At 38.6% G+C, this 121,896-nt stretch overlaps 2 protein-coding genes across 2 annotated transcripts; one reads left to right on the top strand and one right to left on the bottom strand.

Annotated features, from left to right (window-relative positions):
- Positions 1–43,279: 43,279 nt before the first annotated feature.
- Positions 43,280–102,928, bottom strand: Nhlrc2 (NHL repeat containing 2). Its single transcript, XM_020186452.2, has 11 exons — positions 102,673–102,928; positions 98,506–98,658; positions 82,462–82,917; positions 79,605–79,726; positions 73,319–73,448; positions 60,348–60,447; positions 56,904–57,135; positions 56,233–56,355; positions 55,116–55,325; positions 53,792–54,011; positions 43,280–50,685 (listed from the first exon to the last, which is right to left on the bottom strand). Exons 1-11 carry the CDS (start codon positions 102,851–102,853, stop codon positions 50,429–50,431), a joined length of 2,184 nt encoding a protein of 727 aa, XP_020042041.1. The 5' UTR covers positions 102,854–102,928; the 3' UTR covers positions 43,280–50,428.
- Positions 102,929–103,098: 170 nt separating this feature from the next.
- Positions 103,099–121,273, top strand: Dclre1a (DNA cross-link repair 1A). Its single transcript, XM_074078258.1, has 10 exons — positions 103,099–103,341; positions 103,864–104,914; positions 105,967–107,649; positions 109,127–109,260; positions 110,406–110,524; positions 111,693–111,833; positions 113,351–113,496; positions 114,227–114,381; positions 119,588–119,729; positions 120,703–121,273. Exons 2-10 carry the CDS (start codon positions 104,449–104,451, stop codon positions 120,861–120,863), a joined length of 3,147 nt encoding a protein of 1,048 aa, XP_073934359.1. The 5' UTR covers positions 103,099–103,341; positions 103,864–104,448; the 3' UTR covers positions 120,864–121,273.
- The last annotated feature ends 623 nt before the right edge of the window (positions 121,274–121,896 follow it).

Below are 121,896 nucleotides of genomic sequence, written 5' to 3' on the forward strand. Positions count from 1 at the left end.
TCTCTGCGGTGCCCTTCTGCTATGATGTTCTGCCTCACCACAGGTCCAGAAACACAGAGCCAAGTGACTGTGGACTGAAACCATGAGCCAAAAATAAATCTTTTTTTCCTTAGGTTTTTTTCTCTAAAAAGTCTGACTAATACAGCTACCTAGAACAGGTTGATATGAACTTTAAAAAGCAATCAATGTAATAACCACTTCACAGACATTGGAATTTATTTACAAAAAAAAAGAAAACAAAACAGAAACTAGTGTTAGTAAGAAGGTGGAGAAAGTGAAATCCTTACTGATAGGATTATAAAATTGAAAACAGTATGTTCCTCAAAAAAATTAAAAATAAAAGTACTATGGGGTTTAACAATACCAATTGTGGTTATAGTTAAATGAATTAAAAGCAACATTTCAAAGTTGTATTGCACACTCATGTTCACTGAATTACTATTCACCATAACCAAGCTGTGGATGCAACCCAAATGTTTATTGACAGATGAGTGAATAAAGAAAACTCAGTATAGACACGGGAACATTATTCAACCTTGAAAAAGAAGGAAATCCTGTTACATGCTACAACATGATGAGGACATTGAGGACATTGTGTTATGTGAGGTAAACCAGCAACAAAAAGCCAAATACTGTATGATCCTATTACATAAAGAATCCACAGCAGTCAAACGGTGGTCACCAGGGCCTTGGGGGAGGGTGGGGAGAAAAAGAAGAATTTTTACTTAATGGATATAGAGTTTCAGACTGGCCAGATGTAAAAGTTCTGGAGATCTGCTTCACAACAATGTGAATGGATTGAGCACCACTGAGCTGGTGCTTATAAATGGCTGAGACGGTAAATTTTGTTATGGGTTTTTTTGTTGTTATTGTTTCTGTTGTGTTTGTTTTTCACAGTGCTGGAGTTCATGCTTGCAAAGCAGGTGTCTACCATTTAAGCCACACCTCCAGCTCTTTTTGTTCTGGTTAGTTTGGAAATAGGGTCTCACTTTTTGTCCTCCCTGGACCAGGATTCTTCTCTTATATGTTTCCTGTCATCTCTGGGATTATAGGCACATGACATCAGGCCCAATTTTTTTCTCTTGAGATGGGGTCACTCAAGTTTGTTTTCCCAGACTGGCCTGGAACTATTATCCTCCCATTCTCTCAGCCTCCCACATAGCTTGGGATGACAGATGAATGCCACAGTGCCCAGCTATGGCACTGTGGTTGGGATGGGGTCTTGCAAACAACCTTCCTGGGCTGGTCTTGAACCTCCATCCTTCTAATCACAGCCTCTCAGATAACTAGGATTATAGGAGTGAGCATGCACTCCATATATAATAACTGTACTACATATGTGGCTAGTATTTATAACTGTTTTTTATTTTTTCTTTTGTTTTGTTGAGGTGGGATCTCACTTTGTTGCCCAGGCTGGCCTGGAACTCCTGGGTTCAGGCAGTCCTCCTGCCTCAGCTTCCTAAGTAGCTGGAAAATGTATGACACTGTGTCCAGCTTGTAATTCATTTTTCTTAAAAAAGAATTTAATCTTTCTTAGTAAATAGAATGCTATAAAAATAAAAAGAAAGTCTTCATTGCAACATTTTTTTTCATCAGATGGGAGAAAAACACTTGGGTAGAAGGGCTCTGCATTGAGTGGCAGTAACCTCTGCTTCTCAGTTCCAATCCTGCTCCCCAGAGACAGCTGCATCTCACAACTTCTCTTTGTTTCTCGTGGTTATTCTCCTATCTTAACTAAAATGCTGCTTATCACACTGATCCTCGTTTCATCAACTTTAGACATGGTCTGTTCATTTCCCCTCCCAAGAGGTGTGGATTTGGCTCCTAGACACTATTCCCATCCACCATACACTCTGCCACCATCTTCTCTTCTCTGTCTTCCCCCTGACCTTCCTCCCTGCTTGGTGCACTACCCTGGGCTGTGCAACTTCATATGCATATCTAGACCCTCATTTTTTGTGCCATCAGGTATATCGCTCATCTCTTGATTTCTGTGTTTGTTGGGTAGGGATTTGATATGTTTCTATGTCTCCTCCCACTCCCCTTCCAGCCCTGGGACTGTTCAGCATGCTTTGACTTTTACATGGTTTCAGCCATTTGAATGTGTCAAAACAAAAACAAACCCCCCAGAACTCCATGTTGAAAAACCTCTGTTCCAGCACGGCTAATAAGCACACTAAGAATAGAGTAGGCCCCTTATAAACACCTGGATGACTGGATTATAGTCATTCTTGCCAACACTAAACTTAAAAGCACAGGTGCCTCACTGTGGCCTCCTTATCCCTGAAAGGCAGGTAACCAGTTCCTCACGATCCTAAGCAGGAACTAAGACAAAAGACATTTCACAAACTTTTTTCCATATTATTTTATTAGTACTTTTTAACCACATCTACTCTGTGTCTTTTAGGATCTGAAAGGCCTGTACGACTTCATTAGAGTTTTAAAAGTGAGGTCAGAGAAATTAATGCAAGATAAAACCAAAATGGACTATTGAAGGGAATCAATATATTTATTTAGGGGGTGTCATGGTCTCAGTTTGGCTGAGCTGTCCCCAAATGTTCCTTTGAGTCTTCCTCAGATACATAGCATTGATCTGGGTAGGCCACAGGCATGAGCTCCGTAGCCCGTTCATCTGAGTTACATGTGTATCTGATCACTCCCCTAAATCATACATAACTTGGCCCAGGGACTCAAGGTTGTCAGTTTTCTGTTTTCTCCTTACTCTGCTCTTACTGGCTCTGCACGAAGAAGTATTGGTTAGTTCACTCCACAGCCCTACGCTAAGACATCAAACCCCCAATACTGATTGTTCCTGACATGTTCTGACTGTACCGAGCCCTCTCTGGACCTGCTTCCCCCAGGACACTGCACATAGCCTCATTCAAGGATTTCATGCAATGCTATCGGGGTGTGGCAGCCTCAAATCACCATCTGCCATGGTAAGTTAAGTAGAGAACCTCTCCTACATTTATTTGACCAGATGAGAAAGCACAAGCTCAGAGCATTTCTGTGCCTTACTCCCATCATGCAACTGTTCGCTACTGTTGCTTAACTAAACTAAAATTGATTTCTATAAATTCCAAGAATGGAATCCACACCTTTTTCTGCCTGTGGTGAACAAGAAATGCCTCACTCCCCAAAGACATCCACTTTCTAATCCCCAAAACCTGAGAATATGACACTTTACATGGCAAAAAGGACTTAGCAACTGTGATTCAGTTTAATGACTTAAGATAGGGAAATTATGCTGGTTTGTCTGACCCATGAATCCTTCCAAAAGGAGAGACTTTCCCAGCTGTGAGAGAGGGAGCTGTAACTATGATTGATGCAAGGTGGGAGGGACTTAAATTGCCATTGCTGGCTTTATACATGGAGGCAGAGGCCACTAGCAAAAGAATGAGGGTGACTTCTAGAAACTGGAAAAGACCAAGGAATAATTTTTTTCCCCAAAGCCTGCAGCAAGGAATGCAGTCCTGCCAACACCTTGGGTTTAGCCTAGTCTGGCATAGTTTAGACTTTTGACCTCAGAACTATAAAAACATTGTGTGTTAAGCTATTAAATTGGTTGTGATTTCACAATGAATACAGTAGACAACTAATACAGGATCCTACTTCAGGTTGACATGTCAAAAGACAGAAAAGCAACCAACTCTTCATAATGTCTAGACACTTGAAAATGACTTAGCCGTTATGCACAGGGAACTCTGACACTCTTGTAAAATATGTCTGGTGGTACCTGAGGTTTTGCATATAACTGAGAGTTTACCTGTTTGAGACTGAAAGCATTTTTAAATTTTAGACATATGGTAAGGTGAACATTTTTAACCTTTAGAAAGATTAAATCTGTTCTAAATCATCTAGATCTAAGATAAACATTATACCTTCCTATTGAATATATCTTCACACATGCAATATACATTTCTCTATGTATCTCCACATATGTTCCTTCATTTTATACATATATAATACACATATATGCACATTCCTTTCTACACAAACAGAATACGTTAAACTCTACTTTACATTTTCATGCTATGTAGAGAACTTCTAGCTCTGAGTTTTAATGATTGTCCAATACTACTGCATCGCCCCTGGTGTTGACTGAGTGTCCAAAAACTGCCACATGCCTGCAGATTTTCTGAAAAAAATCCCAATTTTTCTGTTAGTTTATATAGGGGGTTTCTTTGTGACATTTCCATATATGTGAATATTATGCCCCAAATTGGTTCATCCCCTCCATTATTCTCCCTCCTATCCACTTCCCTTCTTGTGGTGACTTCAGCAGGTCTCAGTGTTCCATATTCCTACTTGCATAGAAAGTACATCAACCATATTAACCCTCTTTACTTTCTTCATTTACCCTTCCCTTCCACTAGTGCTCTCCCCTAACATGTCCTGTTTTATGTTCCTGTCCTTCACTGTTTAGGTGTCTGTTGGTTGTTCAGTGGGAATTTTGCTTTGGTATTTCACCAGCAAATTACTGTGCTTAAATCAGTCTAGCCCTGCTGCACTGCTCTTCCTTACCTTCTCCCCGATCCCATGTTGTTCATCAGTTTTCAGCGTGTTTCCTTGTGTCTTGTTCCTGCAGACACAGATATGATGTACTTTGTTATCATTCACTTTTCATCGTTCTTTCCTTTATCACCTCCCTTAGTCTCCTTTAACAACCCCACTTTTGGAAACATGTTCTGTAAAAGATCCCAATTTTCAATATTCTGTCCTTCCTTCCTTATTCTTGTCAGACTACCTTTCCCAATTTTTGGCTCAAGCAGTCCCTAAACTAAATGTCTTACATGAAACCCTAAACTATGGCTTGAAAACACTAAAAAGAAAGAAATGTTTTGCAGCTTCATACTTGTTACTTTTCAACTCTGAAAAACTTTTCTGTACAATTTTCTCTGATTCTTGGGCTACCAGCCAGGTGTGATTAGGCACCTGAAGCCACGAGAATCTGATCTGTAGCAGGGCTGCGTGAAACTCCGAATCGTCAGAGCCTGCTCTTCAACCTGGTAGAACCTCACCCTGCTGTCAAACCTAAGTAGTGAACCCTGCTTCTCTCCCAGTCAACCAGCGTGATAACCATTTGTTTCCTCCAAAGAATGCTTCTTTTCTACGGCCAGTCTCAGAAGATCTAAACCAACAGAGACCTTCAAGCTCCAACCACAACCATCTTCAAAGGGCCTCTGAGAAGCTCCCTTCCTTAGCAGTCTGGCTGTAGCTGCTGAGGTCACCATCTGCTCAAATGACTGAGACTGGAGGCTCCTTTCCAGGGAGTGATGTAGCTGGATCCAGTTTTATATGCCAGGTTATTGACAGTGAGCTTCAGACCTATTTGATCAACTGAGACACCTCTATGGTTGCTAATGGCTCCTAACACAAAAGATGTCAAAAAGACTATGAGTACAGAGCTATCCTCCAAGTTTACTTAGCTTGTGTACAGTAGGAGGGATGAGTATATATGTGGGTGTGGGTGTGTATTTCTGTGTATACACGAGTGTGTGATTCTGCAGGTGAGTGTGCTGGTGACTGTGCACGATTTCAGGTAATCATGAGTATTGTATGTGCATGTTTGCGTGTGGTTCTGTGAGTGTGAACTGGTGTATACATGTGTGTATTATAGGTGTGTGTGTGCATGTGTTCATGCATGCAACTAAAGGAGAAACAGAAAAGAGAGATGGTAGACAGATGGAAGATAGCAAAGGTAGAGAAATAGATGTATGGAGGAAAGACGCAGAGAAAAGAGTGTGTGGAAGAAGCCAGAAGAGAGGAAACAAGTGACAGAGGGCAAAGGCATAGACCAGGGGGCAGAGAAAAGAAGATGGAGCTTGAGATATGAGAAAAAGAGTCAGAGGGGCAAGGCCTTCTCCATTTCCGGTGTTATGGGAGGTAGCAGATGTGGAAGCTTCCAGAAGAACAGTGCCATCCTCTTGTCATTCTCCTGTCTCACCATCATAGTCTGTGATGGCTTGCTGTCACCATGCCCCAGAGCCTCTCAGCCTTAGCCTGGGCTTCAACCCCATGGACCTGGGCGATGGTGCTTTCAGTCATATCAAACCTCCTTGTTAAGCCTGTGGCTATGTTTTTTTCTAACAACTTAGCAACATCAAACAAAGGAAGTCACCCTTGTCCTCTGCCTCTACAAGGTAAACAGGGTCCCAGGTACCTCCCTCCTAGGACACACATGGGTGGGGACAGGGCCTGCAGGGGCCTTGGGTTGTAGAGTTGAAGGGGGCAGGGCCTGAATCTGAGAACAAGTAAAAACCACATCTAGCATAGTGCTAAGCAGTGACCAGGGAGAGGATATAACAGGGAAGGGACATGGCTCAAGCTAGAGGGCCAGGAGCCGTCTGTGTGGGTGATAGGGAGGACTCAGGCCAGCTCCCCAGTAGAGCTGCTGTGCTACTTAGAAATAGGCTTTCCCCATTAGGTATGGGTCTTGGGGGTGTGTAGATCCGTGGTTTCCAGTGTGCTCTGGGAACTTGAAGGGAACCCTAGAGCTTCCTCGGTGCCCGTAGGTGGGTCTGGCTGAGGGAACTCAGAGTCACAGCTTCTCTTGGCACCGACCTGTACTGCCTGGGTTTGAAGACCACCAGCTAAAGCAAATGGAAGCCCCCTGAGCTGGATGACCCCCACACCCCTGCCAGGCCCTACATAGAGTGGGTGATGAAAGTGGTGCCATTGGGACTTTGGGACAGAGCTGACAGTGAACCTCAGCAGAGGAGGAAGCTCCTTTTTTGTGTGTGATTAGTGCACCCAGCACTGAAACTTCACCCACAGAGGCTGACTCCTGGGCACTAAGGCCTACACAGTTGGCATGGAAGGAGGAGGTTAAAGGGTACACCCAACCCTAACGGGCACAGTCTTGTCACCCTGGAATTTCTGGCCTAGGCAAACCATTAGTTGACAGTATTCAGTCATAAAGAAGCAGGGAAACTACTTCCTTGAAATCAGTTTTGCCTTGATGATTATAAATTCTGCAAGAAACCAAAGGGAAACCCAGATGAGACTGTTCACTAGGTTAGAAGGTCAAGCTTCAGTTCTATAAAATGGCAATGGTCGTGCCTTTCTCCCTTCTGGCTCTGTTTTTTGTGTTAAGGCCTCTCACTTGGTCCAGCCCAGTTTTGTCCTCTCATACCTCACTGTGAGCCACCTACTTTGTCAACAAACAGCTGTTGTCCTTCAGCTTCTTAGGCACATGTCATTTCTGGACTTTTGAGCTGCCTCTAATGTCACAGCAGACAGGTTATTGCCAGCATTCTGGAAGGATCAGAAATCAGGCAACAAGCTGGAATGCCAGCCATTCTGACCTGAGTTCTTTTTGAACTTTTTCCTTGGATGTAGGATCTATGGGGTGGGGTGAGGGGCACCTGCTTGGGTGCTAAAGGGGGGTTGTGTGTGAGGGGGAGGCATTTACCACCAGATGAAAAAAGGACCAACTGCTCAAAAGCCAGGTGGATAAATCTGCCAGATCAGTAAAACTGCATCCTGTTCTGTTGGAGGGATGGCAAACACAGATGTACCAAGGGGAACATAATTACCTCCCAGAGGATGCTAAATATTTAAATGCCTGCCTAGTCCGAGGGAATTTTATGGTGCTAGGTTTTACAGGCAGTCAGCTTGTGTACTGAGTCATTTTTTTCTAACTCTTTAAAAGTGCTATGTCCATATTTCACGTAGCTGGTAATATCAAGCTGCCTTTTTGTAAATCACTATTTACCTTAAACCTCAACCTCAGTTCTCACACTGGAAAGTTCTTTGCTGCAGTTGTCTTGAAGCCAGGGAGAACTGTTCCTAATTGGACCATAAGTTTATTTCTGTTTCTAGGAGCAACCACTTCAGATTGCTAGCGTGTGGGTGGTTTGCAGACATGACTCATGCAGATGTTGAATTCCTCCAAAAAAACCCAACCAGATCCTCCTACCAGCCATCTTGATGAGGGCCCTCATTCCAAGATGCTATGACTTAGGAAGTTAGCCCCACCAAGGCAAGCAGTGGCCAACTGATGGCAAGCAGTGGCTCAAAGGCCAGCTCCCTTGCCTCAGAGGATAATATGATTGTCATATGGAAATGCTTCTGTGGCCTCAGGTAACACCTTGCCTTTACTGAAGAAAGCGATCCTAGCTTAGTTCCTCCTTCTTTCGCTTCCATGAAGGCTTGTCCCAAAGGGCACTCTCTCACCTGGAATCCCTGCCTCAACTCTGCTCTGGCACCTGAACTGAGACAGTATATAGATCCTTCTATCAATTGTCCTGAAGAACCAGGTGCCCCAAGGTCTCTGACCTGGTATCATAGACAGCTCCCCTAAGTCAGCCCCATTTTTCCAGTTTCCTGCAGAACTATGCCTGGGAGGTCCCACTCCAGCACAGAATAGCAGGTCACATCCTGCTGTTCCAGTTGGTCTTGGCTTTAGTAGACAAATTCTTTCCTAGAATGCATCCGCAAGGCAACGTGATTCTGATCTGAAGGTCGCAGGCTTAAGGTAGCAGGGAAGAGGAATCCAGTCACTTTGTGCAAGCATAGGAAGTGCTATATAAATGGGCTCTCCCTTCCATAGATGTCATCCTAAACTCACTCTTAGAGATTCAGCCCTTCATGTTGAAACACAATGTGACTTATTGTGCTGTCAGCTGTTAGCAGTTCCATGTGAATTAATTTGTCCTGGAGTCCAATGTGACAATTAGTCCAGGCAGCATTGGGTGAAGGCAGGAAGGAAAGTTAGGACCAGAATAGAAATCTGAGTGGTAACACCTATGCTATTGGCTGGGGTGATCCAGGGGCCTTAGCCAAGCTCTGGTTTCTTCCCAGGTTGACCAATGATGTTGGTTGGGGTGGCAATAATCCATTTTACACTTTTCCTTCCCTAGTTTAGAGTCACGCACAACAGTGGAACATCATAGGGCTTAAACATGCTTATTCTTCAACACAAAGACAAATGTTGTATGATTCAACTAATAGGAGGTACATAGTTAGTAAAACTCACAGAAACAGAAAGTAGAATGGTGGTTGCCAGAGGGCTGGCGAGACGGCAATGGCACATAAAAAAGTTCTGCAGATTTGTTGCTCAACAGTATGAATATACTTAACACTACTAAACTGAACACTGAAAAATGGTTGGTGGTAAATTTTATGCCCTGTGTATTTTTACTACAACTTAAAAACTTTTTTGAATCATGCTCTTCAAAGACAATTTGAACTTTCCAGATAAATCCCCAGGAACTGTTTGCTTGACTTATTTGTAGAGTTCATTCCCTTGGCAATGTCCCAAACCTAAGAGAAAAAAAATATATAAAAGCACACAGCAATGTGTTTCCAAATTCATCCATATTCCAAAAATTTTCCCATATTAGCAGTTTTCCTAATATGGAGTTGATCCCAAACCTGCCTCTTCCCTCACCTCCAAACTGCATCCCATGGTGGCTCGGTTCCAGTCTTTCTTATCACTTCCCTCCTTTAATGTTTTACTTTTTCTTCTGTGATGTTAACTCTTGCTCTTTGCAAAGCACCCCAGCCTTTCATGGCCATTTGTCCATTGCTCTCATTTGTCATGGCTGTCATTCACAACTTGATCAGTACAAGGCCCAGAGGTTGAATTCTTCTTGGTCAAGCTAGGGGCTGGGGTAGGACAAGATAGGGGAGCTGGGGAAGGAACAGTGAAGACACTTTGTAAGGGACAGTGGACACACTTCCCTCCCCCAGAGTCTAACCCAGTGAGGCTTCAGAGGAGCCCTCGGACCTTTAGCAATGTACTGACACATTCCTGGGAGACCTGGAGGTTGGTCTCTGACGCCAAGTGCTAAGTTAGAACTAAGTGAACTGAGTTCTAAGTGCTGCAGGAAAGTCTGAGGGCCAGCAAAGACTGTTTTGGATGTGCTAGAGAGCAAGTGGACTGGGGGCTCCCTGCCCCCATATTTATGGGGCTTCTATGGTTTAAAATTTTGTATATCCTCCAAAATTCATATTGAAACTTTTTCAAACCTTTTTATTGGTATGTAATAGTTGTACAGGGGCTTTTGTTGTGACATTTCCATATATGTGTATAATACCCTGCTCAGGTTCATCTCCTCCATTATTTCCCCTCTTTTCCCTCACCCCCTTCTTAAAGTGACTTCAAGGTTTCAATGTTCCATATTCACACATGTGTAGAAAGTACATTGTCAATATTCACCCTCCTTTACCCTCTCCATTGTTAAGCGTTTGTCCATTGCTCAGTGGGGTTTTGCCTTGGATCTCATCTGTAGATATATTGTACTTTAATTAGTCTAACCCCCTTTATTGCACTTCCTTATGTTGAAACTGAATCCCCAATACAACTGCATTAAGTGTAGGAGCCTTAGAAAGAGGTTAGGCCGTAAGAGTGCCACCTCCATGGATGGGATTAGTGCCTTACAGATGGGGTGGAGGGAAATACCTAACTAGGCTTATTTTTGCTTATGTCACTTGAGGACACAGCAAGTCATCCTCTCTCAAAGACACAGAAACTCTGCCATCTTGGAAGTGAGCAGCCCTTATCAGACACTGAAAATGCTGTTACCTTGATCTTAGATTTCCCAGCCTGCAGAACTGTATGCAATAAATTTTTATTATTTATTAATTACCCAATCTAGAGTATTTTATTATAGCAACAGGAACAGACCAAGATGGGAATCATCTAAAGTCTTGTCCAAATAACAGCCTGGAAGGGCCAGGTGCTCTGGCAGAGGGAACCTGAGGGTATAATCCCTGAAGATGACCCTACATGATAAGGAGGCCATTGGAAATAGAGATACAGGTACCCCATCAAGAGAACTAGGACAGAGGGCTGGCTGGGAATTTCTGAAAGGGCCTCAGTCTTAACCATCTGCCTAGGAATGGGCTCCAATTTAGGATTCCTCCCTTGTCATAGAAACTGTCTTGTGAAGCTCCTCTTACCTCTCCAACTACCTTCAGCCCTGCACCTGGCAGATAATCAAGGAGAGATTAATAATCAGAAGAACCCATCAGGCTTTTCACTCAAAAATCATTCCATGCTGGGCAAAGAGGGAGGACATCCCACTTACCAAATTAAAACTGTATTTGGGCCTTCTTGGAGGCAGAGAGGCCCGAGAGACCAGCTATAGGTGAATATCACCCTCCCCAGATAAGATTTGAAGACGCCAAGAAAGGAAAAGTTAAAGTGATATTTTCATCACAATCCAAATGTCACGCTAGTTTACATAGATTTTCATATAGATGAATTCCAGCGTAATTATCCTAACTTCACCCACAGTGCTGCATGAAGCTTCAGGGAGACGTGATCAGTTTGCCGAGTAGGCAGCGAAGATCTTGGCAATGGCACAGGTTTTAGAACCACCCCCTTCCCCCGAATTCAGGCAGTTAGGCCTCATTGGTCTTCATCTAGATGAACAGGACATGCTTCTGTAATTAACATATTGTCATCAACGTGGAATGTCTGCCCGGTTAAAAAAATGCAATGTGTAATTTATTGTGACTGGTTTTCATTGAATGGAATAGAAAAAAAAGGTAAATTAGCCATACATTTAAAAAGATGGAAACTGCACATTAGCGCTAAGGGAAAGGTCAGCTCCCAGGAGAACGTGGGGAAGGAAATGTACTTCCTGTGAGGACGCTATGACCTTCGGGCACAAGTAACAGGACCATCGCAGGGCTGGCGGACAGGCTCACGTGGTAGAGTGCCTGCCTAACAAGCGCGAGGCCCTGAGTTCAAGCCTTAAGGGGGAGAAAAATGAGTTGGTGGAGGCTCCGGGGTCCCCAGGGTTGAAAGGGCTACCTCAGTTCCAGGGCCCAGCATCCCTCAGGGCTGCCGAGGGCCGTGCACCTGACCTGCCTGCCAGGTGCTCAGAGGGAAGATGGGAAGTCTACTGCTGTGTCTTCAAGTGCGGCCCAGTGACGTCCAAGATGAAGATGCAGGCAGACTCATTTCCTGCTGCAGGCCCTTTTTCTGCTTGGCAGACAGCCAGCTTCTTGCTGTGAGGTCATATGGCAGACATCTGTCCTTCTTACAAGGGCACTAATCCCCTCGTAAGGACCCCAACATCATGACTTTATCTAAACCTAAGCACCTCCCAAGATTCCCCTCTCCTAATACCATTGTTTTGGAGGTGAGTGCTCTAACATTTGAATTTGAACATTCAGTTCTAACACATGGAAACTATGCTGGGCACAGATAACGAGCCCTCTGAATTTCACCTGCCTCAACACTCAGTTAAGAATACAGGTGGTTAAGACTGGCGTGTTTTGTTCCCACACTCCAGACAAAGTAGGGAGAAGGAAACCTTAGCTGTGGCACGAAGCATTATTTGTTGGGATGAGTGTGTCTGGATGTGTGTCTTGATCCAAAAATGGTTTAAGGTGTCTTGCCACGATAAAAACATTAGCAGTCAGTAAGAGAGATGAGGTAACAGGAAAAACAAGGAAAGGGACAAAATATGGGCCAAGCCTTAAAATAGAAGGCAAATTAAATCTATTCTGCGTTAAACAGGGAACAGTGCCATATTTTCTGGGAGGCCAATGGCATGCAGTTCCATCTCTCTCTTAAATTAAGAGTTAAGTAGTGTTCCTCTCAATTTAGGGGCCTGCATTTCGATGAGTTTGTTTTGTTTTGGTTTTTGTTTGGTTCCCTGACCTAAAATCTCCATTTCAATAAGAAGTGGCTTCATCAGTCAGTTGACAGTTTTCTTGTAACTGCCTTCCTCTTGGGTTTTTTCCTGGGGAACTTGGCAACTCACAGGGGTAGCACAGGAAGTCAAAGGTTAAGAAAGAATCAGACAGCCTGGACAATATAGGAACGCCACATTTTAAGAAAGAAAATTATGGACAGAGAGATTCATTTCACCTCTAGCATTTAAATGCTGCAGGATTTAATTATTTTCTAGAAGGAAACATAATAGGTAGGCCTGCTCCACTACAGCTAACAGCTCCATAAACAAAACAAATATCTGGGTAATAGACTTGACTTTTTGCTTTGGCTATATGGGCACAGTGAAACAGAGCCATGTTTATTCAATTCTGTGATATTTTTATTTGGGGAATAAAGGCTATCTTTTCTCTCAACTCCAAGACTTGTTTGCCAAGATTATCTTTATTTAAATGCTCTGTATTAATAAGCAACACCTCTTATTGTCTCATGGACAATAGTCACTTTTAGCCTCCAGAGTTAAAAAACAAAATAACAAAAAACAGGGAAGTTAGAAGGGAAGAACAAAAGTAAGATGTTAAAATTCCCCTTTATCTGCAAGGTCAAGGCCAATTTCTTAAGCAAGGATAAAATGATTTGTTGTATTCTGACTCTTCTAACTTGACAGCACACTTTTCCTCTAAAAACTTCCCTTTCAGAAGTTTGCTGTCCTAGAACTAACCTATCTCCTCAGGCACATACGATGGGACCTTCGTATGAAAGTTCCAGAGAACTAACACCTCTCCAATCATCCCACCCCCAGCAAGCTTCAACCAATGGTTGATGACAGTCAATGAATAAACCCCTGCTCAGCTCCTTTTCTTCCTCCCTCTCTAGTGGAATCACTTGGGATGAGTGCTGTTAAGGGCACCTCAGTTCACCTGATGAAAAGCCCTTGTCCCTAATAACTCAGCATGTGACTGCATTTGAGAGAGGACCTTAAAGAGGCAATTAAGTTAAAATGGGGGTCCTTAGAGCAGTGTCTAATCCTATCTAACTGGTGTCCTTAAAAGAACAATTATAAGGAAGGGGCCAGCTGGTGACTCACGTCTTTCATCCCAGCTACTCAGGAGACAGAGATGAGGAGGATCATTGTTTGAAGCCAGCCTAGGCAAATAGGTTGTGAGACCCTATCTCAAAAAAATCTTCACAAAAAAAGGACTGGTGGAGTGGCTCATGGTGAAGGCCCTGAGTTCAAGCCCCAGTACTGCCAAAAAAAAAACAATTAAAATTCATACAATCACAGAGGGAAGATCTCTGTGTAAATATGCAGCAAGAAGCAGGGCCATCTGCAAACCAAGAAGAGAGATCTCAGGAGAAACCAAGCCTGCCAATACCTTGACTGTGGACTTCTAGCCCCTGGGATTTCTGTTGTTTGTCCATCCCGTCTGTGGTCTTTTGTTAGACAGCCCAAGCTGACCAATACAGGGGTCCGGCCTGGCAATAAATCTACCAGAAAACCTAGCAGAGCCTCCAACACTGTAGGGCTCAGAAAAGCATGAGTTTTCTTTTTTGAAAGTCATTATGTTTCTTTTTTTTGTTTTTTGGTGCTGGGGTTTGAACTCAGAGCTGACACTTTGAGCCACTTCACCAGGCCCCCCCATCCTTTTTCTTTTTTTTTTTGTGAAGGATTTTTTTTTGACTATTTTCCTGGGCTGGTTTTGAACCATGATCTTCCTGATCTCTGCCTCCTGAGTAGCTAGGATTACAGGTATGAGCCACCAGTGCCCGGTTATATTTCTGATTTATTAAAGTAATTGGAATGATTAGAGAATTTGGAAAGTAGGACTACAAAAATAAAAATCCACCCAGAAATATCTCTACCTAATAGACAATCGTATTAAAGTTTTTAAGAATTTTTCTCCAATTTGATGTAAAAACTAGGTATCAGGAGAATTTTCTCATCCTAAGCCCCATTGTCAATGTCGTAGTAACATTCTGTTAGTGAGTTTACTTTATCTATCAATCATCCATCTATCTAGCTAACCATTCACCTGGTATTGGGCATGAGGCTCTTTCCAGTCATTATTATAGTGCTATTTTGCTAATGTTAAATTGCCTGTCTCTATCTTTCCACAGAAATCCTTATTCTGATATTCCAAGAAAGAAACTACAGGATCACGGGATATGATCTTTGCAATTCTTGAGAGAATTTGCTCACTCTGGATATGCTGTAAAATAATCAGGCATATGCTAAGGGACCTTTTACTAGTTCAATTTCATGACCCCAAACTTAGAAGAAGGAAGCATTTCATGAGATAGTTAGGAAATGCCTGCATTGTACTGGAAAGTTTCTACCAGATGCTCAGCTTTTTGTTACTGCATCTTAGTTATGATACAAATCATTCAGCGTGCCCTAATAAAGGCTAAAAATTTGAATATTTTTAAGTCTAGAATTGTAATGTAGTATAAAAGAAGGAATCTTAAAAACCACCTGCCATTTTTATAGATGATAAAATTTTGGCGCAGGCATGTGGGTTCCCCAAGCTCACACAGCTACCAGCAAGTGCTGATAGTCATGTCTCCTGAGTCCTACTTAAAGCAATCTCTCTTCTGAGATTCAAATGAGGATAGTACATAGCAATAATAATATGACATTCCTAAACATTTCACACCAGGGATGCCCTAGCTTGCCTGCTAATAAATGGCTTTCCAAGCACTTTGTATTAACTGGTTAATTAGGAGAAAAATGGTCTACAAAGAGGATATGTGCCTACTACAGAAACTACTGTGGCTTGCCTTCAGAGAAAAAAATGAGAATTTAATTCCTCTTGGAGCTTTTTACTGACTGATAAAAGGTCTGATTTCACCTCCTTTCTGCTTATCTTGCAATCTGAGAAAAATGGGTTGAATAGGCAAGGAAGATAGGGAAGGCAAAATGTTAGTCTTCCTGGTTTGAATTTAAAACTTAGAATTCTAAGAAAACCAAGTTCTATATCAGTGGTATACAGTTGAACACAATGCAAGCTATATTTGTAATTAAATTTTTCTAGTAGTCACATTAAAAAATAAAAAACAATTTTAGTAACATATTTTATTTAACCTAATATATATCAAATAAGATCATTTATATTGGAATCAATATAAAGATAATTACTGAGTGCTTTTACATTTCTTGTCCTATTAAGTCTTGGCATATTTTCCCCATCTCCGTTAGGATTGGCCACGGTTTGGATTGCTCAGTAGAAACAACATGTGGCCTGTGTTGGATGGCAGAACTCTCTGTGACAGAATTCAGTCTCAGGTGAGATCCACGCCTGAGAACTTTGTTACCAAAGTCGAAGAGGTATCTTAGAATAGGAAAGATGATATGGCCATTTTTATCTCTTTTAAATGTCTATCAGGCAATTTATCTAAGTTGTTATTAAGAACTGAGTGTGACAGAGAGAAAGGAAGGGAGAAGAGGGGGAGAGAAAGAGAGAGAGAGAGACATAAATCAGTCACAGCAGGGCAATTTTGCACGCTTGACCAGCAGCTGGAATTCATGTCCTTGTACCAGAAGTTCATCTACTGCTGACCTTGGGGCAACAACCTGAACGCCACCCAGCCTCCAAGGCCATAAATCATGCCCAGCAAAGCCTCGCCAGGCAGAGAGCAGCAGGGCGGTCCCGGAACAGGACACTGCCTTTGGAAGATGGTTTTTCTTATCAGGGACTCACAGAGGGAGAAAGTAGGGCTCCTTGTGTATAGGGGGTGGCTTTTGTTTGCTTCTTCTTTTCTCTTGTAGGTGAAGGGAATTCCTGAGGAAGATAAATACCATTGGAAGTGGAAAGGAAATGCTTGCCAATCAGAAAATTCCTTCCCCCTCCAGATACAGGCCCCACCCAAGAGACTGTCCCAGCTTCAAAGGATTCAGAAACCATCCCAATCCTCCAAGCTCAGAGCTGCCCCAGGGCCAGTACTGTGCCATTGAGAGACAGAGCCTTCCAGAAAGGCCTGCTCTCCATTTCTTCTTCTGTAGCCAGGGCTGTCTTTACAGCAGCCTTAGCCACAGCTGCCCTGTTGGTTTAGATCAGGAGCAACCAGAAAGGCCAAAAATTCTATGCTCTTAGATTCTGCAAGGAGGAGGCCTGGAAGCAGGGACTGAGGAAGCTGGAAGAGGCCTGGTGACCTCCTTGTTCAGGAGGAAGATCCAGAAAGGCACAGGGCCTTGCCTCAAGCCACACAGCTAGATAAAAGAGCAGGTAATTGGATGTGTCTCTGACTGGCAGCCAGCCTCTCTCCCTTCTAACTCATACACTGCCTGTGTGATTTGCTGCCAAAATGTCACTGTGTTTGTGAGTGTTGGGAGTACAGATTGAGGGGGGATGGAGTGGATATGCATTTGGTGGCCAGAGCCACCAAAGCAACACTGGACCCCAGATTTGCCACTTCATCACTCTGTATATTTTCATGTCCCTACTGTGTGCCAGGCACTGCTCCAGGCACTGGGGAACAAGATAGGCTGAAATTCCAGCCCTTGCTATCCCCCCACCATCAGTGGAGGAGAACAAATACTAAATAGATTGTAGGTTAAAAGGTGACAGGCAGGGAAGGGGAAGGCTGCCATTTAAAATAGGGTGGCCTGGAAAGACCTCACTGACAAGGTGACATTTCTCCTGAAATTACTGGTGTTTTTCTCTTGTAAAAACACCAGTAATACCTGGACCCTGGTGGCTCACATCTGTAATCTAGCTATTCAGGAGGCATAAATCAGGAGGATCTTGGTTCAAAGCAGTTGGCCCAGGCAAATAGTTCACGAGATCCTATCTCAAAACAACCCATCACAAAAAAAGAGCTAGTGGAGTGGCTCAAAGTGTAGGCCTTAAGTTCAAACCCCGGTACAGCAAATAAATAAATAAAAACAATAGCAAGAATAACAATAGGCAAGTCTATTTATAGTTTTTCCTTTGTACTCTCCTAAGTTCTGTATATGCAGAACTGTATACTCTTCTCATCCCCCAAACCCTCTGAGAAAGAAACTGTTGTCAACCCATTGGACAGAGTGGACCACAGAGGCAAAGAAGAGGAAGAAGAGTGTGTCTGAGCCCTCAAAGTTAAATCCCAGGCAGGCAAGCTGAGTCCAGAGCCTGCTTTTATGTCTCCCACCTCTCCAAGGATGTTCTTCAATGCAAGGTCTCTGAGGCCCTTCCCAATTTCAGAGAGGAAATGCCTATCAGAAAATTGACAGGACTGGCTTCCCAGCTGGGACTCATGGTTGATGAAGTACTATGGAGACAGTGATGGGTAGCATCATGGCAGGTGTGTCAGAGGACACAGAGAATCTAATCCTGAGAATCACACATCAGGTGTGAATCTAATCCTAAGAACCAGATATTTGCTTTGGATAGAAGCACTTGAAAAAGGCAGGCTAGATAAGATATGACCCGAAGGCTGTATGGCCAATTTCCAAGGAGATCAGAAGGCCTGGGTGGTGAAGCACTTGCCAACATCTGCCTGGAGACTTGGGGGCTGGGGAATGCTGCTTGCTGGGAGGGTGCGACTTGGAAGTGAGAAGAGAGGGCAGTGCACAGTAGGACGGGGTGCACAGGTATGAGGGCAGTGGAAGGTACAGTGCAAGGCACGTGAGAAGCTTGTTTATCAAAACAACCTGTTCCAAGGTCTGTTTCCAGGTGTTAGGATTAATAAGTAATCTCATTAATAACCACTACCAAATCCTTATTTTCTCTTCTGATAGAGGTTAGTTTGTTGCATAATCAAAATCACTAGCAAACCCCAAAATAATTTCCAGTTGGCTTTGGGATGCAGCTCAATTGATTACCCGGTCACATCCCCTGGATGCACTTGGGGCCAGGTAGGAAATCTGGTGAACCAAGGAGAAATGCATGTATGTGGCAGAGAGGGAAGGCCCATCTGGAGGACTGTGCCATAGCCGGCAGATTCCATCAGCCTTTGCGATTCACTGGCGGAGGCCTTAGGCTCACCTTCTCTTTAGCCTTGTTTTCCCACTCTGCAGCTAGAGGACACACCCACCCCCGCAGTTTGGGGATGAAATGACTGCATCTGTGCGGCAGACACCACTGGTATTCTGCGAGGCCTCCTGGGAGCCCTCTTGCTGGTTCTGGGCACCTGTAGCCCGGCTTCAGGTGCTTTGCTTCCAAAGGTTTCTGGCTGAGCCCTTCTCTGAAAGATCATCCTTGGGCTACTGTAGCTGCCTCTCCACAAGCAAAGATCAGAAAATCCTGGGAGTTCATGACCGCCCCCCCCCCATAGTGACTGGCAGCCCCCTTGCCTCCAGGGGGAGACATCCTCAGGTGCCATTTCTGCTCCAGGGTCCCTCTCAGGAGAGCCACACCTCTGCTTTGCTTCTTCCCACCTAGTTCTGCACCCCCTTCTTTGTCATCGTTCTTCATGGGGTGCTTGCACAGTGAATCACTGCATGTGAAGCTTTGAACATGAAGCCCCATCACCGAATCTGCGGGGAACTTTCATCTTCCTGGGTCTCTGGGGGCCGGAGTGACTTGGTCTGTTCAGCCTGCCCTGTTTTCCTCCCAGGGGTCGTTGGCTTATTCCCACTGCACTCCCTGTGTGACCTTTCTCAGGGCTGTAGGAGAGAGCCAAAATCCCAGGCGAAGGACAAGGCCCGGGCTCTGAGTGTTGAATAAGGAAGACACGCGCTTTTGGAAATTGTCAAGGGGACAAATCGTGAACCCACGTTTTTGATCAAAAAACCATAAATAGAAATGGAGGCTGTTCATTATACTGCCGGATTTCGTGCTTTTAATAAGAAACACACACGCTTGAAAAATGGGTCCTAGAAATCCAGTGTTGTTCTGATCTCTACTTGGCTGATGAGTTTCCTCATTTCAGTGACATTCATGTGAGCCTGGGGACAGGATGGTCCCATCAGCATGTTCAGCTCCTCAGTGTTCTTCTTCTTGATTTCAACTCCCTTTCAAAACCAGATTGCTTTACAGATATTAGTATATAATCAAATTTACCTTATGAGACCCAGCAGCCTGGGTTGTCTACTGGTGGTGTTCTTCTCCCTGTCCTGGATGCTAGTCAGGCCAAGAACCTGGCAAATGATGCTAGGATTGTGTGTTTTTATACCCACAGCACTGTTATAAACCAGGTGGCCACGATTCTCTTATAGGCCCCCTTGGTTCCAGTAAGACAAGGGAGCCTTGCTCTGGAACCTGGCTCACACTGCAGGAGGAGTGTGCCTGGGGGGGAAAGACCTAGATGAGACTGCAAGGGAAGACAGAGAGCAGTTCAGTCAAGAGGTCCCCAGTCCTGACAGGACATCAGCTTGAGGATCTGTGTGTATACAGATGTCTAGAATCAGAATCACCAGGCACTTAGCCCTAGCCCAGTCCAGGCAAGCCTTCAACACTGGAGAGGTCTAGGCCAAGATGTCAGAGGTCCCAAGAAAAGGGCAAGGCCAGGGCATCCAAGACAAAGGGCAAGGCCAGGACAAGACTGTGGGAAACAGTGAACAAGTGACTTTGCAGAGGAGAATGGAGCACAGAAGCCAGCAGATGGTGCCGTGGCAGGTTACCATTCTGGCCAGGAACAAAACACAGACACAAACCTAGGAAATGAGTGGTCAGACTGACTTGAAGTGGAGAGCCCAGCACTGGAGCTCCTTAAATTCCTCCTGGTTTCAACATACTAGGCCAGGAATGAGCTTTTCCAAAAGAGCCAGACAGGCACTGAGAAGACTCAAACTCAAACCCAGATTCTCCAACTTTTGGCTCAGTGGCTTCATTAAGTGAAGCCCCCAGGACCAAATGTGAGAAAATCCTAGCCCTGATTCTACTACCCTGGTCAGCCTGACTCAGGGGACCAGAAAGTGTTTGTCATGTGAGTCTTATCCAGGAGTGACAAAAAGGAGAAAAGCCTGGATGTTTATCAAACATTTATGAAACGTGAATCTGGTAAAGCCACACAAAACACTCAACGTGGATGAACTAAGTCAACAGACAGCCTTGATTATATGACAGAAAAGGCAAAAATCATCCTTTTGCAGTTGGACACATCAAATCACATGAGTACAGATTTCAGAAGCTCTAGGTTCTGTTGGAATTTCGTTTTAGCAAATATTGACTGACATTGGTGGGCCTCTGGCAGGGTCTTGACAATGTTTTGGTTATCTGGAAACTCTGACAGGCCTGTAAGTAGAGAGACTATGTCCTGGGATTCAGGAGACACAGCTGGTTCTGGCCCAATCTCTGTTACCAACCAGCACTGCGTCCTTTGCTGACCCTCTTTGACTCGCTGCCTGCCCGGTTCCCACATTTGCAGGATGAGGGCACTGTGTTAGGTCTTTTCCAGCTCTACAAATGGTGATCTTATGACATGGGGTGTGAGGATGTAAGGAGGCAGGCTAAAGTCATCTGATGTTAATTTGGACTTAAAACCATTCTGATCAGGGTTTTCGAGCTCAGAATGTGGTCTAAAGTGCACTGTGAGGTCTAAGTTGGCCTCTTCCAAAGCCAAGTGTACATAAGGCTCATAGTATTGGAGCACTACTGGGAGTCTGAATACTGGGCACATGGTACACAATTGGTGCCATTGACAATAAAGATTGGTCCATATCTGGCTGGATCCTGCAGGAAAAAAAAAATGCATCAAGTGTTTTCTTTCCCTTTTTAGCTGGACGGGGCTTAGTTCAAACAGAGCTGGAAACTCCAAACGAGGACACAAGTATTTTAATTTTTGGTTGCTCAAGAACATTAAAACTCCATTAAGGGATGATCTAGAACTCAAACCATACTGGCAGAGGCCTGAGTCCAAGCTGTCAGAAGAGACTCGAGGCCCTGATTTATAGACTGGGGAGAAGCAGGAAAACTCCTACATAGAAACTCTTGCAGGAAAACTGGTTACCGGCAGCATCTGGCTGCAGCTGAAACATCTGCAGCATTCTTTTGTCAAATAAGAGGTAAAGTGAAGGTTTTCTTGCAGGTAGGAGATATCAAAGCAGTTATGAAAATAGACAACGCATACATGAACTTTACACTGGCTGGCCTGCCGTGGATTGTAGAGGGAACACTGAATTAGGGAAACACTATTTACAAATAGTATTTGTAAGGAATTCTTTGGTCCTCTAAAGGATTCTTAAGGTCGTTTATGTAAGGTGGAGGTTCCCAGTGAGCTGCTGACAGTCAGGGAGGAAGTCCATCTGTGTGGTGGCAGTAAGGGACAGCTATCTGGATTTGCAGCTCACAGAGGATGATCAGGTACCAGTGGGTGCTTGCCAGCCTTAGGCTGTGATAATGTTAGCCAGCTGTCTCCAGCACTCCCTTCATGAGGCTGCCCCTTTGCTGTGTCTACCATATGTGTGCCAATTTATGACATGGGAGATGGCTTTTTCTACCTATAAAATGATATACAGTGCACAGAATGTCCCAGAGATAGAAGTAGGTTTGGAAGACACTTGGATACCAATTAAATGTACCTATTATCAGTGGTGATGGGGTGCAGAGAAACCCAGATATCACAAAACCACAAAAAGAACAATTTGTATCAGCCATATAGATACATAGATATTGTCATGTATTGTTTCTAGAGTCTCGTTACAGAATCATACGTTTTCAGAATGGGAAGATTACTCCGTTCTCTCTTAAAAACTTGCAATGAAAATTATATAATTCTACCCTCACAGCAACTTTAATATTCACTACTGTACCACTATGCACTTTGTGGTGTAACAGAGCTCTAGAATGTTCCCATTTTGAAAATCCAAACCTCTGTACCCATGAAACAACAACTCACCATTTCCCCCTTCTCAGACACTGGCACCCATTCTACTTTTTGTTTCTATGACCACTTGAGACACTGCCACAACTTTCACACTCCTTCCTACTCTAAGTCTCACAACAAGTTCCAGATGCTGTTATTATTAATATAATTCCTATTATACTTTCCATTTTATAACTGAGCAAATGAAGGCAGTAAGAGTTCAAGTTATTTGTGTAACTCCACAACATAACTAGTAAGTAAAAAAGCTAGACCTTGAACCCAGATCTCCTGACTTCCAAACAAGGGACTTGGCCATTTGTTGTATTACACTGGATTGAATAGCACCTTCTCCCCCACACATACATCAAATTCACTCTACCCAGAACCTCAGAATGTGACCTTACTTGGAACTAGGGTGTTTGCAGATGTAATTAGTTAGATAAAGATGAGATCATACTTGATTAGGGTGACCCTAAATCTGAGGACTGGTGTTCTTATAAGAAGGTCATAAGGAGAGAGAGAGAGAGAGAGAGAGAGAGAGAGAGAGAGAGAGAGAGAGAGAGAAATTGGAGTGATACAACAGCCAAGGAATGACAAGTCTTGCTCTCACCCATCACAAACTACCAAGAGTCATGGAAGGATTCTTTCTAAAGGAGTGCTGTCCTATTAACACTTGATTTCAGACTTCAACCTTCTAGAACAGGAGAGAAGAAATCTGTGTTGTTTCAAGCCACCCAGTTTGTGATTGTTATAGCAGCCCTAGGAAACAAATATAGGTATTATGTTTCTGGAAAAGGAATCTAGCCACTAACTTGTCCAATGTCTACAAGTGTCGAAGGGTCTTCTGACAGTGGGTCAGAATGCACAGCTACCCTACCCCAGTTTGGCCCCTTCTGCCATCCCCCACAGGCTTCATCTAGAATTTAGCCTCTGTCTTCCCCTCCTGGCCAGCCCACACCCTTATCTTTTTAATTCCAGTTCAGCAGCCCTAACCCAGGGCTGGGGAGGAAAAGGAACTCAGTGGAATCACATTGCCTATGATCTCAGATGATAAAATTACAGGACACAGGCATGGATATGTGAGATTTTCTTTCTCCTTCAATGTGACAGGCCAAAGATTAAAATCTCTGCCTTTCTCCCACTCATGTACTTGAACCTGAATGCACCTGAGCAGTTTGCTCACAGCTGCACATGTGTGTGCGTGTGTGTGTAGCGTTCTTGTAGTCCCTACTGCTTGTAATTGTGCTGACTTATAATAAGAAGCAGAGGTCAGGGTTCAGCTGGACAAGGGGCAGGATGTCTGCGGGACACATTATTTTGTGCAACCAAGTTGCCAGGTTCACACAGAGGAATCAACAATTTGCACAAAAGAAGAGGGAGGCTAAGAGGATGTTCTTTAGATATGATGCTAGGGCAAGGTGCATATGCTCAAATTTATAGCTTGTGAAATGCAAGAATTTCCTCTTATGGGAAGACAAAGACCTCATCTTGTGAAGAAGGTTTAGGAGGTTTCCTTAAAATAGGGCTCAAAAATATCCACTGCTGTCTGACTGAGCTGGTGAAAGCAGCTGTATTACTTAGATACACCCTCGCCCAGTGGTTAGCAATTCACAATTTGGATCTAATGGGCTCTTGAGCTGGAAGAGATTGGAGAGATGACCCAAACTCACTCCTATGGCAGACAGAGAAGCACAGGCATGGGGGATGGAGGCTCTCTCCAGTCTCTTCCTGTCCTCCCCACCCCATCCAAACTAGGTAGACAAAGGGTTCTGCTGTCTCCCTGTTTCTCTGCTATCTTCTTAAATGTACCTCTGCCTGCACAGTCTCTGACCATTCTCACCTGTAGTTAAAGTTGTGGACTCCAGTGGGGTGTAACTAACCAACCACCCATCCAACCAGCCAGCCCAGACTTACCAAAAAACTGCTATGTCCATTGAGTCCATCACTGTGCTCTCCTGATGGAGATATTATTAACCCGACAGCCTTGCTATCAATGAGATTCTAGTCTAATTAGAGAGAGAACACTTGCACGCAAGGAACTAGCCTCCTTCAGTGGAGTAGCTCCCCATCTAGCAAAGTGTTTGAGGGACTGGAGAAACAATTGGTTCTGGAGGAAATAGTCAGTCTTACAAATAAGGTCCATCGACCTGTGTAATTTGAAAAGTTAGTGAGACATACACTTGGCAACTATCCAGCCTGAGTTTTTCAAAATAGCTCTGACTTAAAATATTCTGTTCTCTTTTTAATCTGTGTGTACTGACTATGGCTTAGAAAAAGCTAGGAGCCATGGTGCTGTCAGGGTTTTCTGAACCCAGACATTCTTCTCTGCCTTAGACAAATTGGTTCTTTGGACTTCAGTCCTAGAGTCTTCTGTTACAATGTGTATTCTTTTGTTTTCCCCCTGTGCTGGGATTTGAACTCAAAGCCTTGTGCTTGGTAGGCTAGTGCTCTACTACTTGAGCCATGTCCCCAGCCCTTTTCTTTAGTTAACTTTTTGATTAGGGTCTTGCATTTATGCCCCTGCCAGCCTGAACTGACTGATCCTTCTAGTTACACTTTCTATATAGCTGGGATTAACACTCAGCTTTTATTGGTTGAGACAGGGTCTTGCTAACTTTTTACCTAGATTAGCTTTGAACCTCAATCTCTGCCTCAAATGGCTAGGATTACAGGTGTGAGCCACCACTCCCAATGTGTCTTTTCTTGACGGGGTAACACTCTGAGCCACACAGTAGCTACATCTTTGTTGATTCCTGCTTTGGATGTGTTTCTGCGCAGGTGACACAAAGATGCAGAGGAGAGTCAAGGAGTGCTGGGCTCTTGAGCTTAATGCAAGGTGAAATGTGATGAGTATCATGGGAGGGCTTGGGGTAGTCCCACCAGGACCTCCAGTGGGTGCTGGGGAGATGGGAAGAAGCCTGAGGAGGGGAAGACAATAGGTGCCATTCTTTCATTCCTTTTATCCTGCAGCCCAGCGCTCAATGGCTGGGGTCTGAAGACTCAAACCACTGTAAGCCAGAAGTCTTTTATTTTATTTTATTTATTTCTTTAATATTTCAAATACTTTTTACATGGGTTTTGATGGGCTGGCCTGGAATATCGGCCATTACTTATAATATTTCTATAGGGAATTTATTTTTATTTATTTATTTTGTCATTTTTACATTTACTTACATGTGTATACATTATTTGAGCCACCTCCTCCCCCACCGCCACCCTCACTCCCACCAGAAGTCTTTAAAGTCTTTGCCTGAAAAGCTTGATGAGAAAAAGAAGTTAACATTTTTTTTTTTTTTTTAGTAAAAACACCTCTTCTCCATGCATGGAAACAAATGGCTCCCTGACAGACAAATGTCCATTTAATCATGAACAAATTCAAGCAGGAATTATGGTGCATAGCAGGGCCTGAAGTCACCCAGGGCTTCACCCAGCTTGTTAACCCTATGCACGCACCTGTGGCTATGTGATAGCCTGTGCTGTCACGGGTTCCCTTATTTCCCCAAAGTCTTTGCCTTTCTGGTTTCTTGTTTGAATTGTCAGGCTAATTTTTAAAATATGTTATATGCATATGACACTAGATTTGCTATAAACAGATATTTTCCTTCAATAAAACTTAGTTTGCTCATCCAAATATATTCTGAGCACCAGCTGTATTCTGAACACTTGAGAGGCTAAAAGCCAAGAGTCCTTGGAATGAGGTGTCCTCATTCTTCTGGGAATGAAGCCGGAAATGGGCCTCCTCCCTGCTAGAGGTGTTTCCTCTTTTGAAACAAGACTTTTGGATCTGAAACCTACTCTACAAGCCAAATCATCAACAAAAGCCTCAAGGTGAGCGCACTTAAATCCCACAAGGAACCCCAAAGGCACTGGCCCCATGTTCTTTTTGACTGATGTTATCTGAAATAAGGTTTAGAAAACCTTCTGTGTTAAAGTGTTTTGGTCTAAGGCATGTGACTCACACTTGCCTTTTGCTGTGGCACTTCATCGCTTGGTAGACTGAGTTCTCCCCTTCTGTCATCTCAACTTGTGGGTTATGGTAAGGGCTTTGAAGCAAGGTACAGAGAGATTCAATGACAATTTCTGGGTCAGAGTTGGGGTGGCAAACATTGCCTCTGGCATTGAAGTGTACCTGGTGAGTATTCATACCATCTCAGGCTGGAAGGGCCTGAGAGAGTGTTTTGTGCCAAGGTCCTTGTTTTTCAATTAAACAGAGACTCCAACTGGGCCGTTGATCCACATACCTGTGGAATCCTGGATTCTTCGAGCTGGAGGGCACTCTGGACTTCCTATTATCTAATTTCACCACCAACACAAAGAGAAACTTTCTACATACTTGTTGCAAGTTGATCCCTGGGCCTGGACTTGCATTCTTTCAGTGATGGAGAAAGCATGGTTTTTTTTCCTGTCCATCCATTTACAGTAAGACATGTCTAATTCTTATCAAGCTCTTCTCTGTAGTCAGAGGAAATCTGCTTTCCCATTGTATCCACTGACAGCTATATTCCAGAGCTTCCAGAACAAAACCTGGTGTCTTTTGGGTCCCAGGAGGCCTGGCCCCCTGCCATGGCATCCCTCTACCCAGCTGGACTGGATCCCAGACACGCTCTTTGCTTCAGTTTCTCTGGGGAGTTAGGTCCTCACTGACCATCAGTAATGTGGCTTAGCTTGTTGTGTTTGTTTATTTTCATTCATTCATTCATTCATTGGACCTCAGGCCTCACACCTCAAGTGTTCTACAACTTGAGTTACACCCCTAGCCCTTTTTTTATTTATTAATGATAACTACCAACTTCAGTAAATGTCACCATTCCCTCCACCTTTCCTGAGGTGCAGAAAGCTCTCATTAGAACATCCGGGAGTTCACAGCCCTCTTTAGAATCAAGGCAATGAAAAAAGCTCGAGTGTGCGTCTCTTGACAAGGCTGCTGAAATATAATCATAGATCTGTCACAAAATATGCAGGCTTATGAAGGGTTGTCAGAGATTTTCCTGAAGTGGGAGATGTTTGGGGAAAAGGTTTTTTTTTTTTAAGTTAACTGAAAAGGCACAAAGAGGAAAAACCAAGGACCCAGTGATTTCATGAAAGTTTTATATAGCTACAATGTTGCAAACTTGGTCTTGACTAGTGAGGATTCCTGAAAAAGAGAAAAATAAAGTTCTGAGCTGTACATGCAATAAGGGGTCCTGATTCTGTGAGCTTTTAATTCTAGCAACCTAATGTGGAAATGAGTGAGGTGAAAATGCTCATTTTCTGTTATCCAGATTCCTGAGCATCCTTCTGATAGGGGACCTCAAAGTGGCTGCTTATAAAACACACAGATGTCTTTAGGTGATGACCTGCTCAAATGATTTGTTAAGTCACATTCCACACTATCCAGGAGTAATGAATTCTTAGACTTTAAAAAAGATTCTTTTAAAAGGCATTTGGATTTATATCCAACATAAAGGGTAAAAAATCCCCACTACCACCACCCAGATCCCTTTGGGTTCTGTAGATGGGGTCACTGGAGGGTGTTCTGGTATTCATTTCTCAGGTTGGCTTCTCGATGCCCCACGAACATCTCCCTGGGGGTGATCCTGAAGGAATTCCTCTCTAGCCTAAGCAGCTGGGTGCTTCCAGGACATAGACGCAGCCCACATTGACCAGTATTTGGAGGTGTGGCTGCAAGAAGGACATGCTCACAGGGATCCGGGTACCTTGGGGTTCTCCTGTGACTGCTGTGGGGCAGTCCTAGAGCCCCTGAGCAATAAGTCCTAGAACTCTAGGGAATGAGTCTGCCCTAGAGAATATGTCCTAGAGTTCTTAGGGAACAAGTCCTTCAGCCTCTTGGGCATTAATGCATCACTCCCTTTGCAAATCTTCAAAGCCCTCCAGTGACTGCAGAACTTCTGCAGCTGCTCTGCATGAGTAAGACTTCAGAACTTTTCCAAGCTTAAGATGTGCTTTCCCTTTTTCTCACCAACCTGCTTCTCCTACCCCTCCTTGCCCCAAACAAGAAATACATCAGCAGACACATTTGCAGGACCCTAACTGCACAAATGGCACATTTCTATCCCCTGGTTCTCCAGTGAGCTACTCCTTTCCCGTTCTCCTTCACACACCCACAGTGAGAGCATTAATTTCAGAGATGGCTAAAATGTGCTGCCTGGACATACAGCCTCCTGCAGACCAGCTCATCTCTTCCAGAGGAGAAAGCAAGCCCATCCTTTCAATTCCCAGTAACTGCAACAGGAATTATGTACAAGCACACAGGTACCAATTTCCAAATGAAATGTGGGAGCCCTTTCAAGTGCTTAATTCTAATTGCAGACTAAGGCGGTGTTACTAGTTTTAAAAACCAGGCTGATAAGGCCTCAAATTAAGTTATGTTGTACCTGCACATCTGAAATAAGGGGACATCAAAGAAAGAATCCATTTGGATAGCAAGCTAAAATAAATGCTAGCCGCAGACATTGAAGACATCTGGCTTCTTTGGAGCCTGATGTTTATTTCTTAGGTGGGGACAATTAGTGACTTTAATGAGAGCTGGATATGGCTTTGTTATGTCCTTCTCTAACTTTATAGTGAGTCTGTTTCTGAAAGCTTCTTGATGTACTGATTGATTCGTTACTCTTTACAACTTTTTTGTATTTTAATAAAAGTAGTCTTTTTAAGTGAGAAGTCAAGGTTGGCTTGGATGAATGCAAAGTCAGAATTAGACTGTTTTAAAGGAAGCACAGTTTCATTACTTTTGACCTCAGGCAATAGAAAATTACTTGGAAGAGGGAGGTCTTTGGTATTTGCTCAAGTGGAAAATAACATTTCTAATTAATATGTCATTTGTCTTTTTATGAACTTTGAAGTGTTTTGAATTATCCTCGTATCTAATTTTAACACTATAATATTTATTGCTATACAAAATGTGTCAGAGTCTGCATTCCACTTGACTAAAGAGTTTGGTTGGTCACAATGAAGCAGTATGGGCAGCTATGGACTTAGTCAGGTCTGGGTTTGAGCTCTGCCCAACAGCACTGGTGGGGTGACTTTGGGTATATCCTTAACTTCTCCTGGACCCTCTTCTTCACTGGTAAATGTGAATGATGGTCCTCACTTCCTGGTGATGTCGTGAAGATGTGACCATAGCCACTCACCCCAGGGCTGAACACAAACTGTGAAGAACACATGCTGCTATCCAGGGGTTTTTGAAAAAAAAAAACGGCACGGAAAGACTGATTCATCATGCCAACGTCTGAATTTGAAAAGGTCTCTGTGCTCTATACCAGCCTTCCTAGGAGGAAACCAGGTGACAGGGACACCTCCTGCCATGCTTAACTTTAAATCCTAAGTAAATAACAGATTTAATCTCATGGAAGCAAGTGCATTTTGTTATGGGTACAGAAATATTTTATCAGTCTTCAGACAAAGTAAACAATAGGTGAAAGGACAACCTCTCCCCCCCCACACAGTAATTATTCTGATGGGTGAGAAAATTGCAGTGTGTTTCTGAGCACCTATAGTATAATAAACAAGACCATGCTGGTGTCCCTTTGAGGGAGGAGCCCTGGACTGGGCTTTCTAGACTCTGGCATTTTAAGCCCACTGTCTCAATCAGTTCAGTCTGCTATATAACACAATACCTCACTAAGTAATATATACACAACAAACATTTATGTATTTATTTTTGGGTGGTACTGGGGTTTGAACTCAGGGCCTCATGCTTGCTAGGCAGGTACTCTACCATTTGAGCCACTCTACCAGCCCTTCTTTGTGTTGGGGTTTTTGGAGATAGGGTTTCACAAATTATTTGCCTGGGGCTAGCTTCAAACCACCATCCTGCTGATCTCTGCCTCCTGAGTAGCTAGGATTACAGATGGGAACCACTGTACCTGGCACTGTAACTTTCCAACTTGAGGATTAATAAAAGCCTTAGAAGACCGGGTTGAGTGCATCTAATAAAATCTTGCAAAGAGGTAAAAGGATGGAGAGGAAAACATATCTTGTCTGTGATAATGACCTCTCCCATTTGTGCTCTGGGATGATGCAAGCTGGCAGGCCACCACTTTCAGGGAACTAACTTGCCATGTACTACTCAGAGCTTCTGCTCAGCCTCAGGCTGATGGGTGCTGTGCTTAAATGGTGTGGGAGGGGAGAAAGAGGGTCCCCTACCTGGGGAGAAACAAGTTTAAGCGAAGCCTCCAGTGATTATCCAGGTGGCCAACAAAACTTACCTAATGCTCAGCCAGAGCGACAGAAGGCCTTTTACAAGGAGCTTTGGAACGTCCCACATTTAGTTTCAAAGACTCGTCCTTGTCTCTATGCTGCAAGCAGGCCAGCTGTCTCTCAGTGGGAGCATGTGCTGCTGTTACTTCCTGACATGAATTTTTGTGACACTGTCACACTTGCTCCACCTGAAAGCCCCAACAAGACGCACTTAAAAATCAAATGTTGATCTTCGTCCCTTTTTAATGAAGGATCTGCCTTTTGCAGCTAGAAAACAGGCCAGCAATTCAGTAGTGAATTTGGTTGAATTGCTTATTTGTTAAGGTATAGATAACATTTTCAAATGTCACATAAATAGAGTAAGAGCTCAGGTAGCAAACCAGAAGTAACGTGAAGAATGCATTGCCCCTCATAATTCACTCTCCACACAAGCTGTCTTCCTTCCATCTGCTCGTCTGTGCCCACATCTGCAGGAAGGAAGCCCCAGAAGCCCCAGGCTTTGTTGCTGGGATGGGCTTGCTGTTCTCTTCATCATTCTTATATTTATCCTCTTCATAAAAGACTCAAGTTTAAAAGAAGGGAGACTTTATTTAATCTATTGTTTATTTTTAAAAGCAAAGGCTGGGATTAAGAGTTAGAGATGAATGTGAGGTTTTAAGTGGCACATTTATCTACTGGCAAAGGGTGAATGAAGATGATGGTGTAAAAGAAACCAGTGGATAGAAAACTAGGACAAACCATCAATGAGTCAATGTATCCCTTCTGCCCAGCCTGGTGCTGGGATATAGGGCACACGCCTGTCCTTGGGACTCTCCTTACCACTCTTCTCCAGGAGTTCAACCCTATTAATTAGGATGATGTATGATACCACACACTTTTGCTGGGTTAAGGCAGGAGAAGCTCTGAGGCCTACCTTTCTCTTCCTTCCTCCCACTCTCCATCCCTTCCTTTTTTGTGTGTTTGTTTTAATTTTTTTTTTGCTCTTGTTTTTGAGGCAGTGTCCTATGTAGCCCAGGTTGGCCTTGAACTTGCTATCCTCCTGCCTCGGTCTCCCAAGTGCTCGTATTACAGGCATGATCGACCATGCCTGGATCTCCCTTCCTTTTTTTTTTAAACCAGAATTTCCTATTTTAGTTTTCTAGTCTACTATGACAAATGACCAAAAAAGTAGTAGTGCCTTAAAACAACACACACACACACACACACACACACACACACACACACACACACACACACACACACATTATCTTAGTTCTGGAAGTCAGAATTCTGAAACATTTCAGTGAACTAACATCAAAGTGTCAGCTATTATGTGCCCGCTGGAGGAACAATCTACTTCCTGGCCTCTTCCAGAATCTAGAGGCCATCCTTGTTCCTTGGCGTGTGGTCCCTTTCTAGCAGCAGTCTCTGCTTCTGTGGTCACTTTTTCTCTCATTCCTTGAAGGACTTTTGATCGCACTAACTCCCATAATGACCCAGGATCATCTCCCCAGCTCAAGGTCTTTAAATTTAATCCCGTCTGCAAAGACTCTTGTCAGATGACATAGTCACAGGTCCCAGCGGGTAGGGCTGTGCACATCCTTGGGGAGCACTGTCATTCTACCCGCCACACTGCTGGGAGAGGGGCAGGGTGGGAGCAGGCCTGTGACTGCTTGGAACTGATGCTCTGGTTTGACTTTAGCTCTCTAAATAAGCTAGGAGTCCAGAGATTTTGAAAGACTTGGACCAAGTCCATCAGTCCAGGTTCTGTCTTGTAGTTCACTGTTTATTTTACCAAAACAAACTTGATATGACAGTGATGAGTATATAAATATATACAAAATTTATCGTATTTTGCAAATCCTAAAATGGCCAGGAAACAAAAGGAAAAGATTTTTCTGTTGAATTTATCCCCCATTCTTCACAGTTTTAGGCAAAATTATGAGTGTAAGACCAGAGTTTAGAGAAAGGCCTGGTGCCTACGTAGAGACAGGGAAAACAATTCTTAATGAGAGGAAAGGGGATTTTCACTAAGCTGGTGAACTTACTTTGGCCTTGCCCATGTTTACCATTGTCTGCACCTATTCCTTGACCCACAGTAAATAAAATCAGGAGTTTCCCGAAGCAGAGGTCATTGTGAGATTTCCCCCCATAAAACAAATGGCAGCCGGGCCACAAAAGGAACAAGAGCTACAGAGATGTCCTTCCGCCTCAGGACAGACAGGTTTGTTAACGGAAGTGTGTTCCTTTGGGGGCCCCTAGGGCTGTCTTTAAAAGATTTCTTCCTCCACCCCCTCAGATTCACAATTTTAAAAGGAATATTTAAAAAATTTCCTCTAGGCCTTTCTTCCTTTGTGGGGGTAGGATGGCCAGGGGCAGCAGGCTGTGTGGATGAGATTACATTCATTGGTGATAAAGTCTGAGATTCAGAAAAGACGAAGCTAACAGTCCTTTGACAAAGATCAATTTTATGTCATTGTTTTAATCTTTAATCTGGTTACCATATGTTGTTTCTGAAGGATTAGTTAATTAAAAGACCTTATTTGCAGAACAAGCTTGATTAGCTTTGGCAGTATGACAGAAAATGAGAAAAATTTATCTACATCTGAAAACAATGCTTATGGGCTTTTGTCTAATAAATTTTGCTTTATTTTGAATTTAAATATCTTTATTATCATATGTTCTTAAGGCATGCAAATAGACTTGCTAGATTTGATTTGACAACACTTGGAACTTACTCTCTTAGCAAATTTTACCGTGCTACTCATTAGACCTCCAGAATTTACTCATCTGGCATAAGTGAAATTTTATACCTTTGTCCTTTATCTCGCTTGTCCCCCTCACCTCCATCCCCTAGGTAAACAGCATTGTATCCTTTGCTTCTGAGTTTGACTATTTTAGATTCTACATGGAGCGGGGTCATACAGTATTTGGTTTTCTGTGTCTGGCTTGTTTCACTTACCACAGTGACCTACAGGTCCACCCATGTCATTGCAAATGCCAGGGTTTCCGCTCCCCGCTCCCCCCCCCCTTTTTTTTTTTTGTGAAACTGATATTTGAACTCAGGGCTTCATGCTTGTTAGGCAGGTGCTGTACCACTTGAGCCATTCCACCAGCCCTGTTTTGTGTTTTTAATGTATTTATTTGTCAGTGGACACTTAGGTTATTTCTATATCTTGGATACTAAAAAAATCAATATTCTTTAATGATAAAAGTTCAACAAATTAGATACAGAAAGAATGCATTGAAACATGATGAAGGGTTTGTAGCACAAGCTTATAGCAAACTTATTCTCAATGATGAAAAGATAATGTTTTTTTCACTAAGAGCAGGAAAAGACAAAAATGCCACTGTTTACCACCTGCATCCAACACAGTACGGGAAGTTCTAACCAGAGTAATTAGGCAAGAAAAAGAAATAAAAGGCATCCAAGTTGGAAAGGAAGAAATAAAATAATCTCTGCAGATGGCATGATATTATATATAGAAAACTCTAAAGCCTCTACCAAAAAATTGTTAGAACTAATAAGCAAATTTGGCATCTTAATAAAATTTCAAAAATATTTCTATGTTGGAAATAGAAATCAGATTTCATTCCAAATTCATGAGCATTTAGCACACAAGAAATGAAGACTCACAATTATTTTAAGGAATATGATATAAAACCCATTGGTGATAATCATGATGGTGGTTGTGGATTGGGACATCTCTGACAGTATTTTTTTTGTTGTTTACTAATTTGTGTTTTTGAGATAGGGTCTTTCTGTGTAGCCAAGGCTGGTCATGACCTCATGACCTTCCTGCCCTAGCTTCCTGTGTGAAGATTACAGGAGTGTGCCACCATAAATTAGTAGCAGTTTTGAGTAAAATTTAAACTAGTACAAATAAACAACTATTGAGGTAGAATTCAACATTGCTTTGTGTTTTTTAAACAATAGTAAATATTTGCTTAGAGGCAATATAGTCATTGTATTAACTTCTTAGAGCTTGCTGTAACAAAGTACCACAAACATGGTGGCTTAGCATATATATATATATATATATATATATATATATATATATATATATATATATATAAATTTTAGTTTTTTAATTTTTTGCAGCACTGGAGATTGAACCCAGAGCCTCACGCATGCCAAGCAAGCCCTCTACCACATTGCTATATCCCTTGCCCCAAGTTTGCTTTTTCTCTCACTGTTATGGAGACTATAAGTCCAAACTCAAGGTATGTATAGGGCCGGGCATCGTTCCATTTCTCTCTTCCTAGCTTCTGGTAATCTGAGGCATTCTTTGGTTTCTGCTGTCATCCCAGTCTCTGCATCTATCTTTACACAACTTTCTCCCTGTGTGCCACTGTAGCTCTATGCTACACATGGCCTCCTCTTCTATGTCTGTCCAAATTTCACTCTTTTTATAAGGACACCAGTCATTGATTAAGATCCACCCTGATTCATCATAAATTCATCATACTAATTACACCCTCAAAACCCCTAAAACAAAGTCATATTCTGGGATTCTGGGTGGACATGAATTTTGGAGGGATACTCTTCAACTCAGCAGAGTTACATTTCACTGGCTCAGCTTCTCTGTCTATAAAATTGGTATTATATTGGTTGTCTGTGTTTGGTCTTTTTTGTGTGTGTATGTGTGGTACTGGGGTTTGAACTCAGGGCCTTGTGCTTGCTGGGCAGGTGCTCTACCATCTGAGCCACACTTCAGCCCTCATGTTTGGTCTTGATGTGATGGATATGTTATTAATCATTTTCCAATAAGATTCATCTTTTGATCTTACTCCTAAAATCTAGTAAAATTAGAAACCAAACTTCTCTGGGATTACTTTTATGGTAACCTGAAAATTATCAAACAAGGGATCTTTTGTTGTATATAATCTCTCCAGACTGGCATTTCCTGGAACATATCTTAGGAAACACCAATTTAATAATTTGTTCAAGTAAAAATAATAAAACAAGAAATCTAAGTAATAGTCTGGTGTTCAAGTCCCAGTCCTACAAACAAATAAACACACTACACACCACACACACACACACACACATACACATGATCCACTGAATGTCAGATAAAATTTTGACTTGGAATTTCTGTCGGTCCTGTTTAACATTTTTGTTATTGAATAAAATCTTTCCTTCCTTAACAACATTGAAAGGTTCATGATAACCTTGGAAATAGCTAAAATTGACATTGAGAAAGGAAAAACCAGTCTCATGAAGGCCTTCTGTAGAGTGCAACACAAGAGGACTGGGGTGGGGAGGAGGCTGATTTCCAGCACAACAGTGTGAGTGGCTATGCCGTCCCACTCCCCAGTGGAACTGGTGAAAATGACAAGAAAGCAACTGCTACAGATGGAATGTCTGTGCACTCCAAACTCCATAAGTTAAAATCCTGACCTGCAATCTGATGGTGTTTAGAAGCAGGGCCTCTGGGAGGCAGTTATGCCGTGAGGGTTCCATTCTCATGAGTGGAATTGGTGCTCTCAAAAAACAGACAACCCAGAACACTCTCTTCCCTTTTCATTATGTGAGGACAAAGGAGGCTAGCCATCTATGAACCAGGAGGTGGGCCTTTACCAGACAACCAAATCTGCTAGTGTCTTCATGGCCTTGAACTCTCTAGCTTCCAGAACTGTGAAAAATAAATTTCTTACAGTTTTTAAAAAATGATTGTCTACGGTACTCCACTCTAGCAACTCAAATGGACCAAGACAACATCTATTTTAAGCCTCCAGAAATGTTCTCAAGGGTAAAAAACAAGTGCAGAAATATGCTGTCTTTGTGTGGTTTCTGTTGCTATGACAAAATGCCAGAGACAAGTTAATTTATTAAGAATAGAAGTTTATTTGCTCATGGTTCTGGTGGTTGGGAAGTCCAAGAGCATGGGTGGTGCTGGCATCTGCTTGGCAGGGAGTCTTCTTTCTGCCTCATAATGAGGAGACCCAGAAAGCATGCTACCTCAGGTTTCTCTTTCTCTTCATATAAGCCATCATGGGGGACCCAGTCTGGTGCCCTCATTTAATCATAATTATCTCCCAAAGATTTCACCTCTAAATGCCATTGACATATGACTTTGGGGATTAAGTTTCTAGCACATGAACTTTAGAGAAAAATATTTAAACCATAGCACATGTGTTCAAGAATATCTTAAAACAGAAACAGTGGTCTGTGGTATTTGATCTAGGACTGCTCCATTCTTCATCCCCCCAACTCAGCATGGCAGATTTTCCACCAACCCATTGCTGACAAGAACACAAGGCTCTCTTGCCCAACTCCCAGTTGAAAGGCTTTCTTCCTAGGAGGAGCAAGACTTCAGCATTTCTCATCCAGCCCCTAGCTACCTGTTGCTGGGGGTTAAGTCCTTGGCAAATGTGGTCAAGAGATGAGAGTTCCTTTCTTCTGTCAACCCTCACTCGTGGAATGGAGGTCTATCTTGGGTCTTGGGAATGGAGGTCTATCTTGGGAAAAGCACAATGAGAATATGGTCATCTTTGCCCAAGCTCATGAGGAAGCAAGTAGTTTCACATCAAGAGAGGTGAGTGGATAAATAAACTATGGTTCTTCCAGATAATGAAACAGTATTCAGAGTGAAAAAGAAATGAGCGATTAAGCCATGAAAAGAACTGGGGAAACCTTAACTGCATATTACTAAATGAAAGAAATCAATCTGAAAAGTTGATCTCCTATGTGATTCCCACTACCCAGCATTCTCAAAGAGGTAAAACCATAGAGACAGTGAAAACACCAGCAGTTATCAGGAATTAGTTGGGAGAGAAGGATGAATAGGTGAAGCACAGAGGACTGGAAGGGCAGTGGACTATTCAATATGAAATTACAATGCCAGAGACATGCCATTATACTCATGTTAAAACCTATGGAATGTGTGACAGTAAGAGTGAACCGTAATGTAAACTGGGGACTTTGAGTGATACTGGTATGACAGGGTAGGTTCCTTGAGTGTAACAAATGCACAGCTCTGTTATACAATGTTGGGAGTTGGGGAGGCTGTGTGTTTATGGGGTTAGGAAATACATGGAAACTCTGTACTTTCTGCTCAATTTTCCTGTGAGTCTAAAAAAAGTTAAATCTACTTTAAAAATTCAATTGAGGGGCTCAACAATAGATGTTCTGTACATTCTCTGGCTATAATGGGATACAATTAGAAACAAATAGCAGGAAAAATGTAGAAAGCTTACAATATATGGAAATCAAAGAACACAGTCCTGCATAACAAGTTGGTCAAAGAAGAAATTAAAGGAAAGTCAGAAAATAGTTTGAACTTAATGAAAATGAAGACATAATATACCAAAACTTGGGGGATAGAGTTAAACCAGTTCTTAGAAGGACATTCAGAGGGGTAAATATCTGTATTTTTAAAAAGAAGTATCTCAATAGCCTTTACTTCCATCTTAGGACACTGGAAAAAATTAACTAGTCCTTAAATAAGAACAAGGAAGGAAATAGTAAAGATTAAAGAAAAATAATGAAACAGAGAATGGAAGAGAAAATCAACAAAATCAAAAATTGGTTCTTGGAAAAGATGAGCAAAATTGACAAATTTTTAGCTAGGAGAGAGAGGAAGAGAAAAGGAGAGTCTATTACTAGAAAAGGAGATTAAAGCAGCTTTTGACTTATAAAAATAAAAAAAACTATTAAGGAATATTATGAACAACTGCATATAGGTTAGTAGATAAGCTAACTTAGATTAAATGGACAAATTTCTAGGAGGAAAAACTGGATTAGTTTATTAGGGTTGCCACATAAGTGCCACAACTGGGCACTTCATTCTTTAGAGTTTTGGAGGCAAGTAAACTGAAGAGTCACACATTCTCTGAATGCTCTAGTGGAGGACCCTTCCTTGCTTTTTCCTAGCTTTTAGTGTTTGCCAGAAATTCTTGGTGTTTCAGAGTATAGTGCAAAACATACCCTAAAAACTATAAAACATCATTAAAAGAAATTAAAGAAGATCTAAATTAGAGACATGCCATGTTCACAAATTGGAAGACTTAATACTACTAGAGAAATATTTCTCAAACTGATGTACAGATTCAATGCAGTCCTTATCAAGATCCCAGTGGCTTTGAAATTGATCATAAATGCGATGATTATTTTAGGACTCTTGGTTGCAGTCCATTGGTCTACACGTCTTGCTTTATACCAGTACCGTCCTTTCTTAACTATCCAAGCTTTGTCTTTATAACTTCAGATGGCCCCCAAAAGATCAGGGAGGGTTGACAAAACAGAAGACTGGAAAAGAGGGCACAGCAGGCACGTATGTGAGAATTAATATCAAAGAAAGTGTTAAGATATTAAATAATGAACAGTGAAAACAAGGCCACAGTTGCAAAGAACTGGTATATTTCTGCACGAACAACAAACCAGTGGCATGTATATGATGCTTCCGATGCAGAGCAAGGCACACAAATCAGACCCAGGAGTAATCTCCTAATAGCACTGTTAAATAATTGAATGTTCTCATAATTTGCAGAATGGCATTTTAAAACAGACTCGGTCCTTATCTTTCCATTGTTAATATCATGCAGCTTCTCTATCATCTCATTCATTGTGGTGGAATTTGACAGAGGCACTTTATTTACACAAGTAATTGACTTCAATATTGTACCTTTCACCTACAACCCTAACCCATGGCAAAAACATCCAAGAGTATATTAAAGCCTGCAGTACCAAGGAAGAAAACCAAATAAGGTTCTTGACTATGGGGATGGCCATTTCTCTTCTTCCTTCGGAAAGCTAAACAAATAAAAGCAGTTGTTTTTTCCTTCTTGCCTTTCTGCAAGGCTGGCATGGGTGTATTCCCTCCTAGGACAGGGGGACAGGGTAAACAGCCTCACCAGCCCTTCACAACGCTTGGATTCTGAGGTCACATCAGCTTCCTGAACACGGGTGAGCTATTGTTTCTCCTTTTCCAGGATGGGGAGATAAACTCTACTTCAAATATTTATCCTCCTTATCTTGTCTACTCTAATAAGGGACTGGGTTGTGGTGACATTTCAATGAAAAACTAAATACAGAGCAACCTCTATATAGAGAGATATTATTCAATGGTATGATTCTTTGCAAACTAAAGCCCTAAACATATTAAGGGAAATGAATGCTTCTCACGTGTTGGCAGGATTACAAGAACTTAGCCTTACTTATGGGTCTTCCCATTCTGGCAATGGCAGTTTAGTGATTCCTTCAGTAAGGGGAAGTCACAGCAGACACATCATATAGTGATACTATCTTTTAGCTTCTGTTTAGCAACAAAAATCAAAGTGTGTTCAGAATATTCTTAAATCATCATTTGTGAAGCCTGATTAGTGACTACTTATTAAAACTGTACCCTAAGATTAACTAGAATTTGACTTTGGGGTCACAACGGGGAGACTAGAAATGGCAACTGCTCAAACACACACATAGGAACTATAAAAAATCTCAGTATACATACAGAATTTGTGTGTGGATCTCATAATGGATACAAGCATGGTTTAAATGTTATGGAAATATCTTTAAACTAAAAAGCTAAACTATCAGAACTAAAATATAACATAAAGTGCTTTGATGAACAGCACAATGAAATAAAAAACACCCTAATGTGTATTTTTTTCCCTCATTTTAGTTTTACTAAATGCTGGTTTTAAAACTGACTTGAGGCAATCCTGGTATTTTGAGGGACTATCCCCTCTTGGAAAATAATCAGCTGACACCTGTGTCTCAGTGGTTGCTGAGAGTTGCTTCAACGAGAATGCCGGGTTTTGGAGAAATTTGAAAATAGCTTCCTGAGTCTGTTATTCTGATTGTGTCTGACACTGATTGCTGACCAGGTAAGAAACGAGCACAAAGTACTATAAAGGTCTAGGTGAATTTCTTGTGCCATGAAAAATTATCTCATAATAAAGAGCTTTATATTACTTGCAAAATTGTTCAGATTTGAGGTCATAAATCTGTAAAATAATGTTTATTATATGTTGGATAGCCTATATTTTTAAATAAACCTTCATTTAGTGGAGTTTTAAAATATCCTAGATAAGGTTTAATATATATAAAGGATATTTTAAGTATTTTTCATGGGCTATTCACAAAGAAAAAAACAGGGAGCGAGTATCTCATTTTTTGCTTAAGATCTTTCTAACTCTGAAGTTTCTTACCTAGTTGAGTCCAAAATAAAAGCTGAATTCACTTATTTTCACCAACAAGGCTGTATGTGATTAACTAAAAGCATGTGAAATAATCCTGAGTCCTGTTAGAATTCTGTGCCTTTGTTAAGTGTAGTACTTGAATTGGCTTGTAGTGTGTTTCATTCTAAACAATAGTAAAAAGTTCTAAGGCATAAATAACAAATTATTATTTTGGAGTAAAACTAAACAGATTTGTCCTTACATATTACAAAATAAACTCCTAGAGTGGCCCAGAATTTGAGGTCATCTCAATTTAACAGCTGAAGTGATGAGTCCTTGCATGGACTACCTCACTCAGTGACTGTCAGGTGAGCTGTGGGACAAATTTACTCTCATTGTGCATTTTTCTGTACATATCCATCATGACCATCCAGGCTGGTTTCCCCCAAATATCATTTATTCAACATTGTTTCTCATGTCCTTATCTTTCTGGTTACCTTTTCCAGGATGCACCCAAGGCAAGCCTTATCAGTGCATGAAACAGAAGTTTGGACTCAGGGCTTCACATTTGCTAGGCAGGTGCTCTACCAGTTAAGCCATACCCCAGCCACTTTGCTCTGGTTATTTTGGAGATAGGGTCTTGCTTTTTGTCCAGACTGGCCTGGACTGTGATCCTCCTGTTTATTCTTCCTGCCATAACTAGGATGACAGGTGCACACCATTACACTCAGCTTTTTTCTGTTGAGATGGGGGGGGGGTGTCTCACAAACTTTTTTGCCCAAGCTGACCTAGAACCATGATCCTCCCGATCTCAGCCTCCTGTGTAGCTTGGGATGACTGAGCCACTACTGCCTGGCTCAGAAGTAATGTATTTCCCACTTAATTCTCTAAAAAATTATACTAACTTATAAAAATCAAAGCCATATAAAATATATGGGCCAATAAATACTAGTTTCTCCCTATCTCCTTCACCAAATTCACCTTAACATAGACATTAGGAGATTTTTGGGCCTTATTCTAGTTTTTTCTATTCATATGTACATTTTTCCATATATATGCAGGCACTCCTTGCTTTGAACAATTCTAATATGAACAATTTGTTAGTATGGTTTAAATAACACCAGTACTCCAAAAACAGTTCAAATTTCAGCTACAAACTGCACTGCTGTTTTTCAGTCCACAGTCACTGTAGTAACAGTGACATTGCCATTGAATAGCACTTTCGAAAGTTCATTAGTGGCTGGTTGCCATGCATGCTATTCATTCAGTTCATGCACAGACAGCAAAGTGTGTGTTGGTGTTGCCTTGTTTCCTAGTCATAGAGCAACATGGTATTTACAAAATTGTTGAGTTAGAATTGGCCAACAAAGAGAAATGAGAAGCGGTAACAATGGAAGTGAAGTCTGAGATGCATGTGGAGATGTGGTTATTGTCACTGTGTGACAGATCCTAGATAAGAAGCCAGAGAAACTTAGTGAAGATGAACTTACGGACATAAATGTGAAACTGACTACAATGAAAAGATGATGTCCCAGACGAAGTGGTGCTGGCGTCAAACCTCACACTGAACTCTTGCGATGTTCCACATCACTGAAAGCTAACAGAAAGGGGCATAATTTGCCAAGGAGGATACTTGATCTGTATCGTAAGTTGTATCAGAAGCAGGCACTGTTTGAAGATCCCTGGTATGTTTTCAACAAAGACCTGAATTTTCAATGTTTGCCACATCTTATTGTGTGCTAACTTTTTTTTTTACTGCTTTTTATTTCTCTATACATTTAACAACTGACACTACAAGAGTTTTTAGTATTTTTTTGACATTTTAAAAGTCATGGAACAATCCTAATTTCCCTTATTATTGACTTTTGAGAGAGGGTCTCACTATGTAGTCCAAACTGGCCTTGAACTCAGCATCTTGCTGCCTCAGAGTCCTGAGACCTGGGCTTATGGGTGGGTACCACCACCCAGCTTTCTCTGGGAATTACATGCTCCTGCTTTTGCTCATTTTCCAACTGGGGTATCTTTCTCTTATTAGTTTATAGGAGGTCTTCACATACTAATTGATTCTGTTTGGAAAATATTTTGAGTCTGTCATTTCCTTTTGAGTTTCCATTCTGGAAAATCAAATAGATCTTAAAAAATTTTTTATATAGATAACTTAAAATTTTTTATATAGATACTTAAAACTTTTATGTGACCATACATGTCAATCTTTCCTATCAGTTCCAATCACTAAAACCCTAAAGCTTTAGGTCATTTTTGGGAATGCCATCCTCAATCCCAACACTATGTTCTTCTGGAATTTCTGTAACTTTACTTTTGTGTTGTTAATTCCTTCCAAATTCTGAATGCATAATAGTATCAGGAAGAGATCTGCATTTTCCCCCCAAATTTCCCAACACCATTTATTCACTAGATCATCCTTTCCTAATGTATTTTTTTTAAATCCCTATGACTATATGATTTGATTTTGAAGTATTTGCTTGCAGTTTTTTTTTAAACTAAGCATTACTATCCTTATTTCCCTAAAAGTTCAAATAAATCATGATTTACAGGTTTGTAAGTAGTAAAGTTATGTCATGAAATACTTAAAAAGTATATTAAAGACAGAAACATGGCTTTAGAGAGAAAATATTTAATCTACTTCATGAAAAAAGTACAAAGCTTTAGAAAAGAGGCATTAGGTTTCCATGTAGAGCAAAAACACATTCTTGCTTCCTGTGTTCATAGGGATTACACCTTTGAGTTGGTAAAGGCCACCATGTACATTCCAACAGTTAAAACATGCACTTGAAAAAAACCTCTGAAGAACAGTCTTGAAATACATGTAGAAATACACTGTTGTATAAAAATATATTAATCTACATTAAACACTTTAAAAATGCAAAAGTAAACTCTTTTAGAACTATACCATGTTTAGAAATATCAATATCTGAACCTGTAAATTGGATTTCATTACATTTTAATCACTAAAGAAAAAATAAATATAATCAAACCTTTGGAATGAGAATTATGAAGTCAGCAGAGCAGGCTGACTTCAGAAGCAGAAATCAGAGCAGCAGAAATCAAAGCACAAACTTTATCCACACAAAAGATGGGAAGCAATCTGTGTCTCTACAATTTAATGTACCTGTGAAATGTTAACACATGTAAATCTCAATCACACAGCAAACTTTGAATTGCCCACAAGCTACACGTAAAGTAATGACAGCAATTACAAGATTCTAAACTGCCTCTCAACGTATCCTATGCGGGTTTTATTATTTTTGTTCGAACTGACCTATGTAAAATATAATTAGAAAGGTTTGCCTCTAAGTAGTAAGTAGTGAATTTGAAGTCACATAGGGTACTGTTCCTCTTCTTGAAAACTGAGGAATAATTAGGAATGCTAGAGAAATAACTCACACATACAAAATCATTTTTCCATGTCTTTGGTTATTTGTGTAACCACAGATCCTCACTGAAACTTCAACAGAAACTACTACTGCTTCTCAAGAGAAGGAAGCTAGGGGTGGAAGGGAAGCACTGGCTTATTTTCTGCAGGTAATATCAATGATGGTTATCAAAGGCATGCATGAACAATAACTTCAACTCTATATAAATAAAAACTGGCTAGTGTTTCTGGCAAGACTAAGAATAATGATTATAAATTTTAAAAATAGAAGACAATTACACGGCAGTTAGGAACTTGTCTATTTTTAACCTTCATTAAGCATGATTTGTTGACTGTTTTGTCCTATTTATCTCAATTTTCTCATGAGCATAGCACAAACTAGGTAAAGAAAGAATAATAAAAATTCTGCTTAAACTGGGCACATATAAATCTAAGGGCTTATTTACGGAATAAATTATGTTTTTCAAACTACTCATAGTGTCAAGTTTTGAACATTAAAAAATATCTGACTATTCTGCTTAACTCTGTATTTCTTAACAATCCTGTAAGTTGCTGCTTAAAGAGGAAGGAATCCATCACATGCTCTAACAGGTTACAAGAATGTGTTTTGGTATAGGGCTTTTTAGTGCTTATTTGTGTTTATTTAGTGCTTTTGAATATAAGATTGATGGTATAGGTGGAAGGACATTTGGAAATACTTGCAATACTTCCTTTTTGGCCAAGGCTTTCAACAGAACACAATGTCCTTAGGTACACTTGAGCGCGACATGCCGGGGAAGAAGAGGACACACCAAACAGTGAGTAACTATGACTATGCAAACACTCCAAAGTAAATGTCTAGAGTTTTAGCTTTTCAACTCTTAACCTTTGAAAATGATTAAAGGCAACAAGCGCACTAAAAAATGGAAGGGTTGCACTGAATAGACAAGCAGGGCTGCCTCCAGTGCCATAGACCAGGCTCTCTGGGTCAGACCAGTAGCCTGAAAGCCAGAAGTACCAGTCCCAACCGCAGGTCTGTGTGTGAAGGAGCCAAGGTCTCTTGGCCATGGGTACATACAGGCAGAGTATTCAAGCCCCCAACTTTATATACTGTTTTTTACCTTACTCTTTTGCAAAGAAATGGGAGAAAAGCAAATTTTTAACTATTCATGACAAAACAAGTGATTTGTTGTAAGTGCTAATTCATCTCAATAAACTATGTGCCACAGATGGAAAACACAATCTTGGTGATTAACAGTGAGCTCTACTTTTAAAGTATGTCACCACTATCACTATCCTAAGTTACTATATATTTCCTTATGGATTTCAGAACAAAATTAACAAATTCCTTACTGCATCATAGTACTGCTTACTTAGCAAACTATTAAAAATGACAAGATATTAGCAACTTGGCTTGGGGGAATGGCTCAAGTAGTGCCTGTCCAGCAAATGCGAGGCCCTGAGTTCAAACCCTAGTTCTGCCAAAACAAAAAAAAGCAAAAAACAAAACAGAATTCTCAAGCTATTAACAACTATGTAAGATGACTAAGAATTGTAATCATTGGTATACTGCACCCTGCTTCCTTTTAGAGTATTAATGCTGGAATAGCAGCTTGACCCTCACAAAACTTTAGTGCAACAGAACTACCTATATTTGAGTTTTTGTGGGATAGTTGACATACCAGTATTATTTACGAAGAAAGAAAGCAGAAGACTTTATTTTTCTAGAGCTCACTTTGGCTAGTAAAACAAAATTTCTAAAATACAAATAAGCTTCTCAGGGTCTGAGATAGTACTGGGCTAAGGATTCAGTTATTCTTTTTAATAAGGTCTTAACTACTATTTGAAGACCAACCAAGACAGCCATGTGGTAATTACGCTATTTTTCTAATAGATCCATCTGCCCAGAAAAACTGTGGATGATGTCTGAAATTAAGGGAGAGGGGGACAGGTACATAAAATCTTTATGTACAGAACATTCCAAGGCTTGAATAAATGGATTTAAAATTTAAAAGTCCTTCCCTCATAAGGTTGTTGTGATGATTAAATGAGTTAATACTTACAAAGCACTTGTTGGCAAGTCATGAGTTAGGAGCCCTGTGCCTGAATAAAAGGTTTGCCATTCACTTTTTACCCTTGAGTCACCTGCCAACACTGGACCTGCCCTAGACATCAGACATTATCCCGGGTGCATTCTGATCTTCCACACACCCATAACATCCCAAACCTGACTCCTTACCTGCACAACATACACTTGTACTTGTGTAAGGCTGTAAGGTTATTTTGAAGCCCAACAGGAGCAATACATGTGAAAGCATGCTGAAGACCAAGTAAAGCACTATCATCGTGAAACTTTCTGGTTAAGATACAAGCTTTCTGATACGAGTTGTTGGGCACATGTAGGAGCGTGGTTTAGCTCCTACATGTCTTTCAAGCAAGTTTATTGCTCATACTTCAAGAAGTCTTTTATAAAAATTTTAAGAGATCTGTACATCATCTTTCTAAAGTAATACTGTTTATAAATGTTTCACTATAAAACTGTCTTTTCTTCTTGAACCCCAATTCTATGGAGAATACTAACATATCAATCAAATATTTTCCTTTAGAAACTGCAGTTGTAAGGAAAATATCAGGCCATGTGTGTCTGTGGTCAAAAATTGCTACCCATATTATTAGCTAAGCACTTAGTATGAACTACTAAGTGCTATATGAACAGTATTTCATGGAATACATTCAGCAGCCCCATGAGGGAGTATACCAACCCCATTTCATAGGATTAGAACTCATATTCAGTCCATGCTCTTTACCACTGTCCCATGTTGCATGATTAAAAACTTAGGGGGGAAAAAGCTGTAATTATATCTGTCTCACCAAATCACATATTTGAATAGAGGGCACTGGTAGATTAAGGGATTCCAAAATATGTCCAAATCTTTGGTAATTAAAGTGACTTTAGAAAAACTAGTGATTAGTGATGATTCAGTTAATTTTATATCTTAAAAAAACTGTAGTGATTTTTTTTTTGGTTTTTAGAAATAGAACACTGATCACTGAAAAAAAATACAGAAAAGGAGAATTAAAATAAAACATTTGTAATTTCACTATTCAGGATCTGTAAATATCTCATGTAATCGTGGACTATGGAACCTAGCTTTGGATGACGTTTTCTTAGGGGTGCAGGGCAGGTGCTGGGGACCAAACCCAAGATCGGCACATCCCAAGGATGCACTAACAGAGCTACACCCCAGCCCGACGACTGTTTTTAAATATGATGCCAAAGATAATGGCTACACTGAAGTTGTTTTAATTGATATAAACTCACCATAAATTTTGTGAAGACGGAAAAGAAAATTATTACATTATATGTCTCTGTGTGTGTGTGTGTGTGTGTGTGTATTTTAATTAGCTTCCCAAATTTTCCAACTTTGGGAAAACAAGCAAAAAGTAAAAACTCAAGTGATATTAGCTGAAAAGTAGATTAGCAATAAAAGAAACACGTGTGAGTGCTTTTTGAATTGTATAGGTACACGGACTCAATTATATAAATTAAACTGTTTTGGGCTGCATTAAGATTTATAGCTTTCAGAAGCCTTGATCATACTGTAACTAAATATATTAAATATATTATTAGAACGGATAAAGAAAAATTTATTTTCAGTCATTGAACTTTGCAAAAGTTATACTTATGGGTAAATATACTGCAAAGTTTTCTCCTGTGAGTAGGTTAAATATTTGCTGAAGATAGAGTATGCAAGTAAGCAAAACTCTACAGGGATCATATCAATCCTGAGTATAAATTTTTTTTTATAACCCTGCTTGTGAAATGATATCACAAAGAGGAAAAATATTGTACAAAAATAGCAGAAAAGCTTAGGGCAAAGATTTCAGGTATTATGTTAAAGGTGTGCTATCTTACTGGCATTCTAATTAAGATGACTTACACTGAACTCTTTCTCTTTTAAAACTATCAGTGGATGTAATTTATGCAAAAATATAAGCAAAAGTTAAAAAAAAGTCCTTGTAGAAAGCAGAAGGCAGGCATGGATCAGAAGTTTCAAACTAAACTAGAAGTACTTGCTCTCACGTAAGAGGTTTGTGTCAGTAGTAAGCTGTAGGAAACTATCCATCACACTTAATATTTTTAATGTAAAAAATAATACAAACTGGCAGTGGTTAAGAATAAGAATCTTCAATTAAATTGTGCTTTGAAAAATCAAGAAAAGTATTAGTTTAAGATTAGCCTAAAACTACCTAAACAAAGGGAAAATTAATGGATTCTAAGAGGCATTTTTAGATTTTTAGTGTATATGCAAATATATAATACACACTGCGTTTTTGAATTACACTGAAAAACTTATTTCTATATTCATAATTTAAAATTACTTATGCTTATTTTAGAGAGTGAAATTGTTGATGTCCTTAAAAAGAAAAAGATTGAGGCAAAACAGTCTCATCGTGTCCAACTGGAAATGAGAAGTAAAATAAATCAAATGAGATTAAAAGTAGCTAAGGCTTACCCTCCATGAAAGAGAATATCAATGTTATATATCCTTTTATTATGGAACATTCTTTTTTTGGTTGTTTGTGGAGGGAAAGGGTTTATGAGGTAATTATATATAATTTTAAACAGGATTCCTTTTCATTTTACATTTATACTCCTCTTTAAAAATAGCTTTAGCAGGCTACTAGTGAAATCAAAGTCCTGATCTATACATCCTTTTCAGAGATTTAGCTAACCTTATGACTGAAAGAAGAAAATACTATGTTTCAAAACTGTATTTCAAAAAATATAAGGAAATAGGCAGACTATGCTGCTTAACTTCAAATTTAGTACTGTTCTGGAAGGAGGGGAAGCACATTATACAACATTGTCTATAAATAGATATTGAATAAACAAACATAATTCACCGATTTTTGAAATCCTGTAAGCTGATAAAATCATAACATGTTGAATCAGTTTTAAGAAACAAAACAGACTTTTAAATAATTATAAAGATAAATTATCATGACGATGGTAGTAACAACAATACCCCTCCAATATGTTCAGTGGCAGTTTCTTTAGGGGTTAAAAGAAAAAAAAAACCAACAAAACCCAAACAAAAAAAACACTGCTGGCAAATCACTGTATGTTTCAGCCTTAATATTTTAAAGGTATATTAGGATATACTATACATGTTAATTGTATTAAAACACTTCACATTGAAGACTGCAATTTGAGGATTAAATGTGATTTTCTTTCCTTTTTTTTTTTTTCCCCATACTGGGGTTTGAACTCAGGGCCTACACGTTGAGGCATTCCACCTGCCCTTTTTTTGTGAGACAGGGTCTCATGAACTATTTGCCTGGGCTGACTTCAAACCATGATCCTCCTGATCTCTGCCTCCTGGTAAGTGAGGATCACAGGCATGAGTCACCAAAAGCATCACAATAAATGACCATAATTTAAATTCTGAATATAAAAAACAAACCAAAACCCAACAAATCTGCATTTAATCTTTACAAGTGAAATGTAAATTTCTAAGGCAACATATATTCCTATTTATAACAGATTCAGCCATCCCAAAAAATTGTTTATTGCAGACAGTAACCCGTCTTAAGTCCCTTCTTCTTGAAAGTCATAGTATTTCTGGGGATGCAATCATTATCTGGTAAAAAAACAAAACAAGACAAAAATCCCAGGTAAGTTGAAGGAGTGGGTCAGTATGCCCTTAGAGTCAGTCCGTGTTCAACTTTTTCTGTATAAAGTATAAGGCATTTATAATTGTTAACATGTAACAACTATTGTTAAAACAAATAATTTATAATAAAAATAGATCACAACTCTTAAAAAAATACCTCACATGAGAAAAATCACAAATAAAAATCATATCTAACTGCCCATGCACTCTTTAAGCTTCTTACTGTAAATACTTTTTCTTTCCTTTTTGTCTTAAAACAAGATCTTTATGCATTGAATGGCAGGTGTCCTTACACAGACATGTGGACAGAGCTTAGTTCTGCCTAAAGTTATTGGGAAATTTGCATATGCAAGTAGGCTGATTGCTACTAATAAAGGTAGAGAAAGTTGAAATACCTGGTATTATTATTATCAGTATTCACTGCAAATTATCTTCCATGATAATATTGTTTACTATAGTGTGGACTTCAGTCTTGTATCAAATAGCAGCAAAGACTATACTATCGTGGTTTAAGTAATGGCCAGTGACTTAGCTAGTACACAGCTAGAATGAAGGAATCTTATAATAAATAAGGAAGTGAGGAACATAGCCTTACTTTAGTATCGGTTGCTAAAACTGAGCCAATGGGTGTTTTGGAATCCAGAGACAGAAATAAAGCTATTTTTCTAAGTTACAGTGATGGTAAGGGTTGAGGATTGGAGCTTGCTAGCTGGCTTGCTAAAATGCACACCTGAGCTCTACTGGAGCTATGCAACCTGGCTGTGTATCAGTTATTTGTAAAGGCTGACTGAACAAAATTCCCTTCATCATGCATGCACTGCTGTTTGCGCTACAGTAATAGAGAAAAACGCTGATGGAGAGCATGGCTTCATGTGACAAGCAGTCCTCAGGAATTTGCAGTGAAATTGTTGGTTGGTTGGAGATGGTCTCTATGTCTCCAGATGGTATCTGTCCTCGAAGAAGCCACTCATTGCCTAGAAAATAAAAAGTAAATTACTAAAAATGTGTAAGACGACAATTAGGGGCGGCCAACAGTGGCACACGTGTGCAATCCTAGCTACTTGGGAGGCTGAGATTATGAAGATAGTGGTTTGAGGCCAGTAGCTAGCCTATGCAAGTAGTTTGAGTGATACCATCTCAAAAATACAAGAGCAAAATGGACTGGAGGTGTGGATCAAGGGGTAGAGTGCTGCTTTGCAGACACAAAGCCCTGAGTTCAAATCTCAGTCCCACTGAAAAAGATAATTAGGAAACTGGGGTACATCTTAGAAAGGAGGACCCATTCAGTCACTAAATCTTTTATCAAAAGCCTCTAAGTGCCAGGCACTCTGCTCTGGAAGGACATAAATAGACACAAGGTAATGACCAACAGAAGTTCCAGGCGGATGATCTCTGTATCTAATTGTTACAAAAACTTGTTTGAATACTATAAAATAAGTCAAACTTATTTTTACTAAAATAAAGCTGAATATTTCAAGTAAGGCTCTAAGTCCTTGATTCTCAAAGTTAAAATCCATTAAGCTATATAAAATAAACATAGGATATGTGAGATACAATTTTTACCAGATAAAAATCTTCAGGGATATAATATGCAAACTATAAAATGAACTTGAATACAAGTGTATCTACAACTCTGTAGTGTTGCAGATTCTCTCCCTTTCTTGACACAGTCTTTCTTACCAGGTAGCCCAGGCTGACCTCAAACTCATGATCTCCTGCCTCTGTGTCTCTGGAGTGTTGGGATTACAGAAGCATAACCAGCTGTAGTAACTTTTTAATTAAGATAAAAGTGAATTCTAGAACATCCAGGAGTAAGAACTAAAAACACCCATATCTTTAGAACAGGTTAACACTGTATATGTAATTTTTGAGTTTAAACAATGTAAAAACTAAGAGTTTGTCTACTTCATTTTAATATATAAAATTCTTCATAGATAAATATAAAAGTTATCTATATAATAAGTGCCCAGTAAACCACTAAAAAGTTTTAAGCCTTCTAGTATTAAAATTTTCTTTAAATGTCTTCCTCTTGAGCCTTCTCTCTGAGAAACATTCGTGCGCTACTGAGGAAGCATAGAGCTACACAGACATTCAGTATGTCTGGGCCAGATTTGGGAAAGATGAAAATGCATTCCCACCTTCTCAAAGAGAGTACACTGAACATACTCTAATGATTTATTAATGACTCAGAGCATCTGTACAAAAACATGCTCATCCACTGAGTAGTGATGAGATGCTATGTCCACTTCTTAGCTTTCTGGGCTCTTTCCTTTGCCCTCATGCTGAGGTCCCAGACTAGAGTGCCGGCCTCTATTCGCCCTCTCCACACCTCTAATATTCTCCACATCTTTATAGAACATTCTGTTGACCAGAAAAAAAAAAAATCACAGTTGAGAAAAATAAATAAGCATAAGCAAAGTGAAAGGTAAAGAATCTAAGAGGGTAAGAGCAGAATTTTCATGCAGGAGCTTTTAAATAATTCTTCTAAAATTCTGTTCAAAAGTCTTTGGATTTCCCTGCTTATTTTTTGGACTGGAGAGTATGCTTTACTTAACCTTTGATTTTTACTAGAGATTAGTAGTGAACATCTTAAATTTTACGTTCAGTCAGGAAAATAACAAGTGATGTTATTTTAAATATTTAAAGGCAGAAATCAAACAGAAAATATTTTTCTAGGTATTTCTGTATACCTCACACATCACATTTAGGATTTTTGAAGTCATAATGTTTTATTTATTTATTATTGGTGGGACTGGGGTTTGAACTCAGGGCTTCACACTTGCAAAGTAGGTGCTTTACCCCTTGAGTCACGCCACTAAGACCATTTTGCTCTGATTATTTTGGAGATGGGGTCTTTCAAACTATGTGCCTAGGCTGGCCTCAAACCTCAATCTCCCTGATCTCAGCTTCCCAAGTAGATGGGATTGCAGGCGTGAGCCACCAGTGTCCAGCACCAGTGGTTCTTCTATACCACCTTTTTCCTCTCCCTCTTTCTTCCTTCCCTTATTTTTTGGCTTAAAATTTTCACATACCCTAACCACTTCAGTATCTATCTCAAACAGAAAATATCTTGTAATCGTAAGTATACTCTACAAAATAGTTCCTAGAACTCTTAATTATTAAGATTCTTGCCTGAAAGGTTATTTAATACTATACAATTTATAATTACAAAGATAAGTTACATTAGTGATCTCCAACTGACACACTGCTTTCAGACCTACGGACACAGACACAACAGCTAAATTGGCTAAAACTACCAAGATCTTTGTCCTCTTGTTTTGGACAGCGAGTTGATAGCTGCAGGCCAGTATCTTCTGCCTGGAGAATGTATGAAGGAAAGAAGGGATGAGGTCAAGATTTGGGTACTGAACCAAAATAAATAAATAAACAAATAAGTAAATAAGTATGTGAGAGGGTGCAAGAGAGAGGAAGTGGGGGAGGAAATAAAAGACTGAGTGAGAACATGTGAAAGAGCGTGGGAGACTAGGACAGAGGAAGATCATTGAGACAAGAAGTCATGTGTATGGGTTCCTGGACTACTACTATGTCACTTTAGAACTTCTGCCCACTATGATTCAGGGCTTTGAGAGTACTAGAAAAAGACAAGCATTTCACTGTCTTCTTATCACCAATCAGTGACATAAGGAGCTGGTTCAACTGTGTTTCACACATCTAACAGTAAGGGAGGACTGAATAAAGATATATAGAAGGAGGAGTTACAGAAAAGATATTAAATAAGGAGGCTCCACTTCATTCCTCTATTTCAGACTTCTCAACTGGCTCTTTTTGGGAACAAAAAACAAGGATGACTATGGGAAGAGATACAGGCAAGTCCTTATTTCAAGAAACCATGGTGCTAACAACTGAAACGTAACTTTCAGTGAGTTACACTATTCCTTAATAAAAGGGAAGAAAGACTCCTGAAGACTAAAGAAAACTGCCAAAGTGGGATCAGACCTGGATTCACTTTCCCTCATAATTTCTCTCAAATCTTGCCCAATTAAGAGTTAAAATCACATGACGAACAAGAAGCAATATTAAACATCAAGAATTTACTAAGTATTTGCATAGGTGACATACCTTCAGCTGTTAGAAACCAACAACTGGGTACTTCTTCAGTCAGCTTTGTTCCTGATGGGAGGTCTAATCTGAGCTTCAACTGAAGAATCTGGCCAGGACATGCAGCCACCGGGGAAAGACCAATGCGCAGGGCTGACTTTGGTAGTTTTGGTACTGTCTTCTTTTTTTCTATTAGGAATGGGCCATCAACTATAGCACTGTCAGATCTGAACACAGGGAGCTAGGAAATCAGAAAATGTGTTATTAAAGCACAAATACTTACAGTAACCAGAAGTGAGAGAGCCTTTTAGATTTCAGTAGAAAAATTAAGTTCTATATCAATGACACTGATTATCATTCTAGTCTCAATTAGAATGTTTCTACCTAAATACACTCTAGATTATTTAGGGGGAATAAAAAAATAGTTCACCTTAGTGAAAAGATCAAAGGATTACAAACGCTTATAAAGGAGGCAGAATTAAATTAATTGTCGAATGTTTATAGGTACCAGGAAATTAAAGTAACATTTTATGAATTTAAATAATATACTCTTTTACAATTTTCACTGCCAAGTAAAGACGTTGTTCATGTCATACTAGGGATCTATGTGAAGAGATGACACTTTTGATGAAGAGATGACACTTTTGATAGCAATATGAGCTTTTTATTTTAAAGTATATTCTTTGCAAGTAACTAGAATTTTAGAGAAAAAGTTCTTGCACTTTTTCAGATAAATATGATATGTCAAGAAGGAGCTTGTAAAAGACATTTCTCTTTGAAAATTCAACTGGATACCACGTCCACATCTTTAAAAAGTGGTCACAATTTGTCTCTCCAATCTTATCTTCATGGTTTTATGAGATGTGGCTTCTAGAGGCTCTTCTGAAGGTTATCTGGCAATGGATCCGCCACAGGAAACAAAGATTACACAATAACCTAAGAATCACTGAATGAAACAACCCAACCCACACAGTACACATATGTAGTGTGTGAATGAAACAACCCAACCCACACAGTACACATATGTAGTGTGTATCAGTGTATCTATAAATTCAAAACCAGATTTGAATCCTTTTATTCTTAAAGGATCATTGAATTCTCTCCAGCTTTCAGTGTCTTTCTCAGTACAGATGGAACTTTATTTTAAGAGTAACAGGAGATCCTTGAAGCAAGCCTCCTAATCTAATCATCAAAGAACACAATGGCGGCATCACTTTACTACTCTATCTACATTTATCAATTTCACCAAGGAGATGGCCTAACCAAAAACGCCTCTGTCAGTACTGAGGACCTCAGTATCATTCTTACAACCACATCCTTTAACTTACGTTCTCAGATAACTTACCACAGAAATTGTTTTTGATTCTAAATCCATCACTTTAATTTGATGATTATTGGTGTCTGCTACATATAACAGCCTGCCATTCTCTCCAACACACAAGCCTCCTGGTTCATTAAAAGTTGACTCAGTAAAACTAGCATTGATGACATTGTTTGTGTCTCCAGTCCCAGCTAATGTTGTACAAGTTTTTGTTTTTGGATCCACAACTTTAATCTGAAGAACAAAAATTTATACCTGAAGATGATCTCATGTTTATAGTAGGGAAGGGTGTAGTATCAAGAGAACTAGAGGATTCCTAATTGCCATTAGCATTCTCAATAAATCTCAAAAAAGGTAGATATTTCCATATATTTTTTAAAAAGCCAAATATTCAAACAGCACAATTTAAGGGCAGATATTCCATCAGAAGAGCAAAAACTATATAAAATCCCTTGTTATAGGATGTTTTCTCAGAACAATCTTGGATCTTCAAAATAATAATTATTTTATTGTTTTTCTTCACAATGGAACATACTTTCACAATTGAACTGACTATCTTCACATGCATTTCTGGCATTGCCTGAAGATTTATACTGCTGTTAAACTTAACGAGTGTCAGTTATATCTCAATCATATTAAATAGCTAATCACACAGTATTAACTTTTATTTATTTATTAACTTTTGTTTATTTAAAAAAATTAGCAGCTACTGATTTTTAAAAAAACAAACATAGTAACTGAAACAAATGAGTAGGCAAAAGTGGAAATGCTGCTCAGGATGGAACTATGTAACAGTTCAAAAAACTTCTGTTAGGGGATATACTGCTTTCCTCACTACCTGCTTTCTTCTTATGTCCTGAAAATGTTATTAAGCAGCTTGGAAGGGTCACAATTCACAAGTTTTGGTCACAGCCACTAGAACTGGTTTAGTGCTTTCCCAGGTTGAGAAACTATCATAACCTCCTGACAAGCCAAGCCAAACAACACCCAGAGAAGCAAAGGACAAGCTGGCACATAGTTGCCAGGGCTGCTGTTCCTCTATATTTTTTGGAGTGGCACTTGTAGGAGGTGCACAGATATTTCAGCATTTTAAATATCATGGACAAAAAACAAGGTATTATATAATTCTGTCAAGACTCACCTTGTGATTATATGAGTCTGCCACATAAAGCAAATTCCTCTTCTTGTCCCATGCTACTCCAAGTGGGTGTTGAAGCTTTGCACTGATGCCTACTCCATCAACATCACCAAAAGCAAATAAATTCTTTTTTTACATTTTTTTAAAGAGAAAGAAACAGCAATTATTAAATTTTCCTTCAGTGTTTTATTAGGCTATACAGTGAAAATTAAGATAGCTCTAACTGTTATTAAAGTCAAAGGGGAAAAAGTTTTGACTTTCATATAAATAGGCCTGGTATTTGATGTAGACCAGAAATGATAGAATTTTAAGCCTGTGCTAATTTTGGGTGCTTTGTTGTTTTACTCATAATAGTCCTACATCTGGTTAGAAACAGGTCAAATCTGCTAGTCTGGTACTCTTTCCAATCCACTGCTAAATATATAATGTACATTTTTCTCTTCTCTCCAGTAATAAACATTTTATCCTTTCTATCTCCCTGTAGCCTTAACATAGGTAGAGTCAATTTGCTTTTTCAGTGGCTTTTTGTTTCTTTGTATTCAGACTTCCTTTGGTTTGATTTCATTTTACTCAAGGATAGGCTAAGAATGATCTCTTAAATTTCATTTACTCTCCACAATTCAGAGAACTCCAGTATGGTCAGTGGGTATACAGCACAAAGACTCTTTCATTACCAGGGGATCTCTTTCTCCTCCTATGAGGTGCTTTACTGCTCCATCTTTCATGGAAACGGTTCTCACTGTACTGCTCTCACTATCTGCTACAAAGAGACAGCTCCAGGGGTCTTCAGAAGCCAGTGAAATCCCCGAAGGCTGAGCGAAACCCGCCTTGTGAGGATACGCATTGTTTCGATTCTCTTCACTTCCACTTCCAGCAAACCGAAGGCAGGTTCCTTTTTTTAGCTCACTGGAAGACAAATTCATAGGTGGAATCCACAAGTGGTATATCATGTCCAATTCAGGTATTAAACAAGTGAATGTAAATGATCAAATGGATGTGATAATGTTGTTTATAAAACCAAACCCAAGACTAGTGATTGTGGCCTAGTTAAACTGTGCCAGTCAGCTCTCACCATTTTTTTCTAGTCATTATCTCATTTCCACTGTGAAAGGGATGTCCTACTACTCTTCATTATATATACAATTGAAAACACTCTCAAAGACCAAACAGGAAATGCATGACAGGACTGGAATTCTAGCAAAACAAAAATCATCAGATCACTGATAAGAAACTTCTTAGCTTTATGCTTACTCGGTTCTAAAAGGTAGCTAAAAAGATTACCAAGTTCCTGACAGTTTAAGGCTTTAAGGTTTCATTAAAAATGTTTTGTGTTCTTGTATCAAAGTTAGAGACTAGCAAATGGAATTAAAGAATCATTTTTGTAAGATATCCAAGTTGGGCATTAGCATTTCAAGAAAATGACAAAGGGTAACTATGCTGTGCTAACTAATCAATTGTACAAAATAAGTTTTTTATATATACTAGGGTACTGTCTATTTAAAGGAGTACTGCAGAGCTAGGTATGCCAACACATGCCATAATCCTAGCATTTGAGAATCTGAAGCAGGAGAATCTCCAGTTTGCAGCCAGCCTATGTAGGCTACACAGTAAGACTCTGTCTCATGAAACAAAAATCAAACAATAACAAAAAGACTACTGCTACGGCAATGATTCCTTTTGTAAGAAAAAGTTTTACCCCTGGTTTCTAAATTTATGCCAGGATTATAAAGAAGACATGGTAGTGTGTTGTGACGAGGGAAAGGAAGAAGCTGACTTCGAATGCAAAATGAGAGACTATATGTATTCCATTTCCAAATACAGTACAAATCTACAATGACCATCACTATTTACTGGTACATTCCCAATGCTAAGTTAGGCAGGAAGTAGAAGAAAGAATACAAATGTATAAAACATAACCTTTGTTCAAAGAACTTATAAACATGAGGTAGCTAGAGAAAAACATAATAACTAATACGTAAAAGGAACAAATTGGAAAGGTAATTACTGTGGAGTCTTAAAACTTTAAAAAAAGAAGTTCCTTTAATTAAATAAAAGACAGTGGGGAGAAACGGTAATGTTTAAAACACTAGAGGCCATTACCACCTGAAGATCAGTAAAAAATAAAGACAATGCATCCTTAAAATTAAGATGCAAGTCAATGTGATTGGAGTGACCATTTTCCTATTGTGACCAAGTATGAAAACTCTACTTATTAGGACATTTAGGCAGCCCTTGACCATCTATGTCTAAAACAGCCAGCAACCAGAACAGCATATTCTGGCAAGCTCTGTTACTTCTGTTTACTGTTTACGCTGTTTGCCTCACTTACACCAGTACTGGTAACCTCACTGCTGGGCTATTATTGTCTCTTGCCTGAGTAACATCTATAGCCTCCTTAATAGTATCTCTGTCTTCAGTCTTGTTCCACTCTGAATGCTGCCAGGGTTCTTTCAAAAACACAGATCTAATCATGTCACTTCCCAGCTTAAAACTTTTTATAAAGGCTTGCAGAACATCCAAATCTCTTAAAAGGACTCTCAAGGCACTGCATGAGCTGGCCACCACTGACATCACTGGTGTTAGGGCTCCCTGTCTAACACGTCTTTCATCAGCTCTCAGTTTAGTATGCCACTTCCAGAAAGTCCTCTTTGGATCTCAAATCTTAATGATAAAAATTCACTTAAAGGACTACTGCAGTGATTCTTTTTATATATACTATTTTTGTGTGTGTGTTATGGGTTTTTGAACTCAGCCTCAAGCTTGCTAGGCATGTGATCTACTGCTTGAGCCACTCCACCAGCCCTTATATATATTATTTTTAATTGTATGCTGATCTGACTCTTCCCCTGTAAACCCATGGAGAACAACCAAATGTTTTCATTTTATCTTAGCATAATAAGCATAATAAGTATATTTTAGGTGCATTATTAAATGTAAAACATTGCACAAATATGTTCCAAAGCAACACACATGCATGCACACACTATTTGGAATACCCGATATTTTGGATTTTCTATACAACTGGTGAGATAACAAAGATGCCCAGTACTCACTTTCTATGGTGATTTGCAATATTTATGATCTATATGACTTTCATTCATTTACTCAATCTGTAAGCCTTTACTGAGCTCTGATATCTTATTACCAGACACTGTACTACATACAGGAGCCACAAAAGTTAACGGGTCAGGGTTCCTTTAAGAGGAAACAGTTAAAAATAAGTTTGACCTAAAAGACAGTGGGAGAGAAAAAGGGAGCAGGGAGAGATGGGAAAGAGGCAGGGAAACTTCAGTGCAGTGACACGAGTCCATATGGAGTATGGCGAAGCAACAGAGAAGAGCATGGTCAGCTCAGGTGTAATGAGAAGAGGGGAAGCTCTAGGAGAGGACAGAAAACACTGTGTAGAGCCACTACCTTGTCATCTTAGATGTCCAATATGCACTATAGTTACTGTGTGTGCCAGGAAAGACGCTGAGACCTTCACACAGACTATTAATTCTCTCTCATAAAAGCAGATGAGTTACCATAAATAGAGCTTAAGAAGCTAAAGGGGCTCTCCTAAGCTCACAGAGATAGTAAGTGGCAGAGCTAGGATTCCACCTCAGGCTCGACCACAAAATCCTGAGTAGTAACCACTCTGTCATGTGGTACTCAACCATGTGAAGGAATGATTGTAGATACTTGAACCATGTTTTGAAGATGAGGGTCCACCAAACATTTCAGTTCACTTTCTGGGCACTCAAGAGAACAGCTTTTCCCTCACCTCTAGAAGTTACATGTGGCCACAGCCTCACTATAGCTTATGAAATATGACATGTTGTCACTTTTGAGCAGAAGCTTCAGGATCTAGCGAGTGAATCACCACTGCTTCCTCTCTTGCTCAGTCAGGATGGTGGCTGCTTCCTCAGCCTGGGTGTAGAGCACTGTCCCCCAGCAAAGCTATGTAGGTGAGCAATGAAAGGCTTTGTTCAAAGGCACTGAGTGCATCCAGGTTGTTTGTTATAGTAGACAACCTAGCCCACCCCGACAAGTAGCATGGGTGCTGAGGAGGCAGCTTTGGGAAAGGAGATCCTGTGAACTCCACAAAGGGCTGTCCATGCAGAAATGCAGTCACTTACTTTTTCTTTGGCAGTTTGCCAGAGTCCAGTAGGAGTGCCCATATCTGATGGGTCCCTGCCATGGCTATCCACAGTATGTCATCTCTCTGGACTTCTGAACCTTTATAAAAATAAATGGTAATTATTTAATTAAATTCACAAATGATAGCAATATGCTTATAAATCATCTAACAGAAAAAAATTAAAATAAAAACTTGTTTTCTTAGTGAGAGGTTAATTTCTTCAGACTTGTAATTTTACCTGCAACAATATGAGAATCCAGTCTTTTGTCTTTTTTTTTTTTTTTTAAGATGGATGTACATGGTGATTCAATACATGGATACAATGTGTAATGATCAAATCAAGGCAATTAGCATTTCCATCTCCTTAAACAAAATCCTAAGTGGGGACAAACCCAGGGCCTTGTGTATATACACGTGGCTCTACCACTAAGCTACATCCCTAGCCCTAAAGTATTCTTAACAGCAATCTGATACTCTGCATCTCTGGACACAATGTTTTTAACCATTTGACTTCTTGTTTTACGTGACAGAAGAAATGGGCTGACATGCTCTAAAGAAACTCATTGCTAATTTCCATGAAAGAATGGAACTTTTTTGGGGGGAGAGGGAAGCACTGGGGTTTGAACTCAGGACCTCATGCTTGCTAGGCAGGCATGCTCTTACTGCTTGAAAAACTCCACCAGCCCTTTTCTGTGATGGGTTTTTTCAAGATACTTGAGAACTATTTGTCTGGGGCTGGCTTTGAACCTCGATCCTCCTGATCTCTGCCTCTTGAGTAGCTAGGATTATAGGTATGAGCCACCAGCTCCTGGCTAAGAATGGAACTTTTTAAAAGTTTAAGGAATGTGCACTTCCATCTCAGTATTAGATATGTAACTCAGACACAAATCAGAATAGCTATTTAAAACTCCATTCGCTAACTGGTTGTGAAACTTAAAAAATATAGCTGACATACAAAAACACCAAGAGTTCAATATAATATAGCTGTCCGCTAAAACTAATAATTAATTTTTAATTTTTTTAGAGACTGTTACAATTTATCACAATGGGACAAATCTACATTTCTCAAATTAATTCTATCATTAAAATATTTATTTTTACTTAAAGACATTTTTAGGTTAATTGAGATATTTTAACAAAAATAATTTGGTCAGATATTATCTTATACTAAAAGAAATATCTAAGAGCGGCTATTTTATCTGCATTTCCTTTAACTTTATGTAGTTTGTGTCAGAAAGGAATTTTTCTTCCTTAACTAGTATTAATTTCAAGCGTCTTTCACTTTTTTCAACCACCACCACCTACGATGATGATAATGGTTCTCAAGCGATTGTGGCTGCGATGTGCCAAGCACTTTACAGACATCGATTCATGCCAATTTTCTCAAAAGCCCATGAGCCAGGAACTCTTAGAGGCCCAATATCCAGATAAATAAACAGAGGCCTGAAGAGGCTAGTAACTTGCCAGGCTAACAGAGCTAGCAAATGAAGGAACTATAATCTGAAGCTAGGCAGGCCAACAGAAAATCTACACCCCTAACCATTTCACATAGTGCCTCTTTCTCTGTGCTCTTAATTGCTATCTAATAAAACCTTAAGAAAAGTAATTTCTTTTAATTTACTTTTTCATATCAGATACGACTGTAAACATAAGCTGTAAGAAAAGTGACACTTGTGACCATATTTCCTGGGGACCCAGTCTCTGCTTAATGACCTTAAAACTAGATCAAAAGCTTTCCACAATTAATTTTTAACATACCATACTGCTCTTCAGTTATTCTAAGGCTACACTCTGAGGCTAGTAGAAATGACTGGGACATCTAAGTTAATAAAACATTCCATTATTGAAGACATAAATGGCATTTAAATGCAAGGTTCAAAGCATGAGAGGCAGAGAGAATAAAGCCTGGAGACGGCAACACTCAAATGTCAGCCGTGATCATTATTTCATGAATCTATATCTCAATTTCATAGCATGTCATATTAGAAGAGTAAAAATATATCTACAAACTGAACAGCCCTCGAATAGATGGCATTGTGGGTTAAAAAGTATGACACATCTTCCACATTATTTTAATTTTATAGTAAGCATTCACAATGAGTGTATTCCCATCAGATGATACCTAACAAAGCACTTAGTTTACAATTGCTTATTTGTGTTAAACCCAGCATAAATTCAAGATTGTAAACTCTTCAGCATTAAACAATGAAAATGAGCTTATGTTCCTGTTAGATAATGGTATTATTAACTAAGGAAGTGCCAACCAAACAAGATAAAACAACACAAAAACTTCAATAAGTCATATAAACAAAAAGCTCAAAACTAGCAATGCTTATTAATTTTAACACAATCTGGATTGTTTTTTAATCATAATATTCCAAAGTACTTATGCAGTAACCTTTTTAGAATACTACATGAAGAACTATAAATGATTATGGTTTCAAGTCTCCTGTGCAGTCTTCCCATTTCTCTCCAAAAAGAACTAAATTATCTTTATGGTCATGTGATAGACTACTAAAAGCAGCAGCCCCCAGGAGCATTCCTTCCTCCAGTTCCTTGGGTGTAGAACCAGGTGGTTCTGGATTTGAATCATGACTTCATTATTTTCTAATTTGTTTGCCTCAATTCCCTGATCTGTCGAATGAGGCTGTCATTCCCCATTGCATAATATTACTGGGAAAATAAGTAAGGAAAGGTATCAGCACATGCTAGGTGCTAACTAACATGTGCTATCTTTCAACTCCTAGACCGAGTGTGCTCCCTCTTTCCTCTTCCTAGGACACTCATCCTCGACTCTAGCCTTCATATCTCTGCTCAGACTTCTTTTCTGCTCTCCTATCTAACACACATACACACACCCCACTACTTTCTAGCTCCTTGCTTTGCCTTATTTTTCTTTATAGTATCTGTCACTCTTACATATCATATTTATTTGCTAACTGATTTTCTCCTCTATTGTATAACATGTAAGAGGGCAGCAACTCTGTTTTATTATCAACAACTAGAATAGTGCATGGCACATAGCAGATGCACAGTAATGTTTGTTAAATATGTTAACTTTCTTCTGGACACCAGAAGAAAACTGTTTTCATTCTGCTCTTAAGCCTAGTTGCCCTAAAGTTATCCTAATGACAGTTGGTATCTTCTGATACTACTAATGATTCATCGCTAAAAGAAGTCTGCTATAAATGTGAACTTGTGCCATTATCCTTTGAAGTAACAATTGTGAGAGGGACTGGAACCTCACAAACCTAAAAACCGCTTTGGATATTTGATGGTTAATATTTTGCATGGTAATACAGCCATGCCAGAACATCTATATAATGAATATATTCTTATTACAAATTATTCTTATTTTGTCTTTATATTTTAAATATATGCAAAATCCTGCTGGTTCCTCATTCAAAGAGATCCAGAATCTGATTGCTTTGTACCACCTCTACCTTGATCTAAGCCACCATTAGGAATTACTGCAAGGATTACCTCCTAACCCTGTTCCCATCTGAAAACAGTCTCTGTCTCTTTCAGATTAATGTCCTCATATAAGAGAACTTAGTCCGGGTGAGCCTGCTGGCATATGCCTGTAATCTCAGCACTCAGGATGCTGAGGCAGGAGGATCTTGAGCTTCAAGGCCAGCTTGGGCTACATAGTGACACTGTGTCTCAAACAAAAATAGAAAATAGAAGAGAGCGGAAGAGAGGACGAGAACGGAAAAGAAAAAAGAAAACTGAGGAAGGGTGAGTTAGGCAAATTTTGCTTAGCCTCAGGAATTTTTAGAGCTTCTGTCTTGGCAAAGGCTTGCCTGGCTTGGCTTTGCTGGTGCCCATCTGACTGAAACAGCAAGTGCTGCTTCCACAGGTCAGTGCAGCTCTGCTGGGATTGACTACGTATGTGAAGGCAAAGACTCTGCAGTGATAAAGTATGTGTACTGGCTTTCCTTTAGAAGCCAAAGCAATGAGAAAAAGTACAGAAACAGAAATTGTATCAAGACAAGGTTCTGGTCTTTGGCTTCTAAATACCAACTGATGATGATGATGATGGTGATATCATGACAACCATCCAGAAAACTTCCTGTATTTAAGGCACTGAGTTAATAAGTGCTGTACATGGTGTAAAGGATTTTACACCTTGAGGAGTCTTATCATCACCTTCATTTTATAAATAAACAAATTCAAAGAGGTTAAATAATTTGCTAAAATTCACAGAGCTGAATCTGAAACTCCATCAATGAATCTGTCTGCAGATTAGTGTTCTGATGAGAATGAAAGCACTACAGAAGCAAGCTTGTGCTCTCTGTTCAGTTCTTTGCTTGGCCTCTTTTTTTCTCCTTCCCTCTGCCTCTGACCCATGCACTTAGCTCTGGCCAACACACCCAAGAAAGTTTCCATGCATGATCAGAAACAGTTATGATCAATGTACTCACAGTTTCCTGATGCAGGATGTGAAGGGGTTACCCCTTCTGTCCTGTCTCTGTGCCCCTCCTAAGTGGTCTATTGTTCGATAATCTATTAAAAGCACATCTTCCACTCCCTGTCTTCCTGGTTTAGGTTTGGTTCAGATTGTTAGCATCCCTGTCACTTTTATGACAAAACTCCATTATATGGCAAACAATGATAATATCAAACACCATACTTTCTATGCCTTAAGCTCTATACACTCTCACAATTCTCATGGTCTTTGAGGTAGGGGTACTATTTGTATCTTCCTTTTGGTGAGGAAACTGAGGCACAAAGACTCAGGAGCTTGTCTGAAGTCAGACAACTATCTCGGTAAGGAACTTAAGACCTAAGGGGTCTGGTTCCAGAGCCTGTGGTCACAGTAACATGTGAACCAACCTTGCAAGTGTGCACCCTTCCTGATGGTTTGTTTCACTGAATGCAGAAGAGGCTGTTTTTGCCAACAAAATACAAGTTTAAAAAGGAAAACAAACATGCGACTTGGCAATTATGACGTCCATGAAACTAACAGCACCACACTAGCAGTTTATGCCGTTCACCTGGAGCTTGGAACCTAACACACATAGTTGCTGTACTGCATACGGGTATCAGTTTTTTCCTTCTAACAAAAATGTATAATCATGAGCATCTCAATTGCAAATTAAGAATGCACTTAGTACTACCAACTTTCAATTGTCATAATTAAAAATAGTTTTCTTAAAAAAGATAAAGCCGAAAGCTGAAAAGGTTGTGAGATTAAGTATTTTTAAAAGTAAACTCTCATAACTATCAACAAATATTAGAGGAATAGTTTCAAACAGGAATAAAGTCAACAAATGTAATACAAAAATCACCTAAATTCAGCTTTTAAAAATTCTGCATTATTTTAAGCAACTAGAACCAGCAACCTCTTGCTGGCCTGTGAATCCTCTGCAGTGTAAACAGATTGGCTTCCACAGCTTCTAAAGCTCCAGCCTCCAGGGAAAAGCAGCAAAGAGTCACCACAGGGCACAGGAAAAGGCCAATTACAGCTGGGACAGAGCAGAGGGGAAAACTCTATGCCCAGGGAAGAGCACAACCCTGCTTCTGCTAAAGACCCCGAGGGCACAAGTAGGGACTTCTGAGGGGGAAGCAGGATATTCCTAGACCAGTCATAGACACAACAACTTAGCCTCCGAGAGGAGGGACGGGGACAATGAAAACAGTTCCCATTCCCTCTTTCTTCAGTGCCTGAGTACTCATGGCCTTCCCAAGACTGAGGCTGGACCAGAACAACAAGAATAGTCCCATCACCAAGGCAAACCTGGTACAAGTAGCAAACAGCAGCAGTGTACTGGGGGAGCTTCAAGAGTGTAGAAAGAGTCACTGTGTGGCTCCATTGTGCTGGGATGACAGAGATAGAGGGCAGAGCACCAACACTTAGAAATCCTTCCAGCAGGTAGGTCATAGAGCAACAGCAGCCCAGCTAGGGGAACTGCAAAGCTACGGTGCACTGACAGTAATCAAAGTGATAGTAAAGCCCAGCCCAGTCCAACTTCTGCGTAAATTGACTTAGCCTCCCATAACAACGCCGTACTTATCTCAGCCTCTGCAGTTCTACACAAGATGACTGGCATATAATAAACACAGAGAAGACAAACATAAAAGAAAAATATACCCATTTACAAGAAACAAAAGGAATCAACAGAACCGGACTCAGAGATGACCTGCCATTTAGAATCATTGAATCCAGACTTTGAAATAACTACATATACTATGTTAAAGACTAGAGAAAAAGGTAGCCGACATACTTAAATACATGGGAAGTTTCAGCAGAGATAACCTGTAAAAAAGAGTGGAATACAAATGCTGTTTTTAAAAAAGGCAAGATATTAGAAATGAAGAATTCCTTTAAGAGGCTCAGCAGCTAAAAGACACAGCTGAGCAATAGTAACCTTGAAGATAAATCAATTAAGAATCATCAAACCAGCACAAAAGAACAAAACAAAACTGAAAGAAAAACAACACAATGTGCAAGTTGTTGGATGTAATATTGAAGAATATGATATATAGTATCCTAAGTCCCAGAAAGAAATGGGGCAGAAAAATATCTGAAGAGATAATGGCTAAGAATTTCTTAAAAATAACTGATATCGAACCACAGATTTAAGTACTCCAGGTAGGATAACTCCTAGACATATCAAACTGCTGAAAACCAAAGGTAAAGCTTGAAGACCACTAGAGGAAAAAAAACACCACACACTTTACATATAAAGGAACAAAAGAAAAAAATTAAACTTTTGTGGAAAACTATTCAAACCACAAGACAGTGCACAGTGACATCTTAAAAGTACTAAAAGAAAAAGTGTCAGTCCAGACTTACATTTTAAAATGCAAGAAAAAAAGCAAGAGAAACCATGCCAACAGACCTGAATTAAAAGAAAGCTCTATAGGCAGAAGCAGTGATTACAGACACACACTTGGGACTCGTAAGAAAGCAGACACTTTGGAAAACATTTGGCAATTAATTTCATTCCTAGGCATTTGCCAAGAGAAGTGAATACAAATGATCGCAACACACACAACTCACACACCTGTACACAAATGTTTATGGAAGCTTTACTGTATTCTTACTTGCCAGAAACCAGTAACACCTCAAATGTCTATTGGCTGTTTTGAATAATAAAAAAAAAAATAGTGGCATAGCTATACAACAAAGCACTCAACAACAAAAAAGAGCAAACTTCTGTATGTGGAACAACAGGGGTGGATCTTGAAAACATTATGTAAAAGAAGCCAGACATAAAGACTGCAGGAGGAACAGCAAGAGACCATTGCTGCAAGTGGCTAGAGTGGTGTGCTGATGGCGGGCAGACTGAGCCAGAGTCATGAGAGGACTTTTTGGGGTAATGGAAATATTCTGCATCTCAACTGTGGTAACAGTTACAGGACTATACAAATCTATCAAAATTCATAGAACTATATATCTAGTAAGGGTAAATTTTATCTTCTATAAATTATATCTCATACACCTAAGAAAAAATCTTATCAACACCAAGTCAATGGGGTAAGATAATACAAGAATCTTCTCTCAAATTTTAGATATAAAGATACAACCGTTTTGGGGTTTTTTCTTGTTTGTTTGTTTGTTTGCTGCGGTACTGGGTTTTGAATACAGGCCTTAAGCTTACCATCTGAGCTGTACCTCCAGCTGTTTATACTCAGTCAGCCTATCTATTTACGCTTCCCTCATGGCTGTGATACACAGACACACCCAGCTTTTTGTTGACTGACACAGGTCTCTTCACTTTTTGCCTGGGCTGACCTCGAAATGCAATCCTTGGATCTGCACCTTCCCAGTAGCTAGTATTACACATGTACAAATGCATAAAGTTCATTGCATAAAACTTATTCCTTCCAACATTTCTGACTGTTTTTAAAGCAAAAACTTTTATGATATTTTATAGCATATTAATGGATATCACAGGGAATATTATCTAAGCACATAAGCACCAACACTTAGATTATCAGATTGGCATACCAAATAGTTGCATTCAACCATTAAAGGTTGGATAAGAAAAGCTAAATTTTTATCTAGGGAAAATGATGATTAAAGGGCCAAAGAGTGTTAATGGGATTCAGACACATTATCGTTTCTATAAAGGATTCTAAATCAGGTAATGTCTAAAGTACCTAGACAGGCAGGGTTTTGACCTTCATGATAAAACATTTTTCAGGTTATTGTCTAGCATCAGTGGAGTCAACAGACTTGATCCACATTTTAGAAACGTGACAAAGTACCTGTTATAAAAACAACTTTTTTGTAGTTAGTAATTATTTTTAGTGCATGATGAAGGAACAAAAATGAAATTTACTTCGTAACAATTACTTTGTTATTTTATGTCTTTAGAATGATAATGGCATAGTGAAGTTAAATACACAATTACTATTTAAAATACATACACACATTTACAAATTACATATATTTAAAACAATCAGAGTCAGGTACTTTTCTTAATCTCTCATTGAAGTATGCTCTTTATTGAGCTGGGACCCTTCATCAAGTATATATTCAATTGCGGATTTGTCCTTGTTACTTTACATTCTCTTTACCCTAATCTATTTTCTTAAACTGTTTAAGTTTTAATTAAGTATGCATATGCAGAAGCACATTATACCTAAAATTTAAGTAACTAAATACCTCTGTGAAAGCTTAAGAATGGCCATTATTTGAAAACTCCATGCCTACCTCTATGATCCTATGTCCTCTTCTTTCCAGAAGGAACTACTAGTTTAAAATTTTGCTTTTTCCTTTCTCGAATATTTCTTAATTTTACCACGTCTGGGTAGATCTCTCAATGCTTATTTTGTCACAACTACTACTGAATTTTCTTTAAAAGAAATCATATTGTAGGTTTCATCTGTAACTTGGTTTTTCACACTTAAAATTCCTTCCAATATTTGTCAATGATGGTGGGTGTAGCTGTGTTGTTTATTTGCACTAGAGAGCATATATTATATACTTACTTAGACTAAATAAATATTTATATTTCAAATATGTATATATTTATATTTCAATATAAATGCTGTATTATATTTATATTACATAAGGATATCACAAAACCTACCCTAGTTTCCATGTTTCCTCCTGATAATTCTGTCCTCTCACATTCATAATTATAGAATTTCAGAAAGTCCTATAACAATTTTAAGTATTAAAGAATGCATGTCACATTATCCAACATACTTTACACATGATAAATTTGTCTCTAACTTTCCTACCAATAAATGTAACACTGGGAACAGTTATGATAGTCAAAATATCCTGAATATACATAAATAAGAACAAACCTGAATATAAATAAATAACTCGGTACTCAGGAAAAAAGTAGTTATCCGTAATACAAAGATCAGAAAATAATTTTTCCAGCAGACAATCAGAGGTTATTTATCTAATAACTAAAAATGTCAGTAAGTTCTTAAAGCAAAAAAAGTAGTAAGTCCCACAGGGCTGGGTTTTGATGAAATATATATGCATACAAGTATATCTACATGTTTATGAGTTGATACAATTTTAAGTGAATGATAGCATGCTAAAATGTAATTTAATAAGCATAATAAATATCCTATGATCCAATTTCTCCATATTCTGATAATTATAGATTAATCCAGAATTGAATTTTAGAATAATTTTTAAATGTCATTCTTAAAATGTTTTTGGGTAACACAGCACTTGGAAAATCTGATGAGAATATAAACAGTTCTCCCACATTGTAACTAGGATTTCTGAGAATACCCAGAAATTTATAGTCATTTTATAAAGCCTACCCACCAATGCCAAACTAAAAACGCTGATAACAGCATAATACTGTCACTGAAAGTCCTTCATACAGTGCTTGAAAACCACTTCTTTTAGCCAGCATTCTGTAAGGTGCTGCACTTAAAAGTGCGTTCAAGACCACTTCTCTTGCCAAGTGCCCAGAGTGAAGATATTTTCAGCTCTCACTTGAATGCAGAGCCATGATCTGCTCACCTTTCTTGAAAACTGAGCTTAATAAAGATGTGAGTCTCATGGCATATCACTCGAGGTGGAACTTGATGGAGTACTTATCAACAAAACTGGGATTTTCCCTGGAGAGCAATTTGGGTGCATTCTCAATGCAACCAGAAATTCCATGATATAAGGTAGGTTGAAAAAAAATTAGCCCAGAAAAATGTTTAAGTATGCCTTGGTCATTGAATAAATCCAACTCATTTACATTTTGTTAAGCAATGTAAATTTTTTTTTTTTTTTTTTTGCGCTACTGGGGCTTGAATTCAGGGGCCTACACCTTGAGCCACTCCACAAACCCTTTTTTTGTGAAGGACTTTTTGAGATAGGGTCTCATGAACTATTTGCCAGGGTTGGCTCTGAACTGAGATCTCCTGATCTCTGCCTCCTGAGTAGCTAGGACTACAAGCAAGAGCCACCAGCACCTGGCTAAGCAATGTAAATTTTGATCTAAGTGGTATGTTGATTTACTGTTCTCAGTTCTTCACTCATCTGTATCCATATCCTCGCCAGGCTCATCATAGGCAAAGTGTACACTGCTGTCCCACGACGTTGCACTTGGTTATGTGAGTTTTTACAGACATTTTTCTTGGGGAGGGGAGGAGGTGGGAGGTGGCCCAAACAATGTATACACATGTAAGTAAATGTAAAAACGATAAAAGAAAAAAAATTTTATTAGCATGTATTAATTGCACAGGGTGGTTTCACTGTGACATTTCCATATATGCTTATGATGGACTGTGGTTAGGTTGACCTCCACCATTATTCTCCTTCATCTCCCCCACACCTACTTAAAACGATCTCAACAGGTTTCACTGTTCTAATTTCATATAAGTATATAAAGTACACCAACCATATTCCCCCTCCCCTCACTACTACCTAGGACCTGTTTTACATTCTTGTCCTTTATTTTTTAAAAATGTGTATTCATTGTTCAAAGGGGTTTTGCCATGGTGAATATATTGAATTCTAATCAGATTAACCCCTTCTATTACTTTCACTTACCCTTTCCTCCCCACCCCATTATTCAGCAGCTTTCAGTGCATTTCACTGTGTCCTCTTCCTAACATGCAATGCATTTTGATATTGTTCCCTCTATCATTCTCATTCCTGCTCCTCCCTCCTCTTGTGACTTGTTTTAACAAGAGTAGGTAAGCAGATGTGATATGAACAAAGGCTTAAAGTGTACAATGGGACTTATCCTCTTTCAAATCTGACTTTTGTTAAGAGAATATGCCTCAGACAGCTACTGGTCACAGATGAGTACTATAAGAACCAAATCTACACCTAAGAAACCGCTTAGAACAAAGCTGAAACTGTCTCAGTCTTAATTGGTTGATAAAGTGATTATGTGAGCAAGAAATATTTAAGAGTCTTGGGAAACTTTTTTTTTTTGGTGAGACTGGAGTTTGAACCTAGGGCTTTGCACTTGCAGTGCAGGTTTTCTACCACTTGGGCCACATACCTCCAGGTCATTTTGCTCTGGTTATTTTTGGAGATGGGGAATCATGAACTATTAGACTGGATTGGCCTGGAACTGTGATCCTCTGGATCTCAGCCTCCCAAGTAGCCAGGATTACAGGTGTGAGTTACCTGTGTCCTGCTACTGGAATGACTTCTTAAGTAGTAGTACTATGGCAATTACTAACATACAGTGAGTACAAAGTGACAAGATACAAACATCAGTAACTAAATTGCTATCTGAACTATTGGGTATAAATCACGGTGGAGAGGGTTAACATATTACATGAAGAATTTTTTCCCCCTTGAGATGGCAACAGTGTAATTCTCACCTACTTTGACTATGTCACTGACAGCTATGTTTCAGACTCCCTTTCCATGTGTAAGATTTGGTAGACCAAAGGCAGGAAAGCAAGTGTGCTAAATCTGAGACGGGATTTAAAACTCTGGAGTTGTTTAGAATTGCTGATGAACTGTAATAAAGAAGGACACTGAGTTTTAATTTGTTTATTACTAATTTTAAATTCTCTACATATGATGTACATCCCCTATTGTCTGGACCTAAGATGTCCCATTTCTACTATACCACCCCCTTAGTGAGCCACAAAACACCTCATTATTGTTTAGAACACAGAATTCTCAAAATAAGTTATATGAAACACACAAGTTAAATATATTAACCAGAAATTCACCCATTTATTTTATTAATGTTAAAAGCTTTATAAAAGCTAATTACAATGAAAAAATAAGATCTCTGAATTACAACCAAATTGGCACCATAACAGATAATTATCTCAAATGTAAAGTCATTCAAATAAACTAGTACTTATTCACTGTTTAAATATATTAAGATCACATGAACCATTTCATCTCAAATTCCACTTTCAATGTATCCTACTTTTTAAATTCATTTTTCTGATTTTAGACAATAGAAAGCCATCCCAGTTGGTAAGGAGCAATGACAAGAATGCTAGTAAGAGTACTCCTGGCTTTCTTTTAGTCAGTTAATACAGGTAATAAAGATCATGAGGACAATGTAAGTCTCATTTATTATCAGTATATGTCTAACTTATTAGGGTGAAAATGTTTTTATTGCTCAAAAGCCACATATTTCAAAACTACAAATATAAAGTCTAAAAAAAAGCAGCTTCATCTTTGATTTCTCAATTTTTCAAATTAGAATAATAAATAAGAATGCTACTCAACAGTATAATCTTGAATAATTCATGAATAATCTTCTGAAGTTCTGAAACCATAATCCTTTCAATTTCAGAATACTTAGAACGACATTATAAACTGAAATTCTTTAGAGGAATATATACTTCATCTAGTCGATAAAATACAGTACGCAGTGTTATATATAACATATATTCTATTGTGTGTATTACTGCTTCCTTTGTTGTTCACAATTAGCAAACTCCAAGCCACAAATATAAATATATAAAATAACCAAGCAATATGACTAACCCAAAAGAGTATTTCAAGAATACTTTTCAAATCTTACTTTTGAAAGCGAAGTTCAATATTAAAAGCTTACATACCTGATGATCCAACAACAACATCCCAAGGGGAGCTAATGGGCTGCTGTTCCCCTTTTGCTCCACCTTCTTTATCTGTACCTTGAACTCCAATGCCAGCTACCGTGCTCACCTTCTCAGCTTCTAGATCAATCTAAAAAAATTTAATTGAAGTTTTATGCAGTGCATGTTACTTTTACTTTCGGTGTGTGAAGAATTCCAGTAAAACATATAAAGAGTATTTGCAACACAATGATTTTTTTAAAAAAAGGTTAATTATAGGGGACATGTTATTTAAGTGCATTCAATCAGTCCCTTTCATTCCCCTTACCTGTCCACTCCTCTCCAATTCCTTCCCCCACCACACCCACGAGTCTCCACCAGAACTGTGTTGACCTCATCCTAACTATATTTTAAAAGAAAATGAAAATTTAAAACCTTGCAAAATGCATGTTTCTTAAAATTGAATATATGTATTTCAAATATGCTCAGTCAGCAACTGATACACATATAACTTATTATGTACTCAGTCATCCTCATGCTAACCCAACGACAGTGACATTGGTTATTTTAAAGGAAACTGAGACACAAATTGTTAAGTAATTTTCCCAACATCTCACAGATGGGAAGGCAAGGATCTGGAATTTCAACTCAAACTTTCTACGACACTATGCTGACTCATTTCATAACCTGAAAAACTGATGTAGTCTACCGAAGAAAGTTGCTCGTTTTCATTTTCTGACACCCTCTTCCCAACATTTTACTATGGAAAAATTTCAAACTCCTGGGCTCAGCTCACCTCAGCCTCCTTACTGCCAGGGCCATAGAAACCACAGTTCCTAGACCAGCACTGTGATTTTAATTTTCTCTCTTCTCTCTCTCTATCATCTATTATCAATCAATCATACTGGGGTTTGAACTCAGGGCTTTTGTGCTTGCTAGGCAGGTACTCTACTACTTGAGCTATGTCCCCAGCCCTACATTTCCTTCTTATGATGTTGAACACATTTATACATGCTTGTGGTCATTCTTGTATCTTCTTTTGAGAAATGTGTGTTCAAATCTTTGGCCCATCTTTTTTTCATTTTTCAGTTATAGGAGTCTCTACATATCAGATATTAGTCCCTTCATATATCATTTTGTGGATTTTTGTTAATATTTCTAAAGCTTATGATATCTTTTCATTTTCTTAATGGTAAATTTTCATGCACATTAAAAAAACTTGGGGGGGGGTAGTACTGGGGTTTAAACTCAGGGCCTCACACTTGCTAGGCAGGTGCTCTGCCACTTAAGTCAAGTTCCCAGTCCTGCATCTAAAATTCTGATAGTCAAGGAGCATGGTTGTATATGCCTGTAATTCCAGTACTTGAGAGACTGAGGCAGGAGGATCTCAAGTTTGAGGATGGCTTGGGTTACACAGCGAGACCGTGTCAAAAAAATATGTAATCTAATTTATCAGTTTTTCTTTTATGGTTATTGTTGCAGTGTCCTATTTTGAGAAAGCTCTGCCTATCTGCAAATCACAAAAATATTCTCAGCTATCCTGAGAGGGTATAAAGTGACTTCTCATTGTGGTTTTGATATCTAATTCCCTGATTACTAAGAATGTCAAGCATCTCCTGTGCTTGTGGGCCATCTGTTTATCTATCTACCTTTGAGAAGTATTTTCTAAAAGCTTTATGTTTAAACTTTCACATTTCAGTCTGTGACGAATCTTACCTAGTTGTTCAAGCACCGTTTGCTGAAATGATTTTTCTTCTACATTTGAGGACTTTGATGATTTTTGAAAAACTCCAGTAACTGTATAGGTATGGGGTTGTCAAAGGTTCTTCATTCTTTTTTACTGATCTATGCCCTATCCTTATGAAAATACTATAGTCATGATAATGTAGCAATATAGGAAGTCTTCAAACAGGTAGTGTTAAGTCTTTCAACATTGTCCTTTCCCAAGATTGTCTTATATATTATAAATTCATTGTTTTACATTTCCATGTAAATTTTAGTATCCATGAAGGATTGGTCCCAGGACCTTCCTATGGATATTCAAATCCAAGGATGTACAAGTTTCTTATATAAAATGGTGTTAGCATTTGCATGCAACTTAGATACATTCTCCCATTATACTTATAATAACCTAATACAATATAAATGCTATATAAATAGTTGTTAAGCTATTTTGCTCAGAGAATAACAAGAAAATAATGTTTGTGTATGCATGATCAGTACAGATGCAATTTTTTCTCTAAATATTTTCAATTCACAGTTGAATCCACAAACATGGGACCCCGTAGATAGAAAAGGCCGAGTATACACAGGGTTTATATGTATTTTGCTAAATTTGTTCTAAATATTTTATTTTTTATTGTTGTTATAGACCAAATTTATAAATTTCAATTTCCAGTTGATTGTTACTAATATGTAATAATATATTTGATCTTTTTAATGGGCTCTATATTTTGCAACCTTCCTAAATTCACTTCTTAAAGTAGTGTTTCATTGATTTCTTATAACTTTCTATGTACATGACATGTCATTAGCAAATAAAGAGAATTATTCATTCCTCTCCTTTTCAACCTACACATCTTTTATTTCTCTTTCTTGCTTTATTAAAATGGTTAGGACTTCCAGTACAATCTTTTGCATTAAGTGAAGCCAGAGGCTTTTTGTAGATGCCCTTTACCATATTGAGGACATTCATTTCCATTTCAAGTTTGCTGAAATGGAAATTTTTTTATCATGAATATGCATGACATGGTTTCAAACATTTTTCTGAACCTAGTAAAAACAAACCTATTGTAGTTATCCTTTATTCTATTGCTATAGTAAATTACATTTATTTAAGTATGCCTATTTGCATTATTTCATTAGTGCCTACTCTGTAATTTACTAAGATTATAAAGAAAATTCATCAATTTAACCTTATTTGTATTTTTACTGAACCCAATCTGTGACAATACAATAGGCAGCTTGGGATGGGCCTTTGTAATAGTTCTTGATCACAGAAATTGATATAAAAATCAAAGAACTAATTTTACAAAAAAACACCAGGCCCAAGTGATGCTACGAGGGAGTTCTAACAAATGTTCAAAAACCACTAATTCTTATTTTAGGCAAATTATTACAAAATACAGAAAAAGAATGAAATTGATGATTTGATGAGGTTAGGGTAACCTGATTCTAAAACTAGGTGAGAAGAATATGAGAAATTACGGAGCCTTTTGTGAACATGCATTTAAAAATATTATATATAATTTTGGATAATCAAATCCAACTTGATTTTCTAAAAAATTAACTAGGTAAGATTTACCCCAGGAATAAAAAGATGACTCAACATCAAAAGAATCTATTAATATAATCCATCACATGGACAGACCAATTATTTCAATAAATGTATAAGGTTCATTTAGTAAAATAATTTTAGCAACTAGAAACAGAAATTTCCCTGATTTAGTATTCCCCAATGTTACAGCAAATATTAAATTTTAGAGAAAATTTACATACATTTCCTTTAAGATTGTGAACATGACAAGGTAACCCCTATCACGACTAATGCATAAAAGTGCTAGAAGTCTTAGACAGCAATTATAAAAGGGAAGAAGTTTAAAAATCAGAAGATTTATTTTGGAGACAATTATTTATGTAAGAAACAAGGTTTCTTTATTTATATAAAAAAACAAGTTTTTTTGCATACATGGACAAGTTGATCCTAAAATTCATACGGAACTGCAAGGGTCACATAGTGCCAAAACAATCTGGAAAAAGAGATGGGTAAGGCTTCCTTAAATACTTCCTGATTTAAAAACTTACCAAAAGCTACAGCAGTCAAAATAATGTGGTACTGGCCTAAGGGCAGACATACAGGCCAATGGAATAGATTTGAAAGTCCAGAAATAAACCCATGTATCTATGATCAATTGATTTTTAACAGGCTGCCAAGACTAATCAGTGGAGGCAAAACAGTCTTTCAAAAAACCGTTCTGGGATAACTAAATATCCACAAACGAATGTAGTGGACCCTTATTTCTCACGGTATCTAAAAATCAATTCCCAACCAATGAAAGACTTACTTACAAGGGCCCAAACTTAATAAATTTTTTGTGACCTTCGACTTGGCAATGGATTCTTAAACATGACACCAAAAATATAAGCAACAAAAGAAAACAGATAAATTACTCATCATCAAAATTTAAAACTTTTGTGCTTCCAGGCACATGATTAAGTGAGAAGGCTATCCAAAGAATGAAAGCATATTTGTAAACCACATAACCTGTTAAAGAACTTGTACCAAGAATATATAAAGAGTTCCTACAACTCAATTATAAAAAAGACAAATAACCCAATTAAAAAATAGGAAAAGAACCTGAATAGATACTTCTCAAAGGAGGAGAGACAAGTGGCCCAAAAGCACAGGAAAGATGCTTGACACTGTGAGTCATCACAGAAACGCACGTCTAAACCACAGTGAGATGCTACTGTATACCCAACAGGATGGTTACAATTAAACACAAAGGAAATAGCGAGTGATGGTGAGGATAAGAAAAACTGGAACCCACATATAATATAGAACTTCAGGAAATCTCTATTTGTTGTGATTACCCTATTAAAATGCATGAAAATTTGAAATGTAGCACTATAGTCAATCCAAAAATTCACTAAGTTCTAAAGCAGGAGCAAGGAGGACACAAGTTAAAAAGTAGAAGCATCTTGGAATGTCAGGGGCTAGTATCTTACTATTTCAATATGCTGCAAGATGTCTATGACATCCTGATGAATTAGAGAAACAACTCTCCAAAGAAAATGACTAAGAAATATTGATTTTAAAAGACTTAATAATAATAAACATTTTTTTTTTTTTGGCAGTACTAGAAGTTGAATTCAGGTCCTCAACCTTGCTAGGCAGGTGCTCTACTACTTGGGCCACTCTGCCAGCCCATGGGTTTAATTAAACAACAAATAAGAAAAATCAAAACACATTTTTCTGCACAGTATAAACCATGGAAACATTAGTCCTATGAGCAGCTCTGCTTAAAAAGGGCTTCATGGTCAAACAAGTCCGTGACTAACATTCCCAACAACGTATTAGCATATTTAAGATTCCAAGAAGACAGTCTCTATGACTTTCAAAAAAACACATCTACTTCATTAATCCACAAAGGCCTTTTTTCACATAACATCTTTATTAATAGGAACATTTTTGAAAATGCTTCATTAGACAGATGTTATTTGTTCATAAATTCATTTAATAAATATCTGTGGTACATCTTTCATAGGTCAGGCCCTATTCTAAGTGCTAGGATTTCGTCAGTAAAGAAAACATATTTCTTGTTCCCATTGAGGTTTACAAAGCAGTGCATCTTATCATATATTTTATATATGTATTTGCTTCTACAGGTGTATTAGGTGATAATAGTCACAAAGGTAAGGATAAATGTCAAAATTGGAAGATAAGAAAACAACAAAGCATCTGAAACAATGTGTTTACCCAAGGATGGATTAGAGGAACTTGGTTATTTTCCAAATAGATGGCAATTTAAAGACGAATGGATTATGTCCCAAATTGCTATTGGTAGGGAACGTTTTAAGTAACCATAAGTGGTTCTACCTACAATGAAATATGACCATCATTCATGTCATTCATGTGACTAATACAAAAAAAAAAGAAAACCTGCCAAACACCATTGTACATGTGTGTTTTAAAAAGTTCTCTAGTATAGATAATCTTTTAAATATAAATTTGTACATGAGTAGAAAACTTCTGAAAAAATACAGAGACCATGGTTGGTTATCTCTGCAAAGATGGAATTGATGACCAGGGAACATTTTTATCTTTATGTATTAATTAGCTTTTTGAAAACATATAACTCCTAATGAGATGAAATTGACGAATTTTAAGATGAATTGACTATTAAGTATTTCCAGCCAAAGCATAAGAGCTGAAGGGAGGCAGGAGTGGTATGCTTTTTTTTCTAGGTTTGAGAAAATTTAACTGGAAAGGACAAAGAATCACTGTGTAAATTAGGGATTAGGAAAATACCTCAAATGAGGGAAGAGCTTTTGGATAATTAGGAACATGACTTTAAAACAAAGGACAAAAAAGAATGGGTTTTTTCTTCTGTGGCAACTATACACTGACACACAGAAAAACAAGGTATTAAGAATAAAACTAAAACAAGTACCCCTACAAGAGGCTGAATAAGGATGCTCTGATGTGTTTAAGTGTTACCTTTAACTTCAAGTATTTAACACATCAAGTATATATCAGATTTTTTTGACTGGAGTATTAAAAGTTTAATTTCCAATGGAAAATTACCTTTCTTATGAGGTGGTTTTCAGTGTCTGCAACATATATGGTATTATTCACCATGGCTACACCCTGTGGAGAGTTAAAAGATGATTCTGAAAATATTCCATCTTTTTTTCCAGGCTTAGGTCCTAAAAGACAAGAAAGTCATGAGATAAAATATTCTCATTAGAAAAGGGACTTTAAGGTAAACCCTCCCCCAAAATAAAAATAAAATTTGTATTTAATGCTGGAATTTTAAAGTTAAGTAAAATTGATACTTCTACCTCAAAACTAAAACATTTCCCAAAGTATCAATTTTTGTCCGAGAGTGCATTTTGGTAATGCACTGGTTATAGTACAACAGTTACTAGTGCACTTCAATAGCACATATCAGAAAGTTTTGTTGTTGTTGTTTGCGGTACTGGGTTTGAACTCAGGGCCTACATCTTGAGCCTCTCCACCAGACCTTTTATATGATGGGTGTTTTTCAAGACAGGGTCTCTCAAACTATTTGCACGGGCTGGCTTTGAACCACAATCCTTCTGATCTCTATCTCCTGATTAGCTAGGATTACAGGTGTGAGCCACCAGCACCCAGCAGAAGAAAGTATTTTTAAAAGCACTTTAATTACCTGTTACTTAAGACTAGAAATTTTAAAACAATTTTAATCTTTCAACATCTAGATGAATAATTTAACAATTTTGGAAGATAAGCTTCTTCGATAAAGAAATGAAAATTATGTACTTTTTTTCCTTAGGTAAATAAACATGCTTAAAAATGTTGCAAATAACCCTAGATCCTGACAGCCACCCAAGCATTTCTTGAGTCAAGAACCCCAGGTAGGCTAGAGGTGTAGTCCAGTGGTGGAACACTTGCCTAGCATGCCCGGGGCGTGCGTTCAATCCTCAGTTCACTTCCCACAAAAACAAAAAGAAACAAAATAGGGTAATACTCCTTCCTATCTACCATTTCTCTCTGCCATAAAGCCCTACAATAGCTTATATATACTTTAAGAGAGAGAGTGATTTTGGTCTACTGGCTATGTCCCAACTTTCAACATGCAGAGTTTCAAGGGTAGAGATTATGGCACAATAAAAGACAACTGTTATTTCTGTGACCCAGGGAAAGCTATCCAAAGCCTCCAGTCAGCAGTCACAAACTGGTATTTCTGCAAAATCCCACTGTCCTAGTATCAGTGAGAGAGGTAGCACATTATAGTCTCTAGGAAATGACCCAAGAGCCCAACAGGACTCAATTTACATCCCAGCTCCTCTGCTTCCTAGGTGATGGAATGAGCAAGTTCTTCATGTCTTTGTTTTCCTTCTACAAAATAGATTAATAGTATTTAACTCAGAGAATTATGAATGCTTAAAATAATACCAGGCACATACTGCTTGCTATTTTTATTAACACTGTTTTACTATTGTTGATTTTAAGAGTTCCCTGAAAAAAAAGGGGTATAGGGTGCGGGGGGAGTTCTGTGGCCACTTTAGATTGGAAATATTGTGTACTGATACTCCCTTCTGTATATGCCTGAGGCACATTAGCAGAGTAAAAGATCTAAGGAGTCCAATGACACCACCCACCACCAAAAAAAATTGTTAAATCACATTATATCAGTATTTCCTGAGTGTATGTGATCAGAGAATTCCTTTTTAAAAACTAAGAAGCAACTACTAATATACTAAGAGATAACAGTATTCTTAGAAACACGTTTGAAAAGTATAGCTTGCTGGTGGTTTTTGTTAACAGAAGAATATTCACCTATACTATTTTGAAAACTTTAAAATCATTTAAATTTAAGCTATCACAAAAAACATTTTTGGGTAACAATCTCAAAGCTGCCTGTCATAGCTGAAAATACCCAGTAGCTAAAATAAAACAAGTATCACAAAAACACAACTTATACTCTAATAAAAACAACAATCAAGGAACACAAATAATTCAAGAGGTAAGGCTTACTAGGAAGAACATGATAGTTTAGGAGTGTTTCACTTTTTTTGTACTGAAATTCAGATATTCCTACTTTATGTAGCATACATGTGTTACTAAAGCAGGATCTATGCTAAAGCAAATAAATGAATTACTTTTTGACTGATATGTTGTAACTTGTTACAGTTACTTGTTATGTATCAGTTGGTTTGGATAAGCAAGATTAATAGGAATGTACCTAAGAGACTTTATTATTTATGTAGCTGTAAATGAGAGGAATTTTTTTTTTTAATCTAGGGCCAGGGAGATATGGATTAAAACAATCTATGCTTGCATGATACTACTTTGCTATACTCAAAGGGAATGGATCCAGAAATAGGCTTACATTCTTAGGAAAGAAAGGAGAGAAAAGTAAAATTACGTGCAAATTGGAGTTTATTTATTTTATAATCTAAGTATCAAGTTTCTAGGGCAACTGTCCTGATCTTGAAAAATACATGACTATATTTTGTAGAAAAATAAAATATAATCCTTCAACTTAAAATATCAGACATTCAGGGGTTGGGAACATGGCTGAAGTGGTAGAGAACACACCTAACAAGAGCAAGGACCTAAGGTCAAACCCCAGTACTGCCAAAAAGCAAATACAACCAGAAATACAAAACATATGTATTTTATTAAGACAGTAAGTATGGTTAATTTTTTAGAAAACAAGAGATATCAATGATTAAGCTACATAACTTAGTCACTCCCTTCTTTGGACATGGAGCTTTTAGGCAATTTTATTTGTTTTCTAAAAAGTAAAGAGAGGCTAGTTCAGATACTACGTATTTAATAACAAAATAATTTTGTAATGAAGTTACAAGTTAATTCATGTCACCTTTCTATATTTACTTGAACTACTTTTATAATTGCAAAACACATTTTTAGCATAATTAGAAGCAAACTTTACCTCCAATACTGTGTTGAATGTGTCCGCTCTTCGAAATGACCAAAATTCTATGGTGTCCGGTATCTGCTACTACCAGTCTATTAGCAGCATGGTCTACTGTTACTTTGCCAGGAAACAGCAATGGTGAAGATGGCAAAGTATCCTTATAGAGTTTGATACCGATCTTATTATCTCTGATCTGTCCCCTGTCTTTATAATACTTTAAAGCTGTTGAAGTATATAAAAATAATTTATCTTTGTGCCCCTCTCCCATCAGAGAAAACAGCATGTTTCCACGGGGTCCAAGAATGACCAGAGTTGGCCAGCAGGAAACTTCTAGTTCTTGCCAAAGAATGGCATCTGCATCGTTAACCACAGGGTGGGTGATATTGTATCGGAGAACAGCACTCTTAATGTTGTCCAGGACTTTTTCATTTGGAAACTTAGCTGAGTGAACACCAACAATCAGAAGACCATCTGAAAGGGGAAAAGTATATGTTAAACATTATGAAATATTAAGTGACATTAGTCACACAAAAAAACTTGAGTCATTAATAAATGTAAACAGTCATAGATTTAAAAAAAATAGAACTACATTATTATTTTCAACCATTTAAACACACGTTAAAAATAAATGTAAATCTCATAATAATCTTATTTTCTAGATAAAAACACATGATCAAATTCATGTACTACTGCAGGATTAGAACTCTTTATGACCACCAGCTAGACAAAGCTATTAAAAAGTATCATCTAGGGTCTGGGGATGTAGCTCAGAGGTAGAGCACTTGCCCAGCACATGCAAGGCCCTTGGTTCAATTCCACGCACTACTCTCCCACACAAAAGTCTACTATCTAATGAAGATGTTGAGATGTTGAAACATTCTTCAACCTAATATAGGCCCCTTTGAAATTCAGAGTGATTATGACTACTTTTTTAAGTATCTATTGTCATATTATTCTCTTAAATTTATATATACATAACTTTACATTACATAGTAACAGAATGAATATAAGCGAAATATTACCAGAAGTTTTCAATTTATTTAAAATAATTTATAAAATTCTTAGAACAAACCTTCTTGTAGACAGCAGAACTACTGAGAACTAAAAATAACGTATTTCTTTTACCTAATCAATGTATTATTTAGGGAAGTTAGTACAGGAGGGAGGAAAAACAAGAAGTGTTAGGCTGGATACAGAGAAAAACTCAATACAAGTCTCCAAACACATCCACCAAAAACTACTCAAATCAGCATGAAGAACAAATAAAATTACACAAATCAGAGGTATAATTCCCCACAGTTCTATTATATCTTCAAACCAAAACAAAAGCATATAATATACCAGTGTTTGAGGACTAAGAAAAAGTAAACAAAAGCAGGTAGAGCTGGGTTCTAGTGGTTCATGCCTATAAACCCTAGCTACCTGGGAGGCTGAGATGGGGAAGACTGTGGTTTGAGGCCAGCCTTGGCCAATAGTTCATGAGACCCCCATCTCCACAATAACCAGAGCAAGAACCAGAGGCATGACTTGAGCATGAAGCTCTGAGTTCAAACTGCAGTCCTACCTTCCCCCCACCAAAAAAAAAGCACCTAGTTTATAGAAGGTAGGGTTCCAGTTTTATGCCTCTCATTCCTAACCCAGAGAGAGACCCTAGTTCTGCAGCCATATGGGTAGCTAAGAATCCAACGAAAAAACACATTGCATTTCTGGCTCAAGGAACCAGAAACGTTGGAGAGTGGGGGGAACTGTGAGGGGAGGCAAACTGGAGAAGGTGACTCCCTGTTGCTGGGAACAAATACTCAACCTCTAAAACTACACATATGTGACACAGACTCAATAAAGTGTAGCAAATTCTTAAAGAACTGAAAACTGAATTGCTGAGTTGGCACGAGAGAGAGCTGACAGAAGACGAGTATAATTCATAACAAAGCACATGTGTACATCAGCAAAGTCTTTAAAACAGCTGTAACTACATTCCATGAGGTAAAGACAAAAACCACATGAATGGAAACATAAGGAATAGAAACTAGGGGAAAAAAAACCTAAATAAACCCTGAAAATATTTATTTGAAATAAATTCACTGAAAGAGCTCAGTGGCAAAAAGGTAATGAGGATAAAGTTAATGAACCTGAAGGTAGCTCAGCAGAAATAGCCCAATTGTAAGGACATAGGAAAGAATAAAAATGAACACAACCTCTGGGAGATATGTAACAGTTTTGAGGATCTAAAGTGTAAATGGAATCCCAGAAGGAAAGGAGAAAGAGAATGGAGCAGAACAAATATTTAAACAATGTCCAAACTTCCAAAATTTGGTTAAAGACATATATTTACAAAATTCAATGTTAACACATGCCAAATGGGACCCAAATTAAAAGAAAACCATGTATAGACATATCATTAAAAAATACTTAAAACAAGAGTAAACACACACACAAGATATAGAAAAGATATGGAGAGGAGTGGCAGCTGAGGACTTGTGGGAGATGTGGGGGAGAGAGTAGAGCGGGAGAGCAGGAAGGACTATATGCTGATTACTTTGGCCAAGCTACTTGCCCTCTATATCAGTTTTTTCATTTGTAAAATTAGGAAAATAATCAGTAACTGCCTCTTAGGTAGGGTGGATTAAAAGAAATAATCTGTGTAAGGCATTTAGCATAGTGCTTCACATATAGGAAAATGTCAACAAATTTTAGCATTATTATTTTTGAAGTTTTAAGTGTACAGGTAACCAAATAAAACAATACAAATTTCTATAAATATCAAAAGAAATTAGTAAAAAACAGCAAAGAAAACATATGTTGAGATACACAACCAATGTAACCTAATACACATAATAATTCGTTACTTATACTTGTATGAATAAATATGAATGAGCTTAACTCATTTTTTTTTTTTGGTGGCACTAGGGTTTGAACCCAAGGCCTCATGCTTGCTAAGCAGGCACTCCACCAGAGTCACACACTCAGCCCTAACTCATCTATGAAAAGGATTTGTACATCCTCTATATAATAAGACACATCTAAAACAAGTGAAATCAGAAAGGCAAATAAAGGGATAGCAATGGAACAGCAGGCAAATGAATACAAGGGAACACATGCATTCCAAGTCTCCTCCCTGGGCAAGGTTAGTGTTTTGATCCACAACAAAGGGCACCTGCTAATCACATCATTAAAAAGACTGGAAGCCTACATAGGTTCAGGTTTACATTCTGGTTTGTCATTGCACATTCCTGCTTCATATCCACCTTTTCTTTTCAACTGCCTGAACCTACCACCTTCAAGCTGAGGTACTAGGCACAGAAGAAACAGCTTCATGTAGTCTAGTCAGACAGCTCCACAACTGCCTATATAATGAGACTCTTACTATTTTTCAATACTCCCAGTGGCTCTGTTTTTCAGATCAAACTATGATGAATAGTTTGATCAAACCCCTACATCCTTGTTTTGGTCTTAGCATACAACTATATGTATGAAATCTTCATCCACTTATGGGCAGTTTTTCTACTCACCCTGAGTTAGAATGGGCACATGAGCACAGCATTCTTGGAGTTCCTTTTTATAGTCTTGATTGATGCTTGAAGTAAGAGGTTTACACTCATTAAGATTCTTGAAATGTGGGCTGGGGACATGGTTCAAGTGGTAGAGCACCTGCCTAGCAATCATAAGGCCCTGAGTTCAAACCCCAGTACAGAAAAAAATCCTGAAATGTTGTTCTACTGTTTTCTCCTTGCTTTATATGTTACAGTGACAAGTCTGATCAGTCTCATCCACTTGCCTTTGCAAGTTATCTTTCTCTCTGGAGGTCTTAAGGACTTTATTCCTCTTTAAAGTGTAACAGTTTTATTTGGATTCATTTTCCCTGGTACCAGTAGACCCTTTCAATATGCGGATTCAAGTTTCTTTAATTTCTGCTAAATTTTTTTGGATTCTAATTTCAGATATTAGTTTTGGTGGTTGTTTTGACATTGGGGATCTCCAAGTAGTCCTGTGTTGGACCTCCTTTGCCTGTTTTCACATGTAATTATTTCCTCCCTATACCTTTCAACTTCTTTGTATAGCTCACTTTCATTCTTTTTTTTTAAATTTTCATTCTTTAGGTTATTTTTCCCTTATATGAATGTATTGTTCCTTGGCATCTTGCAATTTAGTTTTAATTCTGAATTTTGTCTTCTATTTCCTGAGTTCAATGAACACCAATTTCTTTCCTTTTCTGTCCATTTCTTAGTTTTAACATTTCTGACTCAAGTTGCTTATTATTATTCCTGAATGCTGTGAGGACATATAATCCAGTAAGAAGCACTGTGTTACATTTTGTCAATTCTGTGACTATTCAAGTGAAAATCCTCATATGCAGTTTACAGCAGTTTTATGCAGAAGTGATCCTCTTTTATTCCTCCTCATTCTGTAGACAGGGTTCCTAGTTTGAGAGCGCCCTCTTCTGATAGTTCCTTTTCCTGTGCAGTTTCACTGATGGATTGTATCCTTGGAAGGAGAAGTTGTTGGTATGTCTTTCTCTTCTGTTTCTGCTGGGTCCTAAACATTCTCCTTCTTCTTTCCTTCTCTCCCTTCACGGGCCCATCTCCAAGGGAAACCACAGCTTGTCTACGGTTGATTTTCTCCCAAAACCAGTGCTTCTCTGAGGCTTTCATTCTTAGTCCTTATGTTTGAAGAGCTGATGATATGATCTAAATCTGTGCTGAGTACTTTGTACTATGATGTTTCTTTTTCTGGGAGTAATGGGGTTATTCTGTTTGTGCTTTGCTTAAGTTCTTGGAACTATTCTCCTTTTTCTCTTGGAGTCTGTTAAATCTCCTCTGTTCCTGTTCTCAGCACCCACAGGCTTGTGGCAGCAGGACCTTTAATTGGAATTTAGTTTATTTCTCAACTTACATGTGATGTAAATGCCATGCCATAATAGTCTCTGTCTCCTACTATTGTGAAATGCAAGGTCAAGTGTGGTTTTATTTTCCCTCCCCATTTGGACAGGGTGAGTGTAGAGATACAAAATTATGCAGTCACCATTTTCATTCAAACCTGGAAGTAGCACAGATACTTTTTTTTGTGTGTGTGATGCTAGGGCTTGAACTCAGGACCTACACCTTGAGCCACTCCACCAGCCCTTTTTTGAGGAGGTTTTTGTTTTGAGACAGGGTCCTGTGGAACTATGCCCAGGCTGGCTTCAAACCACAATCCTCCTGATCTCTGCCTCCTGAGTAGCTAGGATTACAGGCGTGAGCCACTGGCGCCAGCTCATCATTTTTTTTTTTTAAACATTGTTTTTACCATTTATATAGGAAAAATTTTTTCCTATATACATTGAAAATTGATTAAATAAATGTAACTAAAACCAGCCTTTTACTTAATGGAGAAACAGAAGTATTTCCAATAAGAGACAAACAAGGCAAAGATGCCTGCTATCTCCACTGGTATCTGACAGTGAGTTGGGGTGGTGGGGTGGGAGTTAGCAAACATAATTACACAAGAAACATAAGAATTGGATTTTTCTATATGCAGATAATATAATAGTATATCAGGGCTGATGAAGAAGTTCAAGTGGTAGAGCACCTGCCTAGTTAGTGCAAGGCCTTGAGTTTAACACCCAGCACTGCCAGGAAAATTATAGTATATCAGGGAAATCCTAGAAAAACAACTAAAAAAACTAAGTCAAAAAGAAGACTGAAGAAGTAGCAGAATACAAAATTAACACACAGAAACAGAAAGCCTTTATATGTCCAAATAATAACCAACCAACAATATGAGAGGAGAAAAAAAACCACGTACAATAAATAGCTATATTAGACATATGAAAAGATGGTCAACCCCTCTCTACCACATAATTTAAAATTATACCAAGATACCATTTCTTACCTACTAGGTTGGTAAAAATTAAAACATATGTCAAAACATTTTATTGGAGTAATAGCGGGGAAAGTGGTGGACACACACACACATACACACACTGCTAGCAGGAATATAAATTGGCAAAACCTCCTTGGTGGGAAATTTGACAATTCCTGACAAAACTCCATATGCATTTAACTTTAACCAAACAATGTCACTTTTAGGAATTTGCCTTACCACCAACTATACAAAACACCATATATAACATATATAAATAAGATTATTTATTGTAACTGCTAACTATTGGAAACAGTTTAAATTACAGTCAAGATATAGGAGAGTGGCTGAATAAATTATAGTCTACGATTTTAAGCAGCTACTTTAAAAAGATGACTTCTCTATGAATTGATACAGAATGGTTTCCAGAACCATAACATGAAAAAAGCAAAGTATATGACAATGCCTAAAGTATGTCACCTTTTACTAAAAAGAGAAAGGAAAAAAAAAAAGTATGGGCTAAAAATGGTAATGCGGGCACAGGTAGGAGTGGGTAGATGAAATGAACAAGCCTTTCTGTTGAGTCCTCACTTTGAAGACCAAATGGAATACAAACAGGAAAAAACAGATCCATCTGTACTTCAAATGAATAACCTAACTTCCTGGGAGGCAGGAGCAGCTAGTTCACATAATTTTTTAATTGAAAGGGACTAAAAGCAAAAATACTTCAGTAACTACAAGTTTCTGAACACCATTCCCACTAGAAGGGATCAGAGCTCTTAAAGAAGTGGCTGATTCAGAGATGAAGCTGGGAAAACACAAGATGAATATGGAAATATTTTGTTGTGATAAGAAGTGCCCCCAAAATGGTAAGGGCAAAAGAACACAGGAGACAGACTAAAAGGGATCCCATTTGTCAGATCTGGGATAATTTGAACATCAAAATAAACAATGACAATAATGAGTTATACCAACTGAATTAAATAAGAATCAATGAATTAAGTACATATATATTTATATTACAAATTTGTAATATTTACCATAAAACAAAATACCATGATATATCACATATATTTCCCTTCTAAACAATATATTCTACTATTTTCTTGAATAAGTGTTAACAAGGTAAAGAGAATGCTGAAGGAGATTCCAGGGAGAGAAATCTGGCACATGCAAAGAGGATGCATGAAACATAGAAGAAGTGACAGAGAGAACAAAGGGGGAGCACAGGACAGATGAGAATAAATATGCAGACAGTCAGCCTTGAAAGTCATGGTTAGGATTTAGATCTTCACTCTAAGAGCAATGGAAGTCATCTGGAGAAAAGTCAGAACCTTCCCAAACCTGTCATTTCTTTAGTGCTTCCTGTTACTGAATGGCACCACCATCCATTCAGTTAAAAAGCAAAAACTTACCTAGAATACCTATGTAATAACCAATCAGCCAGGCCTTATCACCATATTTAATCCACAACCAAACCCTATTGACCTTATCACCTGCAACTAGTTTCAAGCTACTATCATGACTCACAGGAAACATACAGGGCAGAGTGTAATCACAGGCCATGTCATATTAAATGAAGGACTGAGAACATTTCAGGCACACTTGAAGACACTCCGAGATTTAACAAGCAAGCATGACTTTATTAGACAAAACAGATGAAAAGATCATTCCAGGCACTGAGGACACTATGGGCCACAGTATTAAAAAGCAAGAGGAATATGGATGAACTGAGGAAAAGCCAGGGAGATTAGAACAGACTGAGGGAGGAGGAAAGAGTGAGTAGAAGATGCTAGAGACTAGGATTTTTGCTCTTATACTAAAAGCAGTGGAAGCACTAAAGGATCAAAATTACTGAATGCTAAATTGAAGCAGACACCAGAAGCAGATTTGAAAGACAATAAAAAATTGAAATCAGTCTACTGCCTAGATTCAAAACCCTAAAAATGTGCCACATATTGACCAATATTTTATAAGGTCTTAACTACTTAAAAAAAAACAACACAGAATAATAAAGTGCTCAAAAGAAAATATAGTGTATGTAGAAGAGTTAACACACAGGCCTGACTGCCTGAAAGGACTGCCTCTAAGGTGGCTCTTGCCTGCATCTTAAGGTATGTAAATTTTGGGAGGATTTTCACCATTCCCAGAACTCTAGGAGTAGCTCACCTGTGCCTAACTATTTGTATACATCATGGGATTTATACCAAACACCTGCTTTCCTTCTGGGAGTCTGGAACATAGTCAAGAAGCTGTCCATGTGACCACCATGTTACAACTCCTTGCTAGGAGAATTAAATGTGATTTCACTGAGGGAGGACTCTGGAATCTTGTATCTGGTCTCCCATAGACATAACCCCACATATCTTTGCCTTTCCTGATTTTGCTTTGTGTTTTTTCACTGTAATACATTAGAGCCATGAGTATAACTAAATACTGCATCTTGAGTCCTTCCAATTGAATTACTCAACAAGGATGATCTGGAAAGTGATACCAAGTGAAATTCTGTATTAACTCATTTAAAAGTTTAGTTTCACTATAAAATTAGGTGTATTCTTTTAATTTTTAATAAAAGTATAAAATGGAAAAAAGCATATAGTATAAGACAAGAATACTACCATTTACTCAATAGTAACATAATGTCTAGGTTTTTAAAAATATGATTCAGTTATACACTAACATACATCCAGCAATCGCATGCTAAAATATACAAAATTTTCCTAATAAATGTTTTCTTATAAAACAATTTTGGTACTCTAAATGACATACCATTAATATATACAGCACAAACAAGTTTAAAAACCTAGAAACTCTCAAGTAGAAAAGGGAAAAGAAGTCACCGAGAGACTTGGCAGTTTAATGTAAGTATGTGCTGAATATTTACACATAACAACCTAAAGGCACAGACATGGACTTTAAACATCAGATGAACTGTTTACTTTTTGCTTTAAAATTCTTCAGCACTGTACTTTTCTCATATGCTATTATGCAAGTGATACTGGTCACTACTGCAAACCACAGGTTAAAAGCTGTTTCACAGAGTAGAATGGGTTTTATTGAGCTTCCTTCTAGAGGTTTTGAGTAAAAAGGCAATTCCTCATCCAGCTGAGCAATTTTGGCTTACTGATAAAATGAACTGAATATTCCATAGAATTTAAAATACATTTCAAATGTAAGAACATAAATAGCACTGTGCTGATACGTTCAAAAGCAGTAACAGGAGACATTTAGCTGCAAGAAAGCAAATTTCATTTGGTGACAGCTTACTGAACTTTTATGTGATAATCTCTAGGTGTGTCTTCTTTTGCTAATATAAATTGACCTATCTTTGACAATGTAAAAATCTTTTAAATTAATAGGATTTTTACACAGTAGCATATTATTGCAATAATGTTTATTTTTTTAATTGTTGTACTGGGGGGTACACTGTGGCATTTACCAAAGCTTTTACAATATATCACACTTGAGTGATATTTCTTTGAAATTATAATGCTGAGATGACTTCCCAAAATATTTTTTCAATACTTAAAAATTTATTCCACAAACAATATTCTAACTACCAAATACAGAAAAACAAATCAGTCCATCAGTTTCTTTTATCACTCTAATGAAATGAGCTATTTGGATAACAAACCACTCCATGGTATGCTAGTAAATAGCTCTTTGATCTGAGAAAGGGATCAAAAAACAAATTTTAAAAATTCCACGATTCATAGCATGTTTTTTAAAAATTTTAATTCATTTATTTACATGTGCATACATTGTTTGGGACATTTCTCCTCCCCCTTCCCCCCTCGCTTCCAGGCAGAACCTGTTCTGCCCTTATCGCTAATTTTGTTGAAGAGAAGACATAAGCATAATAAGAAAGATAAAGCATTTTTGCTAGTTGAGGTAAGGATAACTATACAGAGAGATTCCTAGCATTGCTTCCATGTACTAATGTGTTACAACCCAAGTTGATTCACCTCTAACTGACCTTTTCATTAGGATTCATAGCATTTTTTTAACATTCATTCTGTAAATACTACCACTATGGCCAATTTTAAGGCTGGCTCATAAGAATTCCTACATATTTAACAAATGGCTGTCAACTAGCTTGCAAGACTCTCCAGCAACGCACCTATGATACCCCTCCCACGGAAGCACAAATTTGCCTGTATAATACTCATTTTAAAATTAGGGGTTACGGTGCTGTTACTGTGCTCTTACAAGTTTTTCCCTCCCATAAAACTTACTATCTTAACTACTGTTAAGTGTACAGTTCAAAGTATTAAATACACTCACATTGCTGTGCAACCATCACCACCATTCATTTCCAGAATGCTTTTTGTCTTGAAACTGTACTCATTCAACAGTAACTCCTCATTCCCTACTCCCTGCAGCAATACTGTTCTACCTTCTGTCTCTTACGATTTTGACTATTCCAAGTACCTCATGTAAGTGAAACTGTAATGTTTGTCCTCTTGTGACTGCCTTCTATCACTTGGCATAATGCTTTCAAGGTTCATTATGCTGTCAGAATTCCTTTGCTTTTTCAAGGTTGAATAGTGTTCCACTGCATGCACAGGTCACATTTTCCTTCTCTACTTATTCATCACTGGACACCAACACTAGGGTTGTTCTCAAGTCTTGACTATTATGATGCCACTAGGGATACAGGTCTATTCGGATTTTCTATTTCTTCATGATTTAGTATTAGTAGGTTCTGTGTTTTTAGAAATTTGCCTATTTCATCTTGGTTATCCAACTTGTTAGCAGACAATTGTTCATGGCACTCTTACAATTCTTTTTATTTCTGTAGAGTAAGAATAATAGAGTCTTCTATTATTTCTCTGTGCTCAAATATTTATTATTTATTTCCTCATACTAACTTTGGGTTCAGTTTGTTTTCTAGTTCCTTACACTGTAAGTTAGGTTGCTGAAATATTTCTTGTTTTTTAATGGAAGTATTCATAACTGTGGCTCTACCCCCCAGCACTGCTTTCACTTTGTGCCATAAATTTTCATTCATCTCTAAATATATTCTGCTTTCCCTGGTGAATTCCTCTTTAGTCCATTGGCTATTTAAGAGTATGTTTAATTTCCATAAATTTTTAAGTTTTCCAGTTTTTCTTCTATTATTGATTTCTAACTTTATTCCACTGAAATCAGAGAAAATACTTTGCATAATTATCCATGTTTTAAAATGTATTGTGACTTAATTTGTGGCCTAACATATGGTCTATCCTGGAAAATGTCCCATGCACACTTGAGAAGAATATATATCCAGATGGTTAGTCAGTGTTCTGTGTGCGTCTACTGGATCTATTCAGTTTACTGTGTTCTTCAAATCCTTTATTTCCTGACTTATCTTCTGTCAAGCTGATATATTCATTATTGAGAATTGGGTATAGAATTCTTCAGGTACTATTGTAGAATCATCTAATTCTTCCTTCAAGTCTGTTAATTTTTGCTTCATATATTTTGAGTCTGTTATTAAATAAGTGTTCATAATTTTTGTATCTTCTTGCTGTATTGAAATTTTTATTAATACACCTTTTTCTTATTTAAAGTCCATTTTGTTTGATATTAACATAGCCACTTCTCCTCTCTTAGATACTATTTGCATTAAATATCCTCTTCCATTCTTTTACTTCAACCTATTTGTGTCTTTGGAGCCAAAATGGTATCCTGCGGACATCATATAGTTGGATAATGTTTTATCTCCATTCTGCCAACCTCTGACTTTTGATTGGAGAGCTCCAGTCCATTTGCATTTAAAAGAATTACTGAGGAGGGACTTACTCCTGTCATTTTGCCTTTTGTCTCCTACATACCTTGGCAGGTTTTTTTGTCTCTCCTTTGCTACATTATTTTGTGTGTGTATGTGTTTAATTATTTTGTAGTAAAATGTTTAAATTTCTATTTCCTTTTATATATAGTCTTTAGCTTTTTTTTTTTGGTGCTTACCATGGGGATTATATTTAATACATGACAGAACACTCTAATTTGAATTTCTACCAGGTGAACTTTAGTAACATGAAAAAATACTGCTCCTTTAATATAATAGCTCAATGCCCTCACCTTTTCATTGCTGAGGTTACAAAAATACCTCTATATTGTGTCCAAAAACATAAATTAATAATTATTTTAATGTATTAGTCTCTTGTATCATATAGAAACAAAAAGTGAAGTCACTCATCATTGTTACAGCAATTTCTAGCAATACTTTTACAATCATCCATATATTTACTTGTACCAAAATCTTCATCCCTTCATTGTCTTCAGATTATTGACCAGTGTCCTTTCATTTCTACCTGCAGGACTCCGCTTAGCCTTTCTTCAGGAAGAGCTTCCTCAGCTTTTGTTTTCTAGGTAGGTCTTATTTCCTCCCTCACTTTGGAAAAAGTCTGCCAACTGTAGAATTCTTGGTTGGGTTTTTTTCTTCTAGCAAGTTGAATATATTGACCCACTACCTTCTGGCCTCTGATTTCTGATGAGAAATCTGACCAACGGATCACTTGTATGTGATAAGCTGCTTCTCACTTGCAGCTTCCAAAGTTCTCCCTGTCTTTAAGTAGTTCAATTACAATGTGTTTTAGTGTGGCTCTATTTGAGTCCATTCTACCTAAAAGCTTGGTAAGTTTCTTGGATGTTCGTGTCTTTCATTAAATTTGGGGAGTTTTCAGCCATTATTTCTTCAAATATTCTCTATCGCAAAGCATGTTGGTCTGGCTGATGGTGCTCTACAAGGTCCCTTAGGCTCTGTTCACCTCAAATATTTTTATGTCTATTCTGCAGACTCAATAACTCCCTTCGCCTTAGCTTCACATTTGGTGGCTTTGCTCAAATCTATCTTTTAATCTCTCTAGTGAAATTCTCACTTCAGTTAAGTATATTTTCCAGTTCCAGAATTTACTCTATATTTTTTTAAGGTTTTTCATTGTTATTTTCATTTTGTTGATATACTGTTTCTTGTACCTTTTCTATTACCTTCCTTTAGTTCTCTGAGCATCTTTAAAGCTATTGTTTTAAAGTTGTTGTCTCATAAATCTGTCATGTGGGTTTTTTCAGGGAAAATTTCTATTAATTTTTTTCTTCCTTTAAATAGGCAATACTTCCCTGTTTCCTTGTATGCCTTGTGGTTTTTGTTGAAAATATAGTAACTCTGGAAGTCAGACTCTTCCCTCCTCATTCCCTTCTCACCAGGGTTTGCTGGGTTTTTTTGTCTTTTGTTGTTATAGTAGGGTATCTCTCTGTCATTGATCACCCTAAGGTATAAACTTATGATCTTCCTGGGTCACTTCTGAGACTCCCTCTTCTCCTAAGCCTGCAACAGTGACTTTCTAACTTCCTTTGTATGTCCAGTTGCTACTGAATGTACTGGTCCTCAATGTCTGGACTCCAACAAGAAGAAAAAGAGAAACATGGAGGAAAAAAAAGGTACCAATCACCTGGAAGTCACTTCACCTAGAAGAGGGGAGGCTTGCAACAAGGTAGAAATATGCAACAATGGCCACTGTCTCTGCTTGGATCTCTGTGATCTTAAGGAGCAATCAGCACAGATTCCCCCAATATTTGGAGAACAGTGTGCTTCTCTCCAAACTGGCTCCAACAAGTTGCAAGACAAGCTGCGCCAGAAACATGTACACAGCTGCCTGACATGGAGCAGAGACTCGCACTAGGTAGCTGCTACTGTGCTAAGGGATAAAACTGATCAAAGTACCTTACAGTCCAAGCCTTCCCCTGCAAGTTGCTAGCCTTCAATAGAATCCAGAGTACCAAATCAGATAGATTTTGCCAGTGCAACTATTGTCTAGGCAGGCACATTCCTGTTGCTTCTTACTCTTCCATGTTCCCAGAATCCTCTTTCTATTTACAAAGCATTTTAATACTCAGTGCTGTATTTGTATGCAACAAATTGTCACAGTGTGCTACAAAAACAAAGCTTCTATTAAACTGGTACGAGATTACAAGGAATAACTGGAAGAAGTCACTGAATTCGCTTCAGGTGTGGAGTTAACCAACTAACTATAGTAACTTAGGAGTGATCTTAGGTAAGGAAATGGTTAACTCTAGGATTATTATTATTTTTTTTAACTCCAGCGTGTAGTTAGTGCCCTTCACACACAATATCAAAACACAATATCACATCATCCTCCAATTAAAAAAACAAACAAATCAAAACAACCTTCGACATCTCCACATCCTAAATGGAAGAAAAAGTATAAAAGAATGATACATAATGTACTTCACAATATGGTCCTAACGTAACTATCTCCTTTTATTCATACCACAAAATTATAATTTTGACACATTCAATTATCCACCTGTGCCTGGAGTAAGGCTCCCACTGTTCTGTGCTTCCTTGCTCATTTCCCTAACACCACCTCAACCAGGAGTGTCACTTCTGCCCCATTTCATATTCAGCTGCACTCCTGCTCATTTTCCAGTTCTAGCTCAATTCTCTCTTCCTCAGAGAAATCTTTCTAATGTTTACAGGCAAAGTGAGTGAACATCTTCCTCGGGGGTCCCATAATGCTTTTGTATTAGCATATAGTGACTGTTGAATTGTCACAACACTTTTTATTCAAATCTGTATTTCCTCAGCAGTGAAAGCAACATGCACATAACACAGGTACAAGTAATGTGCTAGCTTGAAGAAACACAGACATCTAAAACCCAGGGAATAATAAGATACTCATATTGCTTAAATTCATACATAAGAATTTCTGAAAATATGATTTAGTCACCAGGAACACTTGAGTTCTTCATAAATCTTTTATTTGGTAATATTTTTTTCCACCTTCTCTGCAACTGATTTTTTTTTATTGTGTTAAATATAGCATAAAATTTGCTGTTACCAATTTTAAGTGTACAATTCAGGGGCATTAGTTGCATGTAGAATGTGTTACCGCCCATTATTTCCAAAATGTTTTCACTGCTCTTCATCGCACTGCTGTGAACAGTCGCATACAAGTATCTGTTTGAGTCCTTGTTTTCACTTCTTAACTGCCGAGTTATGTAGCAATTCTACATTTAACATTTTGAGGAATAGCCAAGCTTGTTTCACACGGTGGCTGAACCATTTTACATGTCACCTGTGAGGTCCGAGGCTTCCAGTTACTCCACATTCTTTCCAACACTTGTCAATTTCCATTTTTTAGATAGCAGTACTTGGTAATATTTAATATATAATCTATTACAACTTAAAAGCATCTGAAGTTTTATTTGCACTTAAAATTTTAACCCATTACACTTTTTCAGTAAAAAATGAATCTTAGTTAAAATTTAACTAAAATTCAAGAAGCCCTTCATTTTTGTACATGTAGAGTCTATTCCCATCTTTATTCTCACAAGCTCAGTGCCCCCATTTCCTTTTTACCCACTCCACAAACAGAACTTCCATTCATTTCAACTTAATTAAACGGAACCATTTTGTCAATTTCATTTACTCACATGCTGTTTTTAGAAAGAAGTAAACAAGAAAAAGAAACACGGTAATTTTTCAAACTTCTATAGCAAATATGAAGGATAATCTCTTCCATCTCCAGAATCTGTAATACCATAAGAGGATTTCCTAGTGTGCTTTGAAAAACATTAACTGTAATAAATCATTCTTAATGAAGCAAGGTCAAAGAAAAACTATCTGTTATAATATTTTTCATTCCACTGTAGTTCATGTCATTGCATATTAATGGAAACCTAATCACCTTTCCTAATAAGAACTTTAAACCTTCCTATCACACTGAGAAGGATATTAAATTAGGGTGATACTTCTTTTGTTTTAATAGAATAAATTTAGATAAGCTCTGACATACAAAGGGGCCTTTTCGAATACCTGATTATGAAAAAAGTAAATTATGCCCTAACCCTGAGAGAAAAACTAAATTCTAAATTCTGGTTCTTTAGCTAGGCAAACCATTACTACTAAGTTTAACCCTTCATGAAAAGGCACACAGAAGTTGGGCATGGTAGTGGATACCTATAATCCCAGCTCTTGGGAAACTCAGGCATGAGGGTCGTAAGTTTGAGGCCAGTGTGGCTATATAATGAAACCCTGCCTCAAAAACCAAAATGGAAAAAGAATCCACACAGAGTCCTTCACTCATAGATTATAGATTACTTATCGAATCACTGCAGTTTTGCCAAATGTCCACTGTCTGATGAGTCAATGTGTCAGATAAGCTTCCAGTACTTATGCCAGGAGAGTTTGCTAGAAACTAATCAAAGAGCAGATACCTTTATGAGAGTATGTCTGTTCTAACTCGTGGAGATCAGGCAACAGGTGAATACAGTTTATGCAGCAGTAGGTGAAGAAGTCAAGGACAACCACTTTTCCACACAAATCTTTGTAGACAGAAATAGGCTCTTCTGTGTTCAGCCAGTCCAACCCTGAAATTTACACAGAATAAATTACAATGATTAAAGGAAACAACAGAGATAATTTATGTAAAATTTTCCATTGAAATGTGAATCACTGTTTTTCTAAGACTAGTACTAATAGCCAAACTACCTTAAGATGTGATAGTACTACTTAAACTGTAGCAGTTGAATTATTTTGTTTATAAGAACCACCCTTTTCTACCAATAAACGAGATGCAAGACATGATGTATCTTCATGACTATAGCAGAACAGGTATTTGTGATTGAAGGAAAAGATCAAAAAGGCAGAGATTAAAGAGGGAGGAGAGAAGAAAAGGAGGGAACTGGGCTGGGAAGGGGAGGAACAGGAGATTGAGGATGGAAAAACTGCTATTATAAAGCAATCTGCAAGCATAGCAAGGAGCAGCTATTAAATTTTTTCAGAAATAGTGGAAGAGTCTGTGTGTCATAGGGGTAAAATCCACACATTTAGGCAAAAACAAGGGGAACTATCAAATATTAACAGGCTCTAACTGCATACATAATTAGGTATAAATGGGGTATTGAGAGTGAAGATCAAGCTTAAAAGTAGTAAGATGTGACTAAGCATCAAAAAGGAACAAAGTGTATGTAAGGCTAAACATATAAGATGCCTAAGCCAATCTCATAAAAAAGAAGCGGAAATGTTCTGGAGTTGGGTAAAACCCTAAACACAAAATAAAATATTTTAAATGAAAAGTTAGAAGCAGCATTAATATTGATGAAGATCAAGTTCCCGTCAAAGAAAAATAGGATCTCATTAATCTGTACTTTTGGAAATCAGAAATTATAATTACTTGACTATGATTCAAAAATTTAACTCTGTACTATGAAGAAAGATTTTGCTAAATTAGTATTAAAAGTATAGCATCCCTATTTAACCAATTTAAGAAAACAGTTTATTGCTTATAAATAAATGAAGTTATTAAAACTATTAATTATACCTTGAAGTATTAGGAAATATTTTACAGCAACTAAAAGCAAATGTTGGGTAGAGCAAGTAAATGGCAGATACATTCTAAGACCCTCCCAAACAGATGCCTAAATCTGCCAAAGAACCCTTTCTACCTTAACTGCACATGCACTGTGGCCCTAAGTAACTGCTAGAGTTAGAGGTGTGGCAGCAAAAACAGCATGACTTTTTTTCTTCTTCTTCACAATTTGATGGATAAAAAGGCTCATTCTTACCAAACATCTTAAGAACCTCAACAAGCAATATTTTTTCTCTTATTGAGTGACTTGAGAACTTTCACCTTTCCACTTACAGGAAGCACTTTTTAGCTTCTTTGGCAGATCCAAACTGCTATCCTCACTGCTCTTGTGCTTTAAGGACATTTATTAAGAAAATAAGGGTTACAGGAACACAAGCATTGTGGTATGATCTGAAAACCAAGACAACTAAACGACTAACTGTGGGTAACATGCACAGTATTGATATGCTGCTGAGGGGGTAAATCACGTCACTGGACAAGGGGATATTCACATTCCAGGCAGGACACAGTGGGAAGGCAGACTACTAGAAAGCACATATTTTAAAACTCATGAATTGTGTAACTGTGGAATTTTTTACTTAGTATTTTTAGACCTGGTTGACCTTAGATAAATGAAACCACACATCAAGGGAGACTAATAGCAATTAATGATTAATAACAGTAACGGGAGTTACCCAATTACAGTAAAATTCTAGAAAAAAAGTCAAATCAAATTAGTACCAAATATTAGTGAGGTTTCAGGGTACAGTGAACTCTTATTTATTTATTTATTTATTTATGGCTCTGATAGCTTGCACTTGCTAGGCAGGTGCGTGTCCCCAGCTCTTTTTTGTTTTAGTTATTTTTCAGATAGGGTCTTGCTTTTTTGCCCACAGCAGGCCTGAGATACTCCTACCATGGTAGCCTCCCGTGGGTAGCTGTGATGACAGGAGTTAACTATTGTACTGGACCCTATCGTGAACTCTTAATTATCTATTCTAATAATAGTGTTAATTATAGCCAGATTAAGTGATAATACAGTTAATTATTCCTACTAATTAATGTATATATCATATCCTACTTGCAAGATATTTATCAATCTGTCTTCTATGACTTCTGCAAATGGTCAAGAGCAGTTTAGGTTAAGGGGTGGGAAAAGTTATTTTAGTTATTGTGCTAGGAGCTGATGAGGCTAAATAATGTGTTTTATAATAGCAATAATTATAATAAATACAACAAACAGCTAACATTGAGTAAGTTCCTAGTTAATTAAGAAGTTTACATACATTACCTCCACACAATAACCCTGAAAGGTAAGAACTCAGTCACTGCACTTTACAAGTGAGAAAGTCAATTAACTTGCTCAAAATCACACAGGTAAACAAGAGAGTAACAAAGATTTAATCCCAGGTCTGCCTGAATCCATTCACCATACTGCACTGCCTCCCACAAACATGTGATTGTTCTAAAAAATAAGTATTTTCTTGGTTTATCAGTAAACTATAATCAAAAAGTATAAACATAATTTTATCTCAAAAACTATATGCTTTATTCATTTCTTGCATTTTGTTCTCAATAATCAGGTACAGAAATGAAACCTATTTCATGACTGTGTATGACGTATGAGTCACAGAGGTCAAATGTCATGGTGAGCCAAGCTACTTGGGAGGCTAAAATCGGGAGGATCATGATTTGAGTCCAACCAGGGCAAAAAAAAAAAAAAAAAAAGTTAATGAAACTCCCAACCAATAGCTTGGCAAAATGGTGGCATGCGCCTGTCATCCCAAACTACACAGGGAGCTGAGATTGGGAGGAGCTCAGTTCCAGGCCAGTCTAGGCAAAACAAAAAATAAATTGAAAAATTTGCAAGACCCTGTGTCAACAGAAAAAAGCCAGGTGTGGTGTCTACAGTGGGAAGCTAAAACAGGAGGATCTCAGTTCAGGCCAGCCCAGCAAAACACAAAATAACCAAAGCAAAAAGGACTGAAGCATGGCTCAAGTGGCAGAGTACCTGCCTAACAAGCACTAAGCACGAAGAGTTCAAACCCCAGTACCACCAAAAAGAGTCATACGAATTAAAATGCACCTCCTGTAAATACAAACAGGACTGGACGGTGGCCCGCTTATTTACAGCAGCATACCATACAACTGCCTTCTTACATCGTTTTCGCAAAATATGTGCATATTTATACATACTGATACAGTGTTTCCAAGTTTTTCTGGTGGGATAAGCATTCACGCACCCCATTCGTTCCTAAGAATTCCACACTATTTCAAATCCAGTCTAAGACCAAAAATGGAAGAAAGTAGGTCCTTCTCAAGGCGAGTGCAAAAGGCCTGGAAAGACACAGCAGCCTGCTGTCAGTGGCGGCCCCGACGCACCTCCCGTGAGATGGCTGAACCCTGTCTCAACCATCCGAGTAACTATACGTGCGGTCTCAGTGTCCTGCCGGGCCACCTGCCAACACCAGCAGGTCAAACGGTGCCACTCCTAGCCACAGAGGGGAAAATAAGGTTTCATTTGCAACTTCACCGGGGAGCATCTGTTCCCTGGTGCTCCAGACAATCCCACAGCCAGAACTGACCCAGATGGGAAAAAGTGCAAGCCTCCTGACTCTGAAATACGGTGGGGGCGGGCAACCAGCCCAGGGGTCAGCAGACCACAATCCAACTCTGCACTGCCCAGTTATCAGCTGGGCACGGTGCTCAAACCTTCCCGTGCCTCAGTTTCCCCAGCTGCAAAGCAAGACTAGCAAGGGCTCTGCAGACTGCACTCCAACCCCGCCGGTTATCTGCCGTGCCTCAGTTTCCTTGGCTGTAAAACCAACCCCTCACGGGGGTGCAGGCGGGATTAAGCGAGAACACGCCGGGCGTGGTGGGATGCGGGTGGCAGACAGAAAGCGAGCAGGGCATGCCCGACGGGAGGACACGGATGACCGGGGACGACGCGGCAGGGACATGCCACCATGGAGCGTCTGCTCGGGTAACCTGGGCGGGGGGGTCCCGGGACGGCGCCCACCGACGCCGACCTCACCTTCGGGAAACTCGGGCACCGCCAGGTCCTGCTCCCAGCCGTCCACCTTCTGCAGATACTGGTAGACCAGGCCGTCCTTCTCGGGCTGGGTGACGGCGTCCAGCAGGGCGTACTCCAGCGAGGTCTGCGCGGGCAGCAGGCCCGACAGGCTGCAGCCGCCGCGAGCTCGGGGCGCCGCCATGTTGCGCGGGCTCCAGGCTCCGGGGACGGAAGCGCCGCGGCCTGGCAGGCGGCTTCACGACGGCGTCCCCGCCACGCCCCACCGACCCCACCCCGCGCCACAGGCACTTTTTCCCCCTCTAAGCCTGCGTCCAACTGCCAAAGTCCAGATGGCCGCAGTGTCCGGGCACGTAATTAACCTCCCGTGCAGCCCAGCCGCCCCCGCCGCCGCCCCCGCCGCCGGCCCCTGGCAGCGGCCGAACCTGGACATTCAGCGCGCCAGATTCAACAGGGAAGAGGCCGCGCTCCCTCGCGCGGAGGGACCCATCCCACACGCCCCGTTTTTTGCAAACTAACAGGTTTTAGAACAAAAATGAAAGGAATTGAACCCGTAGGGCTCAAAAAAGCACACTTAAAAACAATTCTCCTTACAGTCACATTCTTAGAGTAGGATCGGCAGATTCGACACCTCCGCAGCCGCTGGAGGCGGCTACGGCCAAGACAGGAAAGGTAAAGGAGGCGGGGGCATCGTCAAGGGAGAAGACTTTTTAAGGTGGGAACGGCTGGCTAGTGGGTTTGATTTGTCCACAAAGGAGGTGTTGGGGGACCCGGGGGGCGCCGAAAGTGCGGGAGCGAATAGGCCGCCAGGCGGGCGGGAGGCCGGCGCGCGGGGTGCCGGGAGGCCGGCGCGCGGGGCGGGCGGGAGGCCGGCGCGCGGGGTGCCGGGAGGGCGCAGCTGCCGCTGCTCCGGGGGGGCGAGGCGGCAGGTGCGCGGCCGCGAGGGGCTCTGCGGGCTGGCATCGGAGCCTGCGGAAGGAAGGGGCTCTGGCGGCCCTTTTGAAGCTGGCTGTGCCTAACCTCGACAGTGTTGACTTCCCCCCCGCCCCCCGCCAGACTCCAAAGAGAAGGGGAAAGGGTTCTGGCACCGGCCTCACTTTGGAGGCCGGGGGAAGGAGGCTGGGCCTCTGGCCTGGAGGATAGCGTGACCCCGTCCAGGCACAGTTAACATGTTTGGACTTTGTTCATGTTTAGGATTGGGCCTGCTGCCGGAGGAAGACGCTGGAGTGATGTTGAAGCTGGAATTGTTGAATGAATATCCGTGAGTCACGGATAAGGCCCGTAATAAGGCAGTATTTGCGAATCGCACCGTGGGTGACGGTGCGACTAGTTTTACTGGTAAACTGAGGCATTTGATTAGTGCTGCCTGAGGATTTGAGGATCATTTGGACAAATGTCCACTTGAAAGAGAAGGGAGGGTGGCTTCCCAACACCCAAAGTTTGCTTTCGGATACAGTTGTTGAACCTATCTATAGTTCCCATACGGGCTTAATTTTCAAGGTATTATTGAGTGTAGTTTTTATGAATCAAGTCCTGTCCCTGTGGTAGGTCTCTTAATTTTATTGTGTTACGAATGGTACAGTAGGCATTCTCAGGTGTAAGGTTTGTAGTTTGGCCATACATTCATTACCAAAACTTTCCAGTCCCGTTAGTAGGTTTTTTTGGGTTACTTTTGGGTTTTTCATCAGCAAAATAGTTCCATTTAAAAATTGTGTAACAAGAAATGGACTCTCAATTTACTAACGATAAATACTTCTTTAATGGTAAAATCATTTGGCCATGTTAGAAAACACGTTTTTGGAAGAAGACATCTGGGAATATAAGTCTAAAAGAAAACCAAAGCCAGTACATCCAAATAGTTGCTCTGAAAATATTCCAAAATCTGTTGAAAAAGCAACATATGGAAACTACCAGTCAAAACGGAAAAGAAAGGAAAAGAAAGCTGGAGAAGAGAAAGGAAAGGTGAAGGACCATGAAATGTGCCTTGGAGAAGCAGATTGTAAGACTTCGGGAGCTTCTAGTCAGAGCTGGAGTTGCAGAGATGGGACACAGCCGTCCCAAGACAAAGAGACTACACCCAGAAAGCAAGGTAGAGCTCCCAAAAGCAAGCAGGTGTCCCCGAAGATACGTCCAGTTTATGATGGATACTGTCCAAGCTGCCAGATGCCCTTCTCCTCCTTGCTAGGACAAACACCTCAATGGCATGTTTTTGAATGTTTGGACTCTACAACAGTCTCCAACATAGGTAAGATGACAGAAAACCTGTGTTAGGACAGCCATCTCAATTCAGTGAAACTAGCAAGACAAGCAATAAACCAAAAACATGTTGAGTCACTATATTCTAGTCGATGGTATGATCGTGAAGAAAGTTGCCAACCTGAAAGTATTTAAATGCTTTTAATTTTTTCATAAAAATTACTAAGTATTCAGTTGTTTTTTTTTTTTTTTTGCAGTACTGGTATTTGAACTCAGTGTCTACCCCTTGAGCCACACCACCAGCCCTTTTTTGTGATGGGTTTTTTTGAGATAGGGTCTTGTGGAACTGTTTACCCAGGCTGGCTTCGAACCGTGATCCTCCTGATCTCTGTCTCCTGAGTAGCTCGGATTACAGGCGAGAGCCACCGGTGCCTGGCCAGATATTTTTGAATAAATGTTTATTAAACCTTTTACTATGCTAGGTACTTTCGAGCTGTTTTTAACTTAACTCTTACAGTGGCCATATAAAATAGGTGGTATTTATACATTTTATAGATCAAGATTTTGAAATAACTTGCCCAGTTTGTGATCTTACCTTTTTTTGCGGGGGGGGGGGGGGGAACTATATAGGAAGGTCTAAATCCATTCTAGTTTCCAACTATGGTTGTGTTGTAGTCATCATGCTAGTGTACAGGAAGAAAAACTGAGGAGTCTTAAGATGCTTTTAATAAAAAGGTTTCAAATAACAAGTAATGCTATGTTGTTTTGTTAACTTTTAAAATAAGTGTCATACGTAACATAGAAAATTCTACTTGAAATATATGGAGAATGAATTGTGATCATTTGTACATTTTAAAGTTTTCATAATTTGAGAAAAGATTATTTGAAAAACAATTTAAAAGTATTTGATTATAAAATAAGTAGCAGTCATACCTTATTGAATTGAATGTTATATTTTAATGCTTACCTTTTGACTGTGCAGGTAGCAATAGCCATCACCATAAGGCCTCCAAAGTTTTCCACTTGCAGGTTAGTTTATAGTGCTAGTGCTGTCATTAGCTTAGCCTGTAATACTCTTTTTCTCTTTATCAAAACTTTCAGAGTGTCCTGATGGTGCCCGATGTACTTCAACATTTCCTTCTCATTATAAGAAATATACTCACCTCCTGCTTGCTCAAAGTAGGGCTAGCAGTGAGCCGTTTAGCAGTCCGCCACCTGCATCAGGCTGGAGTGTCAGTGAGACTAAGCCAAGCTATTCTTGTAACCTTGAGGAAAGATGGTTTTTACATCCGAAGTCACCAGAGAACTTTAAAAATGCTTCAGATGATTCTTTGTTGATGACCCAGTGTCTAAAAAAGTCTCAACCTCCACTTGAAACCAACAAAAAGATTACCTCTTCTCAAAAGTTACAACAAGTTCTACAGTCTACAGAATTTGTTAAGAAAGACAAACTGGTAGGAGTTGGTTTGCCTCTTGCTGAGGAATTAGATGGCCAAAGCAACTCACAATGCACAAACTTGTCATTGCCAGAAAATGACTTTGGCAGCTGTGAAATCTCCTATTCTCCGCTTCAGAGTGACGAAGAAACTTATGCTATAGATGAAAAGCTGGATGATTCACAACAGGAACTGTTTTTTACTGAAAGTTCTAAAGATGACAGCCTGGAATATGAGGACCTCTCTATTGCATTTAAAAGACCCGGTGGTCCCTTCCTGAAGAATGCAGAGGAGCATCGCCCTGAAGTGAATAGCTTCTTCACTCAAAATAAGTATAATGAACTGTTAAAGTGCAGAGTTCTAAATGATTTTCCTCAACTTTTCTCCCAAACTGAGAGCAGTGTTTCAGACGATAAGTCCTCATATACTGATGGTCATTTTCTGTTGTTTGCACCTGCATTAACAGGGGAGCTTCCTGCTTCTAATTATCAAACTACTAAAGCAAACCCTGATGAACCACAATTTCCTGCATCTCAATCAAATAAGCAGAAACAGGTAATTGAAGAATCAGCTGTTTGCAGTCAAGTTTCTCTGCCCTTACTTAAGAGTGAGATGTCAAAACCTCTTGAAAGCTGGGGAGGAAAGGGTCTCTCTTTCCCTCCAACCCAAAGTCAAATGAGAGAATTATCAAGTGAGAACTTCTGTGCTAAGAACAGTAGTAACTCAGAATGTGTCTGCAGAAAGGCCTTATGTGGTATGCTAGATGGTAAAGTTAAAATTTTAAATACAGAAACAGTTTCCACTACACCTACTGCTGCTAAGTCCTCGAAAATATTGCCCTCAGGTTCTAAGTGCAGTGCAAGCCATTCTTCTGCCAAGGGAATGAAGCAAATGGATATAGGTGTGTATTTTGGACTACCACCCAAAAGAAGAGAAGAGAAGTCACTCAGGGACAGTGCATTGAAAGGGATGAACTTAGATCCAGTTGTAAGTCCCAAGAAAAAGAGGTCCCAGCCTTGCAAGAGGAAAGCAGAAAATTCTTTAAGTGATTTAGAGTTTGATGCAAAGAACTTAAATGAGAGTCAGTGCTCTGTCGAACTCACTTGGGAGAGGTCACAGCGGCAAAGAAAAAGACAGAAAAAATCAAATTCCCCACAGAAAGGAGCACATCAGAAGAGGTCACATCACCTTAATAACAATACAGAATCTGAAACAGTCATAAGTAAAGACAAAGTCTTCATAAAATCAGCTCACAGCAGGCTGCAAAGAGGGAACGTGAGAATTTCAGGATCATCTGATGCAGGGGAATTAAGAAAAAAGAGGTGTCCGTTCTATAAGAGGATACCTGGTAAGTTGGAGTATCAATGCTCAGTTTAGCAGCAAAGCCACATCTTTCAAACGTCATGTTCAGTGTCCACGGATGTGGGCATGAAATAATTTTTGTACTGTGTGTTTTCTTTGCTTCTTATGATACTTCATGAGCCTCTAAACTGGTTTTTTGTTTTTTATTTTTTCTCCATTCTCAGCAAACTTTTATTGAACATACTGTGTTCAAAAGTTACTATACTAGTTAGGTAGATGTTACATCTTATACACTAGCAAGTGAGCAATCAAGGCTCAGGTTACTGTGGAAGGAGGAAAGTAAGACTCATCTATGTAAGGAACTATCATAAAAGCAGTGTCTCAGCACTTACGAGAAATAAAAAGTACTAAATAGTTTCAAAGACAGATGTGACAGTCATACCTGTCCTAGTAAGTGCCAGATATTTTAAAACTGTGTGAAAACTTGATTTCTCTGCCTTTATACATTGTAATTTCTTATGCCTTTACAGATGGGAGGAAAGGGTGTCTCTTTCCCTCCAACCCAAAGTCATATGAGAGAGAAGTCAAGTGAGAACATAGAAAATGTGTAGCAAAATGAATTTTATTACTGAAGAAACCAATAACTTCTTCTGAGAAGAATATTCACTAAAGCAGCCAAAACATACTTGGTTTCAAAAGATTTTTTGTGGATTTGCTGTTTTAATGTTCTAAATCTATAATTTGTTCAAAGTATTTGTTTAGAGAATAGCACCAGCTTTGTTTTAGTAATGGTTGTGAAGCATTTTCTGTACTTTTAAGTGAGCCTAACTCTAGTGTGCCCTGCCTCAGTAGACTGGAGTTACACATATTACTTAAATATCAGCCTGTTAGCACATTTGGCTGTTTCTTTCATGAATACGTTTTAAAATGGTATTTCTCAACTTTTTTTTTCTTTCATTATTGCTCCTCTAGGGAGATTTTTTAAGCAGCGTTTTCTTGTTTTCTACCCTCTTCCCTTACCCTGAAGTGAAATTCAAAGACTGTAGATACACTGTTTATCTTTTATTTCGACTTTTGACCCCCAACCATTTTTGCCCCTTAACCATTTTGACCCTTAGAAGTATATCAGTGTCACCCCACATTGAGAATTCATGCTTTAGATGATTCCACTTACTGCTAAATGATTCTCCTTATTGCTGTTTTACAGAAGTAAAAGGTGGGTGCCCAGTAAGTATGAAAGTATTAGCTAAAACAAAAAGTAATTGGTTTGTAGCTTAATATCATTTTAAATTATTTTTTGGTGCAGTTATTCATCAAAAGAATTCTCTACTGGGATTTAGTTGAAACTTAATAAGACTTATTCTCACCTTTTGCTAAATTTATGTGGTCTAAAGTTTTAACCAAATTGTAGTTAAATTGGAAATGAGAGGTAGAGAAGATCAGGGCTTGGTATTTCTACTCAGGTCAGTAGGTCTGGGAGTATTAACTCCTGCTCATCCCACTGTGGTGGCCTTTCATTGCAGGTACTAGCTTTACGGTTGATGCCTTTCAGTATGGCGTGGTGGAAGGTTGCACGGCCTACTTCCTCACACACTTCCATTCTGATCATTACGCAGGGTTGTCTAGAAACTTCACATTTCCAGTTTATTGCAGTGAGGTAAGTTTTAGTATTCTAAATTCTGACTTTATAGAAAATAGATTTCACATCAAAGTTCTAAAATCAAATTGAGATACTGTCAACAATTACATTTTTTAAAAGCACAGTTTATTACATGAGTACAATAGAAAAACTATTTCAGGACATAATAAAAAAAATTCCTTCAGTAAGCATTCTTTGTGTGCCTAATTGTTTATAAAGGCAAAATACATAACTTTAGGGAGCTTGTGACTTCTAGGGGAAACATTCACAAATAACACCGAACAGGATTGGTATTATAACAGTAAAATGAATGGAGTGCCTCAGACTAGAAAGAAAGGAGTACTTCACTCTGTTGTAGGCTGAGGTTAGAGAAAGTCTCATAGTGAGACCAGTCACTTAAACTAATTATTAAAAGGTGAACATTTTAGTCCCTGTTTCTAAGGGCTTTAGCTGGAATTGGGTTTAATGCTGAAAGCATTCGTGAAGTAGCTTCTTTTTCTTAGTGAAGTAACTGAGGTTTAGATTGGTTAAGCGACATACCTCAGATCACAGAGCCAGGCCTGTTTTTTTTTTGGTGGTGGTGGTGGTGATACTGGGATTTGAACTCAGGACCTCTACCACCTGAGCCACACTTCGAGCCCCTTTTGCTTAAGGTTGTTTTTCAGATAGGGTCTTGCTTTTTTACCCCGGGGCCAGCCTTAGACTGTGATCCTCCTATTTATGCCTCCTGAGTAGCTGGGATAACAGGTACACACCACTGCAACCAGCTTATTGGTTGAGATGGGGGTCTCACTAACTCTCTTCACCTCTCACCCCTCCCTGGCCTGGCCATGAACCATAATCCTCCTAATCTTTGCCTCCGGAGTAGCTGGAAAGCCACCACATGGGGCTGAAAGCCCAAATTTGAATGCAGGTGTGTCCACTTCCTTCGCTAGGCAGAGAAAACAGAAGAGAGTGTTCCAGGTAGAAAGTCAAGTTTGTGTAGAAGCATAGGTACCTTGGAAATATGCCAATTTCAGACTCTCAGAAAACTCAGAATGATTATCATAAGGGGAACCACAGGAGATAAACCCACAGCAGATGACAAACGGCTGTGTGTTCTGCTGGGAATTAAGTTCTGAACTGGATATGAAATAATACTTATTTAATATCCCATCTTGCAGGTTACTGGCAATTTGTTGAAGAACAAGCTTCATGTGCAGGAACAATATATCCATCCACTGCCAATGGACACTGAGTGTATAGTGAATGGTGTGAAGGTTGTTTTGCTTGATGCCAATCAGTAAGTATTAAAATTGCCTTTAAATAGCCCATTTAAAAAAGTATTCAAAAGGAAAACACATCAATATGGCTAAAAAATTTCATTAGAACTGATGTGCTTAATAGTTCTGAAAACTTGAGTAAACCATGTTTCTACTTTTGAAAAAAATAATGTGCCCTATTACAGAATCGGTGACTAAACGTAGAGACCCTCTTTTGTCTAACCCATTTTTATGTGGTTTAAATCACTACACTGACATAAGAGACTCCATCTTATTTTTGAAAAATACTTGAACATGTTGCTGCTGTTCTTCAAAAGATAACTTTTTGCTACTTTTTCCTGTATCATTTATGTTAATTAACGGCCTATACTCCATTTAGATATGAAAGTATTGGTCCTCTGCTCCCTACCACCACATTAAACTGAGAAGTCCTCCAGGTTTTAGATACTAAAGATTTGGAATGGTTTCCATTTTCTTCCCTTCTCCTTCTCTCTCTCTCTCTCTCTCTCTCTCTCTCTCTCTTTCTCAATGTAAAGCACTCTCAGCATTCCATGTTACCAAAACACAACTATCAGCTAGGCTTCTTTCTACTTTTCCTAAGATATTAGCCCCTGTTCCATAGAGATTGTAGACATTTAAGGAAAGAAACAAGATAAAGTCTAGGTTTCCTAAAATCCAGGCCAGTGCTATTCCTTCAGGTTGCTTGCTTTAAATTTTTGTGTGCTGATTTTTTTTACTTTTTCTTTTTTAGTTGCTGATTTGAGCTCTGATTCTTTAAATCAGCTTTATGAGGTATTCACCATAGATCACAAAGTTCTCATAAACTATCTGACCAAGCTAGTATACCATAGCCCATGCCTCAGGCATCAAACACACTCTTAGACAAAATATTTCATTGGCTTAGAGCTTATTTCCCAGGAGGCCATCAGCTACCAGTCCAGAAGACAGGCCTTTCTTGGGAATGTGCAGGGTTTGAGCAACCCGTGCTTGATAAGCGAAGCCTTTCTTACACACCATCTTTTATGATGTAGTTTCCTGGAGTTACAGTGTTGCATTTCCTCTAGATTACAATGCTGTGTCACCTTGGCCAGCTAATAGGATGTGTTACCTGGTGGATATTGAAGTAGGTACCCTTGTGTGGGTGCTTTGTCTGTAATACGAATATTCCTTTAAAATTCGTGTGTTCAGTTGTCCAGGTGCAGCCATGATCCTCTTCTGTCTTCCTAATGGTGCCGTCATATTACACACTGGAGACTTCAGAGCAGATCCCAGCATGGAACGTTCTCTTCTTGCAGGCCAGAAAGTCCACATGCTATACCTAGACACCACGTAAGAGGCGTTTTCTTTGAGTGCCTCCTTTTCCCACTGATAGGATTTGCTCTGTATTTTGTGAATAATTTAAGCATTTGCTTAGCTATTTAAAATGATGGTCTATTGTCATTTATTTGTTAAGGCTATATATCAGAGGGATGCTGTTTAAAATATATGTTTGCTAAAGAGCAAATTAGTGATTACATGTTTTAATTGACTACAATTCAATTTTTTTTTATTTATTTTGTAAATATTTATAGGAGAATGCTGTTACTAAAAACAGGGAGCAAATTTTTTGGGGCAAACTTTAGGAATACACCCTGAGGTTATCCTTCTAAATGTCTGTGTAGGTATTAAGTATAACTGAAAAGAACAGGACAAAATGAGATTCTGTTTGTGAGGGTTACAAATTGATTTTGTTCTCTTCTCAATAAGTTAATTTATAAGTGACATCTTTCAATTCTTCAGTACTATAAATATAATGGTATAAGCCACTATATTTTAATTATATGTATAATTTTATTCTATTGAGGTATAATTGATGTATAAAAATTGCTCATGTTTATGGTATACAATGTGATAGTGTTGTTAAAGTGCCTCATCAGCTGGTTAGAAATTACTTATATTTATTAACTATTTCATCCTGTTTCAGGGAGAAATAAGTTTGGGTTTGTTCACAGTAATTAATTCCTCAGTTTTTGTGTGTGTGTGTGTTCTTTAATAAATAAATTAAGAAAATACATTTTAAAAACTTGTTGCATAGTTTGTTCTGAATGTATAACTGAATGTCTTTGTGAGTTTTTATAGGAGAAAGGACTGACTTTTTTTCCCCTCTTTTCAGGTAGTTGACTAACAAAAACAATTTTGGAAAGTTGAGGAAAATATGTTTAGTTGATGCTTATAATTTATTACATTTTTGTGAAATAGTACCTGTTATCTCAAAATATATATGTACAGTAGTTTCAGGCTAATCTTTCACTGAGTGTTTTTGAATTTAGGCCCAATGGGGTCTGTGCTGTTCCTGTAATACTGTAGACGTTTCTGTGTCAGTAAGAAAAGCTGATGCCAGCTATGCAAACATTAACCACTAAATTTGAGATACATTAAATTCATGTGTTTCATTATTTTGATTTTTCATTAAATCAGACTTCTTTGGTCCAAATAGAATCCCTAGCAATATATCAATAGTATTTCCTTTAATAGTAGTTGGTTAAAAAAATATATACATTGAGGTTTATAACTCATAACCAAAGTAGCTGACTGAAGCTAGAAATATTCTTAAAGGGAAAAAAATCTTCAAAAGGCAGTTTCTTTGAGGGTGATAAAAAAAGATAATTAAATAGATATATTGAAGACTTGCAATACTATCATAAGTTAAAAATCACTGGTAACAAATATTTTAAGACCAAGCAGTGAGACAACTGTTATAGTTCTAACATATTATACTGCTGTTACGTGTAAAGCTCTTTTTCTCAAGTGGAGCCCATAGCTTTTTTTACTGTTGTTTTACTGAGTACTGCATTTCTGCATTACAGGTATTGTAGCCCAGAATACACCTTTCCGTCTCAGCAAGAGGTTATCCAGTTTGCCATCAATGCTGCATTTGAGGCTGTAACTCTAAACCCACGTGCTCTTGTTGTCTGTGGCACTTACTGTATTGGAAAAGAGAAAGTCTTCCTGGGTGGGTGGCAGCTGTATCTAATTTACATTAATATATGATAGAGGTCAGATTCTTTTTGCATAAAGGCCTTTCAGTCTCTGCTCTTGTGTTTGATACTTACTTCCTGAAATGATCCAATATTTATTTTTGAAGTAGAAGGATAATTTGACAACATTTGATACATTTAAACTTTAAAAGGCTTAACTTTATGGAAACATTTGGTACGTGTGTTTATCTTAGCCTTTATAAAATGTTTATAAGCAAATGTCTTCATCACATTATTACTTTAATTAACTTTGAAAGATGACTAATGCAGAGTTAATATTATATTGTTCTTCCAGGATAACCATCAGTTAGTTATTTTACAAGACAGTTTTAGTTTTTGTCCCCATGACTTCTTCATGTATTCTTATAGTTCCTTTGGGGAGTATTGTACTGGTTTTTCAGCATGCTTTCCATTACTTAAGCATGGTCACATTATGTCAAACATTGAGATACAAAGTGATAAGGCCAGATTTAATTTCTTTTCTTCTTCTACCCTTTTCTATACTTCTTTTGCAGTTTTTAAATCATGAATATAGGCTTTCAGATTTCTCAGTTTATTCCACAGAGTTAATCTACAAAAATGATCCACATTTGGAGATATTAGGATAAAAATGTGAATGTTTTGATTTGGTAAATTCTTTGGTTAATTTTATTTTTTTTCACAAGCTGTAATTTTACTATTTTTAACTTTTTGCTTTGTCTGTAGCCATTGCTGATGTTTTGGGTTCAAAAGTGGGCATGTCCCAAGAAAAATATAAAACATTACAGTGCCTCAATATACCCGAAATTAATTCCCTCATCACTACAGACATGTGCCGTTCTTCAGTTCACCTTCTTCCAATGATGCAGATTAATTTTAAGGTAAGCGTGCAAAAGGTGTTTCTTTTAGGATGAACCAGAAAAGGTATTCTGGTTGTAAACTGGAATCGCATTTTATCTGGAGTTAACGTTGAGGAATTCAACTGTAGTGGAGTCACCTATAGTAAAATTTGCCCTAGAAAATCTTTTAGGGGAAGTTTTAAATGTTTTTAATTTTTCTGTGTACACGACTCTGTGTCATAATTGGTATGCCCACCAGCAGTTTAGGAGCTAGAGAATCAGCATACAGGAAGGAGCAAAAATAGAACCTTCCATTTCAGGGTCATTTCCCAGCTCTCTCTGGGTAAGGAGGAAATGAGTGGAGAATTCTAAGGTCTCACTTTTCTTCAAGTCTGTTTTATTCTATTTTAATATTAGGCTTCTGTAACACTGCCATGTTTTTTTTTTTAATTTTGAACTTTTTGAGTTTATTTATATATTTTTAAAATTTTTTATTGTTTATTCATTTATCCATATGTGTATACATTGTTTGGGTCATCTCTTCCCACTGTCCCCCACCCTCCTTGCTTCCAGGCCAAACCTGTTCTGCCCACTTCTCCAATTTTGTTGAAGAGAAAACATAAAAGATAATAAGAAAGACATAGCGTTTTTGCTAGTTTGAGATAAAGATAGCTATACAGAGAGATTCCTAACATTGCTTCCGTGCACTTGTTTATTGCAACCCACGTTGGTTCATCTCTACCAGACCTCTTCACTACTTCCCGGTCCCCTTCCCATAGCGGCCTCTGCCAGTATACTTTTATTAGCTCTTCTACAACACTACCGTATGTTGAAATTTACTTCCAAGGGTTACATGAAATAGTGGAAGTGTATCCTCAGAGGAGGTTCTAACATTAGTTCCCAGTTGTAAGATAAGACACATAAGATGTGTCAGGGGCTTTTCTGTCAAATTCATTAATACACTAACTAAAGTTTATTCCATATACTAACATTGTGACACTTGGAAATGGCATACATCAAAGCCGTGTCTTAAATTTGATTCAGAACCTAATGTACAAAGAAATGTTTTCACTTTTGCTATAATGTTCATGAAGTAACTTTTTTTTTCTTTAGCTTTTTTTGGATAGGGTCTTGTATTTCTGCCCAAGGTCAGCCTTGGACTACAGTCCTCCTACCTATACCTATACTTCCCACATACCTGGAATTACAGATGTGCTCTTCCACACCCAGCTTATTTGTTGATGGAGGGGGTCTCACTAACTTTTTGCTTAGGCTGGCCTGCCTATCTTTGCCTACCTAGTAAGTGGGATTTCAGGCAGGTACCACCATGCGTGGCCTCATGAAGTAACTTTTATGAAGCTTTTTGACATAGGATGCTGCTTACTGTCTCTGTATTGTAAGCAATACATATTATTTAAAGTAAATAAATATTTTATATCTGTTTCTTCAGTAAGGAAATTCTCTCTGGTCTAACTACTTACTCCTTTCCTCATGAGATTAAGATTTAAAAAAAATTTATGGCCTATTTTCATGAAGGAGAGTGGCTGCTAATAGTACAGGGTTTCTTTTTGCTGTGATGTAAGTGTTCTATCTAGAGTTAGATGGCAGTGGTGTTTGCCCAACTTTGCAAGTAAACTAAAAACTGCTGGATTAAGCACTAAAAGACTGGCAGTTATCTGCTTTGAAAACAGGAAGGAAAGGAGAACGAATGGATGAATGAGAGGCAAGAACTGGAGAGCAGAAGCATCCACCGAGCTCGGCCATAAAGAGGAGCAGGTGATGCTGATACAGAGTCGACCCACAGAAGGGGGCCTGTTTGTGTCATTGACAATGAGGATTTTACATGGTGGGGTGACAGAGAGAAACTGAAGGCTTATGTGATCAGGCAGTAATAGAAGGAGCAGAATTCATCAGTCTTACACAGAGGAGGAGGGCCTGCTCTTCCTTTTACTGGTCCCTCACAACTGACAGCTTTACAGACTGCTTTCTGACACACATGACCTTCTTTTAGAGATGATATTGTTATAAATCTGAATTTAAACAAGAGTTAAGTCTTCAGACAACTATAAACTCAAGTGCAATTTTCTATATAAGAGCTCTTATTCCTTTTAAGGATTCAGAAATGTGTGTTGTACATATTTTTTAGGCTGGTATCCTTGAAAAAGTAGTGATCTGATGTCATTAAGCCTGTATTTCTAATATTCACCAAGTCTGTATTGCATTACTTCTAGGAATTTAACACTGAAAATGAGTCCATTGTGAAAATGCTAACCTCTAAAGCTCCTAGATGATGAGAGTTAGAGAAGGCCAAGGAGGGACAGATCGATTCCACAGAAACCCAGAAGGCCAGGCTTGCTGGCCTGTCTTGCTGGTGTGGGCTATAAACTTCCCACAGCTGAGGTCTGAATCCTCTTTCTCTGATCCAACATACCTTGCCTAATACTAGAACAGGTGTTTACTGGTATTGCCTTCAGTAGTCCCTTCCTTCCTCCATTAAAGGGACCAAACATGATTTTTCCTGTTGACTTTTTTTATCTTCAAAATGCAGAGGGAGTAGAAGCTAATAATCATTGTCATGCTATGTTTTACTAATTATAGCTGATTTTTTTACCAGCCAAAAATAGTTTTGTTACATCAGAAGTAATGATGTTTTGTGAAAGGGTAAACCTAGTACCATCTTCAGGGTATCCAAGACATTCTTCAAAGCCTCTGAAATGCCATCAGTGATACCATTTGTGCTATCTAGCTCATCCCAAGGTCCTGTATGTGCTTTGTGTTTTAAACCAGATTGGCCAGATGTGGTAAACATTGTAACAGTGATGCTGTACATGCTATTTGAATTTGAAAACAATTCTACTGAGGTTGCTAAAGCATTCTCACTAACTGGTTACTAATAAACAGGGAGAGGGAAAGAGAGTATTTTACTTGTAGATCGGGGATTTTGTGTTGACTGAACTGTTTATAAGAAATTTCCTCGTGAGAGTAGTTCTGAAATTGTAGTTAATGGACAGCTAGTGGTTGTTGGCAGTCTCTTCTGTAGATTTGGCTTATATAACATCATCATAAGGTTTTTGTTTATGATATTAATTTATGCCACATGATGTTTTTATGGTAACTAATTTGTCTCATATAAAGTAAAAATTAGTTCTCGTTGAAGAAACAAATAGGACTTGATAAGTTTGATGGGGTATAATGAAAATTGGACTCTGAGTTTATGGTATTATATGTATAAAAGCTCCAAGTAAGCCAGATGCCAGTAGCTCATGCCTGTAATCCTAGCTACTTGAGAGGCTGAGATCAGGAGAATGGTTGTTCAAGGCCAACCCAGGCAAATAGCTCAAGAGACCCCATCTCTAAAATAACCAGGTCAAAATGAACCAGAGGTTTGGCATCTACTTTGCAAGTGTAAAGCCCTGAGTTCAAACCCTAGTCCTACAAAAAAAACCCTTGAAATAGTAGTTACATATTAACCTATTATTTCCTTTCTTTGTGAAGGCAAAGTAATTAAGACAATAACATTACATTAACTAGGGCCTAGACTAACCAAGATAAGTATGAAAATTTGCAGAACCGGGAGTGTTACAGTAGAAATGTAGCTATGCATCTGTAACTTTAACTTTTTTTTTGATGGGCATGGTAGTTCGTTAGAAATATGACTGTTTTGTGATAGATTTTCTTGCATTGAGTTCAAACTAATGAAAGCTTATTAATTGGTACAAAAGACAAATCAAGGATTTGTTCTTTAATCAACAAAGTAAATTTTATTATTCTAGTAGATCCTTGATACCTGAGGGTCTGTGGTTCCAAAGAGATACCACTGAGAAAAACTGGTTGCTCAGAATGCAGAGTTCAGTGCTGTTACCACTGAGAAAAACTGGTTGCTCAGAATGCAGAGTTCAGTTCATTTTTCCCATAACACTAACTTTTGCTAAAGATGTGTCTTTCAACACATATCAGATTGCAACTATATCAATTAAATTAAACCATCCACTTTTTCCTTGCATTGGGGGCACCATTTGCTTTTTAGGAAGCATATTTTCAGAAGATGAAGGTCAGGAAACACTGAGCAGATCACATGATTTAAACCAGCTGTCGATAACTCAGGACTGAGAGCTTCTCTTTATCAACTGAGCTATATAACGTGTAGGAATTTAAAAATTTTGTTTTTGAGATTTCTTTTGAATTTTTAAATTATTTTTTGACAAAAAGGATTAGATTTTTTTTTAAATCCGTCATGCCACTATTATATTTAACTGGATTTCTCTTATCTTCCAAAGATCAAACTTTGGTGATTGATTTTCTAAGAGTTTCATCAAATGTCACCATTTATTATGAGTTTGAGAAATTTTTTTGCTTGATTTTTGTTCTGGCAGCACTGGCATTTGAACTCAGGGTCTCACACTTGCTAGACAAGTGCTCTGCCACTTGAGCAATGCCCCCAACTCTTTTTGCTTTAGTCATTTTTCAGATAAGGTCTCATTTTTTTCCCAGGCTGGCTTGGACGGACTGGGATCCTCCCATTTATATCTCCTGTGTAGCTGGGATGACTAGAATAGAACATCACACCCAGCTTCTTTGTTGAGATGGGGGTCTTGCTAACTTTTTGCCTGTGCTGGCCTCAAACCATAATCCTCCCAATCTTTACCTCCTGAACAGCTGAGATTACAGACATGAGCCACCTTGCCTGTACCCCAGTTGGAGTTTTATTTGACATTCTATAAGGGGAGCATATTACTTTAGGTTGCAGTGGCATAAAAGTTTGCGAATTAAAGGAAGTAATGCTTCCTTTACATTCCTGACAAGAGTGCTGCTCTCTTTCAAATGTACATCTTTGCCGGGAATAATGCCATTCTTATAAAACCATTTCTTTCTGTCAGTCTGTTGGCCGTTTGCATGGAGTTATGTTTTCATTGATGTTTATCTTAAGTGTTAGTGTCTGTGTTGAAGAATTTGAAGAGAGGTGGTTGGTTCTTTTTTAGCTTTATGGGTTATAATTTGTTTTACATAATTATGTTTCACATTACTTCATCATATTTTTTCCAGACAGTACCTAAGCTTGTTTAGATAAGTAAAGGAAAAAAAGATTTTATAATTTTTCAGTGCTATTTATTTAGAGGCACGGCAAGCTGATCTAAGCAGGCAAAAACTCCCTGTGGCTATGCCAATATAGCATTTTAATCATTACATTTAATTTCATATACCCTGTCTCCAGTGACTATTAAATCAATGTGCTATTTTTATTTAACAGGGTTTACGAAGTCATTTAAAGAAGTGTGGTGGTCAATATGATCAGATTCTGGCTTTTCGACCTACAGGATGGACACACTCTAGCAAGTTCAGTAGGATAACAGATATTACTCCCCAGACCAAAGGAAATATTTCAATATATGGTATAATTATTAAATTATCTCAATTTTTTTTTTGTGGTACTAGGGTTTGAACTCAGGGCCTCAGGCTTGCTAGGCAGGCACTCTACTGCTTGAGCCACTCTGCCAGCCCTAAATTATCTCACTTTTAATGTGTATTGTTACCTTAAATTTCATAAAAGTGCTATAGAATCAAGATGTGAGAGAAACAAAGAACTTACAGTTCAACAGTTTCAGATCTCTCTGCAGCTGCCGAACTGATATAAAGGAACTTGGTCAGTTGATAAGTACTATCACAGATCACTTCATTTTTGTAATGATATTTAGAGGAAAATGTAGACTTACTTGAAAGTAGGAATGCTGCTGTTTTATTGGAGAAGTCCAGACGACCTGTGTGAGGTTGCCAGCAGGAAGGGGCAGATGAGATGAGACAGCAGGAAGTGTTTTCATCCCTTAGGGGGCTCACGATTGCCCTCAGAGCTGGCCTATTGCTGTGACAGCTGTCACTAGACACTAATTTACCCTCAAACTCTGAAGACTGCTCAAAACAGGACTCTTCCAACCCTAAGAGAGTTTAATAAGGAAGATAAAGGGATTTCAGGATTACATGTTTTACTTTTTTCTTATTTTTTTGTATGCAAAAAATTTTTGTTGTATGGAATCTGCTTACTTGCTCTAGAAATCTGAGCAAAATGTTTAACAGGAAGAACTGTTTAAAAAGAAAATCTCAATTAAATAGGACTCTCTAGAAATGCATATTACTAAGTTTACACATAGAAAAGTAGTAAGACTTATAGCATTCTAAGTTTTGTATCATTCTAATGTTTTACTCTTTATTATCCATAAAAGATACCAAGTTTTCTTATAAGAACTAAAGCACAGAGGAGTTTTTGACAAAAATATTCTAGATTGCTTTTCTATTTTATTTTATTTTGCACTCAAGAATTTTTTATTAGTTTGACTTTTAGTAGACAGTGTCATCTCTTTGGTCTTGCAGGAATTCCTTACAGTGAACATAGCAGCTATCTAGAGATGAAACGTTTTGTCCAGTGGCTGAAGCCCCAGAAAATCATACCTACTGTAAATGTTGGCACCTGGAGGTCTCGGAGCACAATGGAGGAGTATTTCAAAGAGTGGAGACTAGAAGCCAGATACTGAGGACACCACAGACAACCCAGTAGTAGTTAAGTAATGGGTGTAGCCTGTTAGCAGTTAAATCTATAGGGATATAAAATACGCTTTATGGTAACAACCTCATGAAGATGGCTCGTCTGGTTTATTTTCTCATTTATGTTTGCATAATGTGTTAGTGGTGCTGAACACCTCTCAGCATCATCAGCAATAGCTGAGTATCCTTCATTTCTTGTCATTCTCTTCATGGAGGTGCTTATATTCTGCATCAGGCCTTAGGGGAGGAAACAACGACAGGTCTGTGGACCAAAAGGATTCATGGTAATGCATAAACTAGACTAGAAGCATTATGTATAAGTAATTATGTACCTTTAAAATTATGAAATTTTATATAATACATATTCTTTAATAAAATTAATATAAAACTTGCTATTGTAGCTTTTGGTGGTTTTGTTGTTTTGTTTTCTTTTCAGTAGACTATTTTTAACAGTTTTAGGTTCAAGCAAAATTGTGCAGAAAGTAGAAAGTTCCACAGACCCCCTTCCCCATATACATTTAAAGCCCTCCCCCCAATTATCAGCATTCCTACCAAAGTGGTACATGTGTTATGGTTGATGAACCTGTATTAAAAAAATTATTACCACCCATAGTCCACAGTTCACATTAGGGTGTTCTGTTGAGGTACATTCTTTGGGTTTTGACAAAAGTGTAATGACACCTATCAACTATTGCAGTATCATACAAAAATTTTACTATCGTAAAAATCTTCTGTGCTCTGGGTATTCATCCCTTTCTCAGTCATAACTCATGGCAGTCACTGATCTTTTTGCTCTACAGATTTAATCCATTGTTTTGCCTTTTCCAAAATGTCATATAGTTAGAATCATACAGTAGGTAGCATTTTTCTCATTGGCTTCTTTCACTAGTAATATGCATTACTCCATGTCTGTTCCTGGCTTGGTAGCTCATTTTTTAGTGATGAATACTATTCAGTTGTCTGACTATACTATAATTTGTTTATCCACTCACCTGCTGAAGGATATCTTGGTTGCTTCCAAGT

Source organism: Castor canadensis, chromosome 7 (assembly GCF_047511655.1).
Source record: "Castor canadensis chromosome 7, mCasCan1.hap1v2, whole genome shotgun sequence".
In the NCBI taxonomy this organism is placed as follows: Eukaryota; Metazoa; Chordata; class Mammalia; order Rodentia; family Castoridae; genus Castor; species Castor canadensis.

Bases quoted from the DNA above. Each gene is read 5' to 3' on its own strand.
- Nhlrc2 (XM_020186452.2), bottom strand. From the start codon at position 102,853: ATGGCGGCGCCCCGAGCTCGCGGCGGCTGCAGCCTGTCGGGCCTGCTG. The intron at 57,136-60,347 runs GTAAGTGACTGC...TTTGTCTTCCAG, and splicing joins GGCAAACTGCCAAAGAAAAA to TGAGCTAAAAAAAGGAACCT. The intron at 56,356-56,903 runs GTAATGAAAGAG...ATGTAAAAAAAG, and splicing joins GAGGAGAAAGAGATCCCCTG to AATTTATTTGCTTTTGGTGA.
- Dclre1a (XM_074078258.1), top strand. From the start codon at position 104,449: ATGTTAGAAAACACGTTTTTGGAAGAAGACATCTGGGAATATAAGTCT. The intron at 104,915-105,966 runs GTAAGATGACAG...CAAAACTTTCAG, and splicing joins TACAACAGTCTCCAACATAG to AGTGTCCTGATGGTGCCCGA. The intron at 113,497-114,226 runs GTGGGTGGCAGC...CTTTGTCTGTAG, and splicing joins AAAAGAGAAAGTCTTCCTGG to CCATTGCTGATGTTTTGGGT.